This window comes from Gobio gobio (genome assembly GCF_949357685.1).
Source record: "Gobio gobio genome assembly, chromosome: 1".
In the NCBI taxonomy this organism is placed as follows: Eukaryota; Metazoa; Chordata; class Actinopteri; order Cypriniformes; family Gobionidae; genus Gobio; species Gobio gobio.
This window is the reverse complement of record NC_137097.1, coordinates 62,776,019-62,920,197: the sequence shown is the minus strand read 5'-3', so window position 1 is coordinate 62,920,197 and position 144,179 is coordinate 62,776,019. Positions and strand designations below refer to the sequence as shown.

The 144,179-nt window shown below is 38.1% G+C and overlaps 1 protein-coding gene across 1 annotated transcript; it reads left to right on the top strand.

Moving 5' to 3' along the window:
- Positions 1 to 70,197: 70,197 nt before the first annotated feature.
- Positions 70,198 to 115,441, top strand: shisa9b (shisa family member 9b; the record flags this gene model as incomplete). Its single annotated transcript, XM_079818336.1, is given in 5 exon segments — positions 70,198 to 70,299; positions 70,302 to 70,828; positions 75,504 to 75,625; positions 110,152 to 110,304; positions 115,044 to 115,441. Coding segments are annotated over 5 exon segments (1,302 nt in total).
- Between the last annotated feature and the right edge of the window lie 28,738 nt (positions 115,442 to 144,179).

The following is a 144,179-nucleotide window of genomic DNA, read 5'->3' as shown; positions in this document are numbered from 1 at the left end:
ATGTTGATCAAAATGTATTATATTGGGTCTCTGTTGAATAGTCTCACCCCCCACAACATTTAGGCACAAGCTCATAGCATAAGTCTTTACATGCAAAATGGTTGAACAAGTTATCATAATATGTCAAGCATATTTCTATACTTTCTATATTTCCATTAGACTTTTTTCTAAATCTGTCCTGAATTGGTAAATTCCTCCCAGGTGAATCTTGACTTTCTCTAACGAAGGTGCTTCTCATGAAGCATTAACTAGCAGGTATATATATAGCCGGAGCAACAGAATGTTACAATGTTTGACAATGGAAGGACAAGGAATTGGACGGGGTCAACAGCCAGAGAGAAGACGAAGAAGAGGAGTGAGGCTGCGTGGTGGAGGAGTTGGAAGGCAAAACCGAGGAAGAGGCAGAAGAGGCCGAGGACATATGCGCGTTCCTGATGAGATTAGAGCCACACTCGTAGACCACGTTCTCAATCATGGGCTTACAATGGCCGAGGCTGGTCGAAGGGTGCAGCCAAATGTTGGAAGAACAACTGTGTCCTCGATTATTCAGACTTTTCGTCGACAGAATAGGTATGTAATCTAATAATAGGCACTGTACACTGTACTTTCATTACTAATTTTTTTTTCCCACATAGGACTGCAAGACAAATTCACAGGGGTGGCAGAGGGCCCCTTTTCACACGTGAACAGGAGGAGGCCATTTGCACCATGGTAACAGAAAACAATGCAATAAGACTGAGGGAGATAAAAAGTGCCATTATAGAGGACAACAACATCTTTCAAAACATCCAAACAGTCAGCATCTCAACCATTGATAGGGTGCTGAAGAGACACCAAACGAATATGAAGCAGCTCTACACTGTTCCGTTTGAAGGAAATGGTGAAAGAGTGAAGGAGCTGCGTTACCAATATGTACAGGTAAAACATGAATGAGCATGCAGCAACTGTACCTCAGAGTAAACAGTACAACATTGTATAGTGATATACAGTACAGTAAGTGTGAACTTGACACATTGCATGTTCTTTTCTACAGCCATAGCAAATATGTGCTGTATACATTTGATGTAACTGTATCTTGGCCAAAATGAAAATGCATGTAATTCATAAAACTCATTTTGTGTCTTCTGGATATAGCGTATAATGGAACTGGAAGCAAGTGAACCACCGCACAGCTTCCTCTACATGGATGAAGCTGGCTTCAACCTAACAAAATGTAGAAGGCGTGGTCGAAATATCATCGGCCACAGAGCTACAGTTGATGTGCCAGGCCAACGGGGCGGAAACATAACCATGGGTTGTGCAATCTCTGAGAATGGTGTGCTAACGCATATTCCCATTATTGGGCCATACAATACAGAGCGTCTCGTCACCTTTTTAGACACTCTCTACAGGGATCTCATCCCTGAACAAGAGAGGGGTCAGATTGGAGATGACCTGCCAACGTATGTGATCGTTTGGGACAATGTCAGTTTCCATCGTTCCAACATCATCAGACAATGGTTTGCTGCACATGACAGGATGCTGATGGAGTTCCTCCCACCCTACTCTCCATTCCTTAACCCCATTGAGGAATTTTTCTCAGCATGGAGATGGAAAGTATACGATCGTCAGCCACATACACAAATGACCCTTCTGGCTGCCATGGATGCAGCATGTGACGACGTCACAGCAGATAAGATAAGACACTCAAAAAGATTCTTTCCACGCTGCATTGCAAGAGATGTTCGTTGTGATGTGGATGAGAATTTGTGGCCCAACAGACAGGATCGTCAAGAGGTGTAGGAAGATTGTAATTCCTTAATGTAATTTCTACAGCACCGCATGTACAGTTTTTCCTATGTTCACATTTCTTCTTTAGGTTTTTTTTTTTTTGTGTGCTATTCAGTGCGGTCTTTTCATTTCTGTATCTCAATGACATGTTCTGTCAATAACATACAGTACAAACAGTAAGAGTGTAAATTTGAATCTTTTCCATTCTCTTGCAATTACACTCACACATACGCTAAGATGTAACTTACAATTGACAATAATTGTCATCAAAACTTTAGCCATAGTTTCCATCAGAACATCCCTCCAGAGTAAACTGTTATATTAATAACATGACTAAACAATTTGACTGTCTTATCCGTACACAATGGCACAAGGACTTGTCATTCTGATGGCACTGACATGTTCATTGACACAGATATTTACTTTTGAGAGATGAACTAAGGATTTTGAGTAAGAGAGTGGCTTTTGCAGGTTATCCATGGTGTTTTGCTATTTGTACAAATTGTTTTGAGAAATGCACTTACTGTTTTACAAATTGTGAGTTTGATTCGAGAAATGTACCAAAGCGACTGAGGAAAAACTGTAATATAATGCCATAGATCTAAATATAATGCCATAGATCTAAATGTAATGCAACACTTTTCACGATTAGTTAACCCTGAGAGCTGTAATGGTAAAAACGCACTAATAGAGAGAGATTAATACTATTTCAAATGGAAAGATGTTAGCCTCACATCAGACACGCCCCTTAAAACGGAGCGTTCAGACCAGAAGGCTAAAATCAGGGTAGGAAAAATGCCTTATATTTATAAATATATAAATGACAATTTTTGATGTAAAAAGCATTCTAACATTATAACTGCACCCCAGGAAACATCATAGAACAATACAGTTCATGACCCTTTAACGTCCCAAATAACCTCTTTGTAATGTTGCTGTGACCATTAAAATAACCAAAATGGAACGTCCCCCTAAATTCATAGAAGATACCTTGAACTGCAGCCCTTTCATAACCAAAAGAGGACGTTTTAGGAGCTTCCCTAATGTGTAACACTTTTGATAGTTCACTTTAAACAAACATTCTAATAACAGTAAGTGTCTGGATACAGTGTGTATTCAATCGCACAACAAAGAGGTAGAGCAGGATAAAGGATTTGAATAACAAAACACAGGAGATAATCTCAGAATACAATTCACAAACACTCTAGTCTATAGACTACAAAGACGGACAGAAACTAAGCCAGAACTCAGGGCATATAAGCATGGAACGCAACAAAGGAAACTAATGAGATAATTGATGAACACAGGTGAAACAGAATGACTGATCAATTAACACACGGAAACTAGGCCATGGAGTAGAACACAAAGAAAGCACCATGGGAAACAGTAAAAAAATCTTTAATGTTAACTAACTCTCATTAGAGTATTAGACTGATGCTCCCCAACAGACACAAATAGCCTATTTTTAAATACATGACATACCAGTTTCAATAGAAATGACATTAAACTATATTTTTTTCCGAAGTACACTTTAATAATCAATCATCTTATTCAGAGATAATAAAAGTAATTGTGAAATTAAATATAATAATGTACTTAAATCCTATCTAAGTTAATCTAAAGCTCGGTTAATTGCATTTAACATAAATTTAAACTATAATATATTTTCATGTAATTTCAATTAACAGGCAATAATGTGTCAGAAAACATCCAGTTCACACTTAAGTACATTTTCATAGTATATTGTTTATGTAATAAAAGTTTGCAGTCTATTTTTTTAAAGTATGCAAAAGTGCAGTGCCATTCTGAGAATATATTTTGAGCAATGGAGGTATTCAAGCTATGCTCTGAATTTTGATTACATTTTTAAATGGATGGATTTAATCGTACATTCTGGTGTTATTCTGGTTGCCCTAATGTCTTGATTATTCTCATTTCACCTTCTGCTGTGTGAAAATGAAGAGTCCAAATATACGCTTGAAGCCCTAAAGTGATGATGTCGTGATAGGTAAAAGCACCAGGGGAACAGCTTTTCCAAGCACATGTTATATTTATATCTCACTTCTCATTTCTTATTCTGAAAACAGACATTTCTAAGTAGATTTCTCATTATTGCATTCTATATAATAATCATTGGTACAGTGCATCCGGAAAGTATTCACAGCACTTCACTTTTTCCACATTTTGTTATGTTACAGCCTTATTCCAAAATTGATTAAAATCTTTATTTTCCTAAACAATATAGAATCAATACTATACCCCATACTTGAAAGAAGTTTTTTTTTAAATCTTTGCAAATTTATTTAAAATAAAAAATGAAAAAATCCCATACATAAGAATTCACAGCCTTTGCCATGACACTCAAAATTGAGCTCAGGTGCATCCTGTTTCCACTGATCATCCTTGAGATGTTTCTACAGCTGCGTCCGAAAACCTAGGCAGCTGATTCATTGCCTCACTGCCTTATCAGACAATGACTTGTAAGGCAGCGTTTGTGCATGAAGGCAACTCCCTAATTTCGGACAGACTTCTTAGGCAGTGTAACCGTTTAATGATCTACAGCAAAATAGAGAGAGCTTTGGTGAGAACTAAACAAATATTTAATTACTACATTAGTAATTTCTTACTATAAATTACATCAGAAGTGGAAAATGTTGGTAAAAAAACATTTACACACAAACTGACCAGCAAATGCAACTTTCGGACGCCTTAGTCACTCTGACAGAGCTCCAGCTTTTCTCTGTGGAGAGAGGAGAACCTTCCAGAAGAACAACCATCTCTGCAGCTCTCCACCAATCAGGCCTGTATGGTAGAGTGGCCAGACGGATGCCACTCCTCAGTAAAAGGCACATGACAGCCCGCCCAGAGTTTGCCAAAAGGCACCTGAAGGACTCTCAGACCACAAAAAAACCCCTAAATTATCTGGTCTGATGAAAAAAAGATTGAACTCTTTGGCCTGAATGGTAAGCATCATGTCTGGAGGAAACCAGGCACCGCTCATCACCTGGCCAATACCATCCCTACAGTGAAGCATGGTGGTGGCAGCATCATGCTGTGGGGATTTTTTTCAGTGGCAGGAACTGGGAGACTAGTCAGGATCAAGCGAAAGATGAATGCAGCAATGTACAGAAACATCCTTGATGAAAACCTGCTCCAGAGCACTCTGGACCTCAGACTGGGGCGAAGGTTCATCTTCCAACAGGACAACGACCCTAAGCACACAGCCAAGATAACAAAGGAGTGGCTAGAGGACAACTCTGTGAATGTCCTTGAGTGGCCCAGCCAGAGCCCAGACTTGAACCCGATTGGACATCTCTGGAGAGATCTGAAAATGGCTGTGCACCCACGCTCCCCATCCAAACTGGAGCTTGAGAGGTCCTGCAAAGAAGAATGGGAGAAACTGCGCAAGAATAGGTGTGCCAAGCTTATAGCATCACACTCAAAAATGCTCGAGGCTGTAATTGTTGCCAAAGGTGCTTCAACAAAGTATTGAGCAAAAGCTGTGAATACTTATGGACATTGATTTTATTTATTTATTTATTTATTTATTTATTTATTTATTTATTTATTTATTTATTTATTTATTTATTTATTTATTTATTTATTTATTTTTATACATTTGTAAAAAAAAATTCAAACAAACTTCTTTCACGTTGTCATTATGGGGTATTGTTTGTATAATTTTGAGGAAAATAATGAATTTAATCAATTTTGTAATAAGGCTGTAACATAACAAAATGCGGAAAAAGTGAAGTGCTGAGAATACTTTCCAGTTGCTCTGTAAATAAATGAGAAAAAAGACCATGAATACACAGATTTGCCCATTTGAAGCCTATTTGAATAAGGCATCAAGTTTTGCTTCCTCAAATAAGGATTATCCCTCAGAGTCACACTTGTTTTTCAATTCGTTAGAGTATTATCAGTCAGAGTTACACGTAACCGCGAGCTTTTAAGCTAGAGAACATCTCTTAGACTGTCAGAAAACCCCACCGGGTACCACATTCCCGCCCAACCTTGCAGATTGGAGATCAGTTCAAAATCATTCCTTATTCTGAGTGCTGTAAGAATGCATGAATGTAGGCTCTGGGATGAGAAAGCATGATGGTTTACATCTTTATTGTAATGAGACGGGATGAATCACACTTCTGTCTCCATTCCCTAAGTACAATTAAGCAGCTGAAACTGTGTCAGAATCAACAGTGTTAGATTAGCTCCACAACAACAAAACAACAGAAGCCTTTTGGCTCTGCTTCTATGAGGCAATACCTTGTTTAGTCTTCTAATAGTGTCTTTGTGCAGAACAACTCAAGGGAAATGTGGGTACTTGTTACTGAACAAATCTCTGCTGCTGTTTAGTTTGACAAACTGTCATACTGGTGATCACACACTTTCAGGATTTCCTAAACAAACATTTTAGGAGTTTGTGAAAGCAATATGTGCACCAATATGCATGTAAATAGCATAGCTCTTTTGATAATAATGATGGAAAATGAAATACCACATTTAGTTCCGGTCCTCGAATTTGACTGGCTGAGTGGTCTTCCAAGAACTGTAATATATATTCCAACAGCACTGGGACTTTGTATCACATTGTTTATATGACTTTTTCTGAAGATTACATTGTTATACCATCCGGTAACTGAATGTCTTATTGAATTAGTTATTGATTTGTTTATTCAACTCAATTTGTTACAAAAACAAAATAAAACCCGGATTCATGTAGGAATTAAATAATTGATAGTCTTTGAGTGAGTCATTCAACTGATTTGCTTAAAAACACTGATTTATTCGGGAACAAAACATTTATGAGTCATTGAATCATTCACTCCACAGATTTGTTAAAACATACAGATTGATTCAACAAGTGATTGTCTTCATGAGTGAGCCATTAAATCATTTACTTACCACTGATTTGTTCAAACACACTGATTCCGTCAGGAACAAAACATCACTTCGGTTTGTTTACTTAAGGACAGGGGCAATTCTAGGATTTTCATTTAAGGGGGGCTCAGCCCCCAGCGAGGGTATAAAAAAAAATTGGTAAGACTTTAGTATAGGGTCCAATTCTAACTATTAACTAGTAGCTTATTAGTATGCATATTAGGATATTGGCTGTTTATTATTTCATTTCGGGGGCATGGCCCCTCGAGAAGCCCCCCTAAAAAGGGCCTAGTAACGCCCATGCTTGAGAATAAAGCAGCGGTTCTGCTTTGATTTCGTTTGGAACAATTTTCATTGGCGGAGCAACATTATATAAAAATCACCAGCAATATTGTGCATAAAATGTAAGTTCCCTATCAGTCAGTCATGTTCGACATTGGGATCTCACTCCCGAAAGGGTAAACAGAAAGGCACAGCAGCTATCGACCTTCACCTTAGAAAGTTCTGTCCTTCCGTCCCATCAGGTACGGAGGTCTATATGACTTACACGGGGCGCTAGGAAGGGTCAGCGGTTGTGGCGCTTTCCAAAGGGATCACATAACGTCAGTCTTTTCCACATAACGTCGACCGTGACTGACTTATAGGGAATGTCTTGTATCCCTTGTTCTTTAAAGGAGGTAACAGAGACTTTACGTCCCACCAGCCACAACCCTGTACCTCCGCTGAATGATTGGGACCCCAATCTCGGCCAACAAACCTAGCACAAACCTGGATGAGTAAATTGCATGTGAGAGTAACCCCTCCTGTTTGCACCGCCTGCTCCAAGTAGGACTCGATCCCGGGTCCGCCGGCATGAGAGTCGGACGCTCTAACAAGGAAGCTGAAGGCTGCAACCTCTAGTGTCAGTCACTAGAGCATATTTTGAGATCAGAGGAGTGAGGTTTACTCGCACAGCAACTACTAGCTGGCCTCCGTTACATGAGCCTTTATGCTCGTATGTACGAGGAATGGCTTGCCATGCAATTCTCACTCGCCAATGTCCATTGGTTTGTTTTGTTACCACTTGAAGGTGATTGGGCTCTCAAGCGAGACATAACATCCGTTTTTTTCAACGTATTGCCTCCGTTCCCTCCTTCAGCATTACATCAGTAATGGAGACGTTACTCTATATTAACTTCTTTATTGAACTGTTGTATAAAAGCAATATCATGCATGTAATTATACTGTTGGGCTGAATATTCGGAACTTAATGCTTTCTGTTGGTTTCATTTGGATAAGTTGTTTCATGAAAATGGCTTTTGAGATTATTGTCAGGATTATATAATGTGTAATGATGTCAGTTCAAAGGTAGACTACCTAAAAGACCCTCTTACTAATGGTCATCTAGACTGTTTTTCAGCTGTCATGACAACCACTTTTTTCTCTTTCTGCATTCTGAGTGTGGCGAATAGCGATACAAAAGAAAAAAAGGTGGCTTGTCAGCCCATCTGCAGACACCCCACATCCAATTCCTCTCAACGCAAACAACTCCAATTTGTCAATTTTATGGAAAAAGCATTGAAAGCCAGGAACAGCTTGCATCCCTTCTATTTGGAGGTTTAAGGCTTGAATTTCAACAGATTTTTTGGGGCCCACTATAGGGCCAACTACAAAAAAAAAATGCTGTTTTAAAAACAACCCCAAGCAATTGGGTCGTTTTAACCCAGCGGTTGGGTGAAATGTCTGCCCAACATGCTGGGCAGTTTTATTTAACCCAACTATTGTTTAAAAATTACTATATGATAGTACTATACTATACTATACTATACTATACTATACTATACTATACTATACTATACTATACTATACTATACTATACTATACTATACTATACTATACTATACTATAAAACTACCCAGCAGGTTGGGCAAACTTTTAACCAACACGCTGGGTTAAAACAACCGATTCACTGGGTTAAAACAACCCAATAGCATTTTTAGAGTGTATAATTGATCAAATATTACGCATTAAAATATAGAAGAAAAGTCTAAGCCTGACTTTAAACAACCACAAATAGGTGGGTTGCACCTAACGAATACCAGGTCCAACACTAGGCAATGGCTTTATGTAGCCTGCAACTATACCTATGACATTAACAAACAACAATCTAATCCTTTGAAAACAATATGAACATGATGTTGTTCTCAAAGAGCCTGGCACTCAAAAGAACAAAAGCTTGTTGCAGAGGCTCTCCACTCATTTTGCCATGTGGGCTGAACACCCACTCTTGGCCAAAATGTGTCATGCGTGCTGAACTCGCATCCCCCATCAGCAAAAACAACAGAGTCATCAGAGTTACACATTTGCCAGCGTTCCACACAACACCGTCATACGTTCAAATACACTGCTTCGTACATGTAAAAGCAATCTAAAGTCTAGAAATGAACATCAATGGCAGGACACTTCTCAGATTTTCAACCAGTTTTTTATTGTTACAATGTCAGTAGTATGCAAATGAACAATGTGCACTCTTTCTCCATCTTATACCTGCAGTAATTTTTCAGCAAATGTCCATTTGTCCATGTCTCATCTGTGAACTTTTGACAGACTTGTGTAAAAACAGACAATGTTTCGATATTTTTCTATCCCTGATCACGGACAGTCAGATCGAGACCAGTGCATTATGGGTATTGATGTGTTTTTCCCTTTTTGGCAAAAGGGAACACAGCCCTTTTCCTCCGTTTTTAGTGATATAGCACCAATTTAGAAAAAAAAATCCCCTTTCTACTGCATAGACAGCCAAGTTTTATTGAAAGCCTATTTTGCTAGCATGTGAATTTCCCCTTTAAAGAAAGACAAATAGCATTCTAATATTTAGTGGTTGATCAATAATAATAAAAAAGTAATACTCATCTCTCACGTTAAATTGTGTTAAAATGTATGTTACAATTTTTTGCCAGACATTTATTGTAAAATATGTGACAAAGGCATTACAGGAGGCATTTACAATGCGTAACTATGCATGATTTACTAAATACTGTGATGTTAATATTACAGTAATATTACAGTAATGCTAAGATACTTTGTACCCTAAAACATACTGCTAACCAGTTTTGGGGAAAGTTACCTCTAAAAGTAATGCATTACAATATCGTATTACTCCCTAAAAATAACTTATTGTGTTACTTAGTTACCTTTTATGGAAAGTAATGTTACGTTACTTTTATGTTACTTTTCCTCACCTGGGCTGCATGGGCTTGTTTGTTTGTTTTTGTTTTTTTATAAAAAAAACTAAAGCAAAGTTCTATTTTTGGCAATACGTAACTTGCATTAATTATTTGAAAAAGTAACTTAGATACCTTGTTGCAAATTTAAAAGTAATGTACTGTAAAAAAAATTCAGGTCTCCAATTGAGAATTTTCTAGTGACTGATCACATCAAAATTTTTCAGTTGGCCAAATTGAATTTCTGTGAATTGATGCAATTCAATTCACTTCAATACGTTTTATTGTACCGTGCTGTTAGCGCGAGCTTATTTGTATCTGAGAGTTCTGAATAAACAGTCCCAGTCACGTGGACTCTGTCTGTAACACATGCAATGTACCAGTACAGCCGTTGAGATGAACGAATCATCAAAGTGTGGATTATAGCATTATTTTATGATCTAACGTTATTCCTATCACATGAAAGGCTGCAGTAATGAGCTGATCACGTGAATGCAGTGTCATTGCAGTCATTGCAACGTGTTTTCTCTCACAAAATGCTTTCACCACAACTAACAGCTAACACAACATCGACAGGAATACAGTAAGAGCTTTGTGCAGCATAACAGTGTCATTCATTATAACGGCAGTTTGGACAAGTGTGCAGATACAATCGCAAGGTGTGATTGACAGATTGATTGCCATTTGCCTCCGGTGACCTGGACTAACCACAACACAAACAGACCGCGACCAAAGACAAAACATAATATGCAGATAAGTCCAATAAACATCTATGGATTAATTTATCTGTTGTCTGTGTGTGTTTATAAAGGGAAAAAGATGCGATAATGGTGTGAATATGTGTGTTATGTATGCTACTGAAGAGTTAACCTGACCCTCGTGTGCACCCAAGGGTAAGAAACAATAAACCAGGTGGATAATGGATCAAATGTGCATGTAAAATGTAGTGCTGCCGTGATCGTGACAGAGCCCTCTGTCACACGAACATTATAAAGAGTGTTCTTTGATCGCTCTCTGGAGTTAAATCACTTAAAAACGGATTTGTTTCATGTTACTAACAGAACCGATCGTTTTAGTCAGTGGCTTGATTCACTGATGCATTACGCTTAGGGCATCAAGACGGCGATCATTAAACGATCTAGAAAGAAAGTCTGAGTGAATTTGAAGGATTAGCTATACATCAGAAATCACTGATCACAGATCAGGCCTTAATGAACACTGTTACTCACTGTTTGTCGTGGTGCTGTCGAATCCATATTGTAAAGTCTGTTTGTAAAGCCTGTGCTGACATAAAGTGAATCAATTTTCTCCGAATGCTCTGTGCGGGCAAAGCAGAGGAAGGGGAGTTAACCTTTCATGGTATGACGTCATGACAGGAAAATTCCAGATCAGCTTGTCTGAGCTGTCATTTTCTCAAAGGCAGAGAAAGACAGCCAGAACTCGGTTTACACCCATCAAAAATTCTAGCCACTTGGGGACCATATACTATAGGCTATAGGGGAACTCCTATTAATGTTAAAAAACCTCATAAAATGAAATGTTCATGCCATGGGACCTTTAAATAAAATATATTCAGATGTGACATGCTGGGACTTCTGGGAACATCCTTTTACTGTTTTAACAGTAAATCATAAGGTGGTTTGCACCTTTTACATATATATATTTTCCCACTGTATATGGTAAGGAAACTTGCAGTTATTACTGTTGCATTTTTACTTTTTTCCATTAAACCTTTTTTCTATCTCATAAAATGAGTCACTATTTGGTGCCAAGAGCATGAAATCATACAATTCAAGAAATGTATTTAAAAACTAAACTTGTTGCATTGTGTGCAGTTAATAGTAATATTAACATATTTCAGTGTTGTACAATAAAAGATTCTGGTGATGTTTTTGGTCCCCACTTGATATTCAATTGGAGTCCTGAAGCAAAACCAGCTGAGAATCATAAGGTCTAGACAGATGATAAATTTCACAGTATGTGACGTGTGAATGTCTTAGAATCTGAGGATGAAAAAGACTTTAATAAATTGAAAGGGCAGCAGTCCAGGCTTTTATATTAAGACAGTGGACGAGCTTTAACAGCTGGCATTATGTCAGAGATGCTGAAGGGTGCTTTAAAACGGATGCATGTTGAGAGAACAAAAGAGACTTGACACCTTCAGTCACCCAAAAGCTCTAGAAAGGTTGAATTAGCATGAAATCTAAAGGAATGCTATTCTTTCCTTCAGTGCATTAACTGATCTTATGTGATCGTAAAATGGAGGGAGCTGCTCCACAACGCTGGGTATTCACACATGACTCACAGGGCTTATGGGGAGAATAAACAAAGTAATGAAAATCTAACACACATTCTATATAGTTCACAGCGGGTGCTCTAGGAACAAAGAACGGCATATATGGAAGGTGGTTTAAAAACCTGTTCATTTGCTATGGGATCCAGATTGCCTCGCTGCTTAATAGTCTGTAATTATAGGGCTGTTGCAGTACTTGAAAAGTCCTGCATATCAATCTAGATTGGAAAGGCAAAATACGGCAAATTCCACCTTTTTCCACAGTAAAAATAGTGTAGTACTGTAGCTGATGACCATTTGATGTTATTAATGTTAATATTGTACAGTAAATGACACATAATCAGACTATCACTGTCATAGATGCTGGAACTAAGCCCAACTGATCTGAACGTGCCCCTTCAAATAACCAATCGTATAACATTCTTATTCTTGTAAAATTCTTTCTGTATAATTATGTCACGGTTCATGAATTCACTGTCTAATATCTTGTGTGTGTGTGTGTGTGTGTGTGTGTGTGTGTGTGTGTGTGTGTGTGTGTGTGTGTGTGTGTGTTGTGTGTCTTTGGATGGGGCGGAGCCACTGCTTTACTGCTGATCGTTCACCTGTCGCAGCTGATCAGTGCACCAGCTGCAGTTCATCAGCATACCCTATTTAGTCTCCCTGTATTCTTCTTGTCTTTGTCAGAGCATTGTTGGATGTTTCCAGTGTTCCCGCCTGTTCCTGTGTGTCTCCTGCCTTTGCCTGTGTCCTGCCTGTTCGTCGTCATTCCCTCACCGTCTGCCTTCTCATGCCGGAGGTCTGGGCTGCCTGCAGCGTCCCTGTGCTACCGAGTGTTCACTGCTCTGGACTTACATCTCGCTTTCTGTCATCGTCTGTGCTGTTGTCGGAATAAAAACATTTTACTTGCATTTGAATCCTGCCTTCATCGTATCATTACAGAACGCTCTGACCAAGATGGATTCAGCGAGTACAGCGGACCTTACTGAGTTTCTGTCACACAGCAGCTCCCGACTAGATCAACAGGAAGAGAACCTCGCCATCACGGGACGAGCAGTTCAGACCTTGGTAGCACAGGTGTCCGAGCTGACCCAACGGATTCAACAACTCGCTAGTCCCACTGTGCCCAGCCCACCGCCGATTTCCCCCACTCCCGAACCACACCTACCGTCGCCTGAGGGTTATGCGGGTGAGACCAACTACTGTAGAGCTTTCTTGACGAAATGTTCGATGTTCTTTGCTCTACAGCCTCGGACGTTCAGTACGGAGGCATCTAAGGTGGCGTTCGTCCTCATGCTTCTGACGGGGAGAGCAGCTCTGTGGGGGACGGCGGTGTGGGAAAACCAACATCTCTGCTGTTTCTCGTTCCAGGTGCTGGCGGAGGAGATGAAATGTGTGTTCGACCGAGCTCGCCAACTTGCCGAACTTCGCAAGGTAACCGCTCGGTCTCTGTTTATTCCATTGACTTTCGCACCCTGGGCACCGAGTGCAAATGGAACAAGTAAGCACAGTGGGACATGTTCCTACATGGGCTGGCTGACCACATCCAGGAGATTTTCACCCTGGATTTACCAGAGAAGATCGATGGCCTCATTGAGCTGGCTTTGAGGGTGGACGCCCGTCTCAGCTGTCTGGAACAACGATCCAGGATGGTTTTTCAATCCGGGAATGTCGAATGCCCTCAGGCCAGCGGTTGGGATGGGGTCAGTCCTGTCTCGGATCCTGAGCCCATGCAGGTGGGTCGTGCTCGGCTTTCCCGGGAAGAGAGAGAGAGAGACGGAGATCCCGTGGTCTTTGCATGTACTGTGGCGGAGCCGGACATTTCCTTAATAACTGTCCTTTAAAAGACCACGCCGGCGGTAAGAGGAGAGCTACTGTCGGGCGGGATCTCTGTGGATAAGACCTCATCCTCTACTCTCCTTCCGGTTAGACTGCTGTGGGCGGCCCGGACTCACACCTGTCAACCTCTTCTGGATTCCGGCGCAGAAGGTAACTTCATGGATTCATGTCTGGCACGAACTCTGGGTTTACCCATCACTCCTCTCAAGAACACCATATCTGTCAGTGCACTTAACGGTCAAGAACTTCCACCCATCACGTTCACCACTAGACCCCTGACACTCATCACATCAGGCAATCACACGGAACAGATCTCCTTTCTACTACTGGATTCACCCCTGGCTCCTGTGGTTCTCAGTCATCCCTGGCTGATCCAGCACTGCCCCAGGGTTGACTAGGGACACAATTTTGTGTCATCCTGGAGCACTAAATGTTATGAGTCTGGTCTTGTATCTGCTTGTTCGTCGGTGTCCCGTTCCGTTTTTCAGAGTGAGGCAGTGGATTTGTCTAACGTGCCCTCGGAGTATCTCGACCTGAAGGAAGTATTCAGTAAGTCCCGTGCTGCTTCACTTCCTCCGCATTGTCCCCACGACTGTGCTATAGATTTACTCCCAGGTAAGTCTCCGCCTAGAGGCAAGCTTTACTCTCTTTCTGCTCCAGAGAGGGAGAAATATATTTCTGATTCTCTAGCCTCCGAATTCATCCGCCCTTCTTCTTCTCCAGCGGGGGCGGGGTTCTTTTTTGTGGGGAAGAAGGATGGCACTCTGCGACTTTGCATTGACTACCAAGGGCTGAACAACATCACGGTGAAGAATACCTATCCTTTGCCGCTGATGTCTTCAGCTTTCGAGAGGTTGCAGGGAGCATCTATCTTCACAAAATTGGACTTACGTAACGCTTATCATTTGGTTTGTATCAGGAAGGCGGATGAGTGGAAAACCGCTTTTAAGACCCCCAGGGGCCATTTTGAATATTTGGTTATGCCGTTCGGGCTATCCAACTCCCCAGCGGTTTTCCAAGCACTCGTCAATGATGTGTTGAGAGACTTTGTTGACCAGTTCATATATGTTTACCTGGATGACATATTGATTTTTTTCTTTGTCTCTCCAGGAACACATTCAACACGTCAGACGAGAGCTTCAGAGTTTGCGAGAGAATGGGCTTTTTGTCAAGGCAGAGAAATGCGCTTTTCATGCACAGTCTGTTCCTTTCCTAGGGTACATCGTCTCGTCTGAGGGAGTGCGTATGGACCCTGACAAGGTTAAGGCTGTGGTAGATTGGCCAAGTCCAGATTCCCGTAAGGCCCAACAGAGGTTTCTGGGGTTTGCCAACTTCTATCGGCGTTTCATTCGCAACTTCAGCCAACTAGCCGTGCCTCTGACCGCCTTGACCTCTCCCAGAACGACGTTCAGGTGGTCTAATACAGCTGAGGCTGTATTTGCTAACCTCAAAAGTCGCTTCGTTTCGGCTCCCATTCTTGTTGCCCCTGATCCCTCACGTCAGTTCGTGGTAGAGGTTGATGCGTCAGAGGTGGGGGTAGGTGCAGTTCTGTCCCAACGCTCTTCTTCAGATGATAAGATGCATCCTTGCGTGTTTTTGTCCCATCATCTGTCACCTGCCGAATGTAATTATGACATTGGTAACAGAGTTGTTGGCCGTCAAGTTAGCGTTGGAGGAGTGGCGGCATTGGTTAGAAGATTCGGGGGTACCTTTTATTGTGTGGACCGATCACAAGAACCTTGAATATATTAGATCTGCCAAAAGACTCAACTCCAGGCAGGCCCGGTGGGCACTTTTTTTCGGACGCTTTGACTTTTCTCTCTCGTACCGCCCCGGGTCCAAGAACATCAAACCTGATTCTTTATCTCGCATTTTTGACCCTTCCGAACGCCCAGTTACTCCCGAGTGCATTTTGCCTGAGAAGATAGTTATCTCTACACTCACATGGGAGGTAGAATCGAAGGTCAAGGTGGCCTTACAAGGTTACGCCTCCGCCCGGTTGCCCACCGAGTCGATTGTTTGTTCCGGAGGGGTTAAGGTCCAACGTCATTCAATGGGGTCACTGTTCCAACATTGCTTGCCATCCAGGGGTCAACCGCACTAGCAGTTTGATAAAGCAATGATTTTGGTGGCCATGTATGGCTCGCGACATTCACAGTTTTGTCTTGGCTTGCTCGACTTGCGCCATTGGTAAGACGTCTAACTGACCTCCTGATGGGTTACTTCATCCGCTGGCTATCCCTTCGAGACCCTGGTCCCACATTGCGCTAGATTTTATCACCGCCCTCCCGCCCTCTAATGGCATGACGGTTGTTTTAACTGCAGTGGACCGGTTCTCGAAGGCAGCACATTTCATTCCCTTGCCCAAATTACCTTCAGCCAAGGAGACAGCGGTGTCTGTTATAGACCACGTCTTTCGGTTACATGGCCTCCCGATGGACGTGGTCTCTGACAGAGGTTCCCAATTTGTGTCCAAATTCTGGAGGGAGTTCTGTAAATTACAAGGGGTGACAGTCAGTCTGTCTTCGGGTTACCATCCCCAGAGCAATGGTCAAACCGAGCGAGCCAACCAGGATCTGGAGAGGGTGTTGCGGCGTTTGGTCTCCAAGAATCCTTCATCCTGGAGTCAACAACTTTCTATGGTCGAGTACGCTCATAACTCGTTACCAGTGTCATCCATGGGCCTCTCCCCTTGTAGTGTAGTCTAGGTTACCAGCCACCTATTTTTCAGAGCCTGGATTCCGAAGTCACGGTCCCCTCCGCTCACTAGGGCTGTCAACAAATTTTCTAAATTCGAATATATATTCGAATAGTTTTTAAAAAACGAATTTCGAAGGTGAAAATTAATATTCGAATAAATAAAAAAATGTGGGGAAAAAAACGCCCGCGGTAGTAGAGGCATGGCTGTCTGCTTTGCGAGTGGGCGCGCTAGCGCGCCTGAAGCCTTGTGTCTTTTGGCCTGTCTCCAGAGCGCGAGCCCCCGCTGACTGCGCGCGCTCCTCCCCAAACGGACGAGGTGTTCATATTTGACGCGCTCGCCGTTGTGCTTTTCCTTGAAACGACAGATGGCGACTCGGAGTAATTGTTCTATAAACTATCAGGAAAAGCGTTGAGAAGAAGTGGGCAAATGTACACAGGTGACGATATTTCTTTTAGTACACTTCACCGAAAACCACACCACAAAAGAATCATGTAAAACAGATCAAAATAAACCTTGATATTACTTGTGACATGAGAACAAAATGTATGTAGAAATGTAACGTTAACTTATACAACTCAATTTATGATATCTAAATGTTTCCTAATTTCACTAAACACTTCAGTGAGTTTTCACTTAGTTTCGTGAAATTTTCTTTATTAAACGGGCTTTTTTATGCTTTTGTAGGCTCGTTTTGTAAATATAAGCAACTAATTTGTATGTGCAAACTGGACCACCCTTACTTTGCATCGCCCGCCACAAGCTCTCTGTCTGCAACACGCGAGGCCATAACGGAGAAATCAATTTTGTTCATTTGTAAGGACATGAGAGCGATCAGTGTCGTGGATGGGACAGGCTGGAGTTCTGTCAAGCAATGGAACAGGTACTGACTGAATAGATATTGCATGAATGAAGGACAAATGCACTGCTTCCACTGGTTTGATTATTTTCCGTTTCATGTCAAGGAAAAGTTCCATGTTTACCACAGCACAGCTCGCTCGGAGCGTTCAATAATATGCTGTAAAACTTATATTAATATTTGTTTCAATCAATGAATGAAGCCTGCTATATTTGGGGCAAGAGTCGCGACCTTAAATTGCTTGCACAAAACTCTTGATCAGCTCTCAAAATGTTTGTGTTCATTTAAGCCTTTATGAGCAGAGAGCGTGAGGGCGAGAGAGAGTGAGGTCTGCGGTCTTTAGCCATTAGTTGATTTACTTGTTTTTGTGTAGGTAATACGTTGTCAAATATGTTTAAACTTAAATAGACTACCTATATAAGTAGTTATGTGTCTTTGGATTCATTTGTCCTGTTATTGACGTAATGCGCGTCATTGATAAAATGCGCAACCAGATGTTCGAATAGTTCGAATATTCGTGCTTTTTTTAGAGGGAATATTCGAACGTCATTTTTGAGCTATTTTGACAGCCCTACCGCTCACACCTTCGTCCAGAGGTGCCACCGCACGTGGACCAGAGCCTGTGAGACTCTGTTCCAGGTGGGGGCGCGCACTAAGGCTAAAGCCGATCGCCACCGGGCTTAGCCTCCCTTATACGTTGTGGGTCAAAAAGTGTGGCTTTCTACCAAGAATATTCCGCTCCGCTCCGTATCTAATAAACTTGCTCCCAAATGTATCGGCCCGTTCACTGTCACCAAGATTATTAGTCCGGTTACAGTCCGCCTCAAACTGCCTCCAGCGAACAGGAGAATTCATCCCGCCTACCATGTATCCAAATTAAAGCCTTTTTCATTCTCACCTTAATCCGCCTGTCCTGGTTCCCCCACCTCTGCCACTCGTAGATGGGTAACCAACATATTCGGTAAATCGTATTCTGGACTTGAGACGGAGGGGACGCGGATTCCAGTTATCTGGTGGACTGGGAAGGTTATGGTCCGGAGGAGAGAAGTTGGGTACCTGCTAGGGACATTCTGGACCACTCCCTTATTGATTATTACAATCAACAGGTAGGTTCTCCTGGGAGCGTAAGGAGACACTCCTAGGGGGAGGGGTACTGTCACGGTTCATGAATTCACTGTCTCATATCTTGTGTGTGTGTGTGTGTGTGTGTTGTGTGTCTGTGGATGGGGCGGAGCCACTGCTTTGCTGCTGATCGTACACCTGTCGCAGCTGATCAGCGCACCAGCTGCAGTTCATCAGCATACCCTATTTAGTCTCCCAGTATTCTCCTTGTCTTTGTCAGAGCGTTGTTGGATGTTTCCCGTGTTCCTGCCTGTTCCTGTGTGTCTCCTGCCGTTTTCTGTGTCCTGCCTGTTCGTCGTCATTCCCTCACCGTCTGCCTTCTCATGCCGGAGGTCTGGGCTGCCTGCAGCGTCCCTGTACTTCCGAGTGTTCACTGCTCTGGACTTACATCTCGCTTTCTGTCATCGTCTGTGCTGTTGTCTGAATGAAGACATTTTACTTGCATTAGAATCCTGCCTTCATTGTATCATTACAAATTATCATTAAGCTCCGGATAAATTTTATTTGCTTGATATGTTTTTGTCTACTTCTAGACCATTTTTTGTGTGTATGTGTGTGTGTGTCTTTTTAAAGAGTATTTTGAGCTCAAAATAACCACTCTGTGCACAGAAATGTCATTGGCTGTCATTTTTGTCAAGAGCCCTTTGGCTATCAATCTAAGCACTACCAGGTCTGGAGAACAAAAACGTTTCTGCCCAGTAACCCTGAAATTATAAAAAAAATGCTTCCAAAGAAAACAAAACAACAAACAAAAAACAAAACCACAACAAAGAACCTCTCCAGAGAGAACAACAAATGTATTATTTCAGTTCCTTAGGCATTACATCTGGAAATGTATATATAAAGCTCAGGGCAGTGTCTTGAGATAACTGACTGCACCACCAATACATCACTCTACATTACAATTTATATTTTAAAAATATAGAAGTACAAATTATACTCTTTTACATAGATATTTTTGAGCCCTTAACCCAGAAAATAATTATTAGTGATTAATGCCTCTGTGTGTAACACAAAGGTCCTTTTGTGTCCCACCAAATATAATAAGTAGTGATGAAAGTAGTTCATTTCATTTTAAAGGGGTGATGAATTGAGAAATCAACTTTCCCTTAAGCTTTTTGATTTATTAAAGGTCAAGGTAATATAAGAATATCCTGTAAGTTTGAAGTAATCCTTGAAGTCATTGTTTGGTGAAACACCGCCTCAACAGAAGAAGACCAATGCCTGATTCTGTAGCCCCGCCCACCGACTCTTGCCTTAGATGATATAGGGGAGAGCGGGGCACAACCTAACGCTTTTTGAGTTTGTCTCAGTTTGTGTAAATCCAGTTGGGGTTCAGAGTATTTATGTTTTCCACATTAATTTTCACACACGTCTATTACAATGATGTGGTTTTGTTTCATTAATACAGTGTATACTTTTTTCTTGATTTATCCCGAAAGAATGAAAGTGAAATGTGACAACATGCCCCATAGGTGGGGTACATTGTAACATGTGAGGGGCACGATGTAACATGACCAAATGGCAGCGTAAAATGTTACCTGCTATAATCAAAAAATATCCATGACAAACTAAAATATTTTGTCAATAAAATACATTTATCAACTTTTTAAAATAAAATAATGACTTTATCATTAAAATATGCAAATTTTTGAGTTGACAACAAACACATAGCTAAATACAGCTATACAGCATAGTTCAAAACATAATAATAATGAATAATTTCTGAACATTGACTCACAGTCATTATTCACTATTTTCTCATGGTTTCTCACAATAATTAATAAAAGTATAGAATATAGCGTAATTCTAATATAGGGGCTCATTTTAACTCAGTGTTACAATGCACCCCATCTGCTCAACCGGGATTTAAACCCCGGCTTGTGTCTTCTGCTGGTTAGATCAGCATTAAAGAACGATCTCAGCTGTTGTCACAATTCGTCCTGTGTGAGTGCCCATGAAAACCACCTGAGGGCACTCCACTCCAGACTGTCACTCCATCAAGGACTACATCTCCCATAATCCTTTGCCCGGACTCTTCTACATCCATTGATTACATCCACCTGCACCCCATTACCTAGTTAGCTCACCCTATATATAGCCTGTTCATTCTGTCAATCATTGCTAAGTCTTGTTTAGTGTTACTACTGCAATTCTGAGCGTTTCCCTGGTTTCATGTATCTTGGTCTTTGATTCCTTGCCTGTTCCGTGGATTATCCTTTTGCCTGTCTCTCCTGCCTTGTTTGCCTGTTTGGACTGCTTTCCTGTGTATGACCTTTTTGCCTGTACTTTTGACCACGATTGTGGATTACCCTTTTATTAAAAACTGCGTTTGGATCCTCAACCTTCTGACTCAGAGCAGTACGTAACAGCTGTTAAATAACAGATATAAGATTAAAATAATCAGATTTGTCTTATTTTAAATAGACACAAAAAACAGAGATGAAAAATTAACTTAAGAAATGTACTTTTGCTATGGTTTTGATATTTTGCAATTTTTTTTTATTTTGCCGCAATTTTTTTTATCTAAAATGTTGAATTGGCAACTTTTAAATACTCTAAATTTCATCATCCTGGCATGTGTGGAGCGTTAGGTTGTGCCCCGCGCTCCCCTAGGCCTACATAGAGCTAAACCGGATCGAACTTCTAAGCAATAAACATACCGCATAAGCTTCATTCGGATTCCAATATTATGAATGCATGAATGAACTTTATTTTTAATGAATATCCAGCTCACGTGGGGAAGACTTTGCCGTTTGTTCCTTCATTTCAGATCACGGATTCGTTAGTAAACAAGAGACTGGATTTGCTGACAGGATGAGATTACATGAATGAATGAAGCAACACACTTATGTGAGTTTTTTTTATATGTGATAGTATTGCATTGTTACAGTTTGATATCTATTAATTAAGTGTACGTGTCTAACTTAACATAACTTAGCACGCTGTCACAGGCTGGAGAATCCTTTATTTGTGGTGTTGTTGGTTCATTTCGATTCGGGATCCGACTCAGACATGTATGGGCCAGGGCTCGCAAAGCCCAACGTCCCGTGGCTATGTGTTTTCCAGACGGGCTGCCAAAACGTAAGCCCGGCCTGACGACTGGCTATCTTAAATAGTGAAATTACATTTCTTTTCTTGATGTGCGTTGTTCACTCTCTTGACTTGATATTTGAAGGGTGCGCGCACGCTCACGTGTGTCTGTGTACAGTTCGCAGTTATATCCACCGATCGGGCAGGCCAAGTAATACAATTTTTTATTTTTTATTAGTTTTGTTTCATGTATTAATGAAACAAAACCACATATTTGTACTAGACATGTGGGAAATTAATATGGGAAAAACATAAATACTCTCTGAACCCCAAGTGGATTTACACAAACTGAGACAGTCAAAAAGCATTAGGGTTGTGCCCCGCTCACCCCTATATCATCTAAGGCAAGAGTCGGTGGGCGGGGCTACATTTCAATCAATCACGGGTGGATGAGAGATGAATCATCGTGTTTGTTTGATAAAGACATTGTGCTAGACCTGTGGGCGATTCATTCTGGTTGCCGTTTTCCCACACACTTTCAAAACAATTCTCACATGTACTGACAGGGGAGCTGAAGCTCATTATAATATGCAAATCTTATCCAATCCTAGATGTGGGCGTTTACTTCCAAGTCTTCAGTGCGGCACGCCCATCAAAACCGAGTGTTTCTTGAGAGAAGCTCAAAACCAGGGTAGAAAATAGCCTATTACTTGTTCATTATGATGTTTTTGAATATAAAAACCACGCAAACTTCATAAGTTCATCAGACAACAGTAAAAGAAAATTAAAAAAGCCAGTTCATGACAGCTTTAAACCTGTAAAGCCTGACATACTGTATATATGAAATCATAGTCAGAATCAGTTTGTTGAACCTTAGACAAAATATAGACCACTTGGATGTTTACAAACATTGAAGATGTGTTTTATGGTATAAAAAGGTAATTTCGAGTATCTTCAAAATTTTGACATTTTTTTCTCACATTTTTCGAGTTTATAAGACGAAATATCAGAATTGCAAGATGTAAACTCAATATTCTGACCTTTTCCCCTCAGAATTGTGATATTAACCCACAGATGCAAGAAAAAAGTCTGAATTGTGAGATGGATGTTTAAATGTTACCTATATAAAACGTTATTGGTTTTAAATATTATTTCATGCTGTAACTGTAAAGCTATTATGCCCTATGAACTGCATATTTGAATATTATGTAGATCTCTTGTTTACATCAAATCCGTGCTTTAATAGTAGACTAATCATCGCCGGTTTCATCAGTCCAGTCTTTGGAATCATAAATCATAAAGGTCTACGTTTAACTTCACAGACCATCTTTGAAGATGGTATTCAATACATTCTTTCATTCAACACTTTATTTGTCCCCGTGGGGAAATTACCAAGGCCACGTAGAGTAACAAACAATAGCTGTACATAAACACATCATATACAGATGCATCATATAGTAAATAAATAACAATGTGCACAAAGTAGCTACATAATATTTTCTGCTACTGGCAGATACCTAAAAGACAAAAAAAAAAAAAAATCACTGCATGGTAAACATGATGGTGGTTAGAGACGGTTGTAAATTTAAATTTTGGAACAAAAGGTAGCCTTCCTCTTTTGTGTCCTACAGCCCGGACAACGAAGCCAACGCCCCAAGGGGAGCCACTCAAAAACTGAAAAAAGGACATGTAAAGGATCTTGCAACTACTTATGAAGGACAGAACCCTAATAGGAAGTCCGATAATTTTTGAACAGACTTTAACTTTTCCAGACGATTTCTGTTTTGAAGGCTGATGTAATACATAAGATTTTTTTGCATTCTGTTTCTGACCTCCAAAGGCAAAACAAGACATTTTTTTCTCTTATTCCATGGATTTTGCCCATTTTCCACCACTTGGTACAGCTGTTTTTCTGCAACCACAATGCGCAGCTGTAAATGACGTAACCGTGACGTCTGCTCACAAATGGTCTATAGTCTAAAATTGTCTAAATGACAAATCTAAAAATTTTGAAAAAATATTTTTAGATTTACTATCAGAGCCCTGTAATTTTCATTGAGGAGGGCAAAACTCAAAATGCAATGCAACACAATGATGATTGAGAGATGAACAAATAAATGTTCCTTTAAAGCCTTTTTATACTCTTATTTTATCAAAAAAGAAAAGACACATGTATCACAACCATTTTTACAATTATATTAAACAAAATTCTTGCTGTAGACAGCCTTTTACTTGCTAAGAAAGTATAAACTTAATCAGACGACATAAGGCATGTAGATTGTGTACAGCAGGTTTTTCAGTGTTAAGTTTTCGCCATGTTGATAATTTAGAGGACTTTGCAATATGATACAGTAAAAGTTAACATTGGGTAAAGTATAAATGCAAATAAAAATACAGTAAATATATATTAGGCTTCAAATGAGGCATAACAAACCATTACGGCTGAATATGATTAATGACATAACTGATAAATGATTTTTCATTTTGCTCTGTGTCTTCAAATTAGCCGGTTATATTATTACTCCTACGTTAGGATGGACATGAATGCATAAACATCTCTGTGATTCCCTGTTTAGCTCGAGATGATTCTCTACAGAAACAAACCTTCAATAAATATCCTGAATAAAATAGATGTCTGGTTTATTTTGCAGAGTGGTTTTGTTTTTAAATGTTTTGAGCTGATTAAGTACATGTAAGTGCTGGGTGAATACAAATAGCTTGTGTCCAGTTTTGCTTGGATTTAGCGATACATACAAAAGCCACCAGGAGAATTTCAGGCCAAGTTTGAATAAAATGATCGGGTGAGGGAGACAGCTCTGAATGCTCTGTCAAAAACAGACCATTAACGTGATGAAATGGCAGAGCCTCGCTCCAAAAACAAACGCAAATATCATAAAAAAACTTAAATGTGAGCCAAATGTGTCTCATTTGAAACTGAGTCAAAGATAAGAGCACCCAATGAAGCGGATGAAATAGAAAATAAAAAAAAATCATGAGAGAGAAATGGAATGTGAAAAGGTGACTATAAGTGAGAGCAATTCCAATACCCATTGTGATAAGAGACTCCAGCAAATGACCAAAATGGCCTTTAGGGCACACAGAAGGGAGAGGACGCACCTCTTATATCAGGCTAATAAAAATATCGCTTCAGTCAGAGGATCGGATCTCACACAGCAAAATTAAATTGAGGCTTTCATTAGAGTGAGAAAATTAGCTTAGTGGGGCCAATTCAAATTTCACATCCCAAAATCCCCACTCAACATCAGCAATCTGGTATTGCTAGAGCAGCAATATTTGAGAAAATGTCCGTAAGGAACAGGCTTTGCAGGTATGTTTTCTAACTCATGTGTGTGGTATGAGTGTGAAAAGGAAGAGTTCCTTGCCAGAAAGCAAATCCATCAATGTCTCCTGCCGTTAATAAAATCTGTCACAAAGCAAAACCCTGTGATGGGTTTGGGAAGCTCCGTGTTGAATAGGAGGTGTCAGCAGCCAGTGCCTTTTCTTTGAGTCTTGCACATTGGCAGACAAGATGGGTCCATTGTCACAGTCTGAGAAGCCTGAAAGGTCAGCTAATGCGAGAGAGGGAGTAATAGAGGATCAGCACGATGGCAGATGAAGTCATTTCTCGAAGTGTAGCAACCATTTGCCATGTGAAGAGACTGATTAAGATGACGCGAGGAGAGGTGATGTGGCTCTGCTTAAGACTTCATGTTGGTATTAAAGGTCCACTGAAGTGCCTTGAAACACACAGCATTATTCAATGTGTTGATGTAATTTCCACTGAAACAGGAAGACAGGGTGGGACATATCGAACAGCTCCTCCGCTTTTTTAAAATAGTCAATAGCGTTTCGTTTGCATCACAGCTCCAGAGCTGTTGAGCTTGGTAAAGCCGCAGTTTCCTCCTAAGTCTCTAACCGTTTCTCCTCATAATCTCCTCCATATCGCTTTAAAATACTGCATTCTGTGTAGAATTCAAATGGGTTTGATACGTTTTCTGGTCTGTGCCAACTACAAGTGACTGATTTTAGCCACAGCTTCATCTATTTATAATGTAGGGGGCGGGACGCTTCAGATTCTAGAGAGGATTTGAATTGAGAGCATGAATCATAAGAATCATTGATCCATATCGGCGGAAGTGAGAGATTGTAAGTTTTGAATCTTTTAAATGTGAATCCCGTCATTGTTTTGGAGCACACTAGCTTTTATATCAGTCCCTCCAGAAAAACGCGATTATGCGATCGCTGAATTCAATGCATAATCAGCCAGAGTCCGCATATTTATGCGAGGGCCGCATTTTTTCAAATACGCCGCACTTTCGCCACATAAATTGCCGATTTTTTGGCCGCAAAATATGCGGCCTTGCATAATTTCATAATCCCTGCATTTTCGTTGCTAAAAAAGTCACATATCTCAGCAGAAAGTTGAAAAATGTTGCATTTACTTCCCACAAGAGCAGCCATTTCCCCCTATTGCCATGGGAACGTTATGAAGTGACGTAATTATGCGACGTGAACACCATCGAAAAGATGCAAACCCTGCCAGTGTTAGAGGCTACGCAGATAACGCTGAATTCAAAAATCGCCCCCTATGCCCTCAAATAGGGCATTATTTGAAGGGACATCCATTTGTAGTGGTGTCTGAAACCATATTGGACGTTATCGAGTGCACTCATTCAATCCCACATTGAACCACAAAAATGAGTGTTCAACCAGTGTACACACAGCGGCTGTCCGACTTCACACACTCGTTTTCATTCACTCCTTCAAGTGAACTGTATTAGTGGACTGATGTAGGGAGTAGTGATTGAGGTTTTAGAGGGTGATTTCGGATTCGGCCATTTTCATTTTCACAGTGGACTGTTGTAGTTTCATTCAGGAGTTGATGCAACTTTTCAGTTGTAAGATTGCAGTTTTTTGTTACCAGTGGGATAAATCATACTAGTTTCAAAAACCTCACAGTTGTAAGTATATTAGTAGTATGTACATTTAAGTTACAGTAAGAGATTGCACTTTATGCATTGGAAGCACTTATTTTAACAGATGTCTGTTTTGTATAGCCTAGTCTGTAAAACAGGAAGCACACATTTTAAAAAATATATACATTTTATTTATAATTTTTTACAGAAGTTGTAGCATATTCCTTTTGTAAAGCTACAAAACTTGTTTGACTCAATGTTTTGTAAGTTTGAGCCATGTGTTTATTAAGGTCTGAAATAAAACAAGATGAGAACTTAAATATTCCCAGCACTTTGTGATGTAGTGCTTGCTTATCACAGGAAGTAATAAGAAATTACTCTTTACATTAAGGTAATACCCTAATGAGAACAGGGTGTTGGGGGAAATCACTTTTTTTCTGTTTTTCATCTAACCGCAGTTTTTGCAAGTTCATTGCATAAATATTGCGTTTTTTAAGAAAACGTGCCGCATAATCACGGATTTTGCCCGCAACAATCACTAAAAAAAGCCGCATTTTTCTGGAAGGACTGATAATATATAGCAGTACAGCTAACATATCCATACATAACTAAATTTTATGGCAACTTTAAAATATGTTTTGGTCAATCGGATGACTAGTAGATGATGGAGACACGTTACTGTTCACACCTGGTGTTTTAATCCATCACTTTTGTCCTGATTTCTTCGATGGTAGGGTCTATGGGCAGGTATAAGTAGATGTGGTTTAAATTTTTGCTCAATTTACATATGAACGTAGGTGGTCTTTTGTGGCTGTTCGAACACACGAGTGTCTATGAAAGCAATCCGGTCGAATACGTTTTCGACTACCTCTGGAAGTGATCGAAAATGAACAAGCTCAAAACGCTTTAGACCAATTTACACTTGTATTTAGCTGTAAAATGTGCGTACAAACGATTTTTAAGAACACGTCACAATTCACCAAAGATTTCGTAAAAAAAATTCTAAAGTTGTGAAAAAATTTAGGAACTACTGAAACCACATGTACGCAAAAATAACTTTCTCTGTATCGCTTTATAATCGTGTTAAGAAGTTACATTTCACCCTAACATGACTATAATTATATTGAAGTATATTGTTTATATAATCCATATATAAAATTATATAATGAATTTTTAAATAATACAATTAAATTTCATCTTAAATACATTCGATTAAATACAGTTAGAGAGTAAGAAAAGCTGCAGTTTCAGATGGTCCCCTATAAATTAATCCAAGGGCAGAGATGGCAAAAAGCAAGGAGTCGTAGATCTTCACCAAATGACAATCTTTACTTAAGAAAATTATAACAAAACAAAAGGAAGCCAGGCTTCCAAGAAACAGAGGAAAAACAAAAAACACACAATGGTCCAAAAACAAACTAATACAGCCTTAGCTTGCAGCTGGCAACCGGTAGCATAGGCTCAAGACTGAGCAATAAAGCATGGCACAAACCCACTTAAATAGGGCAAAACACAGGTGTCACACATCAGGCATAATGAGGGGTAGTGTTCAGCAGGAGCCAGGTGAGAGGCGCCACCTGCCGACCAGGAGGAAAAATGCAGTAGAGTGATGAGTTCTTACATTAGCGTCGTCCACTTGTTATCCGATCGAATAAAACACATCTTAATACCAAAGTGTTTCTAAAAGTGCATGAACATCCAAAAAATAGCTGAGTTTGATTTCTTTTTAAAGTATTGGGCCCCGTCCACACGGAGGCGCGTTTAGCTGTATACGTAAACATTTTGTATCGTATCAGCGTTTCGTCCAGATGGAGCCTGAATCAGCTATTTTTTTAAAACCTGGTCCCAGAGTGGATAAATCTGAATCTGACACCCTTGCGTTTTTGTGTGTACAGCCAATCCGTATATTTTGTGATATTTACCACTTCCCGCACAGTAAAGACTAGAAGGGATACAGCTACGGCCACTGGGCATGCACACATCAATATTGCGTCATTTAATTACTGTATTTGCATTATTGTAAGGGTAGGTTTAGGGTTGGGGTAGGTGTAGGTGTATAGGTGTAGGCATTAATAAAACACAATCTGGTAAGTAGCAAATGTATTTATTGTTATTTTATTGTGTGATTTTGCCTCACTTCCGACCGTTGCTGTACCCCTTCTAACTCTTCTTCTCTGTTTTTAGTGTATTTCTGTGACAGAATTAAGCGCCACATACATGGTCTGGCATGTATACTACATCGTTTTGAGTTGGTTTCAGTGGTTTCGTGTGTACGTAGATTTTTCGGATAGGGAAAGCTCTGGCTTTGTGTGGATGTGGCCTTATTTTCCTTTTTAAATATATCTGACCTTTATGGAAGCTTGTTTCCGCCACAGAATTAAAGAATTAAAAGATTAAAAAAAAGATATTTGTGATTTTTTTGTGTGATATAAAGTCAGAACTATGTGATATAAACTCAAAATTGCGAGTTATAAAGTCAGAATTGCAAGAAATAAACTTTTTTTTTTGCATTTGCGAGTTCTTTATCTCACAATTCTGACTTTATAACATGCAGTTGCGAGTTTATATCACACAAATCTGACTATTTCCCGCAATGCTGTTTTCAACATTGATAACAATTATTAATAACTTATAGCAATAATAGGTGATAATAATTGAACATCAGCATTATAGAATGATTTCTGAAGGATCATGTGACACTGAAGACTGGAGTAATGATGCTGAAAATTCAGCTTTGCATTACAGGAATACATTTGCCTACATTTTAAAATATATTAAATTAGAAAACAGTTATTTTAAATTCTAATAATATTTCAAAATACTACTTTTTTTGTACTGTATTTTTGTATTTTGAGACTTCTTATAAAAATCTTAAAGGTCTTAATGATTCCAAACATTTAACAGTAGTGTATCCATACACAAAATACATATTTTGTAGATATTTTAACTGAAAAACATATTAAAAAAGTCTCTTTCTTTTCTTTTTTTTTGCTGCAGAACATGGTCCTGCAGTTTCATTCATTCTGCAGTTATGTATTGTTTCATTCAGAATGCAACTTAATTAAGCAACTACATAAAGTACAGTTTTGGCCAAGTTGTAAAGTAGCATTTCATGCGTCATTCTTGGTGATGGTAATGCCAGAATGCCCAGCGACAAGATCAGTAATGAAATCCAGGCAGTAGGACACAACTGCAATAGGGGTGGAAGAGGAATGCGACATGATAGTGAAAATGTGAGTGCCCACCTATAATGTTCAGGGATCCGACATGTGGGAGGCAGCATGGGTATGCACAGGAGATGGAAAAAGGGCGGGAGGCCAAATCCTTGATTGATGTGCCTATCCGTCCTGGGACTGGGATGTGTTTTGCTAGGGATAAGGCAGGATTAGCATTCAAGCCTTTCAGTGGGAATGCATGTAGTTCTGGAATTGAAAACTCAGAAACTAAAGGTGTTGACTGACTTCATTGCAGGCGCCACTCAGTTCCCCGTGGGCTCGCTGATCCTGCTCAATGCAGCCACCAAAAACTCAATATGCAAAGTTAAGGTGGAGAAACATAGGAATTGCGGGTATTACAGATTATTGGCTGCATGTCAACAGCAAAGGATTTACAATGTGGAAGTCAGACAATATTAAAATGAAAAGCTTAGGCATTAGTGAGTTTACTGCATTGTAAAAAAAGTCAAAACAAAGGAAAGGAAAAAAAACCCCTTGTTCTTCGTACTTTTAATTTACTAAATCACATTGGTCTCTGCAGAAGTAGACAGGAGGACAAATAGTAGAACATACACTTGTGCGATTGAAAAAATATAATTAAAACGCACTATGGCGGCATCTTAATCAAAGGGAGATTAAAATAATCACTTGACAGAGCTCCAGTGCCTATTATGCCTGCTACAGACTGTTTTATTTCGCCAATTCTATAAGATCATTACAAATCAGACAGTACAACGTGGATCTAATAAACTTGGGTACAACATGTATGTAGACTGTACGGTGATGTCACTATGCCATTTCATGATGCGTTTATATTGGCTAGTCAGTAGCCGTATCGTGTTACCGGTCTTAATCGCCCCGCTCCGAGCAGGACTCAAACCACGATCTCTGGAGCAGGAGTCGGGCACGCTAACTAGGAGACTAAAGACTGCAGCCTCTACTGTCAGTCGCTAGTATGACTCTTGAGATCAGGGGACTGAGGTTAACAAGTACAGCTCTTATAGCCTACGTCCGTTACAGTAGCAGAAAACACCCTGTGAGATGATCATGCTAAATTTCTGACGCTGTCAGAAAATGATCACAGGCTATCTTTGGTTGCAAAACTGTGACAACGGCCGTCTTTGAACCTCTCTCACTGTATGACGTGAGACCAACTTTTAAGAGCCATGAGCACAGAAATTGCCACGATTGGTCATCTTTCGTTTGGGAGAGCCCAAAATTGTACCAGGGCATTAAAGAGCACAGAACATGTCCGTGGAACTCAACAAAGTTGTTATCAGGGTTTTCAGCCCGGCAATTAAAAAAGAACAGAATTCTTGGAACAACTGTCGATGTTTTGAAAATATGAACATTTACAGTGACTAATAGGTTGCTTCATTTTTAGCCCAAGATTAACGATGAAATAATAAATATTCGAGACATTTAATCTGATTAAAATGGATAGTTCACCCAAAAATTAAAATTCTGTCATCATTTACAAACCCTCATGTTATCCCTCAAGCTTCTTTGGACTATGGAAGTGAATGGCTACCTTCAACTGTTTGATTACCAACATTCTTCAAAATATCTTTTGTGTTCACCAGAAGAATGAAACTCATACAGTTTTAGAACAACTTGAGTAAATGAAAAAGGTTATTTTGGGGTGAACTATCACTTTAAGACAGGAAGGATGTGCTGCTGATTGTGATTATCAAATAATAGCAGGCTATGCCAATTAGTAATTGTTTGCTGGATTTTGAAGAGGATGTTGAACTTGAATGGTGGCTGATTTAAATCTGTTGTCTCAGATTGTGACACATACACAATTTGTCTCCTTTCTGCCATCTTTGTATTTCACATCCCTGACAAAAAGCGATAAGACTTTGGAAGCCTTTTGCTTGCAAAAACACCTTGTCACTTATGAATAATCATTCTTCCAGTAACGTTAATAAAGCGTTTAAAAGTTGTCTGTTCTTTAATAATTTTCTCAAAATGTTAGCACAAAAACATTATTGAAACATCCTTCATGGAACTTTTATTTTTCTTCTGATGTTCATCTAACTGTTTTAAAATGATACTACTAGTTCCGGGAATGTTCCCATAATGTTTGCAAAATGATTAAATGGTACATTCCCTCAACTATATTAAAAAAGCTTTCTTAAAACCTTTAAAAAACGAGACGACTTGAACATTCAGAAATAATCATAATTTTCATGAGAACATTAGCAAAACGTTCTTAGGACATATTTTTGTTAGCTATAGGACATGGGATGAATGATAGATGGAAGGGAAATGAAACAAAGCAAATGGAATTAATGATTTGAATGGATATTTGTTCTGTAGTGCTTGGTAAAAAAACACATTATAATACTCGCACTTATTAAAAAGATAAATTTTGTCACCTAATTATTATAGAGAAATCTTTATATCATACTTTAAAAGTTCACATTTTAAAATCACATGCACAGCATATATAAACATAAACCAAACTATTCATAACCTTTTATGATCTCTATGATCTCTGAATTTATAGTATAGTAGTTTTTTTATGTATAACTTCATATTCATATACTTTAGATATGCATGTTAATAACATAAATCCAACGTATAGCATTAGTTCTGGCAGGTCATTTTAGTAAAGCTCGCATCAGCTGACTGTCAGCTGATCATGTCTACAGTACCTATATATATATATATATATATATATATATATATATATATATATATATCGTCGCTGCCCGATGAAACTCACGTATGTCCAAAACGGTTACTTTTCAGGAAGTGAAAAAAACACAGTATTTCAAAAGCAGTTGAATGTAGCGTTGTCATACTTGGTACGGCATCTTTACATGTAACCATATTCTTGCCAGTGTAATGATATAATCCACATTTGACCAAAATTGAGTTTAAATGGACATACGTGCATATTTTACAGTAACGGTGGTCGATACGCGTTCTTCCGATCATTAATTAGAATGGCCAAGTCGTGTTTCATATTGACAGAGGAATACGCTCAGTTTATTAAATAGCCTACGTCTTAGTTTTTTAAATATGCTTAGTTTATTTAATATTAATTATACATTTATTAAATGTCTCTTGCAAACTATGAAGGGACAATGAATCAATACACTGACATGGTAATGCTAGACAGATACTTTGTTTGTACAGTCCTACCGTAATTTTGTCACTCCTAGACGTACGTCTGGCATCAGGGGGGAAACGTTTACCTCGATGAAGGAAAGTCATTGTCTCACCAGGCTATGTTTCACGAGACCGGCGAGATGCTTCCACAGGGCGGGAGATACGCAGCGTGATTGACAGCTTTGACACCAAATGGATATACGTGAAAATAAGATGACATGATTTCACAACTTTTCATTGGCCATTTAGATATGTGAAGCATACTGTATACGGAAATGAACCTGGACATTCAATCCGTCGAAAAATCTCAAAATTGGCAAAATGGACATACGTGGTTTTCATCGGACAGCGACAATATATAAAACCTCCTTCAGTATTATCAGCAGCTATCGCGTTTCTCCGAAGCTAATTACCCTCCTCCATCCCCAGCTCCTCCTCTCGTCAGTCAGGATTTGGCATTCTGATTCCCCCTGAATCACACTAAATTCCCGAATTAGGTTGTACACTTTATAATATTGACATTAAGCTATCTGCAATAAATCGTTGCTTCTGTTATGTTTACCCTAAGGGGGTTTATCTCTGCTCTCCGTGCTCTTATCCATGCTAGGCTGCATGGATGTGCATGGAGTTCTTGCCCAGAACAGAACCATACCGCCAATCTAAACTATATGCTAATTGTCTATCACTTTGACGATAGTGATCCTGACAGAATTACCAGTATTGAAACTAGGAAAATATAGGAGATGATACACTACTGTGCACTTACCTGTTGCAAAATCTGTGTGGGGAACACTTTCAACCTCACGTGAAATTCCTGATTGTGTGGATTCCATTGAAATGACTGGATTCGCCCGCAGAACTACAGAAAATGTGATCGCACCTTTAGTCAATTTATTTGCCGTCTTGTTCAGTAAAAAAAAATCTGGAGTTGAGTGATTTTTCTGTGCAGTGCTGCACCTGTCCAGACATCCAACATGAGATGTTTCCACTGCCCAGCGGTTCGTTACGAATGTTCCCGTCTGTCAATGTCTTGCCAGGTAATCAGTATTCAGAGTCAAGTGACTGATTGCTATTGAACAGAAAATGGTTTCTTTTCATTTCGAAAGTGATTTTTGTAATTTAAAACACCATTCTAAGATGATGGTAGCTAAGATGATGGCTCATGAGAACCGAAATCACCATGAGTCGAGAAAACACACTCTTCCAAAAATCTTCCAAAAGCAGCAGATACATTATCAATCATTCCTTCTTTCAGCTTATTTTTTTAAAATGCCTTTTCAATTAGTTTGTGTAAAATGAATATAACATTATTAAGCCTGGATCACAATTACTTCTGATTGGAGTGCTATTTTTATTTTTAACTGTAGTGTATTGAATGAAAAGGCATTTTGAGGGTTTTGAATAATTCTGTAGAGTTCATCACTCGGCCATTATTACTTCACACTAGATTTTAAAAAGAGGCATTACCACTGGCATATGTCAAAAGGCTCCTTGAGGATTCTTGACCCTGGAATTTTCTTCATTTTTGACTTTACCCACGGGTGACCTGACTGTTGTTAAAAAAGAAAGTGCTCAATCTCATAGGAGACCGTGAGGACTGAAGTACTTTAATTACACTTTAATTTCTGTACTCACTCAGGGACTGGTTCACACAGTTTACATGTTCAAAGGGCTTGTCAACACAAGGTCGAACATCGCATACACTGAGCATCTGAGATTGAATAAGACTTGGACTTGGCCCAGATCCTTGAAGTATATGACAGTTCATGTTGAAATAGAAGAAAGACTGAGAGGTTGGATCAATCTGCTGTGTCTGTTCACAGAAGGCATCTGTTCCCAAGATCACCTCTACAATCAAACATAATTTACATCTGCTGAGGAGAATCTCCACAGTGACTGTATGTCATCGATCAAAATTTAATGAGCAAAAGTGCTGTCATGAAATACATGATGCTTCACAGGCCAGTTCTTGACTTGCTTATGTAAAATACGCTGACATGAATAAGATTGGAGAGCTGTGGTAAAGGGAATGTATTTAAAGGCCTCATTATACTCACAGAAGTTCTTTTACACTCTTCGCTTAGGAGTAAAAAAATGGTTCAAAATACATTTGCATGTTTACACATATGTAAACATGTGCTGTATGATTTCCTCTCAACAAAATTCTCAACAAAACTCACAACAAAAATGTCAGCGGTGAGAAAACGTCAGTTAAGAAAGCATAGACTCATAGCGACAAGGATATGTTTGCACAAGCTCTGCAATTTGGCACTCCGGTCATGTCCAGTTTATTTATAAACTTATAAAGCTGCTCTCAAGTGTGTTTGTTTTTACTCTCGTCTGAACTCGACGAACTGAACAGAAGAAATTAACCAGAGAAGATTTCCATATCAAAGAAGGCGGAGCCTCAGAGCCACACCTACCTATTACGTAATCGCCAAAGACCAATGGCAGTTTGAAGGTGTTTACCAACCGGAGTGAATTTTTCTGGAAAGTTTGCTTTGGCAAGCTGTTTTGAACTCCCGAAACAAACTCTAAACGTAGTTTGCCTTGGCCTGATTTTGTTCGAAAGGACATCACACCATTTCTTTGATTACCCTTGAAGTATAATGGGGACTTCATTGAGAAATGGCTAAAATTTCGGACTGTTACTAAACGGATTCGATCCCAGCGGTCACCACCAGTGTGTCCTTGAGCAAGGCACTTTACTCCACGTTGCTCCAGGGGGATTTTCCCTGTAATAAGGTCAATGTAAGTCGCTTTGGATAAATGTAAGCGGAAAATGGCAAAAAAGCTTGATTTCCCAAGTGAAAAATAGATATACCAAAATGTATTGGAAATACATTTATTTTATGCTAAGTATACTACATTTACATATTTATGTAATATAAATATCCTGCAATTATACTTTTGGTATACTAAATTTATATACTTAAAGTGTGCTAAATTGGAACAACTGAATATTTGATTGTGCTGAAGTGGAACTATTGCAAGAATACTTTAGGTACACTTTAAATATCTTGCATTTAAAGACTGATATTATACAGTGATCATACTATCCTTGCTAATAGTGATATTAAAACACATTTTTGGCTTAATATTAAGCAATGTGGTAATCAATAAATGAATGTATATCTAAGGCAAGGCCGTAACCATGTCTTGAACATTGGGGTGGGTTTTTTATTTTTATAAAGCATAAAGAAACAGAACAGTGAATGAAATTCTAGGTCTAATTCTAGTTGGGAAATGGTCATTTTGGTACTATTTGCAAATAATATTTGCATTCATTTGCGTCAAATATATCGTTAGTCTCAAGATTCTTCCTGTTAGTGAATAAATACATAGATCCGCTATTAACATTCAAATTACTTAGTGGTCTGGTGGTAGAATTTGTGTAAACCGTGTCGAAGGTTACAGGTTTTCTTGTCTATGGTAGTTGCCGCCCTGATCTAAGTTACCATTATTCCGCTGACAGACATTCTACTTAAACTGCATGCTGGAGTATCATTAGTAAGCCCTTCATTCTCAATCATTATCCAGAGGCTGCCTGCAAAGGTTCAAAACCCTCTTTCATCTCTTCATTTAGGAGTTGGTCGCAGCTTTGAGGAGCAGAAAGGGCGAGACATGGTTCCTTAGGGAACAGATTGCACTCTCTTACATAGGGATTGGAATTGTTGATGGGAAGGTGGGTTAATATAAGAGCAGGTTTCTCACAGGAAAACATGTCTGGGGTGTGATATGTGGTGGTTGGATGGGCTTTTGTCCTTGCTTGTTGATTAAATAATAGATATGGAAATATTAAAAAAAATGTGCATACTGTTTCCTGATACAGTATGAATAAGGCCAAAAAGAAAATGATTCCCCCTTCCTCTATTGCAGCTCAGCTACTTTCTAGTGTAAATATGTCTTGGTTTACTTTACCCTAAAGGCATAGCCCACCTCTGACTATCATCCAGCTGAGGTTCAACCAACAGAAGAGCTTTAATCCTCACCAGCCACCTTCACTATAAGCAATGTGTGACTGAATCCTGGTGCATGAATACCTGCTTATCAGCTCTGGACCATGCCTGTGTCCTTAAAGTCATGCTATGTGGTTCAACACCATGACAAAATCATCATGAATTGTTTTAATAGGCCTACCTAAATGTTTCAGCTTGACAAAACAAGATGTAATATTTTGGTTAGTAATCTGGGCCACCTATTTCATAAAATGAAGACATTGCGGACAGAAGCATCATGCATATCTTTTTTTTTTTTTTTTGAGGGGGCATCAGTGATCACTTGAGAAGTAGCAGTTTTATTATTGTTAATGAAAGCAACTAAACTGAAACACTTAAAGGGTTAGTTCACCCAAAAATGAAAATTCTGTCATTAATTACTTCCCCTCATGTCGTTCGACACCCGTAAGACCTCCGTTCATCTTCAGAACACAAATTAAGATATTTTAGTTGAAATCTGATGGCTCTGAAAGGCCTCCATTGGCACAATGCACTTAAATAACTTTATGGAGTGATGAGAATAGTTTTTGTGCGCAAAAAACCCCTAAATAACGACTTATATAGTGATGACGATTTCAAAACACGGCATCATGAAGCTTCGAAGCGTTATGAATCAGTGAGTCGATTCAGCAGTTTGGATCGCCAAAAATTAAAGCAGTTTGGCGGTTTGACACGCGATCTGAATCATGATTCGACTCACTGATTCATAACGCTTCGAAGCTTCATGATGCCGTGTTTTGAAATCGTCATCACTATATAAGTCGTTATTTAGGGGTTTTTTTGCGCATAAAAACTATTCTCGTCACTCCATAAAGTTATTGTAGAACCACTGTAATGAGATGGACTTTGTAACGACGTCTTTAGTACCTTTCAAGGGTCTTGAGAGTGAACCGTGCATTGTGCCAATGGAGGCCTTTCAGAGCCATCAGATTTCAACTAAAATATCTTAATTTGTGTTCCGAAGATGAACGGAGGTCTTACGGGTGTCGAACGACATGAGGGGAAGTTACAGCCATTTTTCATTTTTGGGTGAACTAACCCTTTAATGCACTAAAACTAAGGGTGCTTTCACACTTGGTTTGATTGCCTGGACCGAACCCGAGTTAGATTGCTTCCCCCTCCACCTGCCCCCGCTGGACTGTGTTCATATAAAATGATTTGGGTCCGAACCTGGGTGCGTTTGTGTCATCAAAGAAGCAGCTGTTTACCCCGTTGCTAAGTAACGACAGCGAGCGTGAAGGCGGCAAAATGCATAGCGTTGCTCACCTCACTTTTATATTTTAGTTTTTGAACCGTTGGTTTTGTTTCCAAAGCTTCACTACGTAATGGCACTTGCGTCTATCTGCCGCGAATGTACTGCAAATGCTCTAAAGAACGTTGAAGATGAGCAGAAATTAGATCTATCAGATCCCCCTCCTATCAGAGCATGCTACACAATTTGCCCAAGCTCTTGTTCATTCCAGACTGGACTATAGGCGCTCTCTTGGCAGACTAAAATTAATCTAAACCAAGTAGTTTCATTTTATAATACGGGAGAGACCAGTGGTGCAGATGGGAAAGGTTTTTTTTTTAAATCGTAGCCTCAGGGTGGAAGAATGATAGCGATTGTGAATCAAGTTAAGCAAAAGTAAATCCCAAAGAGAAAATCCACACTCTCTGACTGATTTAAAATATTTGACTTGTGGCCTTTTTACTCATCACTGACACACAAAACTTCATCTGAGGGACAGTGATTGTGAAATATTCTACCCTCACGATGCCTAATGAAACAGCAATGAAATTGGCCAGCAGCCACTGTATCCTACGGCTCCCACCAATCTGTGGTCATAAGGGAAATTGCGATGAGTGTAATGAGAAAACACAAGTGAAATATTATACCAATAATATTACTCCAAAGACAAGTGAAGTTTTGTGGGAGAAGTGAGTCTGACCCCCTGGCACAGCTGTTTGCTGAGGTAAACAGATGAGTCAGGAGATGATTGTGACCTCAGACATCCTAGAAAAAGCAAAGACCATCCTGCCAAAATCTCCATCTTGAGAAAACAGAGCTGCAGTCTATAAGAAGGTCTCAACAGAAATCAAATAAGATATTTAAACCTGATCAGATTGCTTTTGGACGTCTATATATTTTTTATTATATTTTTTTACTGTGAAAGACTCTTTGATAAACCCTCTGGAAACTTACATCTAGCTTTGTGAAACCCCATTTGTATTTGTTACCTCTATCACATGTTTTTATATAGTCCCTAAGCCTGTAATTCAGATTGTTGAAGGCCTATTTCTATCCCTCCAATCCTATACCCTTGCAGAATCCTGTCCCCCTTTCTCAGTGCGTGATTTAAAAAAAACAACAACATTTGTTCTAGCTAATCAAAAGAGCTTTTCTTACGCAGTTAGTGCTATTCTAAGCTACTATGCTAAGCTGTTATATATCTCAAACTGAGAACTCAAAGAAGGGTTTTTGTAATACAATGTGGTATGTGACGCACACTGCTATTCAACAGGTTATCAGTCAGTAAGAATTTATTTTAAACAAAATTAATACTTTTACTAAGCAAGGATAAATTAAATGGTGACAGTAAAGACATTTAAAATGTTACAAAAGATGTTTTCAAATAAATGCAGATCTTTTGAATTTTCTATTCATCAAAAATTCTCAAAATGTATCACAGTTTCCACAAAATATTAAGCAGCACAACTGTTTTCAACATTGATAATAATAATAAATGTTTCTTGAGCAGAAAATCATCATATTAGAAGGATTTCTGAAGGATCATCACTGAAGACTGGAGGAATGATGCTGAAAATTCAGCTTTAAATCAGGAATAAATGATATTTTAGAATATATTACAATAGAAAACGGTTATTTTAAACGGTAACAATTTCACATTATTACCATTTTATTGTATTATAATCAAATAAATGCAGTAAGCATAAGAGATTTTTGGAAACAAAAAAAGTAGTGCATAATTAAGATATCAATCATATTTTCATGATTTTTTATAATTAACAATAAATGCACTGTAAAGCTTCTATTTTTTCTATTCTAGAATGAATAATTTTCTATTCATTTCTAATAAGGCACTGAATAGAGTTCCTTAAAGTAATTGTCTCAGTCAATAGAACGGCTTTGTTGAGAAAAAAAAAAAAAAGATTTATCTTGAACAACACAGGTGTTATTTTAGTATCAGGGTCCAGCCAGAACTGGCAAATCTTTCATACATTTATACTCATACATTCATAAAAATAAAAATAAAAGTTTTATAATGTAAAGCCATGTTAATTTGGATAATCTGAAATGGGGTAAACAGGGCCAGAGAATGAAGACAATTTCTGTCAAGCTATATATGCATCAGTAGGGTCAACACTCGTATGTATTTATGAGTCTATGCTTGAGAAAATACAAGATATATTGAGGTCAGTCTTAAGGTCAACACTGGTAGAATTCTCCAGCAATTATTTTGAGTCTCACATACTCCATCCAAATGAATCATGCAGAGTGGGTTGGCTGAACATGGTTCGCTGAAGCACAGCATCACACCTATTCCGGTTTCTGTGTGTAAACAGTCAAATGCGTCGGCTGGATGGATGGATAAAAGTACCACCTAAATTACTAGGCTGAATCACAAGTGATGTTTTGAATGATAATTAATGGGTGGAAAGCATCTCACATTTGACATGAACCATGGAAATTTGACATTGAACTACATGAGCTATTGAGATTTACCAAGCACACAAATGATAATCCACAAGCATAGGCGTCGATTTCGGAGGGGGACGGGGGGGACGCGTACCCACCAGATTTCGTCATGAGTCCTTTTGTACCCACCACTTTTTTTTTTTTTTTTTTAAACCTCGAGTTCAATTTTGCGGTGAAGCATTGCTGACACACACATATTATTTTTTCCACTCAATTGTGTCGTAATAACGATATCTTATGTCGTTTTAACTACATCTTTTCTCATAATAACGAGATCTTATGTCGTTTTAACGACATCTTTTGTTGTAAAAACGTTTGAAAAGCAGAAGCAAGCTCCGTAAAATAGGCTCTTCCGCTGCCTGTATCAGTGGCAGTGCCCATAACACGAAATTGTTGTAATGGATTGATGTAGCCTATACAGTTCTTAACAGCCATGGGTAGCAGGTGCCATGGACCGCTCATGATTTAGCGTAATGACGGACCCCGGTGCAGCCACAAATATCATAATTATCTATAGGCTAGGCCTACTGTAATTGAGACATTCAAGAAATGTATTAAAAAGAAAGACGCTTTCAGCCTTACTCAAAGTAGAGCCCTACATTTCTGCCCGAGCCCGACGGGCCCCGACTTTTTTACGCCCTAGGGGCGGGCTTCGGGCCAATTTTCCAGTCATAGCCTACCTCAGACGCGGGCCCGGCTTCGGGCTTTTTTAGGCTATAGGACGGCGCTATGCAACACGCATCGCCGCAAATGAGTAAAGCAAGCCAACACGCAAACTGCCACAAGTGAAACTGAAAATAAGCTAAGTTTTAGATGCTCAAAAGCACAATCATCTTCATTAAAATTAATGAGACTAAATGCTCTTACCAGTGTTTAGGTCGCTCGTTCTCATAATGCGGTCTTTGATGTTGAAAAGAGCTGATGAATAAAATACTCATATCGGTTGATTTCATTGACATGAACTCCGTTAAATGTGCATATAGCACGGGAATTGAAGATCGGATATATATTCATTTCGCGGAGAGGTGTAGCCTAAGGTAAGACAACCAGCATGTTTTTTATTTTTAATTATTTGTTTAGATTGTGTAGCCCGTTTTGTTTGCGCGCGCCGTTGCGATCTGCCTGCCTCATCTTGTCAAAAATGCCTTTTTACTGTGATGGTGGTGATAATAGGCTAAACGTTTAAACGATGCTTTAAGTGTTTTTTATGGATTTAATAAGCAAGACAAGTCAAGTGTTGATTTCAGAGGCTAAAGTGTTGGGTTAACTCACTGTCGGCCGCTGGCCGCTTGGTCGTCACTTTAAAAAGCAAAAACTTTAGTTTAACAAACATTAAATGCTTTAAAAAAAATTCTAAATTAACATAATAAAGAAACAAAACGAAATATATCTACTTTGACATTAAAAACAAAACTGAACTATTTTAATGGCTGTAACTAATGTGTAATAGGGAGGATAAAAAAAACACGGGCTCCAGTGGGACTCTGATAATGAAGTGGTAAAAAAAATTGCAAAAATGAAAAATATTAAAGAATTCGCGGGGCGCTTTCGTCGGCATGAGTAAGATAGGCTATAAGACCCGCAATATGTCTCTTATCTGACATTTTTATTTATTTACATTAGTAAGCTGCAGGACATAGTCTTTCAAAACATGACCTGCGCGAAAGAGAAAAAAACATTTACCCAGCACTTCTGAAAATGCACTTCTGAATGCGTCTCTGTCCCCAGCACATTTCAAACCAAACTGACGCCCATGTCCACAAGCACAACACAAACACCTCCCCTGCCCCAAATATCGCGTTAGAAGTCCTCAATTCGAAAATATGACATTTTTGAAGTAGGCCTATTCACTTAATTGTGGACTTATGGTAAGTACACATGAAACCTACTTGGTATTTAAAGGGGATGTCTAAAGCTATTCCATCATGCTAAACATGGCAAGTTTCAAAGAATGAGTTGGACGTATGACTGAGTATTTCTGTTCCAAATACGATTCGTATACGTTTCGGTAAGTTTTTTTCGAGTATGGCCCAGTGGCGCAGGCAGAAAGTGGATGATTGGTGGGCCTCTAAAAGTGTGGGTTTGCCGGAATAATTCGCATTACCCCTTAATTTGGACGAAAAATCCAAAAAATCTGATTGAAACATAGCAACACAGTTAAAAGTAAATTCAAAAAAAGTATTCATATGTTGGACCTTTTATTGTATATTGTTTTTAGTCTACTTCTACATTTTGATGCCTAAGCCCCTGTGTGAGCTGTGTTTGTGATGTTTGAGCGCAACACGCGTGAGGACCGTTTGCAAGGTTGCTTTATTTTTAAAATTCCACTAGGTGCTACTAGTGTCATAGAAACGAAATACTTGACCTGTAAGCATTAAGCTCTGTGCGATCAGATGTGAGTGGCTGAAACGTGAAAAAATTAAAAACAAAATCAAAGCAGGAGAGAGATCCAACCCGAGTCCTGATAACTAACTTATATCACAAAGAGAAAGCACAATTTCTGAGTCCTGTATCGACAAACTGTCATTGCTACTACAGTACATGTGGCTTATGTACATTTCAGAAAACCACTTGCTCACAAATATTACATGCAAATATTGCATAGCCGTACCACAGGCCCACCCGTAGCTAGGCTAGTGGTTTGGCCCTGTAAGACATCATAAAGGGTCGAATTGCTTGTATGGGCACTTCTCCCGGAAGAGTACGTGCACACATTAACCAGAGCGAGAGCACATCAACAAGCTTCGTTTGGGTTATGGAAGTCATCGGCTGCACTCAGAGGTGGGTAGTAACGAAGTACATTTACTTGAGTATTTTTTAGGAGAATGTGTACTTTTAAGAGTAGATTTAAATGTGGTTACTTTTACTTTAACTCAAGTATATTTCTAATGAAAACACTGTACTTTTACTTTGTTACACTGGGCAACATTCCTCACGTTACTTTAGTTTAATGCAATACTTGTTAAGAAATATGTATAGTTATTCCAAGCGCACACCGTCTCTTTTTTCTGGGGCACGAGCAATGAGCAAATTCATAAATTAATCACTCTTTTGAGTCAATTCTGTTCAAAGACTTGATCAAACATGTTGGCAAAACTGTATGAATTGGTTCGCGAATCGGTTTCAGTGATTTGTTCCATTTCCCTTTTCGGAATTGTCTAAATCGTTTCTCACTCGGAGTCATAACAGGAAATTTAAGAACATCAAGAGCATTGGAAGAAGTGGCCGGACCTAAAGCCAATTGAATGCAAATCTGCAAATGCATCCTATTGTTTGCCAGCGATTAACATCTTTATTGGTTGAGCATCTGCGTATGCTGATGGTGAACGAGCTACCTTCAATTTCATTTCATTCAGGTAATACATTTTACAACCAAAAATATTACTACGCCATAATACCACTACTACAAAGTATGACATTACCAGTTATATTTGGACATATACCTCAATTTATACATTAGATGAATGAACACCCGCCAACCCGCAGTAATTTGTTAGTTAACTAGTTTACACCTGCATTACCTGCAGAAATATACATTTGATTACATTTTTGAGAACAGACGGAAGAAGAACTGTCAACGTGCATTTGATCATTGTTTGTGTTCAGATATTCAGTAGCAGTTATGAGTGAGAGCACATGTGAAGAGTTTTCACTGTCAGTGGTTCCTGATACTGTTAAAATAACACAAATAAGAGTCAGGACAACGATGTTTGTCTTTTGGTTTACTGCGCCATATGAATTACCCAAATTACCAAAACATGCCTTTGAACGCAAAACTCGCAGGTTCACTTTATTTCACCATTATCTAATAAGCCAAAATGTTATTATTACACAAAGCAAAGGATATGCAATGCTTTTTGGCTACAGATGCCAGAAATAATGCTTGTCTCCAAGTTTGTTGCAAAGACATCTAATCATGATAATAATAACCATTTAAATTCAATGTCTATCTAAATATTAACATGTTATTGTATTGTTGTTATATAGGCTGTATATGATTCTGGCTCTTTTGCTCTTGTATAGTCTGTAAGGACATTTGCAATAACTGAAATCATTTGGCGAAGTGATATGGACATGCAATGCGGTCAAAACCTGTCTGAATGGAACTACTTTATCTGTGCTTTTCCCTGAAAATAATTGCACACCTTAGAACGTTCAAGCATTCAACAGCCCCCGTAGTATAAACTTTTTATATAGGCTTACCATAGTGAATCAGTGTAAAATAAAAACACATTATGAAAGAAGGATTGGTGCAATACTGTTTAACACTTGATGGCTGCTCTGTCAAGTCCTCGTCGTCAGTGAAGAACCTGGGTGTGTTCTTTGATACCAATCTTTTGTTTAAAAAACCCACCTTTCTAGCATCTGTAAAATTGCATTCTACCATTTAAAAAATATATCTAAATTACGGCACATGCTCTCAATGCAAAATGCTGAACAGTTAGTTAATGCGTTCATGACCTCAAGGCTAAATTATTGTAATGCTCTACTGGGTGGTTGCCCTGTTCGCTTAATAAACAAACTCCAGCTGGTCCAAAACGCAGCAGCTCTAGTTCTTACTAGAACCAGGAAGTATGACCATATTAGCCCAGTTCTGTCAACACTGCACTGGCTCTCTATTAAACATCGCATACATTTTGAAATCTTGCTTATTACTTACAAAGCACTAAATGGCCTAGCTCTCCAGTACTTGGTTGAGCTCTTAACACATTATACTCCATCACGTCTACTGCGGTCTCAAAATTCTGGCGGTCGATCCTTTTCCTATTTAGCACCTAAACTCTGGAACAGTCTTCCTAACATTGTACGGGAAGCAGACACACTCTGTCAGTTTTCAGTTTTCTACACTAAAAACACATCTCTTTACTATGGCATACACATAAAACACTTTTTCAATTAAATGATTGTTAGGCTGCATTAACTAGGTCAGCCGGAACCGGGAACACTTCCCATAACACCTGATGTATTCGTTACATCATCAGAAGAATGGCATCTACGCCAATGTTAGTCTCTCTGTTTTATCCCGAGGTTTACTGCAGTCAGCCGGATCCGGGCCGGATCCAGATCATAAAAAACACTTAATGGTGGACCTGCGCCCAGACATGACCAACGCATGACCCTGAAGTGTCTGCAGAGACCGTGTCATTTAGACTCCCCCTGGAATTGCCTCGTCGACACGGCATCCTCAATAAACCCGTCTCAGGCGTGATGATTCCGATTGTTCGAATATTACAATTTAATAATTCTTAAATCGATATGTCATCCTCAATAAACCCGTCTCAGGCGTATTGACTCCGATTGTTAGAATATTACAATTTAATAATTCTTAAATCGATATGTCATCCTCACTAAACCCGTCTCCGGCGTGTTGCCTCCGATCCTTCAAATATTGCACTTTAATAATTATTGAATCAACACATCATTCTCAATAAACCCGTCTCCGGCGTGTTGCCTCCGATCTTTCGAATATTCCCATCTATTATGACCTCTGATCTGTAAAGTTGCCAGAATAATAATCATATGCTGTTTGTTAATTGGCCAGAGGAGAACTGGCACCCCGACTGAGCCTGGTTTCTCCCAAGGTTTATTTTTCTCCATTAGGTCACCTGATGGGGTTTTGGTTTCCTTGCCGCTGTTGCCTCTGGCTTGGCTTGCTCAGTTGGGGACACTAAATTTCACTAAATTTTTCTTAATTTTTTCAACTAAATATCCAAATAAATCGAATTATTAAACTAAATTAACCATATAAACTAAATTACTGATCTAATTACTGATCTAAGGCCCACATTTTCACTGTATGATAATTGAAATTAACTGATGACATCACTGTTTTCTCCGGAATGGCTATACAGCCGAATAAAATTCTGTTGCATTATTTTGCTGTTGTAAAGCTGCTTTGAAACAATCTGCATTGTTAAAAGTGCTATATAAATAAAGTTGACTTGACTTGACTTGACTTGACTATTGACTCATTATATAAAATTTGTTCATTTTAAACAAAAAAAGAAGTTACATAGTGTACCTTTAGTGTATTTACCTTTAGAGTTGCTATAGCGACCCGAGGTATGTAACAGTGTATTTTTTTTCTGCACAACAATAATTGAATCTTTGATGACTGAATAAGTGCAATTCACCTTGTCTGATACACAATGATGAAGTGATGTTTCACTTACCGCAGGCAGAAAACAAAAGAATAGGAAGTATCATCAGCAAACCTTGAAATGGCTCAGTGATTTGCTGAGCAAGTACTGAATGCAATCCAATATTAGTGTCACTGTCACTTGATGGTGGATCTGGCAAAGAAGCTGTCAGTGATCAAAATATTGATGTTGAAAATGATCGTTTTGAGAATTTGTTTGAGATGGCGAATATGAGCCAGATGCTGAATGTCCTGGGAAATGAGCTCTGACGAGGACAGTGATGATGATGGTATAAAACATCTGCTCAAACTGAACCCTTCCAAGCTCCAAAAGGTAACAAAATATGCTTTATTTTATTCTTCTGTCATTTTTACACTGATTTCATGAGAGTTTTATATATAGTGACAGGTATAGATCCATCCGTGTTAGATATAGACCCGGGTCGCTAAAGACCCGAATATGTAATAATGATTGGTGAAACTTCATGCATTTAGGGATTAGATCAAATGTGTTTAAATTTCACACAATATTAAGTCAAAATAATGTTTGCAACTTAATACGTTTAATTAAATCAATAAATTAGATTTTTTTTATCTTGCAACCATGCATTGATTTAAATTGTGGTATCAGGTAATCTTTTAGAGTGTAGAAACAGCTGTGGAAGAAACAAGTTGGAGGAACTCCACAGGGCGATTAACCTGTGAATGGTGAGAGAACAGGGAACAAGTGTGCATGTAACTATGGAAACAGGTGTAATCATTGAAACCTCTAATAATGGGACTGGGAATTTCTATGTATGGATGTATCATACACACAAGCCTTTATGAACCGTTCTAAGGTTCTGCCTCAGGAGCTGGATGATGTATTCATGATGGCGATTTAAACCTAAATCACTTCAATAAAGATAACTATACATGTTAATCTTGTCATGAGCATCAAGGGGTGGTGGCGCTGTGGTGCAAATTCCACTCATGTTTAGTACATGTTAACTCAAAGATTCGTAGAAAAAATATAAATGAATATCCACTTCTTGGATTTCTGGACAAACAGCAAAGGAAGCTGACCCCAGGCCTCTGTGGTCGATTCTGTGTTAAGGTATGCTATTCCCAATTAGGTTGTGGCTGGGTTGATATAGGTCTGCGGAACTTTAACTGCTGTTCGTACACTGTAAAAAAAAAAATCGTAAAAAGAAGGTAAATGACTGGCAGCTACGGCTGCCAAACAAAAACCATAAAATTAAGGTAAAATATCTTAATTCAAATAAAGTGCAAAAACAATAATTTTACAGAAATTTACATTAAAGGTCCCATGGCATGGCATTTTTCTATTATTTTATAGTGTTTCCTGAGGTGTACTTATATTGTTAGTATGATTTTTACATCATAAAATGTCATAATTTAGAAATAAAAGGCATTTTTTCTATACTGCTGTTTGCCCTGTGGCTGAATGCCCTGCTTCAAGAGGCGTGTCTGCTGTGAGACTTCAGTAAAAACGCCCACTGTTGTGATTGGCTGACATCTTTGCATTTTAAATGAGCGGAGGGGGCGTGGTTTAACGAGGCACGAGCAGGCACGAGCAGGCACGAGTCTGCCAGAGACGATGGACCTGTGTTCACTTCTCATCAGTTCTCAGCATGTCTCAGTTCAGGGTGAACTGTTGTTACTAGAATATACTTCAGGTTATTAGTTTATTTCTAGTCGGAGGGGCTGTCACTCATGTCAGAAAGTTAGTAACTTTAGTAAATTATGGATCAGCGCTGACTCGAGACGCGAACCGTTTACGATTCAGTCCGATTTGGTGAACTGGTTCGGTTCACTAAAAAGAACCGATTCAAAAGAATGATTCGTTCGCGAACCGGACATCACGGAGACGGAGCGATTGCTAACAAAGTTATTTATAGTAACTACTGAGTTATGAGAGCGCTGTCAGTCAGCGCGAGTTTATTGTGTTTGTATCTGAGAGTTCTGAATAAACACGAGTCCCAGTCACACCGAGTTCGTCTTCATCATTATTCTACCAACTTTGTAACACATGCAAAGTACCATTACAGCGAGATGAACGAGTTAGTAAGTGTTGAGTATAGCATTATTTCTAGATATGTTCCAATCATATGAATAGCGTCAGTGATGCGCATTGAGTAACGTTACACAGCGCAAACAAAGACACAACAGCTGTAATCGAATGTAATCCAGTTTATTGTGGGGAAAGCTGGCTAGCCTAGCCGGATACCCTCACGCTTACCCTCCTTCTGCTTAATCTCACGCCGCGTTTGGTGCCTCCGCTGTCGGCCAGATGCAGTACTGGGGGTCGGGGATGTTGAAGGCCGAGCTTCGGCGTGTGTGAAGTTTATCTGTAAAGATGTGACTGCTGATGTTGAGCAGAAAATACTGTATGCACATTTTAGAACAGATAGACGCGACGAGGACGTACAAAAACACTGACTCACAAGATAGAAAACACCTTTCTGTCGGGTATAATAAATAATTGCACGAATAATAAATAATTTGCTACACATCAGAAATCAACGATCACAGATCAGAAGGAACTGAAGAAAGACTTCTGTTTTCATTTGCACATCCAAACACTGAGAAACTGCCAGCATTCACTCGTTCAAAAGCAATGATCTCTCCAGGACAAATATAGCGTTTGCATGGGCGTGCCAGATTCTCTGGGCGGAGGAAAGGGAGGAAACCGTTCCTGCTTGGACGTCAAAGCAGGAGACTTCAGGATTGGCTCGTCTGGCCTGTCATTTTCTCAAAGGCAGAGAAAGACAGCCAGAACTCGGGTTTACACCGATCAACATTTCTATCCACTTGGGGACAATATTCAGGCTAGGGGAACTCATATTAATGTTGAAATACCTCATAAAATGAAAATTTCATGCCATGGGACCTTTAAAAGTTTTAGTGAAAAACACTGTTATTTTACAGATTTTTTCCTTGTTTAAATTAAGATATTTTACTTTAATTTTACGGTTTTTGTTTGGCAGCCGTAGCTGCCAGTCATTTACCGTTTTTTTATAGTGTTAAACTGTTATTTTACTGATTTTTCCTTGTTTAAATTAAGATATTTTACTTTAATTTTACGGTTTTTGTTTGGCAGCCATAGCTGCCAGTCATTTACCATTTTTTATACAGTTTTAAACTGTTATTTTACTGATTTTTCCTTGTTTAAAATAAGATATTTTACTTTAATTTTACGGTTTTTGTTTGGCAGCCGTAGCTGCCAGTCATTTACCATTTTTTAACAGTGTAAAACTGTTATTTTACTGATTTTTCCTAGATTATTATGATCAAACACCTTCAATAAAGTGACAGTACTGAAAATTCTGCAGAAAAACACTGTTATTTTACAGATTATTACAATAAAAAAACATTCAATAAAGTGTTAAATTTACAGTTTTATTTTGGAAGTCAAAATACAGTCTGTAAACAATACAATACATAATACATTTCAAATACAGATAACAGTGGAACAGTTTCATAAAATTTTTAAAGTTGAATACAATTTCAAACTGAAAAATAAAGTACAAAACTGATACATTTACAAGATTGTCACGGATTCACTATTGATTCTAAAACTTGTATTATTCAGATGTAAATTTAAGTAAACAAATTCTTCAGAGCCCCCAGGAGGAATTGAAAAACTAAAAATTGCATTTATCTTGTAAGTTAGGGTTACTAATATCATGATGAGGTCATGATTTCACCTTATAACAAAATAACAAATTGTGCCATTTACTGTTTTGTATTTACTTTGTATTTTCCAAATAAGTTTTATGTTCTTTTCCTCTATATTCAACTGACCCCCGAGGGCTCCATATAGCTCTGATAATATATGTGGACAAACATTTACCTTTTAATTCAGAATCCAAGCTATATAGTGTAATAAGAAATATAAATCAAAACATACAACAGGTCCATGATTCTGCACCAGAAGAGAAAGACACAGCAGATAATGAGCAATCCTCTTCCAAATCTCCAATAATCAGCTGGATCTGTAAAAGAAAGAAAGAAAAAGACATTGATTTACTGAAAAGTCCTTAAAAAGGGAGGATTTTGTTTTTGTACCTTTCCTTTAAACAACATTTGACATTGAGATATTCTGGCTATATGAACACAGAGTCCGCTCAGCTTTGAGATGGTTATTGGTAATTATTATCCATAAAATTTGGTCCAATGTAGCTTAGTTACCAACATTATTCAAAATATTTTGTTTCACAGAAGAAAGTCATACAAGTTTGATAAGACATGAGGGTGAGAAATGCTTTTAAACTCTAGAAGGTACGTTTGAACCTGAGTTGTGCCTTGGGTTGCCTGTGTTCACATTTCCACACACATAAGGGTACCATAATAGTATTAATGTTGGATATGACATGAATACTCACTTCCTCTGAAGATCATGTGGCAGAATTTCATTCCCAAAACTTCAGGATGAGGGGGGAAGAAACACACACACACACACACACACACACACACACACACACACACACACACACACACACACACACACACACACACACACACACACACACACACACACACACACACACACACACACACACACACACACACACACACACACACACACACACACACACACACACACACACACACACACACACACACACACACGAATATTAATTTATTTGATAAAACATTAATATTAATTATCAACTTACTGACAGAGACATGGACTTGCAAAATATACTCACCAGGTCCATACAAAAACTTCACAGTAGATCCAAACTCCTGGTTTTCCTGTAATTCTTCAGAGTCCAAGGATGGTGGTTTCCTGTCCTCTCTGCAGAATGAGTTAAAGAGCACCTATCATGGCATTTAAAATGTTCCAAATATTGTTTTAGAAGTCCCCAACAACAGTTTTGCATGCATGCAATGACAAAAAAGACTTTAGTTTTCTTATAATATGCATTTATTTTTACCTGTTTTGACAGCGATTCTCAAATGATTCCTTTAGTGATTCACTTTTCAAAACCCCGCCTTTACGTGACGCTAATCTGCGGTGATTGGTCAGATGACCCAGTCAGTTGTGATTGGTATAGTCTGTGCAGATATTTTCGGAAATGGAACGCCCATCAAGTCTTATAGTGACAGTAATTTGTTAATATGTGTCAGGAGTTATGAATATGAAAACCGCGTCGGTACTGTTTGATTGTAATATGAGCCTCAGCTGATCTCATTCATAAAAAAACTCCTCTATTCTCCTCACGAAGACTCGCGACAAATCAACATCCCTCAGGGCTTTTAGTTCAAAAGTGAGCAGATGAGGAGACATATTGATAGATTCTCATATGTCTGTGTCAAATTTCTAAACAGAGGAGTATTTTTTATTCAATACTTCCTCAAAATGCGCAGATGTAGCCTAATCATGAGCGATTGAGTCTCTTATGTGTTGTTTTCAATTCATACTGGCAGCCGGAGGGCGCTCTGTGCACATGTAGTCCATGTATGGTACAGACAGACGAAGAAGAACCATGTGCCATAATAGAAGTCCATAATAAAAGCTTCCTGAGATCGCGAAACATACATTTGACGACTAATAAACACACAATCGCGACGATGTATGGTTTGTCTTCAAGCCACTTAGTCTTCAAATGCTCATCCTTGGGCAGATGAAAGAAGTTTGCTTTTGAGTGGCACTTCAGAACACAGCGTCTCGTCGCAATGATGTTTTCTAGTTTTCACTGGCGTCTTGGAGCGCAATAAGTGGGCGTATCGTATTCAAATAACTTGACAAGTTGACGTCATCTAGTCAGAGAAAAAGCTTCGGTCTTCTAACGATTCTTAAAAATGACTCCGAGTCGACTCTTACTTTTGAAAGAAAATAACTATATATACGGTGCACTGTCATATTTCAAGCTATCACAGGATGTTTTTGTTCACTTAGATCTATGTTACACACTACATGAAAGGTAAATTTCAAAATTCCATGATAGGTGCTCTTTAACATGACAGTGTTCATTCCTCATTCCAATACTCCTTTACTTTTATGACAAGCTTGATCTTAAAACTAGCTGACAGTAGGGATGGGCATTATGACCATATTATTCTTCATACATGAGAAATTTTATTTCACAATAACAATATCACAGTATAGTTATTTTATAGATATTTTATTAAGAAATACTACAGAATAATACTGCTTAGTCTTCACTGCATGATATTCTATGCATTAATATCACTTGATTCTTAAAAACGCAGAAGGTCTTCTCTAGTCTTTTGCTGTTTGATTAAAATTATGAGACGACAGTTTATGAAGCTGCTGCCCCTTTAAGAACGAAAGCACAATGACACGCATCCGGGATTCCCCACGTTAACTTGAACCGTTTAACTCTAACGTTACTTCAAACATAACTGACTGTTTAAATCATCAAGCGAATACCTCACATGACAGGGATTTTGAGATAATTGTGTGCAATATTGGATATTCACTATCATCGTCATAGTGCCCAGTCCTAGCTTAACAGTATTGCAACATAACAAAACACAGAAACAGAATATGCAAGTTATTCGCGATTAGCATATAACTTTAATACACTATATATGTTGATGTGACAGTAGAAAAAATATAAAGGGATTTATTTAGCTTCTGCAGTCTGTTGTCCGCCATCGGTAACTTAAATGTCTGTTCATATCCATGTTTTTCGTTCTCAGTCGACATCCCACAACCAAAATTCGTCCAAAATAAGATTAACAGATGTTAAATGATCCATGTGATGCCATTAATGGACCGACGAAGCAGTCCTGTTGCAGATTAGTATTGCGCGCGCGCGAGCAGACAGAGCACTCCAACGGCAACGGGTGCATTTTCAAATTTGATCGGTAGAAGGCGCGCACTGTCATTGGCCAGATTTCTAGATGACATTCAGATTGACCAATCATGCTCAAGTGAACACGTAAAGACAGCAAATAACCTCACAAATAATAATGTTTGTTTTAAACTACAGTTAGCAAATGTGAATATTTATTTTTATTTGCTGTTATATTTAATTAATTGGTCAAGTGGTGTTTTGTGGTGTGGGCAGAGGCTTGAAAGTTTCAACCTGGAGAGCAGTGCAGATTTGTACTCTTTAAAAACAGATTATTGTTTGATATTTAGTTTCCTATATAGTTATATTTGTATCCAGAATTACAGTTTGAATGTAAAAATACACTGTAAAAAAAAAAAAAAAATTAAAAAAATCAAATGACTGGCAGCAACGGCTGCCAAACAAAAACATAAAATTAACGTAAATTATCTTAATTTAAATAAGGAAAAATCTGTAAAATAACTTTTTTCTCTCAAACTTTTAATGTAAATTTACATAAAGTTTTTGCACTTTATTTGAATTAAGATATTTTACTTTAATTTTACAGTTTTTGTTTGGCAGCCATAGCTGCCAGTCATTTACCTTTTTTTTACGATTTTATTTTTACAGTGAAACTAATAAGATTTACTTTAAAATTACAAAGAATAATGTTAAATTGTTAGTATGGACATAAACCTTTAATATAATGAGCTAAATATTTTATTACAGATTAGTTCTGTAATTTTACATACATTTGTATGTAATTTAAGAAAACAGAAAAATACTGTATAAATAATACAGTAATTTCCCTGTAAAAAAATGAGAATGACTGTGATTTGTCATTAATGATAAAATAATGGTCAAGTTGTTAATTTACAGATATTTTTAGTAATTTTACATGAATTTGTATGTAATTTATGAAAACAGAAAAATACTGTATAAATAACACAGTAATTTTCCTTTATAAAAATGAGAATTACTGTAATTTGTCATTAATGATATAATCCTTAAAATAACAGTCAAGTTGTTTATTTACAGATATTGTTTGTAATTTTACATAGTTTTAAACATAATTCAAAATTACAGGAAAATACTGTAAATAATTTAGAGTTATTTTCCGTAACATTAGGATTTTTTTTTACAGTGTACTCAAAGACAGCCGGATGCTTAGTTTATAGACTATATTTGTGGGTGGCTTATTGATGTGGCTATCAATTTGTCAAAAGCACTGCAAAGTGAGAGTACGATTAGAGATAGATAGACATTGCCAGGATCACTTAGATTGTGCACACACAGGTTTGACATTTTCTTAGGTTGACATGTCCTTGACTGGTGATGACCACCAAAACTTCCTAAGAAGGATGGGCGTTCTTTTAATAGCAAGAGGAATCAGGTTCAAGGATGTATGCGGCCAATAAATTCAGAGACAAAATAAGAACATATAGATCACAGGTGCAGACACAGCGTGGGTTTTTCCGATGACAGCTGGATGTCTTCAATTATCTCTCTTTGTACTAGGGTTATAGGAGTATGTGGGCAACAGAGCTCAAATAATATGGAGAGAATGTCACCTTTGGTATTCACAGAGTCTGCTCAATAAGGTAGTGAAGTTAAGTCTGCTTTAACAACCAAGAGCTCTTTAAAGCTGTTGTAAATGCCTCAATTAGTAAGTGTGTAACTCGCGTACAATACCGGACAAAGACTGATAACTGAGGAGGAACTTATATAGACATGGTGATGAACTCATTACAGACAGATGTGATTGTTAATGAATGTCCATGCTGACAAATGACTAGTGGGAACCTAGAACAAAGGAAACATGTGACTGAAGACAAACAAACAAACTAAAAGTCCATGAAAATGAAACTAACTGAACAGTGGAACTAATTGCAGAAAGTGCTTGATTTAATCGATTTAACAAAACAAAACAAAAATATAATAATAATGTTTTTACTAACTGCTGTATAATTTGTATTATAGGCCTATAAATTATTTCTTCTGATGTAATATATTGTTTTTCTTAGCTTTTTTTATTTGTAATTATTCATTATACTGTACACTACTGTTTAAAAGTTTGGTGTCAGTATTTAAAAAACAAAAAACAAATGAATATTCAGCAAGGATGCATTAAATTGTAATGCTTTAGGCACCTAGGAAGGCAGACGGAAATGGTGGATCTAGGTGCAGGAAGCAAAAACGAGGAAACACTGGGAACACAAACAAGCACGATACATCCAATGACTCACAAAGCAACGAGAGAAACCCAAGGTCTATAAATGCACAGGCGCAAGCAAGCTTAATACATCAAGAAACACTGGGGAAAGACCTGCAAAGGTCAGGAACAGGAAATGGGAAGTTTAACAAAAGTCCATAAACTACGAAGAGAATATATTACATTAATAGATCAACAGTGGAAGTAAAGACATTTTTAATGTTACAAATGTTTTCTATTTCAAATATTTTCAAATTTCTACACTGTAAAAAATGTTAGGCCTCCAATTTAAAATGTTCTAGTGACTGGTCACATCTAAACTTTTTAGTTGGCCAAATTTAATTTCTGTGAATGAAATTGTATAAATTCACAGAAATTCAATTTGGCCAACTGAAAAATTTAGATGTGACCAGTCACTGGAAAATTTTTAATTGGAGGCCTAACATTTTTTACAGTGTTTAAATGAAGTTTATCACGGTTTCCACAAAAATATTAAGCAGCACTAGTGTTTTCAGCATTGATAATAATAAGAAATGTTTCTTGAAGGATCATGTAACACTGAAGACTGGTGTGATGATGCTGAAAGTTCAGCTTTGCCATCACAGGAATAAATTATATAAAATATATTTAACATAGAATACGGTAATTTTAAATTTATATGTAGCCTACATGTAAAGGTCTTTTGGTCTTAACCACCAGGACATTGTATCAATTTCTTGGTTTCCTGGTATATTAACCATTAGGGGTGTGACAAGATCTTGTGTCTTGTGTCATTGAAATGTGACAAGATTTCTCGTTGAGTGAAAAGCTGTCTCGTGATATCCCCATGAAGGAGCGTGATGGGGGAAATTAGCATTTAGCCTGTCTCCAAATATCAAAGCTATCTTAAACTGGGCTGTGTAGTTGTAACCACCTCTTAGCTCTTGTCTCTGTTTTGCTCTCTATTTGCGCTTTGAATATTTTTATTTCTATGTTCAATTTGTGGAAAAGAGTTAAATCAGAAGTTCTGGAAGCTCATTTAATTCATGTACAAGGTCTGAAGAGACTCGTGTGAAATCATAGGGGAGAAGCCAGTCAGTTGAGTTTGTTTGTTACAGTGCTCGTATATTGTTGTCTTTCAATGTATATGATAATTCATACTCAGAAAGTAACTGAAATGACATTCATTACAAGATGATTAGTTAAAGCATTTCGAAATGCACCTGCAAACTGTTTTTCCAGTCATGCATTTTGTCATTGAGGATTTCTTGAAAATACTGTGCAAAAATCTTGTCTCGTCTCGTGAGCTAAGTGTCTTGTCACACCCCTATTAACCCTCCAGGCAAACTGATTATCATTGGAAACTTACCATGTCATGCCTGGTAAGGATTGGAACGGCGTGATCTGATGGTTATTTATCTGACACCAACATCTCCCAATGCATTCCACCATTCAACTATTTTTCTTATTTTCCTTGAAAATAGGGAAAATAAGCACGATCCCCCCTGTGAGGCAGTGGGCTCATGCAGAGCAGGTATCACATTTCATTTCCTTTTCAATTACTGACAGAGTGGCAGTGGGCTGTGCCCTGGCAAGCCAGCGGAGAAAGGCCATGCAGCTCTGATGGTGAGGTTTGGCTGCTCAATCACAGTCCGGTGGAGCAGAGGAGCACAGCCAGCACGCCAGATGAAACACAATAATGACTTCTCAAATGCTACAACTGCACCGTGGAAATGGAGAAAGAAAATCGGACAACTTGTTCTGTGTTTTTTTCATTTTCACTGAGAAAGAGAGATGTGAGGAAGAAGGATGTAATGGGAAGTGAAGGACAGATGAGGAAAGGAGTAAAAGAGAGTCGTATGGAAATCTCGGACGGAACAAATGGAAGATTTTGTTAGGGCAGAAGAATTTGACACTATATCTCTGACAGTTTACTCATTATAGCTGAGATGTGGCCTGCGAGTATTATAGCACTGTCAGTCAGAACCACGCTAATCAGAAGCATGAAATGTGTGATTAATAAAACATTACTCTGCATTATGTTTTGTCTGTGACTTCTCTTCAAAATATAATACAAAACCTATAGAGAATGTGTTAAAGACATTCTAAAATGAACCAATTTAACTTCTGTAATATGACATTTTTAAGTGAAAAAGGAAATTCAATTAAAAATGGCAGGACACAAATTGATTGGATAATAAAAGTGGGCATTACATAATTTTTTGTGTAAGTAGTAAAGCAGTTAATAAGTGTAAGTAGTTATATACTATTTGCACCTCAGTATTTTAGTACATTATAAAATCGGTAACGCTTTAGATTATGGCCCGGAAAGTACTGTGTAAGTAAAACGATGTTACAGTGTAACTTCCGGTAATTATAAATTATGTATGTGTAGGAATAAGGGAACAATATGTAATATTTGGGGAATAAAGGGGTAACTACCAGGAAAATTAACAAATTATTTATACTGTAAGTATTTTTAATTAAGGGGTAATTATTTGTGTAGTTACAGGGTAAATACCATAAAAAAACATGTACACAATCTGATATCACTCAGAAACATTTATTTAAAAACAGATTTATGACACTTCTTATTCATATAAAAAATAAAAATAAAAAAACACCTTTTCATTTCAAATACTAACGTCCTTAAAGAAAAAAGCATGTTTTGTCCCTTTTTTGTTTCTCTTGCTTGGCTTCTCCTCTTCTTGTTATCCTTCATTCTCATTATTTCCACTGAAGGAATCCCATGTCTTTTACTATTATGTATTAATATTTATTTAAATAAAAAGTACACCCAGAAATGCTCTCATAATTGACTTATATTTTCGCTTCTGACCAACTGTTACCAGCTCGTGCAACATGAGTAATGTGAAGCTTCAAGCTTTCAAATTTTAGGAACCCAAATGAGTTTTCATTAGCAGAGATTATTTATTTTTCTGTGTTCATCTGAAGAAAGAAAGTCGTATACATCTTGGATGGCATGAGGGTTAAAGACGAGTAAACGGTGTGGATATTTCTGGTGTTGTAAATCTGTTTTGAAAGTTGTTTTTCAAATAAAGATTTCAGAGTGATTTCAAATTGTGTACGTGTTTTTGTTGTACTCACCCTGTAACTACACAAAACAAGAGGGGAACAAGCACCACTTTAATTTACAGCCGCAGATTCACACTTACCCTGTAACATGGATAATTAATTCTTAATTAAAAATTACTTACAGTATAAATAATTAGTTAATTTTCCTGGTAGTTACCCCTTTATTCCCCAAATATTACATATTGTTCCCTTATACCTACACGTACATATTTTATAGTTACACTATAATTACAGAAAGTTAGGCTGTAAATTTGTTTTAATTACACAGTACTTTCCGGGCCGTAATCTAAAGCGTTACCAAAATATGCAATAATAGCTGTAAATTATTAGATTTATTAAATAAATGCCACCTTATTTGGAACAATAAAGCCCTTCCTACACTTTCCTTTAACTCTACCCGATATTAAATATAAAATTAAATAACCATTAGGAACTTGAATTACACTTTTCACATATATTCTTCATATTTATTGCCTTTCCAATCTGATATGCAATGGGAAAAATTATAAGAACAAATACGGCAAAAGGCAGATTCGAACTTGGGTCGATCGCTTCTAATGTTTCTGCAACACACCTCCCTACGTCACTGCTACTGATAGGTGTTTTTTTTATTTTTTTCTGGCCCAAGCAGACATTGGTGGGTGGAGTTAATGCAAATAGCCTCTGCAAACAAGGTGGGCTATTTGGACCAGTGTTGCCAAGTCCTACTTTTAAGTTGTTGCCGCGCCATTTTTTTTCTACATGTTGATATCCACCCCTGTACGTACGATTTTGGTGCTCCAACACCCCCAAAACACCACCCAGGTATACAAATCCAGTGGAGAATTCGGCCGCCCAATGGAGAAAATCGCATACTTTTGTTGCACAGAAACACATTAGGCTACATAGAGTGATCATTCACAATAAGATTAATAACATGCATTCAAAAAATAGATTAAGAAACAGATGTATTTTCATTTCATACCCGCTTTAACCAATAGCAGCCTATGTGACACAAGTGGAAAATGAAAGTTGTTTAAATGGTTCACATTAACACCAGAAACCCGCACTAGGAAAATAAATTGTCAGATTTGAAATATGAAGTTTATATGCACATGACAAACGTATCTCATAAGCTGGCTATCTTCTAAGACTTTGTAGTCAAGAGTAATACCTATCAGATATCCAACTGTTTTATGTTTGCTCTTAGGAACATCGCACAAGAGTGAAATAGCACATCAAATAAAACCCAATGAGTGGAATAATATTGGCACTGCAGACTGAAGGAAGGTTTGAACTGTGGCTCAGGTGCAATATATCAGACAAGAGATGTTATCTAAATGAATTCTAGAGACAATATGCACAAGATGCAATGACAATCCTAAGAATGAAATGAGATTCCATGTATTACCCTAATCCATGGACAAACTGAATTATTGCGAAGTCATCTTTGGCAGATCTATTGTGCAACATAGGCTTTATACCATATTTGTTTTGTACAGTAGACACATACAGTATAACGAGTAATATACAATATAACATTGACCAGACACTTTTTTTTAGGCCTACCTTGCTATTGCCACGTTGGCCTTCAGTAATTCTACATGCCACAGATTCAACAATGTGCTGGAAACATTCTTCAGAGATATTGGTCCATATTGACATGACAGCATCACACAGTTGCTGCAGATCTGTAGGCTGCGCATCCATGATGTGAATCTCCCATTCCACCACATCCCAAAAGTGCTCTATTGGATTGCGATCTGGTGACTTTGGAGGCCATTTGAGTATATAGTTAACACAAGAAACCAGATGATTTAAGCTTTGTGACACGGCATGTTATCCTACTGGAAAAAGCCATCAGTAGTACACTGTATGGTACACATAAAGGGAGCCAAGCATTTTGGCATGTCAAAAATCTTTGGTTTGTTTACTAGAGGGGCATTACAAGCTTTTGAAACGTGCAAATACTGTTTGTTTTATCTTGAGAAGCCAGCTGCTAAAGCAAGGCTGGATATGGGAATTGAAAACAAATGCAATTTGCAGATTTATTTTCTCCTCTGTCACACAATCCCCTTCAATGTCACTGTCATTTTGTGTGCTGCATGCCTGCTCACTACAGCTATGCTTTTTTTTAATAAACAACCACAAAATCCATTCTTCTCATGAGCTTTTGCTATTGAAACTGGGTTATAGGCTTTGTCAAGTGCAAACCCTCACAGAATTGTAATCGATATACATTTATACGTTGAAAAGAACTAAATCAAAGCCGTCTGAACTCTCATTCTTAAAATTGAAGTGTGCAATTTGAATGTGCAAAGACAACTACAAATAAACCACTCAAGGATCGACTTCCATGAATACTGTTAACACTGGTGCTTTCACTTTTGTATGTCAAGGTTTGGCTGGTTAGCATGACTCTGCTCGCTCCAAAAGCAGATGGGTTTAAAACAATCCTTTTTAAAATAATTGATAGAAATTGTACACATTAACTTCTGAATTCAATAGAAGTTAAGCTTAATCAGCAGCACTTGAGGCATATTGCTGAATGCCATCATCCCTCCTTTTCTACATGAAAAGCAAAAATCTGGTTTACATTGAGACACTAATAATGGAAGTGAAAGGGGCAATTTGCAAGCATTAAAATACTCAATGTTTCAAAAGCAACAAGACGTTAACGTTAACGTAAAAAAAATAATTTACTAACCCTTTGTGTCTACAGTTAAATCCACTTTTACAATGTCATTCATGTATTTACTGTGAAAAAGAAGGGGGCTTAATTGTATAGAACGTGCACTTAAAAGCATGTTTAAAAAAACTACTTACAGATAATATAATATTAATGAAAAGGCCACTTCCATGTAAACTTAACACACTAAAAGCACATGTAAACTTGATTATAAATTTAACTAGTGTTTCAATATTTAAAGTTAACGTCTTAAATGTACTAATTTTCAACTTCATTATCACAAATGTGTGATTACAAATATATTTAATGACATACAAGTTTCAATAGAAATAACATTCCAGTATATTTTTTGTTTAATGCTTGTCAGTACTTTCGGCAATACACTTTAACCATATTTCAAAGACAATCTAAGTAATTATGAAATTACATGTAAATATGTACAGTACCTAAAAACATCAAGTTAACCTAATTGCATTTAATAAATATAGTTGAATAAATTCGTATAAATAAAAGTTGTCTACTGTAAATGTGTTTACACGAAAATGTCTCTGTGTAAACTAATATGAGATTTTGTGAAAACGGTGATGTCATGCGCATGTGTATTACATGTTCGGTCTATAAGTGCGTAGTTTTTTTTTGACAACGCCAACTACTGGCCTGGCATGAATAATACAGCGGTTTTAGTTGTTTTCGCAGATCTGCGGGTAGGGATCGTTTTGACAACGTTGTCGTTTGTATATGAAAAATGCAAAGGGAAAACTTTACCGTCTTTAGTACATCGTTGTCATGTAAACATATGCTAAATTTAAACTACAATTCATTTGGAATTAACATGCAGTTAAGTGTACAAAAGCATTACATTCAGTTCACACTTAAAGGGATAGTTCACCCTGAAATGAAAACAAAGCCATCTTTTACTCACCCTGCTGTTGTTCCAATGCCCTATATCCTTCTATCTTTTTCAGACCTCAGAAGCAGAAATTTTAAAAACAGTGCACGCGTTCCTTCACGCGTATAATGGCAGGCTAAAACATTACAAAAATATACAAAAGTATCACGCAATGATACAGTGAGACGTGCGCCATATATGGAAAGTGTTCAAGTGGCATACTATAAGGTTTTGCGTATTATTCAGTCAAAACACTGAGCTCGGCCGTTACTCTGAGTGCGCTCCGATGAGAGTGCGAGCCGTCAGCAGGCGCCCTGGCGCTCATGCTTACTATAACTCGCAATGTTGTCATGGCAACCAGAATAAGCACACACACGCACCATTTTGAGAAATTGGGCTCAATAGAAACAAACGCGACTCTCGTTTTTTCTATAAGGTTTATGATACGAAATAATACTAATAATAAAACCTCCTTGAGTGAATATTGCGGACCGTTGTCAAGACAACATTGCGTGAGGGGCTGCTGAGTCAGTACTGACGGCTCGCACTCATCACAGGAACGCACGCAGAGTAACGGCCGAGCTCAGTGTTTTGACTGAATAATACGGTTTCTTTCTCACAAAACCTTATAGTTTACCACCTGAACACTTTCCATATACGGTGCACGTCTCACTGTATCATTACGTGATACTTTTGTATATTTTTTGTAATGTTTTAGCCTGGTCGCTATTCACCACCATTATAGGAAGGAGCACATGCAGGACTATTTTTTTTATTTATTTCCGCTTTTGAGGTCCGAAAAAGATAGAAGGACATAGGGCATTGGAACAACAGCAGGGTGAGTAAAAGATGGCTTTGTTTTCATTTAAGGGGGAACTATCCCTTTAAGTATTTTGAAAAAATATATTACTGTATTATTTTTAAAAGTGTGCTTTTCACATGGGTCTGCTTTTAAATAATCTATAAATTGGACCCATTTACTTGCAGGGAAAACACGTCACCATAACCAAATTTTTCTTTTAAAGGAAAGACAGAAAGTTTGAAATAAATTTTTGTGGTAACCATTAATGCCACATGCTGTAAACTAGGGTTATCTTGTATTGAGCACAGCATATTTCTGTAAGGTGATAATGATGTCATTGATGATGTAAAGAGACAATCTCCACAATCTATTGACACATATTCACTTTAAATACTCCTCTGTGGGATGCTGTTACATATCTTGAAATCAAATTATTAAACTGAGTCACTGTCTGGTTCTTCTTCACAAGGGAGAGTCACGCACAGCTTGATGTCCTTTTCTAGCAAGCAGCAAGTGATCAAGGGCTCACGTCACACTCCACATGGCCAAAGACAGAGATCAGCCAGGCCTGACAGAAGGTTGGGGGAGTGACGGCTGCATCTCTCCAGACTATGAGCTCGTGGAGGGAAAAGTGTCCTACATGGGCCTACAAACTATATAAAAAAAACTGTTTGCTGTGTTCTGTTTTTCTATGGTTATGTAAAAATCAATATTTGAATTATAATATAATTAGCATTTTCTGTAATATGCTAATATTTTAATTTGCATACAGTATACAATCATTTTAGAAAAAATATGAATGCGTGTGAAAAGGTTTTGTGACATGGTTCATCATATGAAGTGTCAAAACAAAGCATTGGTTTATTTACATTTTAACATTTTATTTGAAAATTATTTTAAAAAATACATTTAAAAAAAGGAAAAATTAAGGTTATTCTTGCAAAAAAAGAAGGGTTTTGTTACTTTTTGGCAGTAAACGACTATGTATTTCCAAGAAAATGTTGCTTTCAAAGATTTGTACATCTGCAGCTTTTTATCATTCACAATATACAGTCAAACCAAAATGTATTCAGACACCTTCAACATTTTCTCACATTATCACAGTTTATCCGCTATAGTTTCGAAAATGGTAATAAAATATGACAAGAACTCAAACTGTCAGAACAAATTCATCTTGATAATGTCAGATAACTTTGATAGAAAGGTATGTAATGCATTACAATCAACCAATCAGCTGTGAAATTTAAGTACACTATTATATAATACCAATTTAGGTCAACCAATCACCAAGCAATGCTTAGTTTTGTTCAGTCTGTGGTGTAAAAGGTCAATTAAAGAAAAATCACTTCAGCAAAACATGGTCAGGTCAAAGTGTCTGAATAAGTTTGGTCCCAAATTGTTATAAATTTGACTGGTAGTCCACTGAATGAAGAATATTTGGGTATCATACGTCATAGTTTATTTTATTTTGCTATCCTCACTTACATACATTAACTTTAGTGTCTTGCACCCACTAGTAAAAAATGATATATGGTGTCTGAATAATTTTTGGTTTGACAGTATAATAGCTTAATTCCCCCTATAGTTTACACTTGATAAATAATGAATTAACCGAATAAAATTTATATGTACGTATGAAATGACTGAAGGCTATAGCAACTTCTGTGCAACACTGCCTGATGAGAACAATGATTCAAAACTCGTTTAAGATTTGGTTTTATCTGTCAGGCGACCTTTTCTCAGCTAGGGCTGCACAGCTCCATTCTACTGCAGCCAGAATCCATAAAACCTACGGTGACAATTAATTTAAGATATACAGCCACATCTAAAACAGTCTGGCCAAGAAGTAAAGTATTGACATGTTAAATTGAGCGTGATGTTTCATTGCTCGCCAATTGCTATTCTTCCTAAGTCAAAGTGATGCAGTCAATGCGACGGCCTGATCAGGAGCTGCCAGCTGTGCTCTCTGAGACACTTGTGCAGAGTTTTGTCTCTCCAAACAAACTTCAGTAAAATCCCAGAGGAATGACTGAACTATTTACAGCAGTCTTTAAAGATACAAAGAGAAAAGAGCCATGATTCCCATGACAGCCAACTGTGAATAAAGAAGCTTTCTGTAGCTCGGACTAACATCAAAAGCAAATGAGCTAGATTTCTCAGGTGGCAGATGGTGCTTTCAAAAACATACCAGATTAACACCAGCTCCAAAAATAAATGATCTATGACAAACTTTGCGTAAGTTTATACATGATCAAGGCCTCTCATTGTGATGATAAGGAGGACTAAAAACAAAACAAATATCTGAGGGTGCAAATGGCTTAGCTGTGTGGAGTTTATGAATACAGCAGGGTCCAAAAATCTGAAGGGCCATTTACACGACACCATTTTCAACTAAAAAGACTATTTCAACTAAAAAGAAAGAAGACTTTTTATGCGTTTTTTATCTATTTTTGCTTTTAGTCGTTTTCGTGGATCGGTGTGAATGGGTATTGCTTTAACTATGGTGTCGTCTGTGCGCAAAGGAAAAACTTTTCTGTTTCTAGTTCATCATTTTCGTGTGAACACTAGTGAAATGACTTCTCTTTACATTTAATTTTTTCCTAATATAATACAACATTCCTCATTACAAATTGCAATAACAGTGTATCGATTTGACTGAAAAGTTCAACTGAAATATGAACATGAATGTCTTAGTATTTGGTTTGTCCCACTTGTGCTTTAATGGCAACAGAACACAAACTCCCTGAACTTCATAAGAACATAAAACCTGATGACTGTGTTCTCTAGCATGATTTGAAAATGATCCGAACAGCATCTTATGCTTCAAGAAGAACATCGGACTGTCTTTACAAAAGTCACCCATTAGTTAGTACTTATTTGATTACGTAGAAATAGTGCAGAATATTAAATCATTATTGTTCATGTACTCAGCATGCTTTTTACATTTTACACTTTACATCAAAATGGCCATTTTAAAATGTTATTTGCAGGTTTAAATTAGATTCCAAGATTTCTGGGCCCCACTGTCATCAAATGAACACACACACACACAGAGGTTTTTTTTGTGAAATGTGGGGACATTCCATAGGCGTAATGGTTTTTATACCGTACAAACTGTATTTTCTATCCCCCTACACTGCCCCTGCCCCTAAACCAACCCATCACAGGAAACTGCACAGTTTACTTTCTGTGAAAAAAACCTCATTCTGTGTGATTTATAAGCCTTTTGAAAAGTGAGGACATGGGTAACGTCCTCAAATTTCACCCTCTCCTTGTAATACCTATGTCATACCCATGTCATTATACACATTTGTGTCCTGATATTTCACAAAAACATGCCCACACACTACCCCTACCCCTAAACCTACCCATCACAGGAAACATTCTGCATTATTACATTTTAATAAAACATTGTTTAGTATGTTTTTAAAGCTATTTTTTATATGAGGACATATGACATGTCCTCATATTTCATGTTTACGTCGTAATACCAGTGTAATACCAATGTTATTATACAAATTTGTGTCCTCCTAAATCACAAAAACAGAAACAAACACACACACACACACACACAAAAACACACACACGCACACGCACACGCACACGCACACGCACACGCACACGCACAAACACACACACACACACACACACACACACACACACACACACACACACACACACACACACACACACACACACACACACACACACACACACACACACACACACACACACACATCCCGTAACCCTAAACCAGCCCCTAAAACCTACCCATCACAGAAAACTTTTCAAAAAAACATAACTTAGTATGATTTATAAGCTTCCTCATTGTGATGATAGATAGACAGACAGACAGACAGACAGACAGACAGACAGACAGACAGACAGACAGACAGACAGACAGACAGACAGACAGACAGACAGACAGACAGACAGACAGACAGACAGACAGACAGACAGACAGACAGACAGACAGACAGACAGATAGATAGATAGATAGATAGATAGATAGATAGATAGATAGATAGATAGATAGATAGATAGATAGATAGATAGATAGATAGATAATTAGGGAGATATATAGATAGATAGATAATTAGGGAGGGAGGGAGGGAGGGAGGGAGGGAGGGAGGGAGGGAGGGAGGGAGGGAGGGAGATGGATGGATGGATGGATGGATGGATGGATGGATGGATGGATGGATGGATAGATGGATAGATGGATAGATGGATAGATGGATAGATGGATAGATAGATAGATAGATAGATAGATAGATAGATAGATAGATAGATAGATAGATAGATAGATAGATAGATAGATAGATAGATAGATAGATAGATAGATTAGATGTTCAAGCCCAAAGGCCATTTTTATACAGTCTGCTCTCCAGAAAGAAAGAACCTGCAGGGATACACAAAAGAAAAAAATGGGATAGCTATGTATTGACCTTTAAACAATGGGGTGTATCTCTTGCACCAACCGTCATTCAGCTTCGGCTGTCCTTTTTACAACTTTAAGCATCACGCTGTAGAAGACAAAAAAGGGTTGGGGGGGGGGGGGGGGGGGGGGGGTCAGAAAGACGCCACTCTTCCCTGGCCTTCTGTATGTTTTGAAAATCACTCTACTAAGTCAATAGGATCTGGATAATGAAATTAGGGCATTATGCACCTGGTTACCATGGCAATAACAAGACCAACTGATCCCTTAGTGTCTCTCAAGTACTTTACGGATGGCCTCATTGACTCATGCATTCTGATAACCCTCCTTCCTGCAACAGTTCTGTTGTTTTCATTAGATTTTATGAATTTGCTCAAACCATGAATATTCCAAAAGGAGCCACGAGCCTTCTTTTATCTAGTTGCATTAGTTATTCTTTCTCCCCCTTTCACATGTTATTCCTGCCACCTTAGGCAGGTCTATTTGTCCTCCCAAAGACAAACAGTGCAGATTGCTTGTTCATCTGCATCCAGTATGTAATTAGCTTATTGTGAGCTGTGGTCTTGTTTGCTGTGCCAAATGCCCAAGGACCAACTGGTTCTCAGTTATCATGTAATTCTGTAAGTACAGACCATACAAAACAAGGGATTAAACCAGAATATATAAAACACAATAAAATTGATTTATAATATCCCTCTCGAGATACGCAAGCATGTCACACAATAAATGGAATAAACTGGCTGGATCTTATCACTGCATTAGTCTCAATTATATGTAGCTGGCAAGTGTGAACTGTATTCAGACAGATCATGTGCTCATAATTCCCAGAATGACCAATGAAAAATGATTCAATCATAGTTATGTCAGGTTATGTTCTGGATAAGAGAGCTCAAACAGAAATTGAACCAATCAGCTGTGAGCAAAGTGACACACCTCTGATGCAATAAAGTCACTCCCCCTGTTTCTACTCCAAATTAAAGGTCACTGCATAGCAAATGTTTTTTAAAGACTAAAGCGTCTGGCTGATTTAGATTTCATTTATGTAATTATTCAATTACACATGCATAATTTTAGTTAATCAATCATTAATAGGCACTTAGATCAAATTAACATAAATAGCCTATATAAAGGTCATACAAATACGCTTTAAAATCAACAAAGAAAGCTATAAAAATGACTACATGTGAGCTTAAATGTTAAATTCTCTCTATATATATCAACTAAACTAACTTCATACGTTTTACTTGCATTGACGCAGTAAGATTTTTCCTTAAGTTGTCCACTTTCACAGACAGCTCTTTTCTTCTTGCTGTGTGAATTAGTTTAAATTATTAATATTTTTCAATCATGTAATATTCTGCAGAAGAGGGAAGTGTATTGTGCTGCTTCTCTCATGAGAAGTGAATCTCAGTTTCACTGATCCACAGCGCGTGATTGGCTGTTCACTACCGATGTCACAACCAAATTCCTAAACTCAGGATCAAAGCCTGAGTTGACAGAGAAAGCTGATGATCAGCATCATGGGACCAACAAAGCCTGAATATATTGTTTGGTTTTGTCAACCCGAAACTAATCCTGTAATCCTGAGTTTGTTAAACTAGCATCATGGTACAGGCCCCTGGAGTTGAGTTGTGGTAATGCGCGTTTGTTTCCTAAATGCACATCTGACCAATCAGAGAAGATGAATAAGCCAACCCCTTGTAACAATACAGAAAACGTCAAACTTTTTTCTGTAAATGTTTAAAAACTCGAAACCCCGACAAACTCCTTTGGCTTGATTTCACACGCTGTCATTTTTAAATCGGATTGACGTTTAATGAGATGCTTGGACAATGCAACAGGATATTATTTAATTTAAAGTGCCCCTATTATGCTATTTTAAAGTTTCCTAATTTAGTTTTGGAGGTCTCCAACAACAGGTTTACATGCATCAAAGGTAAAAAAAACTGTTTAATTTTCTCATAATGTAGCCTACACTGCAGGTCACCACAATGTTCAATGATTCTCAAACGACTCGATGGATGAATCAGTCTCTCTAAATCCCTCCTTTCCGCGAGCCATTGTCAGAGGTCCAACGATTTGATTAAACGTTAAAAATCGATCTTTGTGAGAAACATATTTCGCACATTGCAGGCGTATGAGTTGCGCATTCATTTACGCGCAACGTGTCCTTTATGTGTGAATCACAGGACTTAATATTGATTGACATATTCTGCTCTTCTTTAGCTGCTTCCTTCCATGTGCCCATATCGGGTCCCCTCCTCTCGCCTCATTACGCATTCAGTCTCACTCAGCGCTCTGTTCAACTGCAGCTCATTGCGATCCAGACGCTCCACGCACCCGAGTGCGCAAGACCGCTGGTGTTTAGGATATAGGCTATAATAGTAGACAAAGTAGTGTTTATTGCAGTGCCACACTTGGAGCGATAGAAATCTCCATCTATATATATTCACTCATTTGCATACTTCAAACCCTCTGTAGACCAACCGTGGCGCTGAAGTATCCTCAAACATGATCATCTCGGATGGCGGTGATGTTTTTGATGGAGATACGCGTCCTGACACTTCATGACAAAAGACAGCCAACTCTATCTTTCAGCGTCCGTTCAGCCGTGGCAAAGAAGAGGAGAGAAGAGAAGAGCGCAGGATGAAAAGCACTGGCTTACTACTGGGTTACTTTTTGATGAAAGTTCTTGTGTGCGACGCGGAAGGAGAACCCGGGAAGAATCTGGATGGTCTGGTGACGGCGACCGGGTCCAACGACTCTAGAGACGGGGAAAATGGTCTCCCTGAGACCCCTCACACGGAGGACAGGTGTCGGGGCTATTATGATGTGATGGGTCAGTGGGATCCTCCGTTCGTGTGTCGGACAGGTAGTTACCTGTACTGCTGCGGGACCTGTGGCTTCAGGTTCTGTTGCGAGTTTAAGAACTCCAGGTTAGATCAGACAACCTGCAAAAACTACGACACCCCGCCGTGGTCCATGACGGGGAGACCACCGCCGAAGATGATGGACCAACACGATCCGACTAAGGATAAAACCAATTTGATTGTGTATATCATATGCGGAGTAGTTGCTATCATGGCGCTGGTTGGGATATTCACCAAACTTGGCTTGGAGAAGGCGCATCGACCTCACAGAGAGAACATGTCCAGGTAAGTGACCTGGCTTGCCTTGAATAGCCGTTCAAGTTCAAACGCTGTTGCTTATCGTCTGCGTGGTTGTTGTGGAGCTGCTCGGTTTAGGAAAGAAAGGAAATCAAATGGGATTTGAAAAAGCAAATGATCTGAGCTGTCTTTTACATATTAATATAGGCTACACTCTGACTGCATTCATTAGCATCTATTTATTTATCATTTGTCATTTTTATAAACTGTTGTAAATTGTAATCTGTATAGTTGTGGAGCAGAGCCGTTTATCCCATAGGAAAAAAAGAACATCAAATGGGACTTCAAATTCAAATTGGTTATGCTAAATACATTTTACAGCTTTACACTCTGACTGTATGTATCTATTACTTGTCTTTTTTTTTAAATTGTAAATTGCTTGTGTTGTTGTGGAGCTGAGCAGTTTATTCCATGGGAAAGAAAAATGAGACAGACATCCTTAACATCTCAACTGTTTCTTGTAGACAACAATGCGGTTAAACAGAGAACATGGAGTTGTTTACACTTGCTTGTTTCAGCTTAAGAGTTTCAGAAGAGATCTGACACTATCACAAACTGTTGTGAGATTTTTGCCACCAGGTTGAATCAAACGTCCAACATTTGTTCTAAATAAGGTACAAATGGTCAGTGTTGCCACAGTTACTATGAAAAAGTTATCTGATTACTGATTACTCCTTTAAAAAGTAGTTACTTTACAGATTACTTGATTTTAAAAGTAACTAAGTTAGATTACAAGTTACTTTATCAGTTACATTCAGCAGTTGCCGATAACACCCCTGCCACCTCAACATAGAAATGACAACCGTTTTTGCAACAGTCACTTTATTGGAAGTACATTTTTAACAGTAACGTTCAAAAATGTATCTCCTGACATTTTAAGTTGAAATTAAAAAATATTTCCTGAAAAAAAAAAATTACGTTTTAATATAAATGGTAATAAAGGAAGTCTTTCTTGACTTCACTTCACATAAATACTCTCCCTGAGACGCAAGAAGAAAGCAAAACTATATATTTTTACTAAGGAAAATGACAAAAATAGTAACTCACAGTGACTTGGATAAATTACTTTAATCTGATTACTGGTTTGTAAATAGTAACGCGTTAGATTTCTCGTTACTGGAAAAAAGTAGTCAGATTAGAGTAACGTGTTACTGGCATTACTGCAAATGGTAGCACTACAGCTTTTGTACCTTAGGTTTCGTTATGAACTTAAATATTTATCACCCTCTTCCTAAATGATCAGAGCTATGCATATCTGAATTAATTTAATTACTTAGTAAAAAGTTAATAATTAATTGCCGCATATGTTTTTATTGTGTCCTAAGGAGATTTATTTATTTGATATGACATCTAATACATATGTCTTACCTCTAAGCATGATAGTTTCCCTCTGGGATGTCATTCAGTATAGCTCAAGGCCTTCTAGGATTACACTGACACAACTCTATCTATCACTATGACCTGGTGCTAGTTTTTCTTCAACTTATACTGGCTTCATTTTCCTGTGTATCTATTTATCCTCCAGGCAGTCGACAACACTGACATGCACAGAAGTGCAAAATATGCCGCTTTACTCTGACAGACAGGCTCAAGGTTCAAGGTTTAGTAGACATATTTAAGGGGTGGAATGTACAAAGCAAATTTCTTTCAAATCAAGAAAAAAAAGATTTTCTTTATTTCGATTAAAAGCGTAAGGCCAGTCAGGCTTTTCACTGAAGACATAATGAAGGATAAAGTGTGGATAATCAGAGAGAGCTGAAAGCAGTTGTAGTACACAAAAATACTGACTTGCATTCAGGTCTAAATCATCTGTTGATTAGCAAACATTCATCAACATCTCTGTAAGTCTCTAATTATCTCCATGGCGAGGCACAGATTTTGTCTGGAAAAGCATCTACTTCAAACAAACGAACACACACGTACACTTACTCATCTAAACATCAGCGTCCATGAGGTGTCCATGACATTACTAGGATAATGGACACTGATCTGTGTCTAATGATGCTAATATTTCAAGGACATTCTATTTGTGCATTGACCTTTCATTCTATCTTTCACTCTATTTAGGCGTGAGCCCAATAAAAACTCACATGGGCGGTAGTATCCCATCCACCACCCACAACCAGCCATTTACACCATTTTAATTGAGTGCCTTTTGAAAATTTCACCATGCTGACTTGCACCGTTTTAATGACTTTCATTTTGATGTATCTCCACAAAAAGTTTTTTTACCATTTCAAAGCGTGATTTGAATTAAACCAAATCAGTTTTATGTACATACGGTTGTCCCAACGAAACCCAAAATGGGAGTTGAGAACGCTGAGAAAATCTGATATACACAATTTAGATATTTATTTTCTGGGAACATAAACTTCAAATATTCATGACACATCATGCACAAAGGGGCATATCTAAATTTGTATCCAATCAGATGCTCTCTAGAATGAGAATGCCCCTCCCACTCATACAACCTGTCAGGAAGTAGTAAATCAGGTTCATGGAAACCAAGGGCCAGATTTACCAAACAGGGAAAATTAGCCTGAGTGCGCAATACCATAAAAGCGCAAATGGGAGTGGAAAGTTCTGCGTGTGATCTACTGACAGTGCGCAAATGAAAGAACACAGATGCAGCCGGATCATTTCCATAATGACCAACCTAATCTTCCAGTTAGCATCTGGTTTAACACTAGAATGTATAGGCCTACCTAAAACCGCCAGCGGGTAAAATTTACCCATACAGATTATTATTTTGTTTTGATACGGCTAAAAAACGTAATATGTCACTGTATTATCCCACTGTCTTCACAAAGTAGTGTATAGAGTCATGCAATGATTATTTTTCGTCATCAACTATGTTTATGTCTTATTGTTTTATACTATTTTAAGTTACAATAATCACATTTTGGTGAATATAGGCTAAATCAGCCTGCAATGGCAACAAGAATTAGAAGGAAATAAATACATATTTGGGTGGTGTAATATTATAATAAAATGTAATTACATTTTACGTTATGACATATTAAGTTATGACATATTGACACAAATATTATGACATGTTAAGATAACCCATGCTATTTAAATAACTAAAACACCATAAATAGACAATAAAGAGCAATAATAATCCACTGCACTGCATGATGTATGACAACATACGATAAGGATAACATACGATGTATAACATGCAACCACAAATTCACCTAATTAATTATTAATTTGTATAGTTATATAATTTATCATTTGAATAAGAGAACAACACCAATAAACTTAATCATGAATATTGTTTTATTCATTACATCATAGATCGGAAATATATTTTTTCAGGAAACTTAATAAATAGCAACACAGTAGCAAACAATACACAATACAAAAAATTGCAAAACAAAAATGTATAATTAATTCAAAGTTTGAACATTTATAAATAGGCTAAAACATCTTCATTTGACCGTGTGTTGTGTGACTGTTTATAGTAAGGCTACACGTTGCTCAAACAGTGTAAAAACAAAGGAACTATATAGGGGTAAATTTCACCTGCTGGCACTTTTAGGTATAAATGCCCCGTTTTTAAATCTTTAATTAATTAAATTATTTAATTTTAAAATGTGTTACATTTATATATAGCGCTTTTCTAGGCACTCAAAGTGCTTTACATAGAAGGGGGGAATCTCCTCACCCACCACCAATGTGCAGCGTCCACCTGGATGATGCGACGGCAGCCATATTGCGCCAGAACGCCGGCTGATTGGTGGAGAGGAGAGAGAGTGATGAAGCCAATTGTATATGGGGATGATTAGGAGGCCATGATGGACAGGGGCCAATGGCCAAATTTAGCCAGGATGCCGGGGTTACACCCCTACTCTTTATCGAAGGACATCCTTCAGGATTTTTAATGACCACAGAGAGTCAGGACCTTGGTTTAATGTCTCATCCGGAGGACGGCTAAATCTGGTTTTATCTAAACAATTTTTAACAACAGCGGATAGTAAATAACACAATTTTAGTAAAAGTCTGGGAGACTTGGATATTTTATTGAAAATCTGTTATGTACATTTGATAATTGGGTAATTTTTACCCCGTGGCGGTTTTAGTGTTAAGACATGCTTTTTTTTTGGCAGTAAATAATGGCTCAAACACCAGTAAATTGACGCGCGCAAACCTTAGTAAAATCTCCTTGTGTGATTCATTTAAATACTCTCCTCCCATAGATTTTGAACGGAAACTCTTACAAATGCATATGCAATAATGTCAGCTGCAAAAATAACTGTCCACGCTTTTTCAGCGCTCATTTTTCACTGTGTGTCTTTAGTAAATCATGATAGTCGTTTTTTTAACACCAAAAAGAGAGTTCGCGCTGGTGCAAGCTTATAGTAAATCTGTCCCTAAAACGTATTGGCTATTAAAAAAAGAATAACTGTTTTGCTGTTTCAAAAGGAAATGTGTAAACACAGGAAAGAAAACTATTTATTGTATGGTGTATTTAATGTACCACACTATCATTTTGGTCTAATATGTAATCCCTATTTGTCAACATTTATTTAACATTTACAGAACTTTTCAATGAGGAAAAGTGTGTCACGAACAGTATAAATATGTATTGAATTGGTCTGTATTAATTAACAGGTTTTTTTTCTTTTGTAAGATGATTAAACAAAGCCTTTCTCCATAGAGCCCTGGCCCAGGTGATGCGCCAGACAGCTCCAGGAGAACATGTGGAGAGGGAGGAGAGTTTGGCAGTGCATGGACAACACTACGAGAACATGCAGGCCAGAGCAACAGGAAACAACCTGCGTAAGTAAATCTGTTCCTTACCATCAGAGCTCATGCACAACAGGTCGAATCCATGTCACTTAAAGCTCAGTTTAGCTCGTTCTGGAAAACACTCTCCACTGTGAAAATCCAATAGTAGCAGATGCATCTTCTTCACCCCAGAGAAGCAGCTGTGAGGTCCTATTGCTATTCATCAGTAAATATCTTCGCCTGCTTGATTCGACTCCTACTGAGAACAGGGGAAGTAGTTAGAGAAGCCCATTTTTGGCGTGTCCGGTGGGCTGCAGTAGCACTTGCATGCATCTATAGTGATCATTTAACATGCTGAGATAGTAATTACCACAGGCTAAGTGGCTGACTAACACACAGAAAGCACACACACACTCTCTCTCTCTCTCTCACACACACACATGCACAACTCTATCTCCCGCTCTCTCGTCACCTCACTCATGCTGTTATTTCATGCAAATAATACAAATGTGCAGGAAAATATGAGAACTAGCGAATTATCACCTTAAAAATATCCTGTTTACTTTGGCAAGTGTGCTAAGTTCTTTTATAATATGGATAGTTCTGGTCCTGGGTGCTGATTGGTCAAAACAACATATTATAAAACATATAGGTCTGCTGATTAGTCAATACGAAATATTATAAAATGGATATTTCTGGACCTTGATGCTGTTTGGTCAATATGAAATATTATAAAGCTGAGAGCTGTGGCCCTGAATACTTATTTGGTTAATACGACATTGCATGAAACGGATAGTTCCCGTCCTGGATGCTGATTGGTCAGTATGGAATATTGTAAAACGGATAGTCCAGGTCTTGGATACTGATTGGTCAGTATATTATAAAATGGATAGTTCTGCTCCTGGATGCTGATTGGTCAATACGAAGTCCAAGTCATGATATAGTAACAGCTATGGTGTGAAACAGCTGATTGATCACCATATCAAATCTCTTATTATCAAGCAGATTATTTTTGTTGGATTGCAACACTCTATTGTCTCAGGGACTGTATCATGAGGAGGGCACTGAAAGATTTTGCATATCTTTAATATGTTGAAACCATTTGGTTAAAGTGATAAGGCTCTTGAGGCTGTACTTTATTGTGAATATGGTGTAAAACTGTAAATTTTGTGCCTCTCAATCTGTATCTTACTCCTGAAATATAACTTCCCTTTATTTAGCAGAGAAAAAAAATTATTAAACCGTAGTCAATGCGAATATGCCATGTGCCAAAAGATATTTGGCATGAAAAACACAGTTTCCTCCGCAAATAATGATTAAAATGAAATATTACAAGATAGGAAGTCTAATTCAATAAACTTCAGCCCACAGACAGGGCTGATTTACTAACATTGTCTCGTGGCATGTCACAGTGTTGCCATGGTGCTGACGGATTCCCAGTCTGTTTCCCAGGTGTCTTCCGGATGTTTAGATCAATATGCCTCGCGTCGAGTCAAACAGTCACTCTTTATTTGATGGTCTCCTAATGAAAGTCAGAAAAGCAGTTGTAGCAGATGTCGTATGCTCTTTTTATAGCCCGTGTGTTTCATGCAAACACTCCGACGTGCCTGGCAAGATATGTTCATGTAACAAAATTGCTGCGCAAAGTCTGGTGGCTTTTATTTGACCACATTGAAATGCATTGGCCTGACAGCTGTTGCTTTAACTGTGGACAGAGAGAGTAATTTCTGAATTTAGATGGAAGTGAAAAGCTCTTTGTTGATATTTGGCTGTTATCACAATACAAGATGCACGCTTGACTTTTTCCATTGGTCTCTGCTCATTCTCTGAGATTGAAGAAAGGGATTTCGTGGAAAGAAAACAAATCGAGCACTTACAGATAGCTGTCTGCTCTGAAAGAGAGCGAGAGAGAGAGAGAGAGAGAGAGAGAGAGAGAGAGAGAGAGAAAGAGAGAAATCTGTAGTGCACACCCATGTTTTTTCTGCAACAACACTTGAGAGGCAATGGGGAGTGTATGTTAACAGGCTGGCTGAGTGATTGAGCTTGCTGCTAAAAGTGCAACAGAGCGGAGCGACATGCAGGTGCTGCACCTCTAAAGAGAGCTGTCTCTACGAATCCTGGGGAGAAATAACTTTATGAGAGAAGGGCCGTCTGTAGGGAACTCCGACGTCTCGCTGAACAAAGCAGGGGAAACATGCAAACCACTGGCTTGCTCACCTTCAAGGCTCTGCGGCCACAAACCCATTAAAGTATTTACTTGAGGAGTGCTGACATGGGGCCACACTGGGACCAGGGGTTGGCTTGGCCTTGTTGTGTTAAACAAGGTTACACACAAGAAGTAAAACTGAAAGTGAAAAGTTGAGAACCATGTAATTCACAAAAGATAAAAAAAATGTGAAGCAGAAAGTTAATGACAGATGTAGCACAGTGTTTGATGCATGTGTTCCTGACACATTGAGCTGTGCCGCTCATGTGGTTGACAAGTTTAGATCTGACACTAAATTTACACAAGTCTAAGATTTTTTATGTTTTTGAGTACAAACAGGTCTATTGAGAAATGTTACAGTTTAAGCAGTGGCGTGCAGTGGTGTTCTGAAATGAGGAGGCAAAGTCCTCACTTTTTAAAGCTGCAGTCCGTAATTTTTTGCGCTCTAGCGGTCAATAAATGGAACTGCATGCGTCTTGCGGAAGAACATTTGCAGCCGGAGATACTTCTCTCTGTTTACGTCTATGGCGAGTCACGCAGGGACTGTGCTCCTCCGCAGCGGTTACTACCAGACCGGTCTGAAATAGTCCCAATATAAACACTTATTATAAGTGTACCATAATGATTCAGGGTAAGACAAAAACACGCTTTGGAAAATGGATTCATGTTGTACATTCTCATATTTTTTGTAAATCTTTAACACAAAAAAGTTATGGACAGCAGCTTTAAAAAATTGTTTTTATATAAATAAAATGTAAAATCATATCCCAGCTACACATATTTTCTATTTATCAAAGCCAAGTAATTTTTAAGCATTTTTACATTTATTGCAAAATAGTGTCTAAACGCAGTAATAATTTAACTCTTTCCCCGCCAGCGTTAAAAAAAAAAGTTGCCAGCCACCGCAAGGGTTTTTGATCATTTTCACAAAAATGTAATGGCTCATAAAATATTTTATTCTGAACATGCAATATATCACAAGAAAGAATAGACCATCTGCTTTAAAAAAAAAGTTTTATTATAGCTTCATGCATTCCTTTTTTATCAACACTTGAATATGGGTAAGTTTCATAAAAAAAAAAATATTTTGAACAAAAAGCTGAGAAAATCACGTTTTTGTCAAAGATTACATCCAGAGCAGATTCAGAGCGATGATCAAGTCCATCAGCACCCCTAATGCTTGTCCTATAGCACGTCCTGGGTCAACATTTCATTCAGTAACATTAGATAGTTTTGATTTATATGATGTTTAATGTTGATGATCACGTTATTTTTTTTATTTCGTTTTTGTTGCATCTTCTTCACCTGTGTTTTGATCAAGAGATTCTGTACTCATTCAGAAGATGCGTAACAGCACCCCCTAGCGTCTAACAGTGAAAACACGGAAACCCGGAAAATTCTGTGTTTGGCAGGGAAGTGTTTTCTCACAAATAACAGAACATTTTATTATTTATGAAGTGATGTTCGGCTGTTTTTTAATAGTCAACTTATTTTCATCAGTCATCAAGCTCAGTAAACACCGGTCTCAGACACAAAGGTGTACCTTTAATTTCCCCAAGCTGATCATTCACTAAAAACCCTATATACAGTCATCATGTTTTCAGGCCATTTCAGGGTTTGATGTGATATAAAGCGATGATATCTAAGTGGTTGAGTTGTTTACTTACTTTTTAATTAGTCTTCCCATTACCGCCATCATTTTGTTCATTCAGACCGATTTGTGAACGTGCAAGACTCTGGATTTATCGCACAAACCAATCATATCCAATCATAGAGCGATGAAGGCATTGCCTCATCTCATGTGACTCACCCCTCCCATTCATTCTCAGTTTCCCTCCATCAAACCCACCACACACATAATCCATTAAAACTCAATGGGCTCAGGGGAAGCAAGAGAGACTCGGATACCCGTTGTAACTTTACCTGCTGGTGTCGCTGTTGGACAGTTACTTTAGAAAAACAAGTAATTTGTACACATTTTAATGTCACATTTTGTAATATTTGTGTTGTTTTATTTTTGTAATATGGATTATTCTCTTATACAATTTTTTTGAGGAGGCACTGCCTCCCTTGCCTCCTCGGAGGAAATGCCCCTGAGTTTAAGATGACTGCTTTCTATTGTAATATATGTTCAAATGTTATTTATTCCTGTGATGCAAAGCTGAATTTTCAGCATCATTACTCCAGTCTTCAGCATCACATGATCCTTCAGAAATCATTGTAATATATATAAGAAATATTTTTTTATTATAGTCAATGTTGAAAACAGTTGTGCTGTCTAATATTTTTGTGGAAACTGTGATAATTGTTTTTTCATGATCCCTTGATGAATAGAAAGTTCAAAAGAACAGCATTTATTTGAAATCTAAATATTTTGTTATAATTGTCTTTACTGTAACTTCTGATCAATTTAATGTTTCAACTTTTGATCAGTTTATCTTTTGAATTATTTTATTTTTTTGTCCTTCTCCAACCTTCATCTCAAGTCAGGCTAACAATTTATATTTTTTACGTCTTTTAAAATCGCATTTTACAAATCACCAGAGCTAAAAATGGTGAGAGTAGCCTAGATATTTCCCTCACTTTTTTTGCTTTCAGTTAGCCTTCAGTTTGCAAGCTAACACCTTAGCATACTAGCTTAGCACAGTGCTGACTGGTTTAGGTTTATAGGTTTAGGTTTATTTAAGGTTTGACAATTGCAGTACAAAACCCTGAAATGTGTCAAAAATAACACATACTCAGAAACAACCATTATATACCTGGTTTAAAACAAGCTAAAAAACAAGTCAAATCAAATTATTCTGAAAACTCAATGAAAAACTCATTGAAAACTCTTTTGATTTGAATATCACAAGGTGGGATTTCCTTATTGAGCATATCTTTCTATGAATGGTCCTTCTACTCCTCCTCAAACTGTCTCACTGCCAAAAATCCCCAGTCACTCTTTACTGTATCTAATAAAGAGGCAAAAGCCCCAAAATACCTCTGTTTTACAACACATAGACTTGACATTACACTTGATATCTGTTTTGACAAACCTGAGTCATCTGGTGGCTGGGAAAACAGAATTAGCCTGAGTAAATCAGCCACTGAAATGCAATTCATAGTCCCAATCGAGCAATCCGGGTTAACCAAGCACAAGAAACTTGGTTTGGCTTGAGTGCTTTATGTATTTACTGCCCAACCACTATAATTTTCCACTACCATACAGACCAAAATCACACAATAAGTGAAGCCCAGCGTTCTGCTGCAAAGCTCTGGCCCAAACATTTATTAGCCCAAGCTGAGAGTCTGTTTTTATTTAAACAGGTGACAGCAATGATATATAATTAATTCACCCCCAGAGCCAGTGTTTGTACAGCACAGTTTCACTCATGAGAATCTGCTTAAACTCAAAATCCGCTGGGCAAAGAAACTAGCGGTGACTCATTGCTATGCCAGTTAACCTAATCAACTCTCAGTCTTCTGTTTATACACACCAGAAGAGCTTAGAGCAGTTTTTAAAGCGCTTATAGGACTAAATAACTCTTTGAGGTGAAATTGGCATCACAATGAATGGAAATGCAATACTGTATGAAGACTGCAGCTGAGTTCTGATAATGCTGTGCCTTCTCTGTACAGTAGAGAAGCACAACTGAAGAAATTTTACCAGGAGTGAATATTCCTGTCAAAAGTCCTTGGATTCAGCTGTGGTTTAGTTACACAGACAGCGTTACCTGGTTTGCTGCACAGCTTGTTTCCATGGAGATGGTGAAAGATTGTGCTGACCATTGTTTTTCTTCCACATGAAAAAAATATAGCTGAACTGAAAAGGAAAAAAAACACTTATGGCAGATAAATAAAGCATTATAATGGGATCAGATGGCTGTTATGCCAGATGCATAAATGTTGCAGGTGATTACCCATTTAGCAAGATGGGAATAATGACCTGCTCATGGATTCGTCCACATATCAGTCTCAATATGACAGACACTTGTCACATCACATCACAAACTTTGTTTCCTAAATGTTTGCCAAAAATGTGTCACTTGGAGGAAATGGTGAGGAGCTACAGTAGTTCAAATCTGAGACTAGGGATGCACACATCACTAGCATATTGCTTATCTGATCTGTTTATATTATTGGCTGATATTGTATATTTTATTCTTCAATTTTTACACGTAGATCACCTTTACCATCATCTAATGTTCACTTACAGCAGGGATGTCCAAACCTTTAAAAAAGGGGGCCAGATTCAATGTTGTGGACACACCTGTGGGCCGGTTCCTTTTATATATATATATATATATATCATCAATCTTAGAAACATGACAGATTTGACAAAAGCTTGAGCTGACAGTAGAGTAGCTTGAGATAGGACACAGATGTATATTTAATACACAAACAATATCTGTAAAACTCTTAACAACCTCGTTTTTAAAGGGTTACATTTAAATATTATTACTGATTTAGAACTCTATTCTTACATTAAATTAGCGAGTACTCCATTTAGATCACCATAAAAATGTCATGGCCTCCATACTTTATTGTAGCCTATGAATATCTGAACATGCATCAAAAGAAAGAACAGACCCTCTGCTTTTAAACAAAAAGAACCTGTTCATTCTAGCTTCATGCATTCTTTTTTTATCAACACGGGTAAGTTTCATAGAGCAAAAAGCTGAGCAAATCAAGTTTTTGTCAAAGACTACATCTGGAGCGAACTACAAAACAGAAATAATAAATCGAGTTCATCAACACAACGTCCCTAATGCTTGCACAGTCTGTAGCTTGTCCTGGGTCGACATTTCATTCCGTAACATTAGGCAGTTTTAATTTATATGCTATTTAATGTTGGTGATCGAGTTATTTTACATATGATTACATATGATATCCCTTGTTTCTGCAACTTCTTTGCATGTGCTTTGATTAGGATATTCAGTACTCTTTCAGAAGATGTGTCATAGTGCCACCTATAGCTTATAACAGTGAAAATACAGAAACCCGGAAAATTCCATGTTTGGCAGGGAAAGAGTTATTAAAGGAACACTCCACATTTCCCCTAGAGTTATATAGTTGAGTTTTACCGTTTTTGAATCCATTCAGCCGATCTTTGTATCTGGCGGTAGCACTTTTAGCTTAGCTTAGCATACATTATTGATTCTGATCAGTCCATTAGCATCTCGTTCAAAAAATGACAAAGACACTTTCAATATTTTTCCTATTTAAAACTTGACTCTTCTACAGTTACATCGTGTGCTAAGACCAATTGAAAATGAAAAGTTGCGATTTTCTACACCTATATGGCCAGGGCTGGACTGGGGCTAAAATTCGGCCCAGGCAAACCCAGCCCATCCGGCCCATCAGTTCCTCTTGAATGTTTTTGCTGGGGTTAGGGCCTTAAATTGGAGTAAATAAATAAATCTAGGACAGGGACAACTAATGAAGGATATTATCGAATTTACTGCAAATGCAGATAACAAACTTAATATTCTACTTTTGTCACACAGAAATGCACTTGACAGTAAAGCACTAATTTATAGGATACATTAAAGTGAATTTACTGCTTTTAAAATCTGTCATCATTTACTCACTCTCATGTCGTTCCAAACCTGTATGACTTTCTCTCTTCCGTGAAACATAAAAGAAGATATTTTGAAGAATGTTGGCAACCAAACCATAGGCTATACCATTGAATAGCCTATTGTATGGACAAAAAAAAGACTCAAATTATTTTCTTTTATGTTACACAGCCAGAAATTCATTCAGGTTTGGAATGACATTTGGGTGAGTAAATGTTCACATGTTTGGGTTGAACTACCCCTTTAAAAACAATAAAAAATGTTCAAGAGTTAACACCTAATTTATGTAACACACTGATATGATATCTATATTTCATGAGGTTCTCATTGAAATAACATTTAGTTAAACATTAAAGCAGATAGAGCAACTATTGACTACCATAGTAGGAAAAAAATACTATGGTAGTCAATAGTTGCTCTATCTGCTTTGTTACAAACATTCTTCAAAATATCTTCTTTTGTGTTTAGCAGAACAAAGAAACTCATACAGGTTTGGAACAACTTGATGGTGAGTAAATTATGACACAATTTTAATTTTTGGGTGAACTATCCCTTTAATTCATGGGATCCAGGCTTTAAAGCTGTTTTGTTGAATTATAATTTAATTACCCTAATGACATTTTAACTGAGTTTAACTGTAGGCCAGTTTCATTTAACTGTATGGGCATGGTAGACACATAAAATCATGCTCCTCATTACCATAGGTATGGTTTCAAAAATAAATAAATCATAATTAACTATTGAATTTGGTTGAGCTAGACGAGTGACAAGTTTGTAGTTCTGTGTATTGCTGTTTTCCAATTTACCTCGTCATGTATTTACATGGTTGCGGCTGTTTTCAGCTGATTCACCACAGAACCTTTAATGTTCCCATATCACACGATTGTATAAAACAACATTCGGAGTCAAAGTACCGGTTCATCACTTCATAGAGCAGCAGAAACGCAGCCCACGTTCGTCAGCGGCAGCGCTGTTGCGGATATTCCAACGCAGTTTCATGTGCCCAAATATATATATATATTTTAAACAGTGCCTAATGTGGACACAGACTATGAAAATGGAGGAGAGAAAGTCTCTCTCGCTTTGGCCTGTCAAACCAATGGCCAGAAGACAAGCAAATGGGCCGATGTCCCTGCATGATGGGCCAGTCCGTGGCAAAAAATTTAATAAATAAATAACCTTATCGGCCCCTAAGTGCGTCCCACCGTGAAAATGCCCGGTATGCCAGATTACCAGTCCAGCCCTGTATATGGCTAGGAACTACTTTCTCATTCCTGCGTAATAGTCGCGGATCTTAGCAGCCGTACCATGGCTGCAGCGGCGCAATGATTTGTTGGTATTCTGTGAAACATGGTGGTAGTTTACACCTTCGACTTACTATCACAGCCCTCTACAACACACAGAACCATGGCTAATCACACAGGTAAATCCACAACACAATTTGTCGGCTGCAAGCCTGAAACTTTCTCTGCAACTACACAAACTTAGTGCCGGTCACATTGAAAGTTACCTTGCTAGGGGCTACTTTCAGGCGCTGCGTTCCATCATTGCGCTGCTGCAGCCATGGTACGGCCGCGAAGATCCGCGACTATTACGCAGGAATGAGAAAGTAGTTCCTAGCCATATAGGTATAGAAAATCGCAACTTTTCATTTGCAGTTGGTCTTAGCACACGATGTAACTGTAGAACAGGGGCGGAGCCAGACGTTGTAAACATTCGGGGCTTAGCCCAAACCTAGGGGGGTCCGGGGGCATACTCCCTTTTTCCATTTACATCAGCTAAATGCACTATTTTTCAGGCTGTTTGAGATAATAGAATGAAACCCCCACGTGACAAATCATCTGACAAATCATCTGACAAATCATCCGCCCATCTCTACTAGCAACTAATTTCTCTTAAGGCGAGACACTACAGGTGAATAGGGAATTTTTTTAATTATAAGATATCACTGTGAAACTTCTCCAGTTTATTACTGGCATAAACATAAGGAAAAAATGTATTACAAGTTTTGTGTAAATTAATGTTTTAATATGCAAATGAGGCCTTATATACTTAAATATACGCTCATTTGCATACTTTTACAAAAACAAAATCTGGAAATTGGAAAGGACCATGTTTAAAATTCTTGGTTCAATTTGTTGACATATTAGATGAGAGCGCTTTTACAGAGGGGATTCTGGATATCTTATTTTGTGCTTTAGTAAATTAGAGAATACTGACAATATCCTTAAAAAAAAATGTTGCCATGTTTTTGGGAGTTAAAGGACCTATAACTCAGGATAGGAATGATATATCAACGAATCCCTCTGTAAACGCCTTCAGAATATAGTTCAGTATAAGACTGCAAAAGTTGGTGCTTGTAGGTGCTACTGAAGTGGATATATCTGACTCTGAGTGTGAGAAAAAACTCATTTTGAGAAAACGGCCTTTAAAGTTTTATACTGTATAACTGCATACATTTCTATAAAACCCCCAACCTACAAACAAAATATATATTCAGTTAATTAATATCAGTAGTGTATAATATTTAAAACACGTGGAAATTGATAAATGAATAAATTATTAATAGCAATAGCTATTAGAGAACTACCTTAAGAGAATTACCTTAACAAACACACATAACACCAGTCACACACACTGCAGACGAACTGTCTCTGTTTGTTGCATATGTCCATCTATAACTATTTGAATCTAATTCTGACGGGGTTTCGTCGTCTAATCTGTTGTTGTTTACTTTTCTTTTTATTAGCTCTTGCTACTTGATCTTTTCTGTGAACGTTAATGAGCTGAATTAGGTGTTGTCTACAGTATTTTCTCTGAGGTGGAGAATACACAAGCAAGCGGCAGCGCGTAGTGGGAAATTCACATCGACCAATCATATGTGGTTTTCGGCTGAAAACTTTTGTGGTTGGTTAGTTCTACAAAGGAAATGCCCATACAGTATTTTGATTAGGCAGCGCTGTGCGTGAGACTGAGAGCTTTATAATGAGACCAGGCATGACATGTTTCTGTGAATGGAGACCGCGCGAGAGCTCGCGTTAGGACATCCAGTCTGAAAGACTGAGAGGAAATGAAACAACGTTTAAGTTTTTTTTTTTTTTTTTTTAAACTAAAAGATTCGGGGCTTTTGACAAAACATTCGGGGCTTGAGCCCAATTAGCCACCCCCCCCCGCTCCGCCCCTGCTGTAGAAGAGTCAAGTTTTAAATAGGAAAAATATTGAAAGTGTCTTCGGTCATTTTGACGCTAATGGACTGATTAGAATCAATGATTTATGCTAAGCTATGCTAAAAGTGCTACCACCAGATACAAAGATCTGCTGAATGGATTCAAAAACGGTAAAACTCAACTATTTAACTCTAGGGGACTTGTAAAATGAGCCTATTTTCAAAAAAAGTGGAGTGTTCCTTTAACACTTTTAAATGTAAACTTTTGCAAATCAGAAAATACATATTTTTTGTACTGTGTATTATAATGTTGTGATCCCTACATGTACTTTTAATTTAAAACGGTTTTCAGTTAGCATTTTTGCACTTCATGTTCCCTTCCTGGGTTTTTTTAATTGGATTTTGTTTAAGTGACTGAAATAAGGTCCTCTTGACTACTCCTAACTTTTCACTTGTTTTAGCGATAAAATGCTTTGTGAAATGCTCTTGGAGCAAAAATTTAGGAGTCCTACCCATTATTTTTAAGAGTTTCTCCTAAATCGGCAAGTTAGGAGCTACTTTTTGCTTTAAAGTTGCGGTATGTAGAATGTAGAATTTAAAGTTGATGAGTTGATTTATCCACGTTTTAACCCTTTTAAGACCTAAGGGTATTTTTACAAATAATTTTCCGCCTGGTGTTATTTACTAAAAAAGCTTGTAAAACATCAACCCTGTTGTGCACAGACAATTGACACACCTCTTTTTTTTCAAGACAAGTTGCACTGTCAGTATATTTGTGTTGCATTGATGTCACCTGAATGTAAAATAAGTTATGGGCCCATAAAGACAAATGAAAACATAAAACGGAAATTGAATCACTCAAATATTTATTGAAAACACACACAAATAAATAAAAGCTAAGCATATTTCCTCTGGAAAAAAGTTTGTTCAAGTCTTTGGAGTCCTGGAACTCAGGAATAAACATGATAACTTATACAGAAACAAAACTATTTACATTTTTCCAAAAAAAGTCCAGGCGCTTTTGGCCTCTTTGGATTTTGGATATTTACTGGTGCCAAGCCTCAAAACAGTTCCTATCAGGAACTTCTCCTCAAACTTTCTCTTCAAACTTTTTCCACAAAACTACTCAAAACTGCAGCGCGTCTCTCTCTCTCTCTCCTCAACACTAGCCGTGCGTCTCTCTCTCTCCTCAATAACAGAGCTGTGGTTCATGCGTAATGACGCACACCAATGTGGATGACGGATCAGCCTGTCATTGGTCAAACCCTCATCCAAAATGGCAGCTAGCATAGCGCTAGCGGCAAAAATGACGGAAAATTTATAAATTATGGACATCAAGTGGATATATCTTGTATGTAAGCGTTTTGATTTATTGCTGAACAACTCCAAAAAGATCCACATGTTCCAGGCTGGATAGAAAACCTTCTGTAAAGGCTACAAAGACACCAAAGACACCCCGTGATGGCTAGCTCGTTAGCTTTCTGCTGGAAAAAACGGTAAGAAAATCGATAAAAGTTTCATGAAATAATATAGATATTTATCGGAGGTGCCGTGTGACGTCGTGGGCGATGCCGTCGGGCTCTGAGGGTTAATATATGCTCTCGTTCATAGAGATTTTTAGATGGATGCTGAGGCTTTTTAGGTCGGGTAGAATCTGCAAACTCTGACCCGGTTTGTTTGCTGGCTTCCATGGCAGCAATACACTGTTTTCCGCCAACTGGCAACCTGTGATGTCGAAATACTATTGGGTAAACTGGCAACGTGTGTTATCGCACAGACCAAAACAATTTTTTTTTTCTTCTGAGAAACAAGTAGGTGAATTTAGCATGTTTCCTACATATCTGCAAGCATATTATGGTATTTTTATGCTTTCTAAAAGTGAAAAACTTACATACAGCACCTTTTAAGATGTTTTGTAAATACGGCCCCAGAATTTTGAAATCAGCTTGTTTCAGCCATGGACAAAAAAAGGTAATTGCGACTTTTTATCATTTTTATTGTGAGATATAAACTCATTTTTGATATAATTGTGTGATATACTTTTTTCCCCCTCACAACTACGAGTTTAAATTCTGACAATTGTGAGATAAAAAGTCGCAATACCTTTGTTATGTTATTATTCCGAGGCAGAAACAAACTTACATGATCACATTGAAAATCTGGAATTGGACATTTTATTTAAAGCTGTGAATAAACAGCAGGTTTAGGGTTTTGATTTTATATACATTTTAGTTCATTTTTATCACAGAAATGGTTATACTCATAATATAGTTTATAATAAAGAAATAAATAATCATCGATTGCAAAAAGGAAGCATTTTCGCTAGTGATCGTAGACTTTTGGACTCCACTGTATATCAAAGTACCATTCTATCACTGTCTGACACCTTCACTATACCACAGTAATTATTTTGTAGTGCAGTAATTTGAACATTGCTGAGTGGCCATTTAATTATTTCAACTCTACAGACGCTCTTCTTAGCAGGATCGTTATTGTAGTCTCTGGTAATGGTGCTGTATGGTGACTGAGATGTATCAGGGGATGGTTTGAGAGCACAGTTGAAATTACTGTTATTGATTTTAATGAATTTAGGCAAGGACGGGTAGAGCTCAGGCAATCAGATCAATTATCGCATCTTAAACAGAGTTCCCTCTAATGCCCCCCCCCCATCCGAATAATTATCAGTTAATTTCCTGCCAGTCGGCGTGCTGACAGGTAGGTGGCTATGTAAATCAGCGGCATCCGAGGAAGGCTGCGATGACTGGCAAGCAATGATGTGTACTTCTCAGATCGCATAGGCTCTAAGTTAACACATTATAATTAGAAAAAAAAAAAACCTGCTCACCATCAAAAACAAGCAAGACATATAAATAATCCCCGATTGGAGCTGTGACATAAATCGCGCGTCTGGCTCGTCAGAGGGTGCATGGAGCTCACACTGCTAAAGCAACTGTTGAAAAGATGAGAGCTGAGAAAGGCTGCTTTTTCATCGGGCCCAAATTGGCTCTTTGAGAGCTGTGTCACAATAGGGGGTGGATTGCTTCAGACCTTCATACATCCCACCATCAGTCAAACACTCCCACAGCTTGAGCTGAAAACGCCCAGAGATGATTGTGGAGGAGCAGTTGCCCACTTCATGTTAAAGGGGTCACGCATGAGGAATCCACTTTGATCTTTTAAGATCTGTTTGAAAACCAAGGTGCGGATGAACATCTTCCAAAGGCTCCGCTTTAAAGGTCCCATGGCATGAAATTTTCATTTTATGAGGTATTTCAACATTAATATGAGTTCCCCTAGCCTGAATATTGTCCCCAAGTGGATAGAAATGTTGATCTGTGTTAACCTGAGTTCTGGCTGTCTTTCTCTGCCTTTGAGAAAATGACAGGCCAGACTAGCCAATCTTGAAGTCTCCTGTTTTGACGTCCACACAGGAACGGTTACCTCCCTTTCCTCCGCCCAGAGAATCTGGCACGCCCATGCAAACGCTAGAGAGATCATTGCTTGTGAACGAGTGAATGCTGGCAGTTTCTCAGTGTTTGGATGTACAAATGAAAACAGAAGTCTTTTTTCAGTTCCTTCTGATCTGTGATCAGTGATTTCTTATGTGTAGCTAATTATTTATTATTCGTGCACACACTGCGGCTTCTCTCTCTCCCGACAGAACGGTGTTTTCGTGTTTTCTATCTTGTGAGTCAGTGTTTTTGTACGTCCTTGTCACGTCTATCTGTTCTACAATGTGCATACAGTCGTTTCTGCTCAACATCAGCAAACTCACATCTCTTTAGAGATAAACCTCACGCACGCCGAGGCTCTGCCTTCAACATCCCCGACCCCCAGTAATGCATCTGGCCCACAGCGGAGGCACCAAACGCGGCCAGAGATTAAGCAGAAGGAGGGTAAGCGTGAGGGTCTCCAGGCTAGGCTAGCCAGCTTTCCCCACAATAAACTGGATTACATTCGATTACTGCTGTTGTGTCTTTGTTTGCGCTGTGTAACGTTACTCAATGCGCGTCACTGACGCTTTTCATGTCATTGGAACATATCTAAAAAATAATGCTATAATCAACACTTACTAACTCGTTCATCTCGCTGTAATGGCACTTTGCATGTGTTACAAAGTTGGTAATAATGATGAAGACAGACTCGGCGTGACTGGGACTCGTGTTTATTCAGAACTCTCAGATACAAACACAATATACTCGCGCTGACTGACAGCGCTCTCACAACTCAGTAGTTACTATAAATAACTTTGTTAGCAATCGCTCCGTCTCCGTGATGTCTGGTTCGCGAACGAATCATTCTTTTGAACCGGTTCTTTTTCGTGAACCGAACCAGTTCACCAAATCGGACTGAATCGTTCTAAATGGTTCGCGTCTCGAGTCAGTGCTGATCCATAATTTACTAAAGTTACTAACTTTCTGACATGAGTGACAGTCCCTCCGACTAGAAATAAACTAATAACCTGAAGTATATTCTGTAACTACAACAGTTCACTGAACTGAGACGATGAACTGATGAGAAGTAAACTCTGGTCCATCCGTCTCTCTGGCAGCAGCTCGTGCCTCGTAGACCTCGTTAAACCACGCCCCCTCCGCTCATTTCAAATGCAAAGATGTCAGCCAATCACAACAGTGGGCGTTTTTACTGAAGTCTCACAGCAGACACGCCTCTTGTAACAGGGCATTCAGCCACAGGGCAAACAGCAGTATAGAAAAAATGCCTTTTATTTCTAAATTATGACATTTTATGATGTAAAAATCATACTAACAATATAAGTACACCTCAGGAAACATTATAAAATAATAGAAAAATGCCATGCCATGGGACCTTTAAGGATGTTGTCATGCAGGACATAAATGTCTTTAACATCAACCCTGACCGATGGCATCACCTTGCGGAAGACTGGGCAGCTTGGCGTTCTGCGCTGACACACCAGCATTTGCACAGAAAGACGGCATGTTAGACATCGTTTAGATCGGCGCTTGCGCTGCAAAAGGCCTTGATGTGTAGCACACTGTAAAAAAAAGTTGCCGCCTTAAATTTTTAAGTACAATTAACTTGGATGTTTAAGTCATTTCAACTTAAATTACATTAAACTGACTTTAAAAAAGTGAGTTTAATCTTGTATAGCTTGTTTAACTTATTTTGATGAGTTAAAGCTATATATATATATATATATATATATATATATATATATATATATATATATATATATATATAATGTTTATGTTTACAGCAGGGTCATAACCACCATAGAAATTGAGGGGGAAATTGCCAAATTTGAACTTTTACTGTTCTTATTTATTTTTCTTTGTTTCTTTATATCCCTTTTAATCCTTTAATAATTGAATTCCTTTAAATAAACCAATACAACCAATACCCCCAAAGCTGGTTAGAAAAGAAGATCTTTTTAGTTTATTTCTAACAAGATCTCTGGTCATTTCAGTGGTATAATATCAGTTTGTTTGGTACGGAGCCACACACAGCATGCAGATCATATATAGATCATATCATGGCTGTGAATTAAGAATTTTTCCCTGACTTATTTATCGCAGATTATTATACTGTAACTGTATTATACAAATATATACAGGGCGCTGCACATGGCTCAGGAATATTACAGAAAAACAAAGATTGTTACATTTTATTAATTCATTATCTTGTTTTAATCGCATGTCATGTGCATATAGCATAGTTGAATTATACAGTATAATATTCTTCATTTCAGTGCAGTTTAAAAAAAAAAAAATCTTGTTACATATGATGCAGACTTTGCAAAGAAAAAACCCCAAAATAAACAAGAGGTGTTCATCTTCAAGAAAGACAAAGAGTTGAGTGTGGGGGCATTTGAATCAATAATTCTTAATAATTTCCCATAGCGCAAAAAGACTACACAGAATAATTATGTAGGATGGCTTCCTCTGTTTCCAAGTCTGTGACTCTTAATGCTTTTTATTTCAAGCAGAACTAAAAGAGTGAATAATCACCTAGTGAGCAGCTCAGTAGGCTAGTTGTAGGCATATTATATTTTTATTTTTGCATTGCTTAAATGTGGATTATTGCTGTGTAAATTTTCCAGTATTTGTCCAAATGTATTCTGGTAGGATAATGGCACCCTACAAGAGCTGTTATTGTTATGCAAGCGCAGAGCCGTCATAAACAGTATGAAAATTATTCTTGACTTTGTGTTTGAACAGCACGGTTAGAATGACAGAAGAGCATTCAAAGCCCAAATCAATGCAGATTTTTTTCTGTAAACAAGACAGCATCATCAGAAAAAAATAGCATCTTAAGAAATGGCATTTCAAAGAGCCCAATTTCACAATGACTATACTGACAAACAATTAAAGTAACATAATGCTAAATAAAGCAAAACAAATAAAGAGCTCTTTGTCTGTTACGGTCTGGCTGTGCTTTTATTCAAGCATTGCAGCGGTGTCACCGTCCCCCTGTCGTACTGGATGACTGACAGGTGACTCTGTGTACTTGTTCCTATCATTTGTCCATGGCCCAGGCATCCCACTGCAACTGGAGCACTTACGGTAGCATGGCCTCTTTTTACCGCAGGTGGTCAAGCAGAGGAGAAGTATTTCCTCTCAACTTAAAAACCATGTCAATGAGTGGCTGTCAGACACATCCTCTCAGTCAAAATGTAAGCCCAGTGGTGATGTACACTCCTGAAATGGGTCAGTCCAATCTGGATTTTATGGCACCGCTGTAAGAAATGGGTCCACTTCACTTTTTTTATTGGTCTACATTCTTCAGTGGCAGAATTTAGTCTGGAGGGCATTTCATCTTCCAGAGTTTCTGGACCGAGTGTTTGAAGCGTTTACTGAGAAAAAAAAAAAATCAGGTTATAGCTATGTTTAGCAGTTAGAAAGTGATGCAGTTTAGAACAGATAAACTGAGGAGTTTATTAATTTATGCTGATTTTGAGCTTTTTTTCCTAGTGTGTCTTCTTCAGGTTGCATGTAGTTAGTGTTTGTTTATTGATCCTGAGGTGGAGCCGTGGCATCAAGGTCCCGCCCATTGCAGACTCAATCGCAAGCACAGCTGTCAATCATGACATTGACATGACAAAACACCCCGTTTTATAGTATAAAATAATTTACTGTAACAAAATTTACTGGGAAAACAAACTTTTGAATATTCGTTTACATGATACTTGAACTACCTAAAATGACAGAAACCAGTGTAATTGGATTTTTTAGTTTGGCTCACATCCCATTTGATTACAGGGCTTATTTAAGGCTTACACCGTGTCCTAACTACACGCTACACGATAAGATTCCAGCGACAAGAAATTTGTCTGTCCACACTAGATGCGACGCGACTATGAGATGCGACAAATCAATCAAAAACCACAGCCTTCACATGCTATTGGAAATTTGATAATTCCCACTTCTGAAGTCGTGATTACGAGCTCATCACATTCAAATTTCGAAAATGGAGGACGTTCATGTGCAATTTTTATCTAGGAAACTCGTATTTACGATAATTCCGAGAGCACATGAAGGCGGTGTCTTCTGAAGCGAATCGATGCGTTTGTGTAAGAAAAATATCCATATTTAAAACTTTATTGAGTAAAATTTCGTCCGACGCCTTCCCTGTTTAATTTATGGAAAAATTGTTGAAAGTCCCCCTGCCAATCGAAAGACTAACGCGACCAGGTAGGCTCGTCATGACGTCACGTACGCATCTTGAGTTTCACTTTCAACATTCAACACTTTTCCAAGGAAGGCGCTCGGCCGATTCTTCAAGTTTATCAAGTTTACTTGATAAAGTTTTAAATATGGATATTTTTCTTACACAAACGCATCGATTCACTTCAGAAGGCCTTTATTAACACCCCGGAGCCACGTGGAACACGTTGTTCGACGGACAGATGCACTTTTTATGGACTTCAAAAACAGAGCCACTATTACAGCCATTCTAATGCTTGGATTAGCCTGGACTTTTGTAATATATCTCCGATTTTATTCGTCTGAAAGAAGAATGTCATATACACCTAGGATGACTTGAGAGTGAGTAAATTATGGGCTAATTTTCATTTTGGGGTGAACTTTCCCTTTAATCCTGATGGCACTCGCAAGGAAATGGATAAGTACATAATCAAATTCACAAATATTACGCCATTTAAACTAAAAATACAGTTACTAAAGAGTTACTAAAACAGTCTTTGTCATAGAATATACTTGTTTGTTCACAGTTTGAATGTTCTTGTTTCCATTTGTTTAATTTCAAGATCTGAGGTGAATTATCTATTGTTGCTTTTGGTAGGCCTACGACTACGTTACAAAGCTGGGAGCACTAAATGATATTCAAAGCTGCATTACACGCTTTTAACATTAAATCACATTAACATTACCTGAGATTATGTTTTGTGTTGTTGTTCCAGCTGCGACGTCGCAGAAATAGAAACCGTTTCTAAAATAGATTTATTGCGTCGAATGTAGTTAGGACACGGTGTTATACCGCAACCAGTGATCAAAATTCTTTGGCTTCACTTTTCAGGACTTGTGTGGCAAATGTTGAGTGGTTCTCATTTCTTATTTGTGTATCCACCTTTCCTTTCCTTGCTTCCTTTCCTCTCGTCATTCCAAACAATACTGGGTTAAAAACAAAACCCTTACTGGGTTATTTGACAACCCAGCGCTGGGTAAATATTGGACACAACACATGCTGGGTTATTTTTTACCCAGCTTTTTGGGTTTTATACATTAACCCTTTTGCTGGGTTGTTTTTTTGACAGTGCTGGGTCAGTCAATTAGATATTCATAGTTTTCAGTCACGTGACTGTTACGGAGCACTGGATGGCCATAGAACTGCAGCATCGCCTGTAAGTTTTAAAATCATAAAAACAAAATTATGTGAACAAGATTTTTGGGCACTTGTGATCCATACACAGCACCTGCTGCAGTATTTCAATCACTGAAACGGTGTAATGTTCTCAAACACTTAGGGTGGGTTGCACAAAGCTTGTCTGTTTGATCGGACCACACGGGCCAGCCTTTGCTCCTCATGTGCATCAATGAGCCTTTGGCTGCCCATGACCCTGTTGCCGGTTCACCACTGTTTTTTCTTTGAACCACTTTTGATAGATACTGACCACTGCAGACCGGGAACACCCCACAAGAGCTGCAGTTTTGGAGATGCTCTGACCCAGTCATCTAGCCATCACAATTTGGCCCTTGTCAAACTCACTCAAATCCTTACGCTTGCCCATTTTTCCTGCTTCTAAGACATCAACTTTGAGGACAAAATTTTCACTTGCTGCCTAACATATCCCACAAACTAACAGGCTTTTAAAAAAAAACTAAAAAGCTTTACCTTGTGCCATGTAGTCTGTTAGACTTTCAATCCGTCAAACGCATAGCGCGACCACAGCTTCAATGCTAGCACACTAGATCAATAGCAGTCCTTTTGTAGTCACTGGAGCGCACAGCTACATGCGGCTATAGCGTTCCAAGCAGACTTTAGCTGTGACGTACATGTAAACAAAAAAGGCAAAATGTGATAATTTGATAGGAACCTTAATTTCATTGAGGAAGTTTTCTCTCAGAGCAGAACACAAAATAACCATTGACACATTTTGACCCGTTTGGCACAGACTACCCAAAATTGGGTTACGCTGACTCAGCTATGTGAGGGGGTTCATCATTTGTATTCAAAGTAAAAACAACCCTGCAGCTGAGTTACAGAAAAATTACCCAGCACTGGGTAAAAATATAAAAAATAACACATATTAATAAAATGACCCAATAGGCTGAACCCAGCATTTTGGTTAAAAAAAATAACCCAGCAGCAAGGGAACTCCTCAGGAAGCTTCCTTGTTTTTCGTTTCTCGCCTCCTAAAGGTGCATTTAGAGAATTGAGATGTCCTTCAAGATGGCCGAGTTCGATTGGTTTCCGGGTCACAGGCTGGAGGACGGAGGACATAGGAAACGAGGAAGCATCAATTTGAGTATTGAGAAGCACCCTTGGTGTAAACACATTTACACTTTGCTCTTGTAGTCAACACTGCCACCTAGTGGATTGGCTGTATACGCTGCAGAACAGTGCAGACACATTAGCGCAGAATTATAAATGTGAACAGCCACGTTGGCCACTGTGGAAATGGCTGCGGTGTAAAGGTGCAGTCACATTAGTGATATTTAAGAGGAAATTTGCAGGCAAAAAGGAAGCTCTGCTCAGACAGAAGTGATTTTCAAACCAAACAACTTTTTATTGTGACCAACTTGAACCCAATCGGCTTGGAGAAATCTTCCGACCTCTCTAAATTGTCAAATTCGTGGACTCTTATGGCAATGACTTGATTTTGTCCACACAAAAGTGACCTTAAAAGGCTTTTTCTCCAAAAATAACACTAGATTTACAAATGTATTATGCATTTTATCTTCATTAATGAAAAATAATGTTATTGTTAAACTGTGAGCTCACCACTAAGTGAAACATTTTTATGGCACTTCAATGATATGGCTCTGTAAACTCTTATCTAAATCTACAGGCATTTGTTTTTTTTATCATTTTCTGATTTCTGAGGTATTCTGATTGCTCCATTAGTTTCATGTAGCATACTATGTCTCACATTTTGTATTCCCATGTTATGCCCTCTGGTCACTGTGGCGTGGCTCATTGAAAATCATTGAGGACATGTTTCTGCTGTTATTCATTTTTTCCAATCCCAGTCTGTCTCTCTCAAGGCTGCATCGATGTACAATGTGAAGCTATTTTCTGTGGAGGAGCAAACAGTAGTACTAATAACTTTGGGAATATTTAAAGGTGGGTAATGGGCAATGCTGTGCTGATCGCTGTCCATTAATATTTATTGAATTTGAGGGTGTGGGGATATTGAATATTTATGGTTAATAACCACATGAGGCAGCACCCTACTAATGATTTTTGAAAATTTGTTTCACGAAATACTGATTGTTTACAATATTTGTGGTGAAGTTAAGTTAACTTAAGTTAAGTAAAGTGAGCCCTCTGCGGTGGACACTTATTTTTCTGCTGGAATACACAAAGGCTAAAGAAGTTCAAGGAGTGCCAGAAAATGAAATATGTATGCCAAGGCCGCCACAAGACAAGATTACCAAAGAGTTGCAGAAGATATGCTCAGTCTTATTGATATTCACCAAATAATCTATTATTTACCCTGTTTACTGGCCTTTTTTCAGCACAGCGCTGGCGATGAAAACCAGTGAAATAAAAACAACTTGAGGCTTTTAAGGCTAGAGGTTGAGGTCTCATCAGCCTGTCAGCCATAAAGCAGGGAACCTTAAAAGCTTTAGGAAATAGTGTCATCTAATGTTTTTCTCAAGTATTTGAAAAACAAAATAAGACGTGGGGTCTTTGTTCATTATATCAAATGTCAGATGATGTGGTGGGATGTGCAGTCCACATCCATGTTTGAGTCCATGAGGCATATTGGGGTCTGTGCCCACATGTTGCATACTTATCCTAAACCAATGGGCCACTGACAGCACAACATCCAAATTTCCTGGGGAGAGATGAATATGCAGACGTGGGTTTCCAAATTTAAGATGGCTGCCCACGTGTGGAGTTGTGTGGAGTGCGTAATGAGTCATGTAATGGCAGATCAGGAAGAAATCAAAGTCAGAGCTTGTCTTGTTTTCTCCTGGCAAAAAAATACCAAACAAGGAATGGAAAGGGTATTCATGCATGACAGAAATTACTACAGAGAATTTAAGAAAGACCTAACAACACTGTGTAGGTGCACTAGGCTTTCATTATGATGTAGTGGTGGCGAAGATTGAACCACGTTTCCACTGTTCAGCACCCAGAAAAAGCTTTTACACAGGCTTTTGTGGATGTTTTCCAATCTTTTTTTTTTGTCACTTGAAAAGACTTGCACACTGCAGAAATCATTTTCTTAATCAACATTTTGTTTCCCCAACCTACAAATCCTTAAAACAAGAGACATTTACTTGAGAAATAAACTTTATTAGATATTTAAAACACATTGTAAGGTATTCATAATGTACATCATAATGCATCATATCTTTTTATAAATAATTGTAACTAGGGTTGGGACAATTACCGGTTTCGTGATAAACCACAATAAAATGTACTGATGGTTAGTTTTATTATTTAAAATTTAATTATCATTAAAACCGATATTTAATTATCATCAAACATGAATATCGCGATTTTGAAAACTCTTGGTAAATCCTGTCCAGCCAGCATCATTCTGGCGCAACATTGATTTTTGAACGAGAAGAAATGGCGGAAGGCAGTGACAGCACTCTGGATATTTTTCAGCCTTTTAAAAGGACCAAATCTGAGGTGTGGTCATATTTTGGCTTTTGCAAAAGTCCTGAGGGAAACTTAATCGAGTATGGTCACCCTGTCTGTAGTACATGCAAAAAGAAAGTCGCAGCAATAGAGGGAAACACTTCAAATCTGCCGAGTCATCTTCGTGACCATCACCCACTGTTGTAAAGCGAACGCAAGGCAAGTTAACTTTGACCTCAATACCAAAACTATGTCTGGGAAATAATTGGACACAAAATGTTGTTTTGAGTTGAAATATTTTATCTCACGCGCTGTGAGATAATGTGTTGCTATTGACGACGGTGATTATAATGAAGGAAATGCCACAGCATAGAATGTTGATTAAAGTGCATAGAGCTGATTGTTTTATTTGTTGTTTGTGATTTTCAATTATAAAACCTGTTGAAATGTTTTCAGTGTGCATTAGTTCTTTTTGAACACTTTTATCTCATTTGAACAAAACCGTGATAATATTGATAATTGTGATCATTTTGGTTACTATAATCATGATATGAAATTTTCATACCATCTGAATTTCGTTGTTTGTCATGTTTTAATGCATTATACATTCTTAAGGGTGGATTATAATGTATTATAACTGTGGTTCCCTTTCAGTCGGTCATGAATTGGGGATTGCTTTGAGAACCAATCTACTTCGAATGTAAACTAAACGAGCCAATGGACATTGGTATGTGGTTGCATACATTAACCAACAAAGTGATCTACGCTCCCGCCGCATGATGAACGCAGAGGTAGACCTGTTTGCCTCTCCAGACAATTCACATTGGCAGTTGTTTTTACTCCCTGACTGAGGGGACCCTCGGCACGGACGAACTGGCACACAGCTGGCCCCGGGGCCCCCCAGTGAGCCTTCTCGCACAGTAAAGTCAGGAAAGACAAAGAGCAGGTCTTGCTAGTTGCTTAATAAAAATACCGACTGAGTCTGTTCTGTTTTTTTTCTCCAATGAAGTTTTTGTTCCTTGCCACTGTCACCTTTGGCTTGCTTAGTAGGAATTGTGGATCGTGCCTGGAATTTGGCTAACTCTCACATTGTCCTGAGACCCCGGCCTGGATGCGTGCCCAAGGTTCCTATCACACTCTTCAGGGACCAGGTGGTGAACCTGCAAGCGCTGCCCTCGGAGAAGAGGCAGACACAGCCCTGGCTTTTCTCTCTCCCATCCGTGCTCTGCGGTTATACGTGGACAGAACTCAAAGCTTTAGGACCTTAGACCAGCTCTTCATCTGTTACGGAGGCCAGCAGAAGGGAAAAGCTGTCTCCAAGCAGAGGTTAGCCCACTTGATAGTGGATACTATTGTCTTGGCGTACCAGTCCCAAGACGTGCCTTGCCCGTTCAGGTTGTGAGCACACTCAACTAGAAGTGTTGCTTCCTCCTGGGCGCTGGCTCAAGGCGTGTTGGTAAATACCGGTCAGTTCCGATGTATGTCGTGACCGACTGAAAGGGAACGTCTCGGTTACTTATGTAACCCTCATTTCCTGAAGGAGGGAATGGAGACGTACGTCCCGTCGCCACAGTTGCTGTACCCTCCTCAGCGGAAAAACAAAGATGCGGTGCATCCACTTCCATATTTATACCCGCACGGCGTGGTGGAGTGTGGGATGCGTGAACCACATGACAATGTCCATTTGCTTGTTGAGTTTACACTCGTAGTAGTAGATTGTAGCAGAAAGTAGATTAGTCTCTCAAAGCGATCCCCAATTCGTCGGTCAGTTCAGACGTACGTCTCGGTTCCCTCTTTCAGGGAACAAGGGTTACATACGTAACCGAGACATTAAAATATTCATGAGACAACACAATGCATTATAAGGTGCATTACAAAGCATAAGAGGGGGAAAAAAAATCGATTTGCCAGTTGGGTAGCAAAAAACTCCAAGAACGTAAAATTACTTTTTATTTATTAATAATTTTTTTTTAAAGTAAAATTATTTTTTAAGGATGTACATACTTTTACTAAAAACAAGTAAAAAAATACTGAATAAGCTGATACTGCCAGTTAAAAATGTTCTGCTCTGGAAAATGTATTATTTTAAGGCAGACATTTGACAGTTAGCCCATCATCTGTAACAGGAGAGGCTGAAGGTCATAACACACCTAAAATAAGAGGAACCACAGACAGGCACCAGCCAGCCTTTCAAATTACCTATATACACATACCATAGATATCCACATATTTTCATATAAAAAGCTCATAGAATGTAGTGGAAAGATGATAAATCCATTATTTCTGTTCCAAAGTTTTGTGACAAAGTGTGTCTGTGCCCTTCCCATGCCACTATTGTGTTTAGCTCCCAAAATACTCTATTGCATTTTTAATGAGGCCTTGAAAACTATCTGTGTCTGTTTTTGACTCACTTTGACTCATTTGAGCAGGTCTTTGGTGCCCTTCTACTTGAAAGGAACAGTTCAACTTAAAATTCAGTTATAATTTACTCACCCTTACAAACCATATGAAGGATCATTTTCAACTTACTTTTTCATCGGTAACATTTTGTCTCCATTAGAAAGATATGAGCTAAGAATCTCAATTATGGGTGTCTTATAGCTAGTCAGGACATTTCTGGTACGTCAAATGTGCCTCTTCATATTCAGTTAAGACTGTTTTTAATCGGACACAACATGTACTTCCATGCCCCTCTCTGAAGTAATTAGCTTGGCACTGATATCTGTTTTTGACCAGTGGGGAATAAGGCTGTAATTAGCCCAATTTCTGTATTCATTATCTCTTTTTATCATTGAGATACAGCATTAAGTGGGCTCCTTGAAACTAAAACTTGAGACCACAAATACTGGAGATGTTGTTTTTTTTAAGTTCTTTTGATGTTCTTGAACTTTTACTTTTGGTCTCCCGCTACAAGAATCCTCCTGTTTGTGTTGTGTAATGTACTTCAAGTACATTCCAGATGCAAAATTAAAAGAAGAATTAAAATATGCCATAAATTCACAAAGTATGCTGATTATAAACAAACAAACTCATGATTTTTATATGAATCAGAATTTGTGTGTGCATTTGCAAAAAAAAAAAAACCTGTGATCTAAAGATGTTTTTGGTAGCATTAGATGTATTATTTATTGGAGAAATGCAGGTATATTGATTATTGTTTTCTTCATGAAAAATGTATCACTGGCCTTACTAACATATCTCCTAGGGGCAATGTTTCTCTTATTGCAATATGCACCGAAGCATGTTTTTTCATTAGGTATTGACGAAAATGTCTCATGCACTTTTTTCCCTCCAAAGCTGACCTCAGTCATTTATTAGCGATGTTAGATAAGGCTTCTGAATCACAGTCCAGGAGGGAATCGAACTGTGCATGTAACATAACTAAAACTGGCATATTCATTAAGTGCTCTCTTCAAAAATGGGCTAAATTCCAATCAGACATCTTGGCAGAGCGAAACGATGAGAACCCAAAGCTGGGTGACATCTCACGCATAGCTGACATCTCCTCCCAGATAAACGGCCTCTCGCTTTCTCTCCCTCTCTCTCTCTCTGAAACGCTCACAAATTATAGCAATTTCTGTCAGTCCAGCATTTATAGTTTTGTCACTTGAAAATCTATTTTAAGCCAAATACAATCAACTTTGTTTGCTCTTTACTGTAGCTCCTGACCAGCCAAGGAGTCCGTTTTGATTTTTGATTTAACACTTTCCCCGCCATTGACAAGATTTTCTGTCATTTATGGCACAATGGCTGCGTCTGAAACTGTATACTCTCTTGAGTAAGTAATTACTTTGCGACCATTAAAAAAGTATGTTCTAGATGGTATGAATGTGTGTTGTATGAATGTAATCTGGACGTACTACATTCACCATGTTTTCATCATCTTGTGACTTACCATCGTCAGTTATGTCTATTTGCTGCCATTCACAAATCCTATCCTGTGGCCTCATGGGATAGTAAAGTGTCCATTGAATGCACTCAGGATATCGCCGGAAGTAGTCTGTAATCCAGGTACTTATTGCTTACTCTTTTATTAGTACTGTGAATTCGGACATACTTCTTTTGTCACATTTTTTTTTTCGCATACTATATAGTAGGGACGTATGTGATTTCGCCACTATTGACACTTTTTTCCAGCAATCTATGCTTTCAATACGCTATGGTTATACGGTAGGCAGGGGACGCTATTACACATCCTCTGAAAAAGTACATCTCCAGATCCAAAAACAAGCGAAGAAGCAGAAACAAGCGATAGAAGTATTTCTTACGTACATATAAACGCGATCATCAAACCTTTAACTAACATGTAAATCAAAACTGCCTAACGTTACTGAATGAAATGTCGAACCCATGAAGAGGAAACGACTGTGATGCTTTGAGTGTGTTGATGGTTTTGATCATCGTTCTGAATCTGATCCACACAAAGTCTATATTTACCCACATTCAAGTGTTGATAAAAAGAAAGAATGAAGCTAGAGTAACGTTTCGGGGGCCATGAAAATTTTGTGAATGTGATCGAAAATGCTAACGCTGACTGGCAACTTTTCTAGAAAACACCAGTGGGGAAAGAGTTTAAGAATGTTGTTTACGTATTTTTTCCTCAAAAGCAGAAGACAAAAATACAGATTATGATTTTGTGCAGTGTGTGAGTTTCACCATCTTTGCATGGAATGATTGTCCTCCACAAACGATTTACTTGGTACCGTATCCACCCCAATGAGGGACCAGACAATTGTGAAAGATGAACCACTGTCCTTATACGGCATCCTAATTCAAGCCTACTCATTACTGGATTGGAGGTTGCATGGCAACGCTACAAAGAAGGCCAAAGAAATTAAAGCTCTCTACAGACGAGGAATCAGAGGCTAGTTATTCCTAAACCCATGTCGTTTCTGCTGCATCTTCTCATTGGGTGTGACTGTACTGTATGAGCAGTGAGCCAATCCAATTATATGAAAGATGGGATGGTTTGTTTGCATCAAATAATAGGGATCCTCTCCTTTCCACCTTCCGGTGCTTTTTTTCAAGGTGGATAAATATGTGATTTAGATACAGGAGGGAAATCTTAATTTACCATAGTCAGATATAGGCTTCTTACATGTTGCATATTGGATAAACACACTGCTAATCAATACTTGGCAATACTGGAACACCTGTGTGAAGAATCTTAAGCCTGTGTTTCTGTAAAAGGCATGAGGCCCAATTAGGGCTGGGTGATAAATCAGTATCAATATTTATTGATTTATGATTGTATGATAATAATGATATGATTGTATACTTTTGTTTAATTTTTTATATTGAACCTACATCTAGAAGATCAGGGGCCAGATTTACTAAACAGGGCAAATTAGCACCAGAGTGCAATTCCATAAAAGCGCCGATGGAAGTGGACAGTTCTGCGTGTGATCTACTGACAATTTATTTTTATTTATTTTCATACCACCAAGGTGTTTATCATCCATATTTTAATTTATACAGCAAGTTTCATTGTGCATCTCACTATTTTACAAAATAATTTAAATGATACATTTTGTAAATTAATTGTTATATTTTACTTGTAATACATATTTAAGTCCCCCTACAGTCAATAATATAACGGTTATTGATATGATTAGCCTTTGTTTTTTTGTTTGTTATTAAACAGCTAATAATGTGTTGCTAATGTTACACAAACCATGTTCCCATTCGCCATCTTAGAGTCAGACAGCTACCTTCTGACAATCAGCATCCTTAAAAACGCTTTAAACATCATAGAAAGTCTGTGAAGAAAAGCCCTACCCTCGCACATTGACAGGATTGGTTACATGTTTGTTTTTTATGACTGTCTTTGGTAAACTGCAGTTAAGGAGAAAATACTCAGCGTTGACTGACCAAATTTGCACATGGTTTGTCTTAAAGCATGTTAAAAACGCTGCATAGACATATAAACAACATTAAACACTTGATTAGATTAGATAGATTGATCAAATTGGTGAAGTTTTATGAATTCATTTAATTTGACAATTTTTTATGATAAATTTAATAACACAGAATCCGTAAACAAATACAATAGAAAACATTGAATTTGGGGAAAAATTTACAAATATTTCATGGGACCCTAAATTAAAAGATAGCTTACTCTGTTAATATATTATAAATAGCTCAGCTCTGTATGCCAAATATGAAGCGTAAATCTCAGGGTTAATGGCAATAACGTAAATCAATTTTAAATCAGCGTTGTGTCTTGTATAATGCCACACGTGTCTCTCTGCATCAATACTAATAAGCAGGAGGTAGTATCATACTCTGTTTGACTAATGACCTTGTCAAAAAGAAAATTTGTCACTGTCAGCGGATATGAAAAACCATTACCTGCCACCATGCCTACAGCTGCTCTAACAGACCTAATGGATGTCACAATCGAGTTAGAAAGTCAGGACCGAGTCCACAGAAACAGCCTTTCAGAAGTTAGGTGTGAAGAAGCAGGTTGCGTTAGGTTAGGCTAAGCTCAGCGTTTGAAGGATTGATTCTGGAGACACTCAATAATCATTCAGGAAACACAGGACAGTCATTTCATTTTCTGCGAATGGTCCTTCTACCCTGCCTTTAATACAGTTCTACTGCATAATGACTTATTTGTATCCCCTCTTTTGATTATAGAACTGGAATTAATCTTACTGCCTAAGAGATTATGGATCACAATGCAATTAATTTCCTCACATTTAATTACATATTCTGCACACCTGGTTTATAAGCATATTAACTGATGCATTTATGGGATCTTCATGTTTAGGAGCCTGTGGAGTCTGAACTGTCAAACTGATTACAATAGTCTGGGATTATTTACTTTACGGTTAAAGTAATTTCCTTTATGAGCGAAATTTATTGATTATCAAAAGATGATCTGATTTTCTTAGTTTCTTAATTATAGAAAACACTCTTGAAAATAAAACTTTTTTTCTAGTTAGAAAAATAACAGACTCTTGCATTTTTATCTGACATTTCAAAGTCAAAAAAGTCAAAGAGTTTTATTTGTCACATACACAGTTACATACAAGTATACAGCTGGCAGTGAAATGTATTTGGTGTTGTGCGAGTCACACCGAGTCGCCATTTGCGGCGCCATCTTAAGTTGGACAGAAAATACAGCATAACATGAGGATAGGTAGGTAGGGGTGAGGAGATGAAAAAAAAACAACCCCCAGACTATGCTCCTACGGGAGCACAGTTTGAGAACAGTAAAAAAACATCTCAGCACTATCAGTATTTAACCCTTAAAGGGTCATGAAACCCCCTGTTTCAGCAGCCGTCAGTTTTCACCACGATTTTGAAAAATGCTATAAAAGTGGGCGTGGTTAAGCTGCAGAGTGGAGACTGACTGACAACACAGTTTTATGAGCCGTTTGGTCGGTTAATGGGCCGTAAAGAGCGGTTACACTCACAGTGTCGATGAATCGCGTTTGTTTCGAAGACTCGGGATCTACTGAAGAGAACTTATGCGACAGCAAACACTCGTTTTTGATCCATTAATGCATCTCTCACTTACTGATCTCACTCTTTGAAGCACCTGTCAATCAACGCATACTGCTGTTTTAAGCGAGGCATCTTCTCATCGAATAAGGACACGCAGTCTCATGAATAATTAAGTGAGGCCTCTTCTCATAGGATAAGGACACGCAGACTCATGAATAATTATTGACACTGATGAGTCATCGCCGTACTATAGTACAAGAAAACGTCACATTCTGTGATGTTGATACAAAGATGAATTTAAACCCGGAAGTTGAATATAGCGAAAACATTTTTTTTAATTAACTCATTTTCTCCAACAATCAAAACGAATGGATGGTAATATTGACTTCTATGATGCTCAACACTTATAACTCTGTTAAAATCTCAGAAAATTTGGTTTAGGGTTTCATGACCCTTTAAATGCATGCCTCGGGTCTTTAGTGGCCCGGGATGTGATTAACCCTCCTCATCATTATTTTTTTAGACATCAACCTTCTTCTTATTCAATCAAGTCATTATAAACAATATAACAAGAAAAACAAATACAATTGTAAAAGAATGCCTGTTTTTCCATTCATTTTTTGTAAAGGTTGTATAGGCTCGCTAACAACCCGAAATGTTTAAGAGTGTATATTTTTCTGCACAACAATATTTGAATCTTTGATGACTGAATAAGTGCAATTCACCTGGTCTGATACACAAGGATGAAGTGAATTTTCACTCATAGTTACCGCAGGCAGAAAACAAAAGAATAGGAAGTATCATCATCAAACCTTGAAATGGCTCAGTGATTTAATACTGAACTCAGTCATATACAGTATTAGTGTTATAACTAGTAGTAAAGCAGAAAACACCAATTTGAAATCTGAGACTTTGTTTCATATCAAAAGTAACAAAGCACAAAGCTTATTGTGATTTATTGGATGGGAGGTGCGCTACAATGTTCTGTTCATACATCAACTGAAAACAGACCAAAATATTGATTCTTTCTATTTTTACTCAGCCCTAATCTGTACTATAGTTTGTGTGTTATTTGAATATAATCAATCAAATATAATAAAATATTTGGTGTATTTGGCTTAAGTGCACTAGTGTTTGAAGTGTGTGTTAATGGAAGAGCCCTTCAGTAAGTCCTGTGATACAGATGGTGCAATCTTGTAGCGAACAGCCATCCAGAAGAAATAGATTTAAAAGAGGTTTCCAAGACAACAACAGATCAAGGAGAGTTGAACAACTAAAACACATCTGAAGAACGGAAAAATATCAGGCAGCACTGTTGCGTTGTTGCACAATGCCATTTCCATCATGAACACATACAGCACTCATTCTGTGCACAATTCACAATGTGGACGGATGGTGCCTGTTAGAGCTAGTATTCTGGTCTACTGTTTCCTAATTCCTCTCCTGCATCTGGCTGTACATTCTCTGTCTCATACGACTCATCAGAGTGGTTAGAAATAATACACCCAACATCTGGTTGGCCCCTCATGCCAGCCGGCAAAGGGCCAGTCAATTTGCCATGCTCCTGCAACCCCCCCTCCCCTTTTTAGCTGGCCAGATGTCTACTAATGCAATCTCTGGAATAGCATTTATGATTTGCACCATCTGTGACCCTCAATATAAGTATTTGCTGTAATCAAGTGTGAAAACTTCTGAAACAAACAATTAATTTTCCATTGTGACCATCGCTTGCCAGTGCTTTTGGCATTAACATGTTTTGACATTAGCAGTTCAAACGGATTCGATTAGTAGCACAGGAGAGCATGGCTGGAGCTCCAGAAATCCATGACTAATGATCTTCTTCCTGGGGGTATAGAGTGAATCACCAAAGAGAAAACTCACAAGTTGTGTTTATGGGTCGATGAAACAGGCCTCAAGCAGCTTAAGATATTGTTAAATGTTAATTTAGTGGACTCTGATGGGAGGGATCCTACCTGCTATGAGCTTAAACAAAGGCACTGAGAAAGACTTCTGAGGGTGTTAATGTGTAGAAGAACAACGGATTCTCATACCGCGTTTAGCCTTCCCGAATAATATGTGTAATGCTCACAAACAAACAAGAAGTAATACCCAGAAGAGTCATAGTCATTCAGATGCATGTACCCCCTCAAGCAGAGTCCTGCACGGGTCCGATTTTGTAAATCCGCACCCGCCTGTACCCGCAGTGCTTAAAACTGCATCCGACCTGTTTTCCGACAGCAGCACTAATTAAAATCCGCACCCGACCCGCTTAAAATAGAACCGACACCCGACCCGCACCCGAAATAATATCAGTTTAGCATATCACATTATAGACACACTTACAAAAATGTTTATTGCCAGGTCATACAGAAGTTATTACGCGACCATTAACACAAGGACAACTTCAGCCAAAGCTGTCAAAAGGCTACACCATGAAGAACATGGTTATGTGTCCTTATCATCTCTACGTGGAACCTGCAGATTTCTCCCATACACTGGACTTGATTTTTGATGACGTATTGTCGACAACTTTACAATCTCCACTAGCTATTCTTTTCTTCAACTCCTCAGGATCTATCTCGACGACTGCAGTGCAGGCAGATCGCGTGGGCGCGATTGTGATTCTCCTGGGAGGGCGCGCGCACAAATAAACTGATATGGATTTTAAATAATTTTATAAACTTGAAATACAGGCAAGGCATATTTTTGTAGATGTGTTCCTAAAAATATGCGTATATGTTTACGTTTGCGTATATTTTTATGTTTGCATGTGACTGTTTTAAACCCGTGTTTAGACATGTGTTTCCCACTTGTCCGACCCGACCCGCGGGTACCCGAACCCATGCAGGACTCTGCCCTCAGGTGGATTTTTCATGCTACTTCTAAAAAATGGCTTCTTTGATTGTTAAGTTCTATTATTAAAACATAAAAATATATTAGTCCCCTTGCACACTGAATTAAAACTTTACCACTGGACTAACACTTACTGCTCAAATATGAATTGTTTTTATTTTCTTCATTTTTCATTTCGGTAACACTTTAGACATTCTACTGACCATAAGTAACTTTGCAATCACATGTTAACATACTCTCATTAGAATATTAGTAGACTGTCTGCTTAATATCTGCTGAGACTCTATTTTGATGCTCCCCAAGTAACTTTGCAACTACATGTCAATTAACTGTCATTAGAGTATTAGTAGACTCCAATACTCTAATGACAGTTAGTTGACATGTAGTTGCAAAGTTACTTATAGTAGTAGTAGTAGTCAAAATAAAGTGCAACCCTTGTTTCATTTAGAGCAAATAAATGGGTGCGTGATCCCACTGTGAGAAAAAAACTGTGAGATCCATTGTGATTTACCACTCATATCTGTTATTCGTTTCTATTTCTGTATCGCTGGACTAACACTTCCTGCTCTAATATGAAAAACTACAAAGATGTGAAAAGCTTTTTTGTTTTGTTATTCCTTTCTTTTTTTGTTTTCTTTCATTTAGAGCACCAGAAGAGCCAGGACTGACACCAATTCCCCTTGAAAAATAAATTTCATAGATAAAATAAATACAAGACAGACAGATAGACATATAGATAGACAGACAGACAGACAGACAGACAGACAGACAGACAGAGATAGATAGATAGATAGATAGATAGATAGATAGATAGATAGTAGATAGATAGATAGATAGATAGATAGATAGATAGATAGATAGATAGATAGATAGATAGATAGATAGATAGATAGATAGATAGATAGATAGATAGATAGATAGATAGATAGATAGATAGATAGATAGATAGATAGATAGATAGATAGATAGATAGATAGATAGATAGATAGATAGATAGATAGATTTTAGAAGAAAACCGTTATTGGAAAAACGTGTCTACCTTTCATATCTGTTATTCGTTTCTATTTTTGTCCTTTTGCTTTAGAGGGTGCCCAAATGAACAGTGTGGGGTCTGGTTCATCTCTGATGCAAGCCATGACACAATACCCTGCGCTTGGACAGGTACCTGTAGCCCACCCCTATGAGCCGTCTCAACCTGGAAAGGAGCTCAACAAGTATGCTTCGCTCAAGGCTGTGGGTAAGACGGCCATGCTTAAATCTGCATGTATGTGGGTTTAATCAAAGCATGTGCTCCTCTGGGGAGAAAAAACCCCCACTCATTTTCTTTTATGTTATAGGTTTTTAGTTTTCATCCAGTTTTTAAAAATGCTTTTTCATCTATATGAGATCTGGCTTCCATAATCTTCTTCTACCATTATCAGGAATGACATATGTAAATCCCAGCAAGTCATCAAGTATTTAATATGGCATTCTTGTTGTGCATTACTCTAAAATACAAGAAATAATGTTTGAGACTCTTTAATATGGCTTTAGTCAGAGTTCTTGATCATGTGATCGGTCTGAGATCTGGTTGTTAGACTGGCAGGCTGGATGTTAGGTGGTCTCATATTGGTCTAGATCTGGATCCTGGGGGTCTGGTCTTGACTTAAACTCTGTCCTCTATCAATATTTAGGGTCACTAACTTTTGTTGCAGTTGCACAGTTGCAGTATGTTCTCCCAATGCATGGTCATGGTACTTTTTTAAAAACACAAGCTCAAATGGCTTTAATATCGAAAATCTTTATATTACTTTTTAACATATTTGCTGTTATTATTGTCCAACCCAAAATAACCAGCTCCAACCATTTGTTAATTGGCAATGTAAGTGTTTTATTCATTTTAATTATTTAAATTTTTGATGTCAGGAGAGCTGCAAACCAGCATAAAATTAAGTAATATATGCTGGGCAAAAAATGGCTAAACACTAAGCTTTTCATTGTCTGAACCACAAATTATTGGTCAGGAAATTAACTACATTTAAGCAAATGCACTACTTAAAAAGCCATTGATGTCTCAGAAAAACATTGAAGATAGAGTTAAGTTTTTGGCAGAATATGTTGTGTGTGGAGTGATGAATCACAATGCAACTCGAGTTGCATGGTGATGCTCCAGAGCGGTGTCTTCATACAACTTCTGCATAAATGCACCTCTACCACAGTGAAGCATGGAGGAAGAGTGTCGTATTGTGTGGGGAGCCTTTGTAGCTGCTGGTATTGGTGAGATACTTCGCTGTGAAAAGTCATTTAAAGGGCACCTATTATGCCCTATGATGTAATATAAGTCTCAGGTGCAGCGCTGCTTCTCCCACCACGCGCATCACGTGCTACACGTAGGGCACCAAGTGCTGAGGGGGGCACCAAAAGAAGACCCATATCACCCCAACCCCCCCCCCCCCCCCCCTTTCCCCAGCCCCCGGCTCAGCCTCAACAATAGAGTAATTGCGCTTAGGTCACCAATACGGCCAGCAACGGGACTGCTCAGGTGTCCCCATAGTGTGTCTGTGAAGTTTCAGATAAAAATTCCTAACATATCAATTAATATAACCCAATTTTTGGGTTTGAGAAAAATTAGCTGTTTTGTGTGTGTATCCTTTAAATGTAAATGAGCTGCTGCTCCCCACCCCAGAGGGCGGAGCCTTCACAGCTCGTGAACACCAGTGAACATGTGAAAGATTTGATTTGGCTTTGATTATCATCTCTATCGCGGACACACTCACGTGACATTGGAGTTCTTCATCATCATGAAATATTATGCGCACAGAGAGCTGGATGTTGTTGCATCCGTGAGAAGGCTATTGAACTAGACTAGTTTTCTTTCATGTGTTATCGCGAATAAACTGTCAAATGCACATGAGGTTATGTCAGAAACACACAAAGTTCACATGAAAACAGTTGGTTTTGTCTGTGCACCTACACAGCAAGGACATAAATCCTGTGTGTATATTAGATCTGTGTACTAAGTGAAAGCAGTGTAATATACCAAGTAACTACTGCTATATCTGCTGTTAATATGAATCAAACAACAAAAGATAAACAGAAAATCACTCACTGCTCTTGACGGAATGAACTTTAGTAGCTTTATTAAGAACACATTTCTTACTTGAATGCTGCTGTTAAATGCTCTGGCAAGGAGATAAACATGGCAGACTTTGTACAGCTCACTGAGGGCGGGGTCTATGCTAATACGGCAGTGTCCATCAACACTCGTGGGCGGGGCCTATGAAATGTGACGTCACTTCGCCAGGAATCTGCAAACAGCTTGTTCTGAGACACTGCTTATGATTTATGGGGATTTAAAAAAAAGGAGAGGGTGGATTTTTACCATTATTGGGGTGGTTGTGTACATACACTGCCAACACACATTTATGTTCAAACACCATGCAAAAGTGAATTTTGCATAATAGGTGCCCTTTAATTCTTTGGAGTACAGGAGAATATTGCAGAATGGCTTGCTTTCCACAAATGAAAAGCTGTTAACTAAAGAAGAAAGACAAGACAATGCTCCTGCCCAAACTGCAAAGACAGCCAAGAAGTGGCTTGAGAACAAGTCCATCAGGCTCATGGTCAGAGTCCACATTTGAACCCTATAGTAAATATGTGGTGTCACATTAAACTCAAATGAACTGGGAGACATTTTTCAACTACTCATGAACAGTTTGAAGTCATTGACATTGAGTGGAACAACACTGACTTTTCTTCCTGTAAAAAAGATGTCTGCAAGTTGCAAAGTTACCGTGCTAAGTTACTTTATCTACAGTATTTGTGCAATTCTTGCTAATGTCTTGACCAGTGATTTGTGATTAAATGGTTAAGACCATTAAAAGACCACTAAATATTTGGCCTTTTTTTTTTGCTCAGGAGTGTATGAAATCTCTCATTACTCTTTCCCAGTCACTTAAGTTTCAGAAGTACTTCAGAAATGACTAAATGCACCAGTGACATTGCTAACTTGTTCTAAAAACAATTTGTGATCAGTTTGTGATCATCGTAAGTTGTTTTACAGTGGTAACATTCGGTAGTAATCACATCAATTAGTCTGGCATCAGAGTAAAGCCTATGAAAAGACTTCAGTGAGATGACAGCTAGCAAACAGCAGACAGACAACCAGCAGAAGAAGCGACGTGTGATGACAGTCTTTCTCTGTGACTTTCAACCACAGATGAAACTGCTCAGTTGCTAATCCACTGAAGTGTAGTCTGTGCAGAACGATCACTGGGAAAACAAAAAAGGACAGTTTATAATGAGAGAGACCCAGGAGACGAGCCACAGTCAGGTTGTGGAGTAGCCAGAGAGCTGAAGCGTCCGAGTTCCTCTGATGTGGGTTAATCTCAGCGTATTGATGTTAATGAAACGTCAAAGATCAGCACTTCTCTCGGCCGGCTGGATTATTTTGCGCCCCCTTCTCCTGGTATGAGGTTTTAGATTTGTGGTTTGCTGCGACTCATTGGGGTGTCAAGGCGGTTAAAAAGGTCACCTGAAAGATATTTAATTAAAAAGTCTAAAATGTCAGGTAGATTTGACGACTTCAAGCAGAGTGTAGTCATTCCCAATTAAGGCCTGGCTGAGTTGGAAGGTGATACACCGTTAGCGACATTGCATGGACGTTATGAAAAAGAAATTAGTCGCATGGTCTAAAAACACGCTAGGATCGTTTATACTCGTTTGTCTGGTCTGGTCTTTGCAAGATGTGATTCACACTGTCAGCGATCGACTAGCACTGGTTGAAAATATTTGCAGCAAACAACATTTACAACTCCTTTTTTTCTTTAGTTGGTTGCTGTTTGAATGTCAGTGTTGATATGGCTGAAAACACATATTATCCAAAAATACCATTTACAGTATAATAGCTGCAACGTGATTGTGAGATTGTTTTTTAAGTGCACAATAACTACAGGTTAAAAAAAGGGGGAATCACCAGACAAATTCAATCGCAATCTTCTGGAAGAACAAAAAGCTGCATGTTTCCATTTGATGATGGGAGCAATCCAGACCCATTTGCATTCAGAGAAAAACATTTACTTGAATCATGAAATAAATAGAAACCGTAAGCAAAAAGAAAAGACTGCGCTAAGACTCTAACTACTTTGATTGCCATTCACAAAGGCAAATTAACCGCTCTTCTTATAAATATTTGAGGCACTCTTAGATATCTGCAGGTTATTTTTGTAAACAAACCTACGTTTTTAATAGTGCAAAAATAATTTGAAATGTTGACATTATTTACTCACCTTCATTTAGTTCCAAAATATGCTGCAGCCATATGATTGATGATAAAACCGAAATGTACACTATTCAAATGTTTGTTGTCGGTACAATATTTCTGTCTCCATATAAAAGTCTCCTCTGCTCACCAAGGCTGCATTTATTTGACCAAAAATACAGTAAAATCAATAATATTGTGAAATATTTCAGTTTAAAATAAATCAATATGTTTTAAAATGTTAATAAACGATTATTATCAATGTTGAAAGCAGTAGCCTAAAACAGTTGACTTTTTTTTTTTCCGGATTTTAAATACAAGTAATTCAAATAAATAAAAAATGTATTTAACAAAAAGAAAATAAATCTTTCTGACCCCAAACCTTTGTGCGTAGGTGTATATTTTTGGTTATTCGTAAATATTGTTGTTATGAAACAGAGATGTGTGAAGCACATTTAAAAAATCGGGGAAAAAACAACCCATTCGGAATGACTGAGTGGTGAGTAAATAATGGCAGAATGTCACGACTCCTCTTCAAAAACATCCAAACGATTGGGTCAAGTATTTTCTGACAAAACAATTGCTCATTTTGGGAAAAACAAGTGATAACCCTTGATCTATTAAATGTGTAATTCTCTGTTGGAGAGCAAATCAGTTTTTTTTTTTTTTTTTGCATCTGGCTAATTAAGTGTTATTGAATTGTCCTTGCTTTTGTTCTCTCTATCTTTCTTTTCCAGCTGAAAAAGCGAATGAAAACTTCTACACTAACAGACGGCACTTAGCCGACCTGGCAACGAAAGGCACTCTTCCCATGCACTCAGTGAGTCTGGAGCAGGAGCCCACCAACCCTTACAGCCCCGAGCTGCCCTGCCAAAAGCAGAACGGACACAAGTCCAAAAGCACCAAGGTCCACAGTTCCCACCCACTGGCATTTGGCTCGAACACCATCGCCAACCCCGGCATGCTGAAGAACTGGGAGGGGACAGAAACGCTGGGCCGCCGGCAGACGTACGGCCCCAAGAAGCACAGCGCCACCATGGAGCAAGTGAACGAGCTGACGTCCGCCCACAGCCAGCACTACCTGCCGCCACATCCGTACTTTGTCACCAACAGCAAGACTGAGGTGACCGTGTGAACGAGGCCGCAACACCGGGTTTATCGAGCCCAGGCCTGAGTGGATGCGTGGAACGAGGATAACAAAGGAAGCCTGACGGAGGAAGAAGTGTGGATTAGGACCCCGTCCTGCTGGAAGGATTGACCGAACGGTCTGGCTTGAGATCTGAATGGCTGTATGTGTGCTGTTTGTCTTTGAGCGGTTGTGCATGGAACAGGCATGCATTGGACTTCAGCCTCATTTGAAAAGGAAAAGCGCAACGTTACTCAAAGGAACTCTTTCTGTGTCCATTCCGTCACAATGCAAATGAATTATCTGACTTGTAGTGATGAGTTTGTCACGAGGCCATCCGTCAAAGTGATGAGGACATGTTCAAATCCGAAACAATCAATGCAATCAAACGGGACCACCGTCATGATACGCAACAACTTGAAAGCTTGTGAGAAAGTCGGTCTAGTCCTAAACACACATTGTTTTACTCAGAATCTTGTACATAACAGAATGTTACCAAGGACGTATAATGTCAAAAGCTTTCTCAGATAATCACAGAACATTGGTCTTGAAGATTAAGGATGATGTGAGGACAATCTTGTCTCTAGTTCTTCTCATCTCAACTATCGAGACTTTCCAGAGCGTGTGCACCAAAAGCCTCCTGTAGCAATGCAACGCGCTCTATCCTGACAAACACTGGGCTTGTGCCTTTCCAAGAGAAGAACTCAATATCTAAGAGCTCTTGTGCTTTTCAGCAAGCACATGGTGTTTCTACAAAAACAAAGATGCATAAAATATAAACAAATCTATTGTTTACGCCTCTCATATTTCAGTAGATAATGTTGATTGTCAGTGTTCTGAAATGCACATTTCCCTCTTCTGTTTCGCCATTTTTTCCTCTAATGTGTTCACATGCTGTACGCCCCAATGTTTTAGTGCAACTGTAGAAAAAGGAAGTGCTGTAGGGTTAATGATAGACATTCATTATCTTTCAATGTTAGATATGATAAAAAATGAATGGTTCATTCTGATACCGAACAAGATTGTCAAAACACTGCCATTGTTGCATTCCCAGTAGTTTTGGTATTGAAAACTGATTCGGTAGTTTCTTTTGTTGTTAGCATCATAATGTGAACCATTTCAATTAGCATAAGGGCAAAAGACTTCATTTAATTTGGAAAAGTTACATCCAAATTATCCCAAGTACCTGCCATCTGGTTGTGAATAAAGTGGGTCACATAAACTTTAATTGCTCTGAAACAAGTGGCTTTATTTCGGTGCACTTATAATGTTTTTGACCCACGTCATTTACTCTTACCTTAATTGAGCTGGCAAATTAGCAGGCTAACTCATACTGAAAATAAAAAGACATTTACCTATCTAGTAGCACAGCTTTCTGCAGTGTCACGTTCTCTTATTTCGCAAGTAGAAAACTCATTCTCAGTATTTACAGTAAGCAGTAAACTTAAGGGGTGGCCACACTAGATTTTGTGTTCGCATTATGCTGTTTTTAAGTGAGCTCTATCCTGCAAATTCATGTAGTGATCAAAATGTCACAGACTGACCTGTTGCTAGTGGCACAGAAATCACACACACTTAAACTTTAAGTTATGCTACGTGCATGGTTTGCAGTTTCGCTGGACACTGGACTTGAATTTTGAATGTATTATTATTAGGGCTGTCAAAGTTAACACAACACATGGGGTTAATTGGGGTTAATTTCCCTGAATTAATTCAATATCATCAAGCAAAATGATTAACAGTCACTTACATTTGTTTACAGAGTCTACACTGAGTAAAAAAAATGTTCTGGCAGAAAATTACCAGTACCTTTTCTGTTAAATTTACAGCATTTTCTTAAAACACAACACAATGTAGTGTGTAATTGAAAATATGTTTAAAACACCTGTGAAAATCAAAACAGAAAATTTCATATTAACATGGTACATCGTGCTGTGATATCTGTCAGCTAGTGGCGACATTTTATGTGTGGTATTTAAATAATAATTAAAAATATCATCAAAGCATAACACCAATGAATTAATCATTTGAACAATATTAGAGCACTGCAGCAGCAAAAAACTCCTTTGTTTTATATGTTAAATAATACAATAAAACATTCAAATGAATAAAAAGTAATATATTAGTTTTAAATGTATTCAAAACAGAAGCCATGGAGTGTTGCGTAATATCTGTTTGCCCTTATGCAGGTCTGAAATAATTCTTAAATCTAGTGTGACCACTCAAGTCACATATTAATAAAATATTTTAAGATCTGCAGATAATAGAGTTTGATTCCAAATCATGTTGTATGTAAATTTGGGACGGATTAATTATGATGAGAAATAAGAGTTCTGCTGCAAATAGTTAACAATGTAGCATTATGTCAAAAATTTGGCCTCTGCTTTTATAAAAATTCCCTCAAAAAGAAAAACACTCCTGGAAAATAATACAAGCCCTGTCTCCCGTTTAACCACCTTTCTTCAATACGCCATTGAATACTCTCTATGTGCGTCACTGCCAAACAGCTTGCCACAAACCAGTACTTAAGGATACAGACATAATGGCCGCCGGTCTGTCAGTCACTGAGTCCACTCAACATCTATTAAACCTGAGTGTTTCACTGCAGGTCACCTCATGACTCAGAGCGCACTACAGGATCACTCACCGGGGGGGCACATTTCTTGGAATTAAATCACGTAGTGAATATCTTTTCCATTGAAATCTCCGAACACTGCAGAAATGGATTAGCAGATAATGTCAAGATCCGCCGCGTAGCTAAAAAGACCTTCACAGCTGGATTCCAGGGCTTTAGTCTAGCTGCACAATCTAACATATGAAATCTCCATTGTGATATAGAAATCAGGCGTGTGTGAAATAATCTAGGTTGACAGTCGGGAGATAATTTACCAAGAGTTTATTGCGCCCGCTGATTAATTTATCAGCACTGTTTTAGCACCCAAGTTAAGGAGTTATGCTAATATATGACCAAAATACTAGTGGTAAACACAATTTGCACAATACAGCAGACCGTAACACCATTTCGATGGTCCACTTTAGACATTCTACTAACTATAAGTAACTTTGCAACTAGATGTCAGCTAACTCTCATTAGAGTATTAGCAGACTGCTAGGTGTTAGGGTTCAGGTTTGTAGAGTAAGAAGACATGTAGTTGCAAAGTCTGCCACAACTGTTTAGTGAATTCAGCTTTCAGTGTGTTGAAATGTATGAAACCGCATGTCTACATAGGGGGTAGTCTAATTACTGATTGCTGTTTCCACCTCTCATTGTGCCTTGCTGATCATTAACAGACACTAGGTCTTGTTTTTTATCTTTTAATTTATACGTTTGTTTCCTTTTATCGGTTTTATGGAGGATTGGGGTTGGCCTCGGGATGAATGCGTAGAAAGGTTTCTATCATTTGTTAGAGACATGGTGTACTAGTACATAACAGATGCAGTCTTGAACAGTCAGCTGTACATTATATAATCACTAAAGGGCTGAATATTAGCAGAACAACTTTAACGCTGTGATCATGAAGGTTAGATGTTGAGTGAATGCATTCTGACTGAAAACACATTGAAATGTACAGGCAGGTGTTATAAGAAGCTGTGCTAAAAGAATTTTGCCCTTTATTCACTGTCTAAAAAAACTCCATGATCCCACTGCAGTTGATATTGATGTTAGTTTGTGTATTTGTATCTGTAACTGGTTAATTTTAAACAAACAAATGCAACTTTTTGTTAGAATTTGGTTTTGAAAATTAATACCTCAAATACTTTTGACAAGTAGAAACCCACTGTTTTATTACATGATTTATTTGTTATTTATTCTGGGTATAAATAGCTATGCCGATGGAATACTAATCTTTTATGATATGATATTGTCATATTCTTCACATAAAGGCAGAATAGTTACACAATAAATTGATATTTGTAAGTAGTAGCATAGTAGTTGCTGATCAGACCAAGTTGTCCAGTTCAGTGGTCTATATTGTGAATCACATAGACGAAGCATTGAGGGTTAAAATGAGACCCGCCAAACTAATACCTGCACAAGCTCAAATTATACTGAGAAACCTGAGTGTCATTTATTGAAGGGTTATTTTGTGATCCAGGTTTATTTAAAAATGTATCAATATAGTATTCAGTCCATTATAGTACTGTTCAATGTTCTCTGTATTGGGAAACAGAGAGAACTCTGTCACATCCTACTGCCCGTGGATCACATTTAATAAGGTACATTTTTTAAACAATGTATTCTATGTAACATTTCTATGTGGAAGTTGAAAGTTGAAGCACTGTTGTACCATTCACATCACAAAACTTATTTACAATAAATGTCTCTTCTCTATACTTTCTGTGTATTTTTGAGTTAAGGAATTGAAAGTGTTAGCTGTGCTGATGCAGGTTATGTTTGGGAATCTAGGATCTGGGAAGATGCACATTATACTACAATGAAGATGAGCCATAACGTTCTGATTTGGGCTATTAGGCACAACATGTGCCATTTGAATATAAGGATAATTATATTGTATATGGCCGAGGGGTAAAGATTTAGCTTGTTAGCCTGGCTCTGTTAGCACAGTTATCGAAAATAAGCTGCACATTCTACAATATGTTTTTTTTTTCTTCACATTTGAAGTGTGAAATGGACCCTGTGTGCTGCCTTGGATGTCACAGAGACCAGAACATTCACTATGGTATTGACCTGATCGAGATGATTGAGAGCGCTAACAAATGGCTTTTTCCAGGTTATACAGACCTAGCTGAATCTGGCCAAGATCATCCACATAGACCCAAAATGGAAGATTATGCCATCATTTACTCACCCTCATGTCATCCTAGCCTGTAAGACTTACTTTATTCTGTGGAAATTTTTAAAAGACATATATTTTTGAAGAGTTTTTGAAGAACTGAGGCCCATTTCAGAAAGGAGGTTAAGTGAAAACTCTGAGAATGTTAACCCTGAAATTAGGGAAACTCTGAGATTTCTGTTTCAGAATGGGAGGTATGTAGGGATGTCCAGATCTGATCACGTGATCGGAATCGGACGTTACCTCCCTATCAGGACTTGGATATATATGTATATATATTCTCATTAATTTTTTAACACATCTATAGTTATGCGGTGGCACAGAGTTGGACCCTTTTGACTCCACTTTGTTGCAGAGACGCTATTGGTTAAATAAGGTGAATTAAATAAAAAATAAGGAACATCCTGGATCTGTTTTTTCGCTCTTCTTTATTCTTTTTTTTATGTATTATAGAAGTATCTGATCGGGACTTGGTATCGGTAGATACTCAAAATCAAATGACTTGGACTCGGACTCGAGGGCAAAAAAACCTGATCGGGACATTCCTAGAGGTATGTCAAACCCAAGACAGCAGGGTAAGTCAAGTTAAGTTATGGTAACTTACTCCTAACCTGGTCAGGAGCAAACCCAGAGTTCATTTTGGTCTCCTCCCCCTTTTTAAAGCGTCATCGGTGTAATTCGTTCATTCATGCTGCATAAATGCTTTTCTAGAATTTTGTACAATCAAGTACAAATATATAAAAATTATAAATTAAATCTAAAATCTAAAGTAAGTGTAACGGAGGCCAGCTAGTAGTTGCAGTGCGAGTAAACCTCACTCCTCTGATCTCAAGAGATGCTCTAGTGACTGACGCTATCGCCTTCCGTATTCAATTTATGGAAAAAGTGTTGAAAGTCAACCTGTTCTCACTCCCAAGGCGTCAAAGTTCGAAGCATGGTCAAGTGCTTTCCCCGTCACAATAAAGACGCTGAAGGCACCCTTAGGCGTCACTATATTGACGCGCTGAGTGCTCCATTCATTTCAATGAGAAACCTTTGGCGTCATACACAGACGCGTTGGGCATGGGAACGTTATCGTCATAATGATCATATATTGGGTTATGATTTTGCCATTGTGACATGTTGTACTGTGATTCTCAATTTAATGAGCCAGCATAATTTTATTTACGCTATCTAGACACGTTTTAACATGTAACCAAGCCCATTCCATCCCTAAACCTACCAATTTCTGTGGTATATAAAACGCAGATATAACAGGCAGATATGACTGCAGGCACAATTTATTCAAAAAGTACAAATATTCCAAGTGTTCCGAGGCTAAGCGATTGATTTGTGTGAAGGAAATCCCCTAAAGCGATCAGCGTCTCCATCCGCAGAAGATCATGCGCATTATTTACATTTAAATATAAATGCCCGTTACGTCAGTTTTCATAGTGAAATTTCATTGGCTCTCGTATGTCTCAACCAATTGCGTCATTACATCAGCTTTGATTGTAAAATGTTATTGGCTCTCGTGTGTCTTGTGACCGATTGCGTCATGCTAAAGAGTCGTGTGTATTATTTGAATGAGATATGAATGAGTGCGTTCACGGAGCGGCGGGGGCATCATTTCAGCGATTAAAACATTAAGACCTGTTCTTCACATAAAGACATCGTGTGACTTCAGAAGACTTGGAATGCAACATGAGTTAATACTTTTATACAGTTGTTGGTCAGTGTTTGCAATAAATACCTGTGACTGTACTTGTATTCGCCTGTTACGTGTTTTATATTGTTTATAAGTGGGTAGGTTTAGGGTAGGAGTTGGGTTAGCTGCTCCAAAATATAAAAGTAACCTTTGAATATTAATAAAATATTAATAAAATCATGTCTGCTTTTACAAATGCAAAGAATAAAATGCGTCTTGATCTGACGCATTGGGTAAACAACTGAAATGAATGGCGCACTCAGCGCGTCGATATAGTGGCGCCTAGGGGTGCCTTTAGTGTCTTCGATGTGACGCGGAAAGCACTTAACCATGCTTCGGATTTTGGCGCCTTGGGAGTGAGAATGGGTTGTGAATGTTACCAGTTACGCTCGTCAGACGTTGCGTATGCATCTTGAATTGCGAGAAGGCACTTTCAACACTTTTCCACGGAAGGCGATCGGCTGGAACTTTACTTTATAAAGTTTTAAATATATATATTTGGTTACACTTTATTTCGATAGTCCACTTTAAACATTCTACTAACTATAAGTAACTTTCCAACTACATGTCAACTAACTGTCATTAGAGTATTAGTTGACTGTCAGTAGACTGGTTGGTTATGGTTAGGTGTTAGGGTCCGGGTTAGTAGAATAAGTTGAATTGTAGTTGCCAAGTTACTTATAGTCAGTAGAATGTCTGTTGGGGGACCAACAAAATAAAGTTTTAGTAAATATTAAGCAGACAGTCTACAAATACTCTAATGACAGTTAGTTGACATGTAGTTGCAAAGTTACTTATAGTTAGTAGAATGTCTAAAGTGGACTATCAAAATAAAGTATTACCATATATTTTTCTTACACAAACGCATCGATTCGCTTCAGAAGGCCTTTATTAACCCCCCAGAACCGCGTTGAGCACGGTATTTGACGGACAGATTAATTTTGTATGGACTTCAAAAACAGGGCAACAGTCACTGACATTATAAAGCTTGGAAGAGCCAGGACTTTTTTAATATAACTCCGATTTTATTCGTCTGAAAGAAGAAATGTCATATACACCTAGGATGACTTAAGGGTGAGTAAATCATGGGCTAATTTACATTTTTGGGTGAACTATCCCTTTAAAGCTTTACCTGATTTAATTGTTTTCATACTTCATTTTTAGCTGCTGCCACATTCTTTTTTTGCCTGTGGGATACCATGAAAATTAAACTTAATTAAACAAATTTAGAATTAAACTTACATATTGACCCAGAAGTATGCAGATGTCTTTTGTTGGGTGCTGTTGCAATGGTGAATCATAATTTCGGAGCTCCATTGATCATGGATTTTCATAGTCGTGGTGCACGTGCTTAACTCAGAGGCTGAATCCGAAATCGCCCCCTAACCCCTCATTCACTATTCCCTACGTTAGTCCACCACTTGAAGGAGTGAATGAAAATGAATGAGTGAAGTCGGACAGCCGTTGTGTGTTCATCGGATGTACACTCGTTATTGTGGTGCAATGTGGGATTGAATGAGTGCACTCAATAACGTCCACTATGGTTTCGGACACCACTAGAAATGGCTGCCCCCTCAAACAATGCCCTATTTGAGGGTATAGTATAGGGGGCTATTTTCGGATTCAGCCAGAGTCAGTCTACTCAGAATTGATTGAACTAACTCAATCCAGCTGTTCTGAACACGGAAACTCAAGAGTTTCCCATCTCATGGTAAGTCAACTCAGAGTTCAAGTTTGTTGAACCTCTTTATTGAAACCTCGGGTCACTTCTTCCCATGTTGGGGGCTGATGTTTTCAAGTTTTCATGCAAAAAGAAAGTAATTTGTGTGGGTGAGGAAACCATGGCAGAATTTAAATCCAAGGTGACCTATTCCTTTCAATGGAGAAGTTTAAAGGTGCAGTGTAATATTTATGAGGATCTACTGACAGAAATGCAGTATAATATCCATAACTATGTTTTCAGTGGTGTATAAAGACCTTACATGATGAACCGTTATGTTTTTATTACATTAGAATGAGCCATTTCTATCTACATACACCGCAGGTCCCCTTACAGTGAAGTCACCATTTTGTGCCGCCATGTTTCTACAGTAGCCCTAAACGGACAAACTACTAGCTACTCTCTGCTGTCTCAGACGACGTCATCTTTGTCCTGTGTCGGCCACCGTAGCTTCTCTATGTGCTTCGAAAGGGAGGGGTGAGCGGAGGGTGAATACAATTCACAACCTCACCACTAAATGCCACTAAAATGTACACAGTGCACCATTAATGTATTCCTTAAATGTTCTTTAAATAAAACATGTACTGATAAGGATCAGGGCATCTGAATTTTGGAGGTATTCAAAAAGCATTGCCAGAATTATTCTGTTGGGAAAACGATCGAGATGGTGTGAGGGTTTAGATCTGCATCATTGATGTGCAGAACAGAGAATCAGCACTAATCTGGATTTTGCTGAAGGCTTTGCTGTAGCCAACTGTGATCACCGTAAGTTTACAAAAGCACCGTTTTAATCATGTCTTCTCCCAAATGATATAGTTAATCAGCTCATCTTCAATATTAACCATGAACATGACTGTCAGCTGCTTCACTGTAGGAGTATGTGCCCTTTTTCCACTGAAACAAAGGCCTTTAATTATTGTCTAATGTGCTCCTGGCCATTTTATAAAAAAAGACCTCACTGACCTTTAATAGGAAATTATCTGTGTCCCCTTTAACCTCTTCCATCATCAAGTCTGTCAGCAGGTCAAGAAGTCAACCGCTGAGTCCAAATATGCCTACCTCCATACTATATATGCAAAAAACAGTATGTGAGCCGAGTAGGCTATGTCTGAATTCATAGTATTCATTAACACAGTAGGTGAAAATACACTCACTGACTGAAATGCACATTCAATGGACACATTACTTTCCCATGAGGCCACGGGAGTGGATTTGTGAATGGAAGTAAAATGATGCAACTGACGCCGTAGGTCACATGACAATGACAACATGGCAGATGTAGTATGTCCGAATTTCATTCATACTACACACATTAAAAATATATTATAAAAATTAAATCTTTTTAACCATCAACACCTTTTTAACGGTCGCAAAGTAAGTTTCAAACCAAATGTAGTTCCTACTATACAGTGTGCTATTTCGGAAAATTGTAGATGTGTTTCAGAGTGTGTCATCGCGTAATTCAGTTGATGTCACCTCAGAAGTATTTTTGTGTCAACATACAATAGCGTAATGCTCACCTATTTGAATAATCATTCAGTTATTTTGTTATCAACAATGTTTATTCGTTTATAGAAAATATTTGCTTGTAATGTATGTTGATGGAAATATGTATCAGGTCTGATCGGCATATTAACAATTGTTATACAGAGCGCACTGCAGTGCTAACGTTAAAGCGGCGCACACACTTTTGTAACCGGACACCGCTTATTAGCAGCAGCAGCGGCAGCTCCGCTCCTTTTAATGCAGCTGCATTTAGCGCCTATATATGGTACAATAAGCTCTGGTTTACGGTTACATTATACAAATGTAACTTATAAGTATAGTTATACAGTTCTTAACTGTGTATCTTCTGTCATGTCATTATCATTTATATTTACCATCCTTATTTGTTCTCTCACAGAAACCACATTTATGTACATATCCACGCAAACCTGTTTATGCCTTGCAATTGGATGACTGAATAAACATTACTATCATCAAAGTTCACTCTGGATTTGCTGCAGTTCTTTCTAGCCGAATAATTAGGCCAGTTGAGTTCCAACCATCCCACTGCGCACAGAATATCCCACAGGCACCGTGTCGAATGTGGACGAGGTCGAACTGGAAGCCATGTTAATCTTGGACTAAATCGGCCACCGTAGGAGTTGAAACTTCTTTTTTAAATTCTAAAAAATTTTTTCCCACTATAAAGAACCTTTTGTGGAATGGAAAAGTTCCATGGATTTTAAAGGTTCTTTATGGAACCATAGATGCAGATAAATAACTTTTATTTTTAAGAGTTTTTAAAAGTATGCTGCAGTACTTGAATCTGAATGATTTAATCAATCTGAATTATTGAATGAATTCATTATTAAGCTATATTTCCTGGAGGAAGAGCCCCACAATCAAATCTTTACTGAAAGGAGACAGCAGTGGCTCTTTTTTTAACAAAAGCAAGAAAGACTGAGAGAGAAGCTATGCAGGGATTAAAGTATTGACATGCCGAGTGTGGCCTCAGCGCAGACAGACTCCCGCCGCTAACACAAACCTAATACAAACCATCCCTTTCTGAGGAGGTGGTCAATAACGGCTTATCTCCCGCCCCAAAACTTTGAGGCGAAAAAGCCTTTCAGGAACGAATTAGCAGGCACAACTCAATTCGCTGCCAACAAATGACATGGGAAATGGAGCATCTACACATATATTCTCATTTTTAATGCATAAAAAAAAGGTTTTGTCCTAAAGCAATGCTATTTTTTGCTTCAGACGCTTGAGTATTAACCTAGAAACCGAGGTAAAATTGTGTATCAACAGTGCGACTGCCTGTTGTAAAGTTCCTCTCGACAGTGACAAGGACATAACAGCGTCCTGTTTCTCCCATGACACATGCTGTTTCAGGTGTAAAAGTGTCTTTCACCTGCTTGAAGCCTGGCCTCATTATTATGGTTGATTAAACCCTTCAGTAATTAAGGCCAGGGTAACGCTGTTTAGAAATTATGCTAATTTTCCAGCCCTCTTGCTGACAGGGTCTCCCTGTGCAGCAGCGATTCCAGTACAGAATAGCATTTGAGAGTGTAATAGGGCACATGCGAAAGCCTCTGTCTGAATGCTTGACTTTTGGAAGACAAAATATCCCCGTGCTTGAATATTCCGTAAAAAAATGGGGAGCTGAAAATTGAATTCACAGTTGATTCCTTTGGAAAAACGGAGCAGAACAAATCTGTTTTTTCAGAATCCACAGTTCAAAGGTGGAAGGGAAGGAGGAGGTCTTATTTTCTACCTCTGCCAGCAGAAGGTTTAATTGATCTCGTGGTCCACAGGTACACGATGCCACAGCTGCATTTTCATGTCGGGGAAGAAAGCGCCTTCTGTTGTTCGGCATCTGTCTCAGCTGTCTAGTGCATTTATGGGAGAAGAAAGAGACATGGGCTACTGAACCTGGATGAAAGGCGAATGGAAACATACCTCTGATAAAATCAAAATGACTTTTTTTTTTTTGGTGGCTTGACAAAAGCTTTTGGTGTGCTTGCATTTGCACGCATAAAAAAGCAGAAAAAGTATTATAGTCAGATGGTCATTATAATAAACCATGACTGGATAATCAGGACGCAATTGCAAATGGCAATGATAGACTATTGTTCAAATGTTCAAAATAATTTTTAAAAGAAAGGGGTAATTTAGTGTACTTTAAAATGATTAAAAGTGACAGTTGTCACCTGTTAGGTGCAATCTATAGTCTCGGCCTCAGATATCACCCCCACGTAGGGTGACCGTCTGGTTATTGCTCTGTTGCAGGACAGTAGATGTGAGTTTGAGGGCCAATGCGGGACATTTGTGTGAGAGATACATTTAGCACTATATGTAAATATTGATTTACATTAGTTGAAAAGCCTATTTGCCATCACGTTGGTTGAACTGAATACCAGGCTATACACTCTAAAAACGTTTACTATGATTTACAAAATTTTTTGGGTGAAACATTTTTACACCAAAAAAATTGAGTAAATTTTAAAGCAGTCAAATCAACTACATACATCGTATGAGCTGAGCAAATGCAAGTAAACATTTTGAATTAAATTAGTAGATCTGAGTTACTACATTTGGTACATTTACAAATAAAATTGAGTTGAAAAAATTGGGGGAAAAACATTTAAAAACCAATATTTATGAGTAATATTAACTGTTTTTTATTCATGAGTAATATTAACTCTTATAGTATAACTTTAATATTAACTTTAATTTTCTCTAAACCTTTGTAAAATACTCCACACAACCACACTTATACTTGACATTGGCCTTTAGGAGTACAGCATTAGAGCATATATTACAGTTTTGACATGTATACAATATTGGCAACATTTAAACTCATGTAACAAACATTTTAGAAGTAAAAATTAAACATTTAAAAGTAATTCAAGTGTAATCAACCTGTCTGTTATCCCATTTCCACCGTATCAGCGCTGTTTTTCGAGCCTGAGATGGACTCGTGGTCTGCGGGTGGACTTTGAACTTCAGAGCGCCGTCCTGCGTTTCACTCCTAGCTCAAAGATGTTGCGACACGCCTGCCACCATAACCTGCCAATAAACAAACAGTGCACAGTTTTAAGAACATTTTATCATGCAAATTAATTATATTATCTTAAGGAATAAAGTTGTGTGTTTTGAGCAAGGCACCAGGGGCTTCAAAGACAGATGCCACACTCGTTTAGGTGACTCACATTGCGTCCCTGTATGTTGTTTTGCATTAAATAAATTAATAAATTAAATAAATAAATTATTTTAAGCACAGTAATGATTTTATAGATAAAATAAAACACACAAACCTGAATTTCACAGAGGAAATGTTCCAATTCTGCGATGCTGAGAAAAAGGAACTGCTCTGGAGACTGAAGAGAGTTCAAACAGCCCGCGCTCAATCAACCGTTGAGTCGCCGTCACGTCAGTGGGCGGGGGAGGGGTGCATTGTTTTAATCGAGTAAACTTACTCAATTTCTTCAGTGTGTTAAATATTAATAATCTTGATATTTGTGGTTCTTGAAACAGATCGATTTAATTCTCCTTTCTCAAATATTTTGTTCGAAATTTCACAAATATATCGTCGCTGTACGATGAAAACCACGTAAGTCCATTTTGCAGATTTTGAGATTTTTCGACGGATTGAATGTCCAGGTTCATTTCCGTATACAGCATAATTCACATATCTAAATGGCCAATGAAAAGTTGTGAAATCACGTCATCTGATTTTCACGTATATCCATTTGGTGTCAAAGCTGTCAATCACGCCGCGTATCTCCCGCCCTGTGGAAGCATCTCGCCGGTCTCGCCGGTGTCGTGAAGTTTCATCGAAGCTCAGCACTGGATAGCCGAAAGTACGACATTGAAGCTCTCCACAGTTTAGTTCTAATCTAGTTCTTCACAGATTAGTTTGCTTGCTAGTATGTAAATAAACTCTGTCTCATTGATAAGGCCATGTCCACACGAAGCCATAACTTTCCCTATCCGATCTTTTTTTCCCCCTCGTTTCAAGAAATATCTGCGTACACACGAGAGCATGAAAACAGCTCAAAACGATGTAGTTTACATGCCAGGCCAGTATGTGGCACTGTAATTCTGCCACAGAAATACACTAAAAACGGAGAAGAAGAGTTGTGCTAGAAGGGGTATGGCAACAGTCGAAGGGTGAGGTAAAATCTCACAATAAAATAATAATAAATAAATTTGCTACTTACCAGATGTGTTTTATTAACGCACACACCTACCCCAACCCTAAACATATCCTTACAATAATGCAAATACAGTAATTAAACAACGCAGTATTGATGTGCGCATGCCCAGTGCCCCTTAGTTGTATCCCCTTTAAGTCTTCCCTGCGCAGGACGTGGTGTGATGACATCACCGTTTCACAAAATATACGGACTGGCTGGGTGTCGTTTTCAGTTTTATCCACTTTAGGACCCGGTTTTAAAAAAAATAGCGGTTTTTCAGTCTCCCAAAACGCTGGATCCGTGTGGACGAAACGCCAATACGATAAAAAATGTATGCGTATACAGTGATGCGCGTCTCCGTGTGGACGGGCCCTTAGATTCAGCCTTTTTTTTCTTAGTCAAACTGATCAAACTATAGCCTGTAATGCTACTGTCATGATTGTCACTAGAACATGCCTCACTCATACTGCGATCACCGCTTGCCAGAGGCTGAGAATGTCCAGCACGTATTCCTCTGTCAATATGAAACGCGACTTGGCCATTCTAATTAATGATCGGAAGAACGCGTATCGACCACCGTTACTGTAAAATATGCACGTATGTCCATTTAAACTCAATTTTGGTCAAATGTGGATTATATCATTACACTGACAAGAATATGGTTACATGTAAAGATGCCGTACCAAGTATGACAACGCTACATTCAACTGTTTTTGAAATACTGTGTTTTTTTCACTTCCTGAAAAGTACGCGTTTTGGACATATGTGAGTTTCATCGGGCAGCGACGATATTAAGTATATTTTAGATAAATAATTGGTTATTCACTAAATTCTAAATTAAACACTAAATTCTTTTAGTGAACACATTTTTTTATATAACTGTAAATTTGAGACAAAATGAACTGTTGGATTTTTTGTTAATTATTTTGGTATGTTCAACTCAAAACATCAAGTAAAGGATATTTAGAGATTTTATTAATTTAAAGTTAATTACTACTGTGATATTTACTAAGCCACTGAATATTTTTTTTAGAGTGTGGGTATAGTATAGGTTAAAAAAATTCACATTTTATACAAAATTAATTTTTTTTAAATTATTAGACAATGCAAAAATAAATGTGTTTTACTGGATTCAGCGCATCTTGAACTTGTATGTTTTTGTTGTCCTGGCTGGTGTAGCTATCTCATCAGCAGAAAAATCCTTCTCTATGAATGTGTTGGTTGGTTATTTTTCCGCTCTACCTACAACATGACGGCTGTGCAAATGGAATTTTAAATGCCAATTATTTCTTATTGAGGTATTGCAATTTCAGGGAAGAAATAAAATAATACAGGCATACTTGAAAATGCGGGACTGGGGGTCACCCTATATGCCTATGGAGCATTGGCTGAACATCTGATGCATAAGGCACACAAAATGGGAAACACTTCAGGAGTTTCTAAGTCGTCATTTGATTTTTGATTAGAATTATACAGGATTTCCGGGAGACGTGTGTGTCGCGTTCTTTAATGGTCCGCCTGAAAACAAAGCCGTCATTATGCCAAACCATCATGGAAAAAGAAAGCCATCGTGTTTGCAACTGTGACAATGAGTGCTTATCATGATCAACTAAACACTGGATTTTCAAAGTATGTGAAGTTTGCGGCTCCATTGTTGCAGTAAACTTGTACAACATTCTTGAATTAATAATTTATTAGATTGTCTTTACATTTTCACGCCCCTTAACATGACACGGAACAAAACGCTGAAACAATGAACGCTGCAATCGAGTCCAGATCGAGTTCTGCTGTCAGTCTGAAGGTCTGGCTGTATGCGAGACTAGGTGCAATCCAAACTTGAATGACTCAGGTAGATACTTTAATACACAAACCCAAGATACACAGGCCAACTGTACATATACAAAGAGAACTAGGTGGGAATAAGCAGTAACCTAGGTAACAAACAGACTGGAGTAATGATGCTGTTTCATGCCCAATCATTCCTCATTCATCAATTCTAGCAATAAAATAAGGCCAAAAACGTAAAAATAAATATGAACCAGATTGCACAGATTTATGTGCACCAATAAACCAGACAGAAAATCTGATCCAGATATTTCTTCCACTATGACACACAGAAGAAAAAAAAACTGCCCTAAATGACAATGGCAACATATAGACAGAAATTTACTCTTCTTTTGTGTCAGTAGAAATGGGTCATACACTATTTTAGATAGAGTAGTGCCAAAACTTCTGAACATGTCCAAGTTCGGGGTGCGTTTAAATGGGCCAGTGCCACTCATTTGAACACTTTCCTTTTCAAACAAGTGTGAAAAGGGCATTTATCGCAGTTATCTCCAACAGTTAACCTACTTTTGCTTGTTTGCAATTGACTTGTGCAAGAGATCCCCTAATGCAGAGTCCTGCGGTGCTCTCTTACAGTGAGGGGGGAAATGCACGTTCCATTAGCTGAACCTTTGTGCCAGAGTCAACAATACTGAAACCTACAAGTTTATTTTAAAAAACATCAGGTAACGGTATGTTAATGTCTGTTTGCGAATTGACAAGCTTGATTTATTCAGACATAACAAACCCTAAAATTAGAACACCCATGGTGTTTGATTCATGGTACAATCAATGTTTCTGATCATGGGAGGTGTGACAGAAACTGTTAGACTGACTTAAATAGGACATTTTTCATTTGGGACAATTGAGTTGTCTTTGTGTTTTTCATCTACTTTGAACTACTACACCTATTGGTTATGTGATTTCAACTAAATCCAGACTAACTGAATAAAACAGACACCAAACTTCTAGACTAATAAATGAATGGTTTAGGACAGGGCAGACTCTTGGTCTTTCTGCACAGTTCTCATCATTCTTTAACAGCCAGTTACTTATTCTTTTAGACATCAGAACATCTCCTGCTGCCTGTGCCGCAGAAGATGAAAGTGGATTTTCTGGTGACAGACTCTCAACATGAGAGTGCAATAATGCAATACGATTTTAACACGTCTCCTGATACTCTGTTTTCACATAAATGGGCAAAGACAAGTTTTTACTATAAAGGTGCAGATTCCAAAATCTGCATTACCAATCCATTCATGATTAGGCTAAAATCTGAGTTTCAAAAAAATAAATACATTTGTTTATATCAACTTACAGAAGTAGTTCAAACAATTACATGATATAATTGATTAATATAAATGTATATAATTATATACATAATGGATTATATAAATTAATATAATTATTTTTATATTTTTACGAAGTCTCTTAAGTTCACCATTTATTTGATCAAAAATACAGTAATATTGTGACATATTATTGTTTTGTATTCTAATGTAATAAATTAAAATGTAATGTATTCCTGTGATCAAAGCAGAATTTTCAGCATCATTACTTCAGTGTCACATGATCCTCCACTCTCAGAAATAAAGTATATAATTGTACCCTTAAGGGGACAATGGCTTGTCACTGGGGCTGTACCCTTAAGGGTACATTTTTGTACCTCTAAGTCGGGGTAGGCAAGTTCGATCCTAGAGAGCTGAGGTCCTGCAGAGTTTAGCTCCAACCCTACTAAGCCGCATAATATAAACCTCATGGCTCCCAGCATGCATTGCACCATTAAGTATGTCACCATTGTTGAGATTCATATGTTGATTCTTGATATCTGTGTGTGTCTAAACTTCTATCCCATAGAATGTATTTAAAATTCAAAATTCAGAATGCCTGATCTGTGGCAAGAAAGTATTGTTTGGTGAATATTATTTATTAATAGTTTTAGTCAATGATGAGTTCAGTCAAACATTTTTCTTCATGACAATTTTTGTTTATGGCTTCTTTTGATTTGAACAGATTATGTGTTTTGTTAACACTGTAACAAAAACCACAAACTCACAAAAAAAAAAACAAGATTCAAACTGCCCAACTAAATGAAACACTGATCACCATAACGATGACCAAATATTTTCAATAAAACCAACATCTAAACCTCTGTTAATTCTCAATAAGAGTTTCTATAGACATCTTTCAGGGTTGGAGCCAAACTCTGCAGGACAGCGAGTCCCTAGGAGTGAACTTGCCTGCCAATGGTATAATTGTACCCTAAGGACCAATTGTGTACAGTTATACGTTTTGTTCCCCAAGGAACAAGATTGTACCTCCACTGTACCTTTTTTTCTGAGAGTGGTCAGAAATCATTCTAATATGACGATTTGATGCTCAAGAAACATTTATGATAATTATCAATGTTGAAAATAGTTGTGCTGCTTAATATTTTTGTGGAAACCATGATACATTTTTGGTCAGGAGTCTTTGTTGAAAGTTCAAAAGAACAGCATCTATTTGAGATAGAAATCTTGTGCAAGATTATAAATGTCCTTACCGTCACTTTCAGTTTAAAGCATCCTTGCTGAATAAAAATAATATTTATTTATTTCAAAATCTTACTAACTGCAAAGGTTCTGAACGTAATTGTTGTGAATATATATAGTATATTCTCAGTTGAAAAACTGGAGACATAAAAGTTGCCATTTGTCTCCATTTAATCTCAGCGCTGTCAAAGAGAATCAGACAAGATATCACATTTTTGTACATTTTCTTTTCCATATGAGCAACACTGTCTGAAAAGCAGGTCTTATTTCTCATGTTGAACAAGAGCAGTTTGATTGAATTCAAATCTTTCCACTCATTCCATTCAATTTATTCAGATGGCCGTTAAATGACTAGAGACTCCATGAGTAAATCCAGCAAGTTTCCTGTCTTGTCTCTTGGATGTAAAAGCACATCTGTCATCATTTTATCATATCATATTTTACCTCTCACTGTTTAAATGGCCTCCAGTCATACCTTTAGCAAGACATCTGAAATGTTTCTACTTTTGTCACCATTTCCCTCCTGTAAACACATCAGATATCCAAACCCTGAACAGAAGTGTTGTTCCGTGGTCAGATAGCATCCAGTTGGGTATAGTGTCAGCTTAATGGTGATGGTGGACCAACCCGGCCCCTCTTAAAACCCTGAGGACGAGGCACGGGTCCAGCTAGCAGATGGGTGGGTGGAAGCGCAAGCTGCTACTCCTGTATTAAATGAAATATGAATGCATTTGGAGGCCATTGGTCATGTTTTGCTAGGTTTACATTTACTCTGGAGACTTTTTGACAGGGCTTTTTCACACTCCCTCTCCAGGATTTCCTTAAATGTTTCACACATACAGTTCAGGATATTTATAAAGTGGATCATGGAACTAATTAATTGTGGCAATAGTCCACTTTAAGTTGGCATGACTGAGTTTCCACTGAAAGAGTTTGCCACTTTACCACCGACAGATAGAAAACTGGTCATTTTAATGAATTGCCTTCGAAGAGAACATTTTATTGGGGATTTTTTTTATGGTTCAGTGTTTATACAAGCAAGTGCCGGCGGGGCACGGGATGCAAATACTGCATGCCAATGTTCATTGGCTTGTTTAGTTACACTCAAAGAGGATTGGTCTCAATAATGAGGGTTATCATACGTAACCGAGACATTTTTTATTGTCAGGGGCAAAAACATTCTTGCAATTATACCAAAAGGCCTTTTACTTGCTAAAAAAAGTAGGAACTATCACTCAAACGACAAAAAGCATGTAGTAGATTGTGTACAACAGGTTTATTAGCAAAGTTTTGATCATTTTTTAAATTAAATCTAATGAAAAAAAAAAGGCATTTCAAATATGATATAGTACTTTAGTTAATACATTTTAAAGGCAGTATGAAATCAAAATGGATCATATACTTTCACATTTAATACAATCTGTAATCTGCTCTTAATTTACATAGCAAAAAGTTCCTCTCATCCTTAATCACTTCATGGTGGATAAAATGTCCTACTTTATCGAAGATCACTTAGAAATAAGGCAGAATGTATAAGTATGGTTTTTGAATGACGATTTATGTTGATATACAGTATATAAGAAGAGTATATACTGGGCACTGAGGCATGGCTGTCATGGCTAAAAAAGGCTGAATGAATATCATGATGTAGTACTGTATGTTATCATTAATATCAGATAATTTTTACAGTAATAGTAATCTGTATATAGTAGTTCTTAATAACCCTCTGGGAGTTATGAAAAAAAAAAGTTTTATAGCAGTTACTTGAATGTTAATATTGTGTTACTCATTTGTTCCTGTGTAGTTATTCATAAATGACGGAAAAGTATTCTAAAGTTTTACCGTAGTTTGTCCTAGCCATCGATCCCCACATGTCAGGCCTACCGATTTCCAATCATGCAGAAATATGGTTAACTTGCTATATATGAACAAAGGAATAGCAAACTACAAATAAGACTATGACACTAGGTAACCAAAGGTCATATAATATCCATTTATAACTCTGATAGTGCGTCTGCTTTATGTGTCTGTGTGTGCGGGTGAATGCGTACAGCAATTATTCATAATTACACATGACTGCCACAAGGTTGTTTCTGGCATTTAAGGTTATTTCATGGTCTGTGCACATCTAGAGTCATGGATGGTGGTTTGCTGGCGTCTCATTGTGGTAACCTTGCAAGTTTAAGCTCCTGGGATGGAAAGCAAAAGCCGTGTAAGAGCTCTGGCTTTGGTGGAGCAATGCTCTGATCGAAATGTTTATTTTAATTATACAACAGATAGTTCTGGTCCTAATCTGGTCCTAATCACATCAACTTTTTGTTAATATAACTGTTGTATAGCAACCTAGCTTTTGTTCTATAACACTATAAGTAACACTATACATTTGTGACCTATGAGGTTGAAAATACTGTCTGTCATATTGAAGTAAGACTATGTGTAATCAACAGTTAATGGAGTCATGTAGAGACCTGAGCAAATGGAGGGTTACTGTAGCGTTTCTAAAGGGCCATTTTATTAATTAACACTCAAGAATTACAGCGACCTGGAATCAACCTGCAATGTGACTCACTGATTCAAAGCACACTCAAAGAGCTCTCAAATATGTTATTCCGTTGAGGTCTTTCGATACACATGACAAGTTTTTTTCTTTTTCTTTTTTTTTTATTGCCGATACAGTCAGTCACCTTGATGCTGTGACTTGCTGTGTACGTATACACAACAACGATTTACTAAGAACTGAAACGTTTTTCCAGTGTTGTAGTACTAGGACTCAGTCTCGAGACCATGTTTTAATGGTCTTGGTCTTGTCACGGACTCGTGTGCATTTGGACTCGGTATTGACTCGTACTCGAACATATTAGGAATTGGACTTATTCCCGAGTCCACTCGAGTCCCATTCAAAATATTTCATGATTATTACTGTAAGTTAATAGTTCTTTAAATTGATGTTTGATTGACACGTCCAAAGATTGGTGATTTTCTTGTGCACAACTCTGCATGACTTGAGATATTAGTGCAAAGACTCCCGCCAGGTTCTCTACCACACCAGTGACCCGCCTGGTCTCAATTCCATTTTACACCATTTTGTCCACCTTCCATCAACCTGTAGTGATCCCACTTTCCAGAAAGTCACATTGCTACATTATTTCTCTTCTATTGTCTTTTTATTGGTTTTGGTTTTGAACATAATATGAAAAAAAAAAAAAAAAAAAAAAACAACAACAACAACAACCAACATTAGATACAATTAGTAACAGATTATAGAATAATTGAAGTCATAATAATAAAGATTTATAAATAAATAATAACTGTAGAAATTACATTGGGAAAAAAAAAACATATAGACGAGTACTGTTCCAACTATGGTCAAAATGTACGCTACATTATTTCTCAACTGTGTTATTTCTCAATTTTCTGTTTACAAAGTTGGACAAAAGTGTCCCAGAGAAAACCAAATCTCGTTTAATTAAATAATACAATGAATACAGATACGATGACTGCTGACAGTTTCAACACTGAACATCTTCCCCCAAAAATGTCTAACAGAAGGCCGCCCGCCCTCTCTCCCTCCGGCACATTCACACTTTTGCATTAAAAGACAGCAATTTTTCTGCAGTCACTCCCTCCGTAACAAAATTTTTTTTGTGGATATTCTCTGGTCTCGGTCTCGACTCGGACTCAACCCTTTCTGAACTCGGACTCGAATTAGCTGGTCTTGACTACAACACTGCGTTTTTCCTTTGCTTTTTTCATGTACCAACAAGAAGTTGTCAAAATTATCCTTTTTCACACACATCCGGGAAATTGACTAAAAGCACTGTATTATTCATGCCAGTCCAGTAGTTGGCGATGCCACTTTGTTAAGAAACACTATGCGCCTATAAACTAATCATGTGATACGCATGCACAAGATGCATTTTTGTAGTGTACACAGAGACGATAACGGTATCGTTTTCAACAACTTGCACTTTAAATACTGTTTTCAAAAATGTGTGTTTTCAGGCCCCCCAAAATGCCATTGTCGTGTAATTGAATGGTTAAAATGCATAAAAAGTTTTCAGTTTTTAGAAACTAAATATATATAGTAACTATACTGTATACTGAAAATATTTTGGCAAAAGTGTTTGGTTTGGTACCAACACTGATAGTTCGGTACCAATCAATACTTACATTTTCGCTACCCACTGATAGACAGCTGTTTTAAAATGCAAATATGTGGGTATCTGTGTGCACTCTGTAAAGTGTCAACGTTTTCTATTTACAAAGTGTTTTTCGAAATGCTGAGCATTATAGCGAATCTAATATGTCTGTAGAGTTCTGCCTGCTCCCTTCGATCCCTGACAGGATCACATGAGGGGAACAGGGAATCCCATGACAAAAAAAGAAAACATGGCTATGCCTAATAAAATGAATTTCAAAATAAAAGACACTACATAACCTGAAACATGAAATACAAAGTTGTCATGAAACTCAAGATGGCGCAGATCTGCTTGCAACCACATAATTCTCTATAGGGCACAGCTGATTGGTCCCTGCTGTATCAGTAGCCAATGAGCTCGCTCAACCTTCAAATACTTGGTCAGCATTTGCTGTAGCAGTTGCAGGGCGCTTTCAGAAACCCTCCACCTTCCCCAGCTCCACCTGTATAGATCTGCTATGAGTAAGGGATGTGACGGTGAGGACATTTTCCTGGGGGCTTTTCAAATCGCTAATTTTAAACCGAAAGTAAAATGCGCACAGCCACTCGGGCATTCATAACTGAGCGGTGCGGAGCAAAGCGAGTGTTTTTCTATGAAAGTTAAGCTTCTATGGGCATGAATTGAAAAGGTGCCAGACTGGACACGCACCATGAATGACTGTGCGGCTGTGAATGAATGCTGTACGGACGTGCTCATTTTACCTTCTGTTTAGAATTAGCGCCAATTTGGGGGCGGGTTCTTTGAATTGTGGGTTCATTAGCCTATTATTCTTAATGAAAAACACAACAACAAAACAGTACAATGGCAAACTCACTAAAATAGGTGCTTTTACATTTTGCTTTGAAACCAAATCTTCCGCGATCATCTTGTCTGTCAGCTTTTCGCTCTAGTGATAAATTAAATCTGACTCCTTCTGCGTTTGTGCTGCAACCTGGCTGCGACACTCGTTCGGCTCACACTGTATTGAACAGACATGTTCAATTTTTAATTGAAGTGTCTGTTCTCTAACTGAACAAATTTTTTTTATTACTATAAAAATCTAAATGATGGTGGGGGGGGGGCGGTGCTGCGGTGGGCAAGTGATGTAACCGCTGTTGTGTCTGAATTCATGTATGTTATATTGTGCAGCAGCATGTCTTACTTGCTCACAGTAACGTGTCGTGTGTATATTGACAGTCTCGTACTTGCTCTGCAGCAGCAGCAATGACCAACAGCAGGAGTAGCATAGCAGATCTATTCAAGACCAAACATATCAATATGTCATATCCATTTCATGCCAAACACTCGGAGACTTGTTATGACAGAACTAAGAACATGAAATCATGAACCGAGAACAAAAACCTAAACAGACGTGACAATTGCACGACGCGAGGCCGGTGAGTGATTGGATAATATTATACATAAATATATAACTATACACATACACTTAAACACTGTAAAGACAGAATAAATAAAATGCACACATTATAATATAACCATATTACTGTCAAAACTATATTTTAGTGTCTTTAGTTTCACTAGGCTACACCCTCCCCCTTCTAAATGTTTGAGGTCCCCATCAAACTTTTGGGACTTTACAGGTGTTAAATATTTTTTTCCTCAGGTGCTCTACTGCATTTATGGCAAGTAGCAAGAGGGTGGCACCAAACAGTGTTACAATTACTTCTTGTAACACTGTTTTTACTTTGAAAACAAAACTGCAGTGCACAGGCATACCATGAGTAATGGTATATATTCAGCGGTTTGTAGATTTACCCAACTCATCATAACTGAGTTTAACACCAGGCTTGATTTCTCTTTTAGACCTAATTTCTCTAGAGGGCTCCAGACCATGTGGATTCTTTTCACCATCAGGTTCTTCATGAAAAGGTAAGTTATGCTCTTCTACCACTGGAGTGTTAGGTCCTTCAACTTTGTGCGGTGTTCCAGTATCATGTCTTTCCCTTTCCAGAGTATCACCAATACGCTTCTGCCCAGGATCCTGAACAGATGGGTACTTTTTCCTTGTTGTTGTCACAGCTGCTGGATGGTTCACCATCGACAGGAATAGATATTCTTCTTTCCTGTGGAACAGACCTTAGATTATGAGATTCTGGTAGTCTCTGAAGTTCTTCCAGGGTCTGTAGAGGTACGTATGTATCAATCTGAAGATCCCTCATCCTCTTCATACCTTAATTTCACAGGTGCATCAGCTGTTCCTGTTTCACAGATGAGCTTGAGGAGAGGAGCTTGTCGACGAGTCTGCGATCTTGTCGCTGGTCTCTGAGGTACTTTCTTTTCCTTTGTCTCTTTTGGCATTCTCACCAGAAATCTGATAGGCAGAAGATGATTTCTATGCACAGTCTTGACAGTTCCTTTACCTTTCTCATTTTTACACTTTAGACAGGTACATTTTACTGTCTTACTGATCTTACTGATGACCACATATGGTAAGGAACTCCATTTGTTTCCTAGTTTGTTCTTCCTGAACAAATTGTGATTCCTAGATTTCTCATTAGAACTCGATCCCCTTCTTCAAGTATTTGATCTCAAACTCTCTTGTCATGAAGTCTTTTGTTCTTCTGATGGTTCTTGTCTGCAGCCTCTGAAGCTTCTTGGTAGGCCCTTTTTAGGTCCGTTCTCAGCTTAGATACATATTGCTGGTAATTTTCTGCTTCGCCTTCAGATGAGACAGAGAAATAGAGATCAATTGACCTATCGGTAAGCCCCTCCCCTCGAATGCAGATGAGCCAATGGCAGTTGAGTATCAGTTGCACAGGGACCGGAACTCGGACATCTTTAGGTTTCAGCGCCATAGAGAAACATTAGAAAATCCGAAGCTCTCATCGGTTTGATTGTGTTTATGCTACAAAAATGGTAAAACGATGTGTCTGGGGTGCTGTAACACTGATTCCAGGTATCCTGAGATGATTTTCTGGGTGTCATACTCTCATTAAGTTACGATTAAAGTTAGTGAGTCCCTGCTAACATACAAACCGAAATAACTAACTGTTCTCACGTCATGTAACGTGTAGGTCAAAAACACATAAACGAAGGTCTACATTTCAGTGCATCTCTCCATATTAAGATGGTTAAATGTAAATTAATGTATTCTTACCCTGCAGTACATGAACATTGTTGATCCTGGTTGTTGATCATCTGTGATCGTGACGAGCGTAACATGAGGCTTCTTCCGTTTGCATTGTGATAAACCCTCGCTTCCAAATTAATCTCCCATCATATTTATTTTAAAGTCTTTTATATATTTAAGTCCCACGTGAATGCTCCTTGACAAGAGGTGGTACTTTTGTGTCACAGACTTTGTGATTTATCTTCTAATTTGTTTTTGTTTAGATTTTAGATATGTTTAAGGTCTGAATTATCTGTCTAACTAAGGAGGGACTCCTATTTTGATGGGTATCATAGTCTACGGAGCAATTTGGGTAGTGAAAGGGAGAGCTTGTAGTTTATCGGAGTTGTTTTCAGATACAAAGTTTACAATTTATTAGCACCCCCGAAAAGGCATAAGGTCTGTATGTTTGTTTACTTTTTGTTGCATGAGTGTTTTATGCTGTGTTTGTTCAGCTCTTACAGTGATTTTTTTAGAGTGAAAAAGGACACAATAAACTTCATAAACCATCAGTTAAGTTTGGCCATCAATCAGAGGGGGTCCTCTACATTCTGTGTCCAAAACCAACTTGGGATAAGGTTTTCACACTGACAGCTGTCATTGTAAGACAGTTAGCAACTCTTTTTGTTTGTCCGAGTTAGCAACAGTAACTAAGGGAGGCAGGGCTTACCGATAGGTCTATTGGGAGTTTTGTTTCACGTCCAAACTTGAGGACATAGGGGGATATCCGGTTGTGACGTTTCTTGTACAATTATAAGCATGTACGAGTTGACTGACATGCTGACTCCACTTTTGCTTCTGAGACTTATCAAGAGTCTCAAGCATTGACAGCAAAGTTCTGTTGAATTGTTCTGGCTGCGCATCCCCCTGAGGATGATATGGTGTTGTTCTAGACTTTTGAATCCCCAACATCTTCAACAACTCATGGATTAACTTGATTTCAAAGTCTCGTCCCTTATCCAAGTTTTTCCACATAACACTTTGGCTACTGGGAGAGCTTTTTGGCCTTTTGTTGGAAAAGCTTGAGCGTACCTAGTGTCGTGATCAGTGAATACCAGGATGAGGAACACTCCTTTTGAATCTGGCTCCAAGGATAATAAATCAATACAAACAAGATCCATAGGACCATTGCTTGTGATCTGCTTCAACGGTGCAGCTATTTGGGTTTGTCTTACGAAGAATACACTTTCCGCAGTTCTTCACATAATGGTCAAATTCTTTTGACATCTTCGGCCAATAGAAACAATTTCTTCTCAATCTCAAAATTAATGCAGGGACTGTAAGACCATGGACTGATAATGCTGCGGTAAAACAAGCTGAAGACACTCTCCGTGTTGTTGTCTCTGAACCACTCTGAATAATAGTCCTCTTCTTACTACAAGTTTGGATCCTTCTTTCTGAAAGGTGTATGAAAGGTGTATTTCAGGATCTTTGTCTCTGGACAATGATAACAACTGCCCTATTTCCACAGCATGTCTCACTTGAGAAATTGCAGGGTCGTCTGCCTGAGCTTTTATTAAGTCATGGGAACTCAAGGGAGCCAATGTCTAGTCTGGTGGGAAATGCATAGTAGCCTATTCAGGTATGACTTCAGGGGACACTCAAAGTTGTATGTGGACAGTGCAGCTAACCGCCTGTGACCAGCTGCATTGAGTTTTGAAGTGGTAAGTACACCCCAAATCAGAAAAAGTTGGGACAGTATGGAAAACGCAAATAAAAAAAAAAGAAGTGATTTCTAAATTTACTTTGACTTGTATTTCATTGCAGACAATATGAACACAAAATATTTCATGTTTTGTCTGGTCAACTTCATGTCATTTGTAAATATACATCCTTTCCTGTCATTCAGACCTGCAACACATTTAAAAAAAAGTTGGGACAGGAGCAATTTAGGGCTAGTAATGAGGTAAAATGGTTAAATAATGATGTGATTTGAAACAGGTGATCTCAACAGGTGATTGTAATTATGATTTGGTACAAAAGCAGCATCCAAGAAAGGTCTAATCCTTTAGGAGCAAAGATGGGCAGAGGATCGCCAGTTTGCCAACAAATACGTGAGAAAATTATTGAAATGTTTAAAAACAATGTTCCTCAAAGAAAGATAGGAAGAGATTTGGATATTTCACATTCAACAGTGCATAACATAATTAAAAGATTCAAGGAATCTGGAGGAATTTCAGTGCGTAAAGGACAAGGGCGCAAGCCTAAGCTGAACAACCGTGATCTCCGATCCCTCAGGCGGCACTGCATCAAGAATAGTCATTCATCTATAAGCGATATCACCACATGGGCTCAGGACTACTTTGGCAAACCTTTGTGAAGTACCACAATACGTAGTTACATCCACAAATGCCAGTTAAAACTGTACTGTGCCAAAAGGAATCCCTATGTTAACAGTGTCCAGAAGCGCCGTCGACTTCTCTGGGCTCGGAGGCATCTGGGATGGACCATCACACAGTGGAAACGTGTACTGTGGTCAGATAAATCAGTATTTGAGGTATTTTTTGGGAGGAATGGACGCGGTGTGCTCCGGACCAAAGAAGAAAAGGATCATCCAGACTGTTACCAGCAACAAGTCCAAAAGCCAGGGTATGTCATGGTATGGGGTTGTGTCAGTGCCCTTGGCAAAGGTAACTTGCACTTCTGTGAAGGCACCATTAATGCTGAAAAGTACATAGAGATTTTGGAGCATAATATGCTGCCTTCAAGAAGACATCTTTTCCAGGGACGTCCATGCATATTTCAACAAGACAATGCAAAACCACATTCTGCACACATTACAAAGTCCTGGCTGTGGAGTAAGAGGGTATGGGTACTTGACTGGCCTGCCTGCAGTTCCGACCTGTCTCCAATAGAGAATGTGTGGCGCATTTTGAAGAGCAAAATGCGACAACGAAGACCCCGTACTGTTGCCCACCTTAAGACTTGTTTGCAGGAAGAATGGGACAAAATTACACCTGAAACACTTCATCACTTGGTGTCTTCAGTCCCTAAACATCTTTTAAGTGTTGTGAAAAGGAATGGCAACATTACAAAGTGGTAAATGCTTTACTGTCCCAACTTTTTTTTAAATGTGTTGCAGGTCTGAATGACAGGAAAGGATGCATATTTACAAATGACATGAAGTTGACCAGACAAAACATGAAATATGTTGTGTTCATATTGTCTGCAATGAAATACAAGTCAAAGTAAAT